This window comes from Bombyx mandarina, chromosome 13, assembly GCF_030267445.1.
Source record: "Bombyx mandarina strain Sakado chromosome 13, ASM3026744v2".
In the NCBI taxonomy this organism is placed as follows: domain Eukaryota; kingdom Metazoa; phylum Arthropoda; class Insecta; order Lepidoptera; family Bombycidae; genus Bombyx; species Bombyx mandarina.
In genome coordinates this window covers 15,142,077-15,286,255 of record NC_143220.1, presented here as the reverse complement: position 1 = coordinate 15,286,255, position 144,179 = coordinate 15,142,077, and the positions used below count along the sequence as shown (strand labels likewise).

The 144,179-nt window shown below is 36.5% G+C and overlaps 2 protein-coding genes and 1 long non-coding RNA gene across 3 annotated transcripts; 2 read left to right on the top strand and 1 right to left on the bottom strand.

The window, feature by feature from the left end:
* Positions 1-63,984: 63,984 nt before the first annotated feature.
* LOC114248557 (cilia- and flagella-associated protein 99) lies at positions 63,985-65,766 on the top strand. The gene has a single exon (XM_028181830.2). The coding sequence runs from the start codon at positions 63,985-63,987 to the stop codon at positions 65,764-65,766; it is 1,782 nt and encodes a 593-aa protein (XP_028037631.2).
* Positions 65,767-79,439: 13,673 nt separating this feature from the next.
* LOC114248513 (paired box protein 6 homolog) lies at positions 79,440-124,980 on the bottom strand. The gene is made up of 6 exons (XM_089732363.1): positions 124,363-124,980; positions 112,050-112,247; positions 101,339-101,479; positions 81,093-81,371; positions 80,821-81,005; positions 79,440-80,672 (listed from the first exon to the last, which is right to left on the bottom strand). Exons 1-6 carry the CDS (start codon positions 124,490-124,492, stop codon positions 80,115-80,117), a joined length of 1,491 nt encoding a protein of 496 aa, XP_089588489.1. The 5' UTR covers positions 124,493-124,980; the 3' UTR covers positions 79,440-80,114.
* Positions 124,981-125,298: 318 nt separating this feature from the next.
* Positions 125,299-129,299, top strand: LOC114248540 (uncharacterized). The gene is made up of 3 exons (XR_016324084.1): positions 125,299-125,374; positions 125,657-125,827; positions 129,249-129,299. It is a non-coding gene; the product is annotated as an uncharacterized LOC114248540 (long non-coding RNA).
* Positions 129,300-144,179: the final 14,880 nt, after the last annotated feature.

Sequence of the window (144,179 nt, the reverse complement as noted above, 5' to 3'; positions counted from 1 at the left end):
AATACGATATTGGAATTATATACAATTCCGAGGAAATTTATACATTTCCTAGAATATCTATGCATTAAATAGTTTTCCAAACAATATTTTATACATTTCCTAAATAGTATCGGAATTGTACACATTTCCTAGGATTTGTATACAATTCCTTGATTTCATACATTTCCGGTAACATATATATTAATATACAAGAATTGCTCGTTTAAAGGTATAAGATACTAAGTATATCAAATTATAATAACTATCAAATTTATTGGGTTCTTTTTTCAAAGAAAAATACTACATATGATTTATTCAGAGTTTTCATGTTAAGCTAAGATTGGGTTGTTACCAGGATCATGAAACATGGATAATTCGAGTTAAAAATACAAATAGTCTAGTCTTTGCATTTGTATTGAACCCTATTTATTACTTGTGTTTGATTTCAGTCAACAAAGTACGGAATTGTTTGTCAGATCACACATACAAACATACGAACATCCATCAATAAGTAAACGCTTTCAAACGAATGGAAATTAATTTGTCCATATTAACTCCGGTACAAGCCGGGTGGGTTTGCCAAAAGGCAACCAGTGTAAACAAGGCATAACCTAATGTTATAAATAATGTATGGAGGCCAAACATGGAAGTTATCCATTCCATACCGAGAGGGATCGGGGTAAATTTTCATGATCTTGCGGTTTGTGATGTGAACAAGCTTGTTAATATTAGTTTATCAACGCTCATGTCGAATTCCGTGCGCGATTACCGAATTCCTGTATAAACTCGTTATCGTCACTGCAACGTTAATACTTATATAATTAAGACTTGATGTTTAACCGTGGTGAACACCAGTTTAAATACTGAACGGAATTCATAGACAGAGATATGATAGCTATTGCTTTGTAAGCGAAATCTTTTTAGATCATTTAAAACGGCTAAATTTGGGATTAAATACTCGACAATTCTTTCTTTATTACTTAGATGGATGGACGAGCTCACAGCCTACCTGGTGTTAAGTGGTTACTGAAGCCCATAGACATCTACGACGTAAATGCGCCACCCATCTTGAGATATAAGTTCTAAGGTCTCAAGTATAGTTACAACGGCTGCCCCACTCTTCAAACCGAAACGCATTACTGCTTCACGGCAGAAATAGGCAGGGTGGTGGTACCTACCCGCACGGACTCACAAGTGATCCTACCATCAGTAAGAATCGACTAATAGGATACTTCAGTAAGTATATAGCGTCAGTTGCAAAATAAAAGCATATAGAAACAATGTTGCGACTTCGGTACCTTTTGAAAAAAATTGAAGTACCTAAATAGAAAATAAAAGTTGGAAGCGGCCACAATATGGTACACGTTTCTGTGGTAATAATCATTGAAGCGTGCACACGTGTTCCTTAGCAAACGCTCTGAATAGAGCACCGAGTGGAAGCGGAGAAGTGCGCTCCCGAGATGATTGTGTACGCTCCCCGCAACACAATATCGAAAGGAATATGAATATATTCAAAAAACAGCACAAAATGGAGATTCGTGATTAAAATACGCGATCTGAAATATCGGACTTAGCGATTCGCTTATAGTTATCTTCTGACGATCTGACGACGTAGTTATCTTCTATGATGACGTCTTTGTTTGATGAATTTACATAATTATCTTTAAATCAGTTTTGTTTTTAAAACTTCAATCGTATAGGCAAAACACGCAATTTAAGGTTAGCTATCATACCGCTTAGCTAATGATGGTTACTATGACAAACGTTATTTAAAGTATGGAGTGAAAATTTATTTTTCAAAGCTAAATTTTGAAAGGTGAATTTATTGGTAAAAAATGCGTTGCTCCCAGCTATGCGTGATTATACCCAGATAAATCTTCTAAAGTGACAATATGTAATTTTAAGTTAAACTTACACATCGCATGATGTTGTATCATATGAAACTCATTAAATTCATAAATATAAGAAATGACATAATTTGTGCCGCTACGAATGACATAGCGTTTTTTTTTATTGCTTAGATGAGTGGACGAGCTCACAGTCCACCTGGTTCTAAGTGGTTACTGGAGCCCATAGACATCTACAACGTAAATACGGCACCTACCTTGAGATATAAGGTCTAAGGTCTCAAGTATAGTTACAACGGCAACTTTTCAAACCGAAACGCATTACTGCTTCACGGCGGAAATATGCGGGGTGGTGGTACTTACCCGCGCGGACTCACAAGATGTCCTACCACCAGTACAAGAGGTCCTACCACCAATACAAGAGGTACTACCACCAACCAGTAACTAACTTATTTACATACCTACGTGTGATACGGAAAAAATTAATTGATAAATTAATTTTTTTCAATTTTTTTTACGCCTATTGGAGCTATGTTTTCTCGAATTAAATGTGAGTTGCTCCAAGTCGCGCAGGGCTGCGGTGACCTCTCATTAACTGTGACTGAACGGTCGTTGTCACGTCGCGGGGCGGGCCGCGCCAATTTGTACACCCCTAACAAATTCTCTAAAGTAATGTTTTTCATGAAATTAATTTTATCCCTCCATCATTCTCTTGTAATATTATTTCGTGTAAATGAGAAATGATGAAAGTTTAAATTGTCCAAATTATTATATATAAATTGCGACTTTTTCGTTTGATAATGAAAATTGGTAATTGCTTAGTCAAAATTAGATAAGCAAACAAACTTACTGATTGGGTCATAGACGCCTATAAACTCTCTGTGGTTTCGTAATTAATACCACCACTCACTTTCAGGCAAGATATTGAAGTACCGTTTCGACTAATTTAAAAGCTTTTTTACCTTCCAAACTGCTGTACTGCACAGAATCACCACCAAATTAGACAGCATTGGTTTTTAACATTAGTATTGGGTCGCAAACGAGTTTATAGGCCTACCGGCATTAAGTAGCATGGACATCATATATTAAATGCGGATCGATGGATTCTGCTCTCCAATTAATTAGATAAAGATAAGAATTTTATACTAATTCAAATTGAATACTTGCTGGAAAGCCGTTTATTGTGGTGTTTAAATCTAGCGAAACGATGTAGTTTTCTTGAATCTTGTTTAAAAAAATCCAAAAATGCGGAATTGGATTGAACTAAACGAAAGAAAAAAACCATAATTAAGTTAAATTTAACTTGATTGCAAGTCCTTTCCAGCGCGTATTCAATTTAAATTAGTATAAATTTCTTATCTTTATCTAATTAATTGCAGAGCAGAATCCATCGATCCGCATTTAATATATGATGTCCATGCTACTTAATGCCGGTAGGCCTATAAAAAAGTACTAACTAACATTCAATAATGTTAGTACTTTTTTAATAGAATTCAGTACCATTGCTCACGATATCTGTTTTTTTGGATGTTGTGTGTACCTACTTATTTACATCTCGTAAGTTTTGTTTAACACATAACGCAGGTGAATATAGCTATATTAAAGTTGAATCTGGAACCGTTAGATTTAGCGCACAATATTCGACAATCATAGGATGAGCCGTAAGCACGGCGCGGCGCGTGAGTCAATTTTACTCTGACAATGTTGACAGATATTTCCGCTTGATGCATTTTTGATGTTTTTCTGATGTGGGTCTATCGGCCTCTACTATCTAAATGTGATGAATATTCAACGTTGGTTCAATATAGATGTTCCCAAAGTACACAAAACCCCGATTTTTTTTTCAACGACATCGAAAAAAATTCCAAATCTATTTCAATTTCAAGTTAGACAGCAATTTGGGCAGTGTTTTTATTAACCTAGAAATAAAGGGATTGTAGCTTGTGTCAGTATTTATGAGTATTGATGAGCACTTAAAGATGTTTAATGATATGAATAAGTTTCTGAAAACAGCCACACTGACGGAAGGTTCATTGACAAAATTTATCTTTTGTCATTTGTTGCCCGGAAGTTTGAATGAGAATTATTAGTTAAGAATTATTATTAATTATTATTTCATGAATTGTGTTTTGGTGTATAATTAATATGAATATTTGACAGACAATTATCTCTTGAAAGAGAAATAATTAATATAATATTTACTTATTTGTCTCCTTTAAATCACTTTGTAGTATAATTATTTAAGAAACCGGCTGCCGTATTTATTGAGAAAGCACTCAATCTTACGGCGAGAAACTTTTAAAAATAAACAATTAGTGACCATTTGAAGCGTTTTACATTAAATTTCGACTATCAATTGCTACGCAACGACATCGCATCGGCATAATTAAAAAAAAACCACAAAAATTCTTAAGATTATTTTAATCGTATCCATACTATTCCAATATTTTGCCTTATTTCACAATGACAAGAGTGTCCCAAAGAGGCTATCAAATAAAAAGACCTTCTGTGCATAGATAAAGAGCGTTCGATTCTCGCTTACTAAATTGAATTTCCTAACGATAACTTCGGCACCAAATAAATATTAATGTGTCATAAAAAGATGGAGATATCCTTCGTAAACCAAATTCAACTTGTTTATTATTCTGATTCGATGAGAGGATTTTTATTTGATTTCCTTCAGCGTTTTCCTTTTAAGCTTCACTAAGCTCTACATACATTGATGACGCAGTCTATATTGAAACATAATCGCATGAACTGAACGAGTGGGCCCGCGCGGTTTTGTATAACGACCTGTTTATTTTAACTGCCAAGCAATCGTATGTGTGATGGTAGGATATTTGTTATTATGATGAAATTCCAACTTGGCTTTGTGATATGAACACATCGTGTTGTCTATGGGCCCCCGTAAAAGTAAAGCACCAGGTATTTGAAATTAAGTTGTATTCATTTTTGTGTTGCACGTGATGTAAAAAAAACAATGTCACGCGATGATCGATGATCTCGATAGAAAGGATCATTTTTCAGAAAATATTTTTATTCAAAAATGTTTTTTTTTATTGCTAGATGGGAGGATGAACTCACAGCTCACCTGGTGTTAAGTGGTTACTGGAGCCCATAGACATCTACGACGTAAATGCGCCACCCAGCTTGAGATATAAGTTCTAAGGTCTCAAGTATAGTTAAAACGGCTGCCCCACCCTTCAAACCGAAACGCATTACTGCTTCACGGCAGAAATAGGCAGGGCGGTGGTACCTACCCGCGCGGACTCACAAGAGGTCCTACCACCAGTAAATCTCGCCTTGTATTTGTACAAGGCGAAAAAAAAAGGAAGTCAGTCACCTTGAGTTTATAAATATTCTCAACTACATAAATAAAAATGTCATCGTATTTTCGAAAATTACAAGTATACCCGCAAATTATTTTCTCACTGTAAACTTCATGTTCGGTATAAAAGTTTTTTTTATTTAAATAAATTATTAAAAGAAAATTATAAGACATTTCTAACTATAATAAACGGCGCTGTAACAATTTTCCGTCGGGGTTTGAAAACGAACGGCGCGTTCGAGAGTGGCTCCGCATTCACGACATGCGGAATCGAGAGCTGAGTCAACCGCCGGCCGGGACCTATTTGCACTGCGTAGGTACTATGTACAAAAGGTCAACTTGCATTAAGTAAAACAATAATATTATTGAGCCTTTCAAATTCTACTACCTATATACAGTAAAAGCAAGTAAGCATTGTATTATTAGAACAAGAGTAAACTCTTGAGTTTTTCTTTTTTTTTTTCTTTATTGCTTAGATGGGTGGACGAGCTCTCAGCCCACCTGGTGTTAAGTGGTTACTGGAGCCCATAGACATCTGCAACGTAAATGCCGCCACCCACCTTGAGTAAAGTTTCTTGCCGTTTCAGCTTCATGAAACTTCATTCTGAATTAATGCTAAAATAAGAAATACTTAAAATTGTCTCTTAAGACATTTGTTTAAATTTAATTTAGTTTGATTTAATAAACGCTCAACTTTTATATTGTAACAGAACTTTTTGCTTTCAATTATCATATATTAAAGAAGAAAAAAAGTAAATAGTTAAAATTTTAGATTATAACGTTAATTTTTTTTTTTTAAGTTCACTTCTATCTAGCTTATTTCTTTAATTTATACTGTTCCTATTTATTCTAGTGTTTATACTGTTCCGCGTGTTTCAATGTTGTTGCAATGAGAAATGCAGAAAACAAATGGAGGTAGTTAAACCGAGGACCGCAGGGGGCAGTATCTACGATTTATGTATAAAGCTCGCTCCGTTGGGAAACCGGTAAGGTGTTGGGTCGCCAGTCGCTTCTCCGGGTTGTGCAGGGATTACTGATTTACCCATCTATTTTATTACAAACCAAACATATTTATATTCATGACATTCAATAAACAGAAACATTTTTGATATTTGATTGATACTGATACAATAAACTGCGATTATTTATGTTATTATTTTATTTATGAATATTAATAAAACTTATGGGCAGGCACTGACATGGCCGGTCTGATCTTAAGCAGCTGGTGGAACTCCCGGAACCCAGGCACACTTTGTAAAAAAATGTCGAAGTATTCACGGCATTTAAATTAACTCCCATCAGTCACATCGCTAGTAGAGGCTTCGATAACTTAGAGAAGGTGATTGTGGTTCGTCAGGTTGACGGGAGAAGATCACGCGAATGCTCATATACCCCGCTGGTCTGATCTAGTAAAGACGCTCACCGGCCTGCCAATAACCGAGGCTATAAAGACCCTCGCGGACAGGAAGACGTGGGGAAGGATCGTGCATCGAGTGGTCAACATTTCAAATCAGACACGACCTTCAGCAATGAAGAGACCGACTCAGAAGAAGAACTTAAGTCTATCTTACAGTACGATAGAAATAGTAGGCCTATGCAGGCCTAAAACATACATTGGTATGTTATAGGCCTACATATTTTGTATAATCTTAGTTACTGTTGTGAATTCAACAGTAACTAAGATTATACAAAATATGTAATTTTTAAGCACACATTTAATAAAAGACTTAAACTTCTTAAATACTCATAGCACTTTTTTACTGGTGGTAGGACCTCTTGTGAGTCCGCGCGGGTAGGTACCACCGCCCTGCCTATTTTTGCCGTGAAGCAGTAATGCGTTTCAGTTTGAAGGGTGGGGCAGCCGTTGTAACTATACTGAGATCTTAGAACTTATATCTCAAGGTGGGTGGCGAATTTACGTCGTAGATGTCCATGGGCTCCAGTAACCACTTAACATTAGGTGGGCTGTGAGCTCGTCCACCCATCTAAGCAATAAAATAAAAAAAAAACACAACATCAAATCTTTGAAATATGAAATGCTAAATTCAAGTTGGCCCTCAAAACGGGCCACCGCGGGACGATGCGAATAATTTAGTTATTCGCATCCAAACACAAGCATACGGGTTCGGTGGTATCGATTCAATACTGTATTCGATTACATGTGGCATTCGCGGTGTGTCCGTACGATGACCCAATACGCGAACCATTTCGGTTTCACGTTTGCAACTGAAACTAAATGAAAAACGTTGTATATTCGAACCTTGTCCACATTTGAGTGCACATCCGCCGCCGACTACATTATAAAGATTAAAACTTCCAAGTTTCCAACCACCTAATTAATCTAGGGTTGATATCCAGCTACGCAATGTATAATGAAGCAATTACTTCATGTTGTGGCAACTCTCATGGGATGTCGGTACATATTTTTTATTACATTAAAAGCAGTGCATATTCGCATTATATTTATTAAAAGTTGGAACGAGTTATGCTTTTACAGACCCCTGTCAGCGAAGCATGATTAGCACATAATCAACCGCGGGCTCTCATTACCGGCAAACGGTTTACGATCGCTCGCATTCTGTCTATACGGAATCAACATGAACAGTAAAGCCTTCAGCAAATACAATATCCATTGCAATGGGTCTTCGACGATCATATCGTACAGCGAACGGGAAGATGAGAAACAGGTAAATACCATATCTTTTATTTTGTATTTGTTTGCTGTCGAAATAGCAATATTTATGATTGCTTTTCAAAAATTCCAGTAAATCGATCCTATTTTATTGAAGACTCATTATAAAATACTAAAGTAACTTAACGACGCGTGCGGACTCACAAAATGCCATATGCAGCTCATCTGTCTTCCAAGATAGTAAAAAAGACAAAAACTATGTTGGAAATTGCGAAACCAGAGTTTCAATTCATTCTTTACGAACCATATTTAAAGGCGAATATAAATCTAACGTGGGGTTATTCGTGCGATAAACCTATCTTTTCACACGAAAATGATATATATTTCCTCTTAAAATCACCTGGAGGAATTCCCACATATCCTTAATACAGCTTTACCCATGCGTTTGGGGTTTTATAATATATGAGTATTTAAAATCCTTTAGGCTATAAATTATTTAGAAAATAATTTTTTGTGGAACTTATGTAAATTATTTGAAAAATGAATTCAAGGTAGACAGAGTCCTGTTATTTATATAAAAAAAACAAATAAATTACCGAAAGATAATGCAAGAATCGACTGATGACATTATCATTAAAACAAAAATAGACTTAGTGAAATATTGGTACTATTCAATGTGCTCGACGAAATAATTGAAATCCATTTAGTAAAGCTCAAAGATATGAGCCGCGTTTTCATGGTAAAGTTTTACTATATTACTGCATTGTTGAAGTCGTTTGTAACCTTTTAAAACAGTATTAGGTACGTTTTTATTATATATTTTTTATTCAGAAAAAGTGGTTAACATAAATATTATAAGCGCATATGAAATAGGTTTAATCACTTCAATCAGACTATAATGTGACATGTACCCGACACGTAAATACCTTAAGATGCTAATATTTTTCAATATATCTGTATAATCAAGGTGGGTGGTGCATTTACGTTGTAGATGTCTATGGGTTCCAGTAACCACTTAACACCAGGTGGACTGTGAGCTCATCTACCCATCTAAGCAATAAAAAAATAAAAATAAAATTTGAAGTTGTTTTACAATTTCATAGTTGTATTATATAATACTATGGCAAACACACAGGAATCGAGAGCTGGGAACCTGCCAGTTTTGCCATTTACAGCTTGTCAAATATTCATTGTCAAATGTTCCATAACAAAACCTATTATACATACTTTCTTACTTAAATATACAACTTAATAGTTTTTCCTATATGGAGAATGTAACTAACTATTATAAGAACTACGAGTATACAGCTAAAATAAGGATCAGTTATAGGAAATTATAAAGAAATGATCGTGGCCTAAAGCATAAGACAGCGATTCAGAGCTATGCTATGATAACGTATAAGCGCAGACATGTACTCCCGATTAGGATTCCGAGGAACCATATAACCGGGATTGAAACCGTAAAAGGAAAGGTAGGTACATGATTTGTATGTATTTTTGACAAAATGGCTGAACTGTGACGGTGCAATTTAAAAATCTGTGCTCTTGTGCGTACACAGCTAATGGTGGCCCTTAACTTGAGAGAAAGTGAAGCTGTGGGCGGGAATACTAGTTAGCTAAACTGAATAAGAATAAATTTTTAGATTTGACTCACGATTTTCGTGTTATATAGTTTAGTTCGCGCACTTACAGTAATATTGGATAGAACAAGCAGCCCCTCCTGTATTATCTCAATGATAAAGTGTACAGCGACGCCACTTCATCTCTGTATCACCCGCTCTTTGTAAAAGATCGTCTTCATTTCCGCACATCCATCATACAGTGACAGGAAAAGGGTCTGTTAATTCTGATAGATCGCAAACATATTCATTACACATATCGAATTGCACACTGCGTAATTTGTTTAGAATTACTTTGACTTAATCGAAGAAATACTTACTTTACTTATAATATTTACTGTTACTTATAATATTTGCTATGTGTATGTGCTATAATTCTCATGTTGTATTTGTTATTTTAGTTATGTGTTATTTGTTATACACACACTTATCACTTTTTATTATTATTCTCATTATCCTCTCGCAGGTCTGCTGGAAGAGATTTCTCAAAGAAATAAGCAGTGCCTTTGTACATAATTTTCCTATTACTCTGTACTGTGTCTTGTTTTCTGTGTGTACATAAATAAATAAATAAATAAATAAATAAAAATACGATTTTCCGATTACATTTTTTATTATAAAAAGCAAATAGACCAGAGATTGAAACTGGAATCAGTGTTTAGACAAAGTGTGTTAACATTTTTTTCTTTTTTTTTTCGGGGCGGGTGCCGAACCTCCTACGAGGTTCCCGCGCCTAGAGGGCGCGCGGAGTATGTGGAACTGGTTCGCGACTGCGAGACCGCGGGTCCAAGGATGGTTTTCAGGGCCCTACCCACTCCCCTGCACTCTTCGCCCAAGCGCCCGATCCCCTCCAAGGTCAGAACCCTGATGAGGTAAGAGGGGGTTACTGCGGTCAACACTACAACCAGACAGTGCAGCTCACCCCAAGAATGCCCGGCTGACGGAGCCTTCAAGGCGAATCGAAGGCCCTGAAATGACGGCCGTCTCGGTACGGCAGCCCGTCAGACCGCCCAGACGGTGCCGCTGGTATCCCAGAATACCCCGCTGGACCAGAACTAACCTGCCAGGTCGGGACGCGATACTCCACCAACCGGTTGCTCTTTTCAATATCGAGGATTTTTCTCCTTGGTGGCGTGCTAAAGTGGTGGTAGCGCGCCACCAAGGCCAACATACGGCCCATCTGATGGTGAGTGGTTACCGTCGCTCATGGACGTCAGCAATGCCAGGGACAGAACCAAGCCACTGCCGAATGTGTTCTATTTCGCTCTTTCCCGTGACTCAACAATACAATGAGATCTTTTATTATTATCAGCCAAAAGACCTCTACTGCTGCTACACTGTCACAGCAAAAAGAGCTTTACGTAGGAAAATTTTGTTAGTTAATATTTGGTTATTTTAGACACGTAATAATTACTAAAATTTTATTGTGGCACATTTCAAAATAATTTCAAATGATCTTTAAGATCTAATAAAATGTACTTCATCATTAACTTACATTACTAAAATCAACATTATCATTTTATGGACATCAATCAATCATGCAAACTAAAATGTACTGAGATTAGATTTGATGTTTAATATATTATGTAATCGTAGTTTTGTTACTGAGTTAAAAATAACAATCCTTCTCCGGATTAAAAGAATGTAAATGGGAGAATTTGCCGCTCTGAATTTTCTGGGATATGGTCCGGTCTGTTTCAATTTCACGGGGCGTTTGTTGGGCGACAAAGATGCCCAAAGGTGTCATTTTCTTCGAGAGCCGTTTTGAGCAAGGAAATATGCGATCTACATTTTATATCCACTGTTCTTAATAATAAAGCTAACAGTTATTTCTATGGTGCTCATCACCTAATTCTCATTGTTAATTATTTTAATGTTTAAAAAAATTACGAGCTAGACATTTAGAAATTTATTTTACATCTCTTGTTTACTGGTGATAGGACCTCTTGTGATTCCGCACGGGTAGGTACCAACACCCCGCCTATTTCTGCCGTGAAGCAGTAATGCGTTTCGGTTTGAAAGCTCGGGCAGCCGTTGTAACTATGCTGAGACCTTAGAACTTATATCTCAAGGTAGGTGGCGCATTTATGTTGTAGATGTCTATGGGATCCAGTAACCACTTAACACCAGGTGGGCTATGAGCTCGTCCACCCATCTAAGCAATAAAAAATAAAAAAGTCAAGCACTATTGCAGTTTACTTTTAGAATGCGCATTGATAGATATTATTTGATAAAAACAGAAGATTCTCATAAAGCGATTAGAATTTTCTATAGTTTCAAAATTAAAGTCCATTGACATTGCAGAGTGGATGTTACCACTCATCTTGAGATTCTGAGATTGATATCTTAATTGTAGTTGTAGAATTTTAGAATACATGACTGCCACTCGAGAGAAATAGGCTGGGCCTAATATCTAATCATTCCAACTCACTCCACCAGTAATAAAAATTGACTTTTGACAGTACAGTACTTGAAATTACTAAATCCATTTCTTTTTATGAAAACCTTCCTATAGATTCCTACTACCGCCTTGCAATGGTAAGATACAAATCACAATCATTAGACGTGACTGGTCATTCTTGCACGTCTTGTATCGAAGCGTAGTGTGTGAAAATATTGGCGAGATGAGGCAATACGGTACCCAATTCCGTTCTATCTATCCGCCAGTGTCTGAGTGCAAAGGCGTGTCGAGTTGCCGTCCGGCTCCGGCCTCCGTGAAAATTCAGCGCTCGCCGGAAAATATGGCCGCTGATGGAACCTTAATGTTTCCGACTTGGCTCGCCCCTTGCGGTCAGCCGACACTCTTAGCCTATAAACTTCGACGCTAATAAAGAAATAGTAAAAGGCTTCGACACTTTTCGCGAAACATAAAGGAGAAATTGTTGCGGGCCTTTTTCAACCCAAATCGTGGAGTCGAAAATCTTTGTTTTAATGTACAATGGTGTATTAAAAATATGACGATACAACGAAAAACGAATGCCACTTTGATAACCCTCATTTCATGTTTCTGACCGTCTTAATTATTATTTTTAGCTTTTTGAGAAATATAAAAGCTTAAATGAGCGTAGTCTGCCAATTCATTATTAAAAATAGAATTTATATAACGTACATTTATTTGAACAAATCTTAAATAATGTTACACACTTAGTGTCGAATCTACGGGATCTGCATTGGAAGCACGCCACTGCAAGAGCACAGGTACCTTAGCTCAATAACTTAAAAAGGGAGAACGTTTATGTTCGGGCTTTATTTCTCTAAATTTAGTACAAATCATAAATTACTACATATTTTTAATTGTAATGAATCTAGTGCAGTATCGTCAAATATAATAACGTTACATAGTATACTAACTTACAATGCCAATAGTACGGTTGTAATATGCAATACTTAGTTTTTAGATTTCACATTTGGTGCTTAAAACACGATTTTAGGATTTTTATTAGATTCAGCGAAGTAATTTTGCTAATTTCGACCAAATTTATTAGAAGGTGACCGGACCGACTTGAAAATAAACAAAAAACATTTTGTTTTGGAAATGAATTCCTGATGATCGATGATTTTCATGTAGACAATTTTAAAAACCATATTTTTTAAGTTTCCTCCTGATGAACATATCAATTTTAAATATAGAATGGCACGTTCCTATTATTTTAAATCTAAACACGATATAGCTTTCATAGACAATTTGCAAATTGAATAAATAAACTAAAAATAAACGCTACACGAAACCAAACCTAAATGATTATTGTTCCCACAATATCCAACTTTGAGGCCTTTAGTTTTTTTTGCGAAATATTACAAACACATTTTTATTTTCACAATTATTTTGTATTTTAATATGTAATGTACATGTATGTAATGTCAATTCCTCTTATTTTGTGTTTTATTTCAAAGCTTAGAAATAACGACGTTTTAAGGAGTTTTAATCGTTATATTAATAATAATAAAGCTTTCTTTATTCCACACAAAAATACTTAATTACAAACAATTTGAAGATACATTAATGGTTTTTTATTTTATTTTATTAAACAGTAAAAAGTAAATATTAAAGTTTAAAAAGTTAATTAAGAAGTTAGTTTAGGATTAAAAAGTTAGTTTTTTCTTATATTAATTTTAATATTATTTACATTATTTCTGTATGGACCCGCTTCGGGTAAAAGCCTCCTCTAAGGTATTCCACTTCTTCTTATCCTTGGCGATTTTCAGACAAACTTTACCAGCCACTGTTATAATTTCGTCTACATACCTAGCGTTTTAATCGTTACTACATATTTAAGAGCTATGGATTGCATTTCTATAAGCTAGATGTACCCCACAATTTAACTGATATTTAAATTTCGGTCATAAATTTTATTTGAATCTGTAAACAAGTACTTTGGTAAAATCATTTCACAAAAATACGAATTTTGTTATATTTTTAGTTATGAAATTTACAACGTGTCTCCTTAGTCCTACGGCACAAGAACTTACTACATATTATAACATTCACAAGTTTTATTTTCTATTTTAACATATTGTATTAATGAGATGAGTTTAATTCCTTTATTTATTATACAGCGTCTCAGAATAAAGTCGATTTGTCGTTGAAACTTGTGTGAAAAAAAAAACACGCCTTCCTCATATGCTACCAATCTAGATGGAATAGGGTTCGCGAACTCATTAGTGGACGTGTGTAGAAATGGACAGACAGAACGGGACGTTTGATTGACGCAGCGGAAATTATTCAGGCCGAGCGCGCCGGCGCCGGTCTTATCTCCATCATTTGTTCACCTTATTTGATACTGTGCGCGATAATGTGAAAAACGTGATGGAAGACATTAACAGTAAGATAAAACACGTGGATATTTAGAGTACTTAATTGATGTTTTTAATTATCGTAATCATTCCTGTGAGTAAATCGATGGCTTAATCGTAAAACGCTATGAGATAATTCAATTCAGATATATTTTTCTAAAAGGAATTTTTATAATTCATATAATTTTCAAGCGTAAATCCCACTTGTTTTTTTAATATTAATTGAAGTACTGAGATAACTCTTACATTACTTTTTTCCACCTATATCTACTGTAAATTTCAGAGCCATAGTCAAGTTACTCATGTTTACATTATACATGCAACATATTGGGATCTTCAACTTGAAGGTTACTTCAGAGATTTTTGAGGGTGTTTTTCCTCAAATTCTACGAGATCCCGGAAAACAATCTCGAGATATGACACCGTGGGGTCATGTAAAATGTAACAGTAAGAGCGAAAATAGCAACGTAAACCGATTTCGTGAAAATTAACCTATTACTTTATACGAATATCTTGAAATACAGGAACTGGAGGAATTTTTTTTTGCCCGAGGATCTTGACGAAATAATATATCAAGCAAAAACCGATGCATTCCATATCTTGCATTTAAATGCTAAATCGCTACACCCCAACTCCACCTACCTCTTCTCTTCCTCAGATGGATTAGAGATATGGATGGATGTCAATGGAGAGAGAACTATAATGCAAGTCTCTATTGCTTTGGAATAACAACTATTAACTATCAAACGCGTGCAAAAACTTCAAGGCTGCGCTAGACGGAGGTTACTAATTCATGGATGCTAACAGCACATCCTGCCATGAGTGTCGAAGATGCAGAAAAAGTTAGGTAAAAAAATAAGCTGAAAATATTACCACTGCAGACGCACAATGAAAGTGGTTTTTATAAAATACATGAAGAAGATCATGGTAACATACTCCGCTAAGAATGCTCTGATTAATAACCGAACATACTACTATCATGTCATCCTTTGATTGAATACTCGGCTTAGTTTTGAAAACATTATTTCCAACTGTAGCATTTCTTGTGATAGCTAAAAATATTCTTAAAACCTCTCCCATTGCGTCTGGACAACTACATTAATACATAATAAATGTATGCAGCTATGCATACGTATATCTACGAAAAAATAATTACTTATCTGTTTCATTAAATGGGTTTAATGTTATGTCGCTAAATGTAAACAAAGAATTTTCAAGCAAATAGACAAACTTGCGGAACTCCAATAATTTTCCTAGTTAGTACAGCGAAATGAGATTTTCAGTGGCCGCAGTGAGCATCAACATTTAATAAAACGGGATTAACTCGTTTAAAGTACGATTGAAGTTCCCTCAACTTCGCGACCGAGTGCTAACCCTATGAAAACTTTTCGACTCCCCTCCAAGATTATGTTTTGATTGCTGTTTATTCATTATCTGTGTTGCGGGCGTTCTTTAATTACAGCCACTGACTTTTGTTAGACAAATCTGGAAGGATCAATCAAAATGTGAATTCGAATGAAACGATTGTCAGTAATAATAATACTAGTGGATGCTGTGAGGGGAGAGTTTTATGTTCGGTGTTCAGGACCAAATAATAGAGGCTCGTAAATTTGAAAAACACTCTATCGGCATTTTTGATCTAATTACTGGTTTACTTGGATGCTACAGTAGATGATCTCACGGGCTCAACTTAAGAGAACTAAAAGCACCCAGAGGGGATCCAGGGAATTCGACAAGACATGCTTTGGGTGATGACGGCTTTACGGCGTTATAGTGCCGCACCGCTTTATTACAGTAGCGTTCTGACGCTTCCTTAAGATGCTTCCGTATCGGTACTCAATTTAAGTCGTCTTGAAGATCGACATTCCTCTAGTACTACGGTGCTTCGACGGCCATACTGCAGAAACGAGACTGGATGACCTGGGAATTAAATGTATGCGGGCCATGTGAGCAAACACCACACTCGCATAGGTCATGATGAAACGTATACAAATCTTGTAAAGTGTTACCTTGTTACGAAGGGACAATTTACTTCGTTTGTAACTTATTGGGTAGAGCCGACCGAGTAGGAACGCCGACTGTTTTTATATGAAGATGGAATTTCATCCCTCTATCCAGGGTGACGCCTAGGTACTTGGCTTCCGAGGCCCACGGTATGGGCTGGCCAAATATTTTGATTGCGGAAATGGAGTTACTGCGCCTAATTCGGACCAAGATACTAGCCACTAGTGGTATTGGAAGGGCGACCCCTTTTAAAGAACACGGCTGGGCTTTTCGTGGGTTGATTTCGATGCACTACTTACGAAGCCATTGTCTTAAATTGTTAGACGCGATCTGAAGCTTGCTGTGGATGAGCAGCACTTTCCTACTCGACTAGTAAATACCCGTGTCATCGGCGAAAAGAGCTAACTGGGTTGACGGTGGCCGGGGCATGTCGTTAATTTATAAGATAAAAAGCAGCGGGAAGAGAGTGGAGGTTTGCAGGACTCCGGTCGAGATTCGACACGGGAGTAAGCGAGTTCCTTCAACTCGATAACGAAACGAACGGTTCGATGAGAAGTCTCGTATGATGACCACAAGACTGGCACGGATAATAAGCAAATACATGACCAAGTTGCAGCAATAGCCTATTAAAACCCAGCCCATGGATATTCAATTGTGCTCATAACTGTAGCGTGCAATAATGGCACATTTTAGATGTGCACTCGGGCGTCATCGGGCGCGATCGGAAATCCTGGATACTCAGGTGTTACGAGAAGGCAGTCAAAATCACTCACGCACCGATATATCGTTTAGTTTTTAGCGCTTTAACTCCTATTTCTTCGTTCTATTATTGAGATAAACTACAGACTATGTACTTTTGGAATATTATGAGTGTTTGTAAAATAGCGTGTTTGACTTATTTCTCAGTGTAACTTGCTCACTAATGTGGTAGCAAATACCGAACCACAACCCCATTACAAATTATCCTTTTCAAAATCGCAACACCCTATAATAATAGATACCAAAATAATAATAGAGTAATTTGAGTCTTGAAAAATGACTTTACTGACTTCAATAATACACTGGGACTAAAAAAATATATACACAATAAAGTAATCATGTCACTTATACATATATATGTTCTAAGGGTGAAATAGTCATTATACAATACAAAAGATCATTGGACTTCATGTCTCAAGGTCGATGATGGTACACACGTCGTGATATCTATGGGCTCCTGTAACATTTTCTCCAATAGCAACCCATCTAAGCAATAAAAATAAAATAAAAAAACAAATTCCTAATGTTAATCGTGGTTAGATAGTTCTACGTGCGAACACAGTGAACATATCTCATGTTCAAACAAATTGCGGTCGGGCGTTAGTTTGATTGTGTGTTGTTTGTTACCTTTACAATGTACATTAGTTGGGTAACGTTTTCTCTGAATATACGAAGACGCGTAACAAGATAATTTATTTGTTGTAATATTCTATGAGTTCTTTTAGCTTAGAATTAAATGGTAAGATATATGAAGGAACGTGTGTACATATTGATTTTATTTCAATTCCTGTAGATTTGGTATTTTCGGAGTCGTTATTGTTAGAATCGATTTATTATTGAAACTCTGCTATGATATTAAGTGGCTACTTAATTATTATTATTTATTTATTTTTGGAGTTTACTCCTTTAGAATCGATTTACATATATAGGCCCGGGGTATGAAAATTATGGGGACCAAAATCGTACTAGCATGTCACACGAAATGCGTTATGCGCCTGATTGGCTCCTGATTGCGTGATGCGTGCGCGCGCCAATCAAAATCGTACTAGCATGTCACACGAAATGCGTTATGCGCCTGATTGGCTCCTGATTGCGTGATGCGTGCGCGCGCCAATCAAAATCGTACTAGCATGTCACACGAAATGCGTTATGCGCCTGATTGGCTCCTGATTGCGTGATGCGTGCGCGCGCCAATCAGGAGCCAACGCGCGGCCGCGTTATCGCAGGTGACGCCGGGCTGCTGCGCCGGCAGTCCGCCACAAAGCCTCGTACTGATCGCGCGTTTCTCTCATTATTGTATTTTCATATATTTGTTAGTCGTTTGTTTTGTGTCTCGTTAATTTGTTAATAATCTGTAGTGTATCGTGTTGTCGTAATATAGAACTATTTCTCGTATTGTTTCGTTTAATTTTTTATATCCAGTAAACTCCAGTCGTGCGTCGGAGCGGACACACACACTTTTTTTTATTGCCCTTGTAGGCAGACGAGCATACGGCCCACCTGATGGTGAGTGGTTACCGTCGCCCATGGACTTCAGCAATGCCAAGGGCAGAGCCAAGCCGCTGCCTACCGCTTAACACTCTCCACAAGCCTCGTTTGAAGAAGGACATGTCATAGCGCTCGGGAAGCACCGTGGAGGGGAGCTCACTCCATAGCCTTAATTGCATAATCAATGATTTGTTTTAAAGTATTAATCAAAAGCTCCGTCCTTTTTTCGAGGTTTGAAAAGTGTTCTAAGTGCCCAGCAGTGACTTCGCTTTACCTTTGCTGGAGATGAAGAATCAACCACAAATTATTCCAAAGCAAAGACCTTTTCATTAGTAGTGTCAATTTTGGTTTTTGATTCTTGTCATTGTGACGGCTGTGTGGAAGAGATCGTATTTACCAATATAACCGAATATTCTATTTTTATTTAATATACGGTAAGGATTGGTAAGAACGGAACGTATGAAAAGAGTATGGAACGGAGCGTTAAAATGTGAGTGAGAGGAAACGGAAAGAAAGGGAGAAGAGAATGATAGAGTAAAGGAAGATGGCAAGGACGGTTAAAAAATGAGCGAGGCGTAGGTACATAATAAAATAAAAATGTTCATTAATTTTAAATTATTATTCTATCTAGATTTTGGAACAGTGAAAGTTATATTTTATGCGCTGCGATCCCTATTCTACATTTCTTTCTTTGTTATGCTTTATTTTTATGTAGTTGCTATAAAACAGGTCTACACTGAAAAATTAGAAGTATTTTTAATTCGTGCAAACCTCGAAGAATACTGAATACCGTTACAATGTTTGGCAATATTACGACTTATCCTAAAAATACGAACTCTAAAGTATTCGTGAAATTTGGTTTTAGCTTCGAAACATGTTAATGTGTTTACAGTTTTGTAACTGTTAGGGTATTATTTGATAAGGGTGAGGACCGGCATTAAGCTAACGTCTAAACGTTACTGAAATAATAGAATCATTTCGAAACAGGAATGTGAACAATAGTGAGCTATGTTTCCTAAAAAGGCTTTACTTACGATACATATCACTTATAGATTTGTTTTCGGTGTGTTTATCACTAAACTACTTTTAAAAAACAAAACAGATTTGGATGGTGCATTCAGCCGGAAGGTATGGTTTACAGCTTTTTTTTTTTGCTTAAATGGGTGGACGATCTCTCAGCTCACCTGATCTTAAGTGGTTACTGGAGCCTATAGACATCTACAATGTAAACGTGTAAATGTATAATTACAACGGCTACCCCACCCTTCAAACCGAAACGCATTACTGCTTTACGGCAGAAATAGGCCGGGTGGTGGTACCTACTCGTGCGGACTCACAAGAGGTCCTACCAGCAGTAAAAAAACCAGCACCAGCTCAAGGACATCTGGTTCGGAAATGCGTATATCACGGAAATCATGTTCGGCTGTCAAAATCAAGGACTTCGCAGATATTCTATTACGACTTTTTTTTGAGCGCTTGTTTTAAAAGGAATCTGTAGATATCGGAAATAAATTAAACTAACCGCAATAACTTCTACTAATAATACATCTATAATAAAGGTAACGAAGTCGCACGATAGATCAATTTTTTATTAATTACCCATCATTTCAATAATACACATAAAAGTGTTATTATCTTAATAATATACATATATTATATTCATAATGTAAGTATATTAACTAATTTGTAGTCTTAATATAATAAAATATTATGAAGGCCAACAAAAAGAAATCGCATTTTTTATAAAATATTGGTTACGTTGTTTTCGTTATTCAGGACAGGCGGAATCGATAGAGGAGCAACAGTTGATGTCACTGTCTGATCCCATTGAGACATAACATGGCAATTTCCTTTTGCCCGGGAACCGATACGCAGCGATCGAACCGTTATGCATTTGAGGAAAATTACGGTGCGTGTTTGATATTTCTTTTTTATCGTTTTACTACGATAAATTTACTTACCGATATTCGTGACTTCAGTGGTTTTTGTTTTTTCTTTTTAAGCTCCTGTTTTCTATTAGAGGTTCTATTGTCTACTTAATAAAATCCCTAACACAAATACTCATGTTTCGTTAGTTGTACAATCACTACATAGTATAAAACAAAGTCCCTTTCTCTGACCCTATATCTGTCTGTCCCTATGTACACTTAAATCTTTAAAACTACGCAACGGATTTTGATGCGTTTTTTTTTAATAGATAGAGTGATTTAAGAGGATGGTTTATATGTATAATAACATCCATGAAATAGTTGAGAAATCAATAATAAATTACAGTTTCCGAAGCGAAGCGAGGGCGGGTCGCTAGTGAAGTTATAATTATTTCACAGGGACACAGAGAATTTGAGAAGTCTCTTAACCCTTATTATTTGGTTAATAGTCGAACAGAGAAACAAGCATTGAAACATTGTTTCTCTCTCTTTCTATCTCTGTCACAAATTTCCTGAGAGGTATTAAACATTCAAGATACAGACTAGAGTTTTAAAAAAGCCTTCATAGATAAACTCGCTACGAATGAGATGGGCACGCCTCCGTTATCCGTGTGATTATACTGAGGCACGTAGTTGGGATTTGTTAACGATAATATAAAACTAAGTATTGTATCACGGTTTTAAAAGGCGTAAATTATAAACGAAACCATTGTTTTATTCTTTTTATGATCACAGCATCTTCAGATGAATTTTTTTAGCTGTTCAGACCTTGTTACGTTTCGCTCTGACTAGGTTGAAGAGTTAATTTTGCAATTGTTGAAATGAGAATTGTGGGCGATCGATTATTGGTTCTATCGACGCGTAATGTTATTTTGCTCTCGAGATTTTATTACGAAGATAAAATCTATCGGGCTCAGTGGTGTGGATTGGGAAAGGCCTATGTCTAGCAGTGGACTAGCCCCAAAAAGAATTTGTTTAGTGAAATGTAATTCATACGACGCGATTAATACTTTTAGTTCATATAAAAAGTAATTCTGTAATTTAATTTCATAAGCATTAATATTATACAATTTTTATCACAATGAACGAGCAAGAATGGTAATATTATTTAGACTCTAGTAGGGATTATGTCAAAAACAGGCCGAGATTCAGAAGCATGAAATCTTCGTGGTCAAGCAGGTTGTGGCACTAGGATCAGCTTATTTACATGGAAAAATTTAAGCTTAGAACTGTTTTTATTGAAGTTATGTACGTAGATAAATAGACTATAAGCTTATAGCAGTTGAGCAGATATAAAGTCGAAACAAAAATGGAAGAAGAGCTGTAAAAAAAATTTATGATATTTATAAAGTTCCAATTTTTTTTTTATTGTCCTTGTAGGCAGATGAGCATATGGCCCACCTGATGGTGAGTAGTTACCGTCGCCCATGGACTTCAGCAATACCAGGGGCAGAGCCAAGCCGCTGCCTACCGCTTGAATGTAACCTTAAATCCTATAATGTAACCTTAAAAAAGGACATTCATGAATAATCCGAAACGTGTATGCAACGAGTTTTTAAAGTGTGCTCTTGAAGACGTATTTAATGAGGTTAGTTTTTTTGTCGACGAGCTCATGACCCACCTGGTGTTAAGTGGTTACCGGAGCCCATAGACATCTATGACGTAAATGCGCCACCCACCTTGAGATATAAGTTTTAAGGTCTCAAGTATAGTTACAACGGCTGCCCCAGCCTTCAAATCGAAACGCATTACTTTCTTATTTCGTAATCTGTGGCATTACTGCTTCATGGCAGAAATAGGCAGGGTGATGGTACCTACCCGCGCGGACTCACAAGAGGTCCAACCACCAGTATAAATAGTATAAAAGTTAGCAAGGAAAAAAATAAAAATGTCAAGAAGTTAAAAGAATTAGTCTCTCATTCGTGTCTCTTATTCAAATGGTGACAGTTCGATACGAGTAGCGTGTTTCATTTTATAGACACTGACAATGTAATTGCACGATCGCATTGTCTGTCACTCTACGCCCATGCAAATAATGCATAAGCAGCCTGCGATTTTGTAAAATTAAAATTCATACCGATCGGATAGGCATATAAGTACAACTAGAAATAAGCGTCGTCCCGGATGTGTGCAATATAAAATGTCGACGGAAAAAGCTTTTACGACCGGTTATTTCTGCTGGCATCTGTAAGCTCGTTGTGTAATCTGTAGTTACGTGCTCGATATGTACAATATAGATATATCTGTGCGGGAACAATGCTGGTAACAACACCTCCTAGTACTTTTTTTTTATTGCCTAGATATCTAGACCAGCTCACAGCCCACCTGGTGTTAAATGGTTACTGGAGCCCATAGACATCTACAACGTAAATGCGCCACACACCTTGAGATATAAGTTCTAAGGTCTCAGTATAGTTACAACGGCTGCCCCACCCTTCAAACCGAAACGCATTACTTCTTCATGGCAGAAATAGGCGGGGCGATGGTACCTACCCGTGCGGACTCACAAGAGGTCCTACCACCAGTAATTACGCAAATTATAATTTTGCGAGTTTGATTTTTATTACACGATGTTATTCCTTCACCGTGGAAGTCAATCGTGAACAATTGTTAAGTACGTATTTCAATAGAAAAATTTGTACCTGCCTGCGGGATTCGAACACCGTTGCCTCGCTATATACGAATGTACCGGACGTCTTATCCTTCAGGCCACGACGACTCACACACGAAAAACATTGCTATTTGCTGTGATCAAAATAGTTTGCTCGTTCTATAGACAATGCATTTAATGTATGTAAGTAATATCTTGCCATAGTGGCTTAGCTTTTGTTTTTAACTAATAATGTTGTTATATTTTCTGAGATGACGTATTCAAAAAATTTAGACCACTTTTAGTTGGTACGGTCAGTCGTCAATGACCACGAAAACAAGGAAATAATATGATGTCAGTAATAAACAAGAATCGCGAAAGCCGATGAAATTAATGTAAATAAGAACACGATTATAAGAGATAAGGCTATAAGAAAAGATTACCGCCTGCGTTTTTATTAATAACTAGCTTTTGCCCACGACTTCGTCCGCGTGGAATAGTTCACAAATAAATATGCAAAATTAAATGTATATTTTTCAATATTTCTGAGAGATTTTCTTAATATTTGTTTCCGTTAGAACCTTGTACAGAGTATTAGAAAACTACAAAAAAAAAATAAGCCAAATCGGTCAAGCCGTTTTCATGTTATGTCGTGACAACGGAAAACGGGTTTCATTTTTATATATATAGACGAGGTAAAAAGACTTACTTTATTTCAATTTAAAAGAAAAACTCAATCATTACTCAACTCAACTTATCATCTGCAGCTCATAATTGTTTACTGCTAGGCTCTCCTAATTTATGCCACCAAGCCCATTTTTCAACTCTCCTCGTACATTTTCTACCGGCATCCTTCGCAAATCATCGCTCCAACAAACATACAAGACCTTTTGTAGACGTTACAGAACGAGTAACGTTGAGTCGTATTTTGAAGTGATCTGGTAACAAGTATGCTAATTTATTAATATTCGGATTTATGATTGTTTTGAAATAATCTACATATATATAAAAATGAATTGCTGTTCGTTAGTCTCGCTAAAACTCGAGAGCGGCTGGTCTGATTTAGCTAATTTTGGTCTTGATCTATTTGTGGAAGTCCAGAGAAGGTTTAAAATGTAGATAAATATGAAAATGCTCGGAATTAAATAAAAATAACAATTTTGTTTTTCCTTTCATGTGCCCCCGTCGGACGGATTCCTTTTGTTTGTTTTAAGTTTATTTTATACAAAATTTCAGGTCTTTTATTTATCGATTGAGACACTACGAAGTCTGCCGGATCAGTTAGTAAAATCATAAAAATATTGACTGGAAAATAAATTGTTTTCATTTACTTTTCGCGCGTCAATTTACATTTTTACTTTTTACTTTTAATTCCAACATTTGTCCTCCACACACAACATTGTAGTTAAACTGGGATAAGCCCTACTTCCCTTAAAAAATTTCGTACTATCGTTTTTTTCTGTTTTTACATACTATTTATTCTATTTAAAAAATTCTACGTAAGATCGTTTAAAAGACCAAAAACGACCTTGTACTTTATTTAATACTATTCGTACTCAGCAACTTCAAAGCAACAATTTAAAATCTTTAGGAACAATTTAGTTTTCATTACAAGGATAATAACACACATTTATTTGTTTCAAACAGTCCGCTATAGGGACAATATATCGCCCGGGATTCTCTATGTCAGACAACTTTTATGTAATTGGCGGGACGTCGCGTCTGCACTGGGCAGTAATCCCGCTCGCATTCATTAACTCCGATGTAACTGCAACTTATAATCTGCCCGTCTGGGCCCAGGAGCTGGGCCGGCCGCGGACTGAAATGGAATAGGACTTTGGACTTTGATTAAAAGTGCTGGAACGAAGCTTGCTTTAAAATATTAAAGTTCATTAAAATACAGACTATGAAAATAGTGAGATATTTTTTTAATTAATTCAAGGCGGACCTATGGGCTTACCGCCCATTTAGTTTACTTTAAGACAAATATTTTTTCTGTATGGAAACTAACGACATTTTGTAGCGGGTGCCCCTAAACTTATTTGTTGTTAAAGTAAAGGCATGTAATTATTGTATAACTAAACACAGAAAATAAAAAATTGATAAAATTTAATCTATTTGTCTATACAAATAGATTAAATTTTATCAATTTGTTTCTGTAAATTTACAAAATCCTTCTGTGATGACTGTAGGCTGATGATGATGATGATGATGATGATGATGTAAAATCTTATCAATAATAAATTCAATAAATCATAGCACTATTCATAATTTTTATTTACGAAAGTCGTTTACCGTCAAAATGACTTAGCACATTCAACTTTTTAATATTGTGTTTTTAATTTCAACGTACCTCAAGCTATTACGGGACGTCTTGTTTTCTATAACGAAGCACTTCACCGCGTTGCTTTATAATATGCACTTATGATTTATAACGTCAGAGCCTCACAGCTTAATCTTAGAGACAATGTTTGCGTAAGATACGAAGACAACACCGCCTCACAAAGACGTGAGTTATGGGTTTTATGTAATATCTTACCAAATTAAAATAAAAGTTATTTTCAGTTATTTTCTGATAACAATAAGTACTAATAGGAATATTTTCACGGGTGATAATGATTAGCACTGGAACCGTCAATTGATTTATTTTGTAAGTAAAACAATCGATGTTTTCGTTTAGATCGCTTGCTCGTTTACGTGTAAGTGCATCAGCATAGTAAAGAGTAATGATTCCGTAATGATAATCGCCTTATTATTGCCGATGCTGACTACTCCCCGAATCCTGATCACGCAAGACCCAGTCACCGTCGACGCCCTAGACACGTCCTTACAGATCCATCAGATCCAATAACCTTTGCATTAGACGCCTTCAGCTCTAACATTACGAACAGGCTTAGGGACTCCGGTAACCGTACACAAAGAGGTCGACATGCGACCTAACCCATGCATCAGCCCGCTGAGTTTCTCGCCGGATCTTCTCAGCGGGTCGCGATTCCGATCCGGTAGTAGATTCATTCGCGAAGCAGTTGCTCTTGAGTTGTTAGGTCTCCTTCGGAGGCGCTCGGGCAGCTGTTAGCAAATCCCACCCCTTCTGGCTGAGCCTTTGCTCGCCCACCTGTCCTGGTGAAACTGGAAAGTCCTCCGGGCCACCAGTAATCCTTCAATGATAAAAAAGTAATGATTAAAATATTCCTGTAATATTCCGGTTTTTAAAAGTTTACCAAAACTGCAACTTTGTTGAACATGACAACAGAGAAATAGCTAAAGTGACTCAAGTGACTACTGTTAAGATATTTGACGGGCAAAATTCTCAGATTAAATTCATGCCCCGAGGTAAAATACGTTCAGAATGGCGTCGCATCGTCCACACTTCCTTCTCGGATGAAAAATGGAAGTATTACTGTCCCGATTTTTCTTCACCGGTTGAATGAGCATAGTGTTTTTTTTTACAGCTGACAGATGGGTAAGAATTGGTATTCGTTCTTGGGACAGATTTTAATTCTGAAATATATTATGCTAAGTATTATATACAGTACGGGTTAAATTAGAAAAAAATATTTACATTGCAATTGCAAACTTGACGTCATATTTCAATGTATGTAACGAAATTCATATTGAGATGTACACAGATAAGAAGATCCGTGATCCTATTTAAATACAGCATTAACTTTTTTGTTTCCTTTTTCTTAGATGTGTGAATAACTGGCCCACTTGGTGTAAAGTAACCACTAAATATCCATAAACATCTTCAATCGGTGAATGTCGCCACCCACCTTGTGATATAAATTGTAAGTTGAGACTTACAACTGAGAATTCAGAACTGACTTACTACAGAAATTGAGATTTTTACTGTATGTACAACGGTCGGCTCTCCTTCCTAACCTGAACGCCTTGTTGCGTCACGGCATTATTAGGCAGGGTAGTGGTACCTATCCACGTAGACTCACAAGACGGCCTACCACCAGTAATTACGCTAATTAACATTTTTGCGGGCTTATTTTCGTTATAAAATGTTATTAGTAGAAGTCATTCGGGAAGGTGTGTTAATTACATGTTATTACATTGACAATATTAGTACCCGCCTACGGGATTTGAACACCGACACAATCTCATCGCTTGATGGCGTCAGAGCGTCTTATCCTTAACTTCAAAAGTTAAACTGCTTAAGAACAACCGCATCGGTTGTTCTTAAGCAACTGTCTCGGGGTGCGTGGCGCATTTACATTGTGGATGTCTATGGGCTTTAGTAACCACTTAACACCAGGTGGGCCGTGAGCTAGTCCACGCACCTAAACAACAAAAAAAAACCATAGAAATTTCTACAATTTTACGAATGACCTCCCTGTACATATCTAAGTGAATCTCACATGAGACTCGGCCGTGACGGGCGTTTGATTAAAATTTTCTAATACGACCACAAACTTAGATAATGAATTCATAAAATAGTTAAATACATTCGACGTAAAAATGAAAGAACGAAAATGTTAGAAAGGAAACGCAATTTTTACGAGTTGTAAACAATTCACTGGGTAGCCAAACGTTGAAAGTATAAACCTTCCCCGGTGAGACCATTACCAAATGAAATTAACAATAAGCTGCAAAACAAAACAAAAAAGGAAATAAGTTGTTGAATTTTTATGACCGTACATGAGCAAGACTTATATTTAGGAGAACGAACTTTTTGTTGTTGTTCTGCAGACTAGTTCGTGCCTCAAGTGGCAGTAACCGCTACTTATCTTAACACTCTTTTTTTATGATTGAAGATTTACTGGTGGCCCGGAGTCCTTTCCAGTTTCACCAGGACAGGTGGGCGACCAAAGGCTCAGCCAGAAGGGGTGGGATTTGCTCACAGCTGCCCGAGCGCCTCCGAAGGAGACCTAACAACTCAAGAGCAACTGCTTCGCGAATGAATCTACTACCGGATCGGAATCGCGACCCGCTGAGAAGATCCGGCGAGAAGCTCAGCGAGCTGATGCATGGGTTAGGTTGCACATCGACCTCTTTGTCGAGTTCGACGAGTACGGTTACCGGGTTTCCTCAGCCTGCTCCTAGTTATCTTGCCACTTCGAAGCGTCACTGGTTTTGTATCACAAAGGGTTGGATTCTTTAAATCGGAACGCTTCACCATAAATATAGACAGAGTAACGGTAGTATTCAATTGTTTTGATCATCTACTTACTATTTACTTTTAATTCTTTATTGAATAAAAAATCTTGTTTATATTTATGAAATTTATTTCATTGGATCGAAACCGCGTAACAACTTATTCCGTAATAACCGCGTAAAATTCGTCTTATTGACAGGTGACGTCAATCCACCTCGGAAATCGGCCTGAGAATGGCAAAGGATAGAATTGAATGGCAAGATTAGGTCTGAAGTTAACATAACGTTACGTTACGATGAGAGATGGAGAAGTTGGTCAAAATGTTATACCCTTCGTATTAATAACCAGAGATACCAATATAAAAATTTTATGACGTCACAATAACAATAGTAACCAGTACCGATCTTATTCTAAAATACTCGAAACATTGGATATTGTAAAAAAATTAACGGTAGATATGATGCAGATGATTTTCTATTTAATAAATGAAAGTCAAGAAGATAACTCTATAAATTGATAATCAACGAATTCTCTTAAATATTTCAACACAATAATGACAATGATCGTTCGAAAACACCCTCCGATTAAATAAAACGTTAATCTTAAACATTTACAAGTATAATATTTTGATACCCTCAGCAATTACGTGGCAATATTAAAACTTAATTAAAATTTGTTTATCACGGCTTGAAAGCGATTAAAACTTTAAACGAAGCTGCGCCGATGTAGACCGCCTTAACGAAACGAGTTTATTTACGTAAATAGTGTTCCAGTTCAACACTTGTGCACTGACTTCACATTATTCATTAAACTTTTTTTTTTAATCTTTATTTAAGGAGATTATTCACTTAGTGAATATGTCACTCCATTGTGCAACAAAAGATAGTAACAAAAAATTCTATAAAAAAATAAAGAAAACTGCTATCGTCTCTGAAGGCCCACCAACACTATTTTATAAAGTGACTTAGCCATTTCGGATTCCGGAAAGGCTAATATGCAATTTACACCTCCAACTTGTCGAAAATCTGTATGTTTTGCAAAGAATTGTTGTCTCAAATCATCATTCCGCGCACACTCCATCATAATGTGAAAAGCATCTTCCACTACATCACAAACTGAACATTTGGGATCAGGAGCCTTCCCCATTAAATGAGCAAATTTATTGAGTAGGATGTGCCCGGAACGAAGTCTGAAAACAGTCACTAGGGTGGTTCTATTAAGGTTACAAGAATCAAACTGTGGCGGGTAGCCATCATACAACGCAAGATAATTGACAGATGCTTGAATCTCGCTTAGGACATTTATTAAGATAAAGCGCATATATACAAGTTCCGAATAACAACATTCGGACCGTCGGTCTACCGAGCAAATATCACCCGCTCGGTGGAAGATCTTCCCTTTGTCGTTAATCCTCCTTACAAACTGGTGCCTGCGACGAGATGTGAACACGTAACCTTCTGATTCATCATCAGCGCATCAAGAACTTCGGCTACCACAATCCCCGCATTCTCGCAGATAAAAGCAAGTCATCGACAGTCGTCCCACAGCAAGCCAGCATCGCAGCCTCAACAGGACCATCGCAGTCGACTCACCGCGCTTCCTGGCCCTACGGCACGCACCTACACTGCCTCATCATGCAGCATTCAAGCTCAGTCTCGACTCACCGCAGACTTCGAGCAGCACTGGCGACAATCACGCAGCATTTCAAGCTCAACTTCGACTCACCGCAGGTTTCGAGTAGCACTGGCACTTGCAAGCTAATCTCAGCACGGACAACGCTAACTAAATGACACGACCTCCGGTCTCGGAGGGGAGTGATGTGGCGGGTAGCCATCATACAACGCAAGATAATTGACAGATGCTTGAATCTCGCTTAGGACATTTCCAAGATAAAGCGCATATATACAAGTTCCGAATAACAACATTCGGACCATCGGTCTACCGAGCAAATATCACCCGCTCGGTGGAAGATCTTCCCTTCGTTGTATATCTCCCCAAAAAACCATGGTGTTTTCCATGGTAGACTTTGAATTATTTTGTACCACAAGCCTTTTTCCAATTCATTAAACTTTATAACGTTTGTTGTTTCAGGTAATATTATTGTACTTGAGGTCACATTTTGAGCCTCCACGTCTTGATACCGCCTGCCAATTCCTGTAGCACGCGGTCGGCGAACCGGGGTAAATTACCCCAAATGGGGTAAAATGAAATTTTGGGGGGTAAAAATGAAACTTTTGTGATATAAAATGTCATATGAATTATAAAATAACAAGAAATTATCATTTACTTATATTTTCTGTGGGGGCGTTTTTTTTTTCCTCAACTGTATATTACATATATTATTATTATTACCGTTATGTATTACTAGGTATTATATTAATAAATTGAATAAATTATGTTTATATTAAATTTTTAGTTATTGTTTTCTTTTTAAAATTATCATGGGGGCCATAATATGAAAGATGCTAAAAAGAAGCGATTTCGTTTTTTTTTTGTTCCTCGCCATGGTGTAATATCAACTTACACAAAAATATTTTGGGGTAATAAGTAAAAGAGTTCCCCGACCGCTGCTGTAGCGAAATAGTTGTGCGCTCCAGTTGGTCTGGTGGTCAACACTAGCATTGCTCACGGCCTTCTGTAGCTGTTCTAGACCAAGCGAGCCGTGGAGTGGGTTCTTATGTGAAAGATCTATTGACTGGTCTTGGCAGTAAAATTGAGCCTTATGCCGTGAAAGCAAGCAGCATGACACTCTCTCATGCCATTATGTTTCTTCTATGCAGCCTCTTTCAACTCCATTGTGTGTGTGCGTGCGCATATGAGACAATTCGTTGCTTCGCTGTATGAATTGTAATATTCTATAAGTGTGTATTGTGTATTCATTTTATTAGTATACTTGTGAGGCAGGTAGCCATAATCTCGCTTACGTCATTTTCAAGATAAGCTTGCATATATACAAGTTCCAAACAACAACATTTGGAACGTCGGTCTACCGAGCAACATCATCCGCTCCGTGAAAGATCTTCCCTTTGTCGTATATGTCTACACTTGACGAGCTTGTATAAACATTTTGAATTACTCTCTAATCTTATTTCTAATTTGTGTCCTCCACATTTCTATGGCTTTTACATTCTGCCAACAAGTTTAATGCGTCATATCTGTTGGGCGTCCTTTGATAACTATATTATTTTTCAAATTACAATATAACTATATATCAACGACAGGCGAGCACTTGATCGTTAATAGGCAATGCAAAAGCTTGTCTGTATAGCTGCTAGAATAATTTAAAAAAGTACTATTATTACATTACATTACAAATTGAATTCGTGTATTAGTTTCCACTTATCTTTAGCAGACTACCGAAGGTGGTTATAAGTTTTCCCATCGTATCTATGTACATATAAATGATTATTTGGCACGTTGTACATCGAAAACCTCGAGAGATTTCAACATTTAAAACAATACCTACATTAGCTAAGTAATTTAGAAATATTTTCCTATTTCTTTTCGTATTACTTCAATTAATAGTCACTCTTAAGACGTAGTGGCTCTTTGGTCACTGTCATCAACAATCATGAATCATAGAGGTCGTTACCAAACTATACAATGAACAGTCACATGTAGAAAAACAAAAATGTGTGGTGTCGTGGGGCACCGGATAGGAACGAAGTTCCTTATTATAAAAATATTAATTTTAAATTATTTTCGAGGTATAAAGAAAATAATTATTCGGGTACCTATACATTTTTTATTGTGATTTTTTTATTGATAAAAAAAAACTACTTTACAAAGTTATTAACTTTATTTTAATCACAATGATTTTTAAAAAATATATCATAAAAATATGTTATTTTTTGTACGTTATTACAAAATTAAGTCGTACACTGTGTGCGTTACTAATAAAAATCTTACGTTACGGACGTTTTTTCCCGATTAGGGTTCCCCTCCGCATCGTCCAAAACTAAAAAGGCAACTGTTTACTACAAGTAAACAAGTAATGCATATTTTTGTGTAATTTTAGCGTCGGTGTTTACTAGCATTCAAGTCATATTTATGTTTCTTACTATTTACTATTTCTTACTATTTTTCGTCATTTAGTTACTATTTTTAATAGAGCTGTAATTAGTGTGCGACTATTTTTAATAGAATAGTGATTTTCACTTGGATCGGCACAAAAATACGTGTAAAACGTAAATTGAATAGGTTACTTTGTTTTGAATGTGTTATACCCGTAAATACGTTTCCAGAAAGCCAACGCTGACTCGAACTAAAACACTAAAGTGAAACTGTTCAAACGTTGTGTGTTCCAAAGCGAAGTTGTAATTTATTTATTTCAGTTTACAAACGCGTGTGTCACAAGGGGCGCATTGCAAAGGGCCTGTACGTATTTGGTAGTTTCACATGTTTGTTCAAGTTATCTCGGAATTTATGTAAGGGCCGCACGAAGGCCGCGTCGCGGGACGTACTAGTGGAAATTAATGAGCACTCTAACGAAAGATCGATACCGGAGTCACGGTATGATCATACAATTAAAAAGAATATAATATCAATTAAATCTAAACATGCAACACATACATAACATAATATCGCGCAACAGACCGCCAAATTATTCGACTATGCTATATAGGTACATTCCCTCGACTTTTCGTGTCCAGAGATTTTTTTAAAATAATTACACCACAGATATGTATGTTGTGTCCCTACTTACACAGCCACAAATTGTTTTTCTATGCTTTGTTATATTTTCTTAAATTATATAATACTAGCGACCCGCCCTCGCTTCGCTTCGTAAAATGTAATTTATTATTGATTTCTCCACTATTTAATGGATGTTATTATACATATAAACTATGCTCTTCAATCGCTCTATCTACTAAAAAAACCGCATCAAAATCCATTGCGTAGTTTTAAAGATTTAGGCATACATAGGGATATAGGGACAGAGAAAGCGACTTTGTCATATACTATGTAGTGATGATAATTGTCTTTAAAGCGGTAAGCTTGTAAGCGCTAAGAAATGGGTGTTCAAACTGTTAAATGCAAAAAGTTTGATACTTTATTTATTTCACCTTTAAACACTATTTTTCGGTGCGCCATTACCGGTTAAATGTCAACCAAAAGTCAACTAGTATAAGTTTCACATTGCTTTGTCCTAAAACTCTGCGTTAAACATCAAATTTGAAGTTATTATAATATAGCCGGAGGACAAGGTCTCCTTGTTGTTTGTTAACTTCGCTGTTTAGCTTTAATAAACACGACGTAGGCTCACTTATTTGTTAGTTTTGCTTGTCGATCTAATATACTAGCTAAATCTATATAATTAGGTCGTTACGTAACTTGAATTAAATTTGCTATGTGCATTAGATTGTTGTTTGTCTATTAAGTAATTTCAATTGACATCTATGTATATAAAAATAAATTGCTGTTCGTTAGTCTCGCTAAAACTCGAGAACGGCTGGATCGATTTGGCTAATTTTGGTCTTGAATTATTTGTGAACGTCCAGAAAAGGTTTAAAAGGTAAATAAATTTGAAAATGCTCGGAATTAAATAAAAATAACAATTTTGTTTTTCCTTTGATGTGTCCCCCGTCGGACGGATTCCTTTTGTTTGTTTCAAGTTTATTTTATGCAAAAGCTTAGGTGTTTTATTTATCGATTGAGGTATAACGAAGTCTGCCAGGTCAGCTATTTTGTAATAAAAATGTTTTCAGCAGGTCTTTATTTGTTGCTTAAAATGACAGAATAACTTGAAAAACTAGTTTTATCTTCAGATTTGAAACGCAGATACTTCATACAGATACAAGTAACACTTGAAAGTGCAACAAAAGTAACTTACTACTGTGTGAATGAAATACGGCTTTTGTATAGGTAGGTCAAATATTTATCGAAGACGTTTTAGTCCTCCATGCTTATACTACGTCGTAAAATTTTTGGAGCATTAAAAAGAATATCCGTGCGTAGTTTAATTTAAATTTGTTGGACATGTAATGTGACTAGCGACCGACTGTCGTAAAAACACTATGAAATGTTTACGATGGCTGTGGACGCTGTCACCCACTATTACTGGTACATTTTTAATACTAAACAATGCAAGTATAACGAACGTCTGTCTATATTTATTGTTTCTAAAAATAATTAATTAGAAATATTTTGAATAGACTTGCACCTCTTTGCGTATGCATTTATGCAATGTTAATCCACACAACGGCTGAAACAATTTGAGCACTGTGCTTTGTGATGTATTAGGATTATTAAGATAAATTTCGACTGGAATTTAGTTGTTTTTATTGTTAGAAATAAAATCTTCTTTCCTGCTGCGGGCCTACTGGAAGAGAATTTCAACATGAAATAAGTAATTCCCTTGTACTCTGTATCCTTATTGTCGTGTTTCTTCTAACAGCGGTGTGTACAAAATATATTGAATAAATAAATTAAATAAATAAATCAAAATATGAAACAAACAGCTGCTTAGGTCTAAAAAGATAAACCAGTCTACAGTTAAGGGAGAGGTACTTGAGGTGGTAGGTAATAATGAAAGATATTATGCCCACAATCTAAATCATATCATAAAAATATATATAGTATATGATTTTTTTCATTTTTAATCAAAATTATATTTAATTCACTAAACGACACTCAATGTGGTGAAGGGTGATGCAATTAAGTAAGTTGGTAAAAGGTAATTTTTACAAATTTTTACTTGAACATACTGAATTTTCATTGTTAATTTTTTGGTTGTTAATTTTATTTTTCGAAGGATATTCATTGAATTCGAATGCTTAACTATGCTATATTCACACCAAGTGCTCTCGACGTGTATTATAGGCACCTCATACAAGATGAGCGATGATGTCGTGACTCATCTGCTCGCAAATTAACTGCTCTGATGAATGCTCCGCTAAAACCAAACCAGATGAAATTGACCTCGCACTCCAGCACATCTTCCCCCGATGCTAGAGGTCTTTACACAGGTCCCGAGAAGCGGGGAAGGCCTTCGAGTGTGGTCAGTGATCAGTAGGCGCGGTGAGGCAACAGAGTTGATGTATCGCTTTCATAACGTCCAGGATTAATTAGTGTCAAATTACAACGTTAATGTTTTTTCCTAGTCGTATTCACCCACGTTTAGGTGGATATGCTTAGAATATGAGCTTCTTCTTCATAACTTGAACCTCAATAACTACGTGAGAATTCATCAAAAATCATGTTACGAATGAATTACACGTGTAGTTGTGACGTCCTTACGGATCCATCAGATTCAATAACCCTTGCATTGGACGCTTTTAGCTCTAACACTAGGAGTAGGGACCCCGGTAACCGTACTTGTCGAACTCGGCAAAGATTCCGATGTGCAACCTAACCTAAACATTAGCCTGCTGAATTTCTCGCCGGATCTTCTCAGCGGGTCGCGGTTCCGATCCGGTAGTAGATCCATTCGCGAAACAGCTACTCTTAAGTCGTTGGGTCTTCTTTGGAGGCGCTCGGGTGGCTGTTAGCAAATCCCACCCCTCCTGGCTGAGCCATTGCTCGCCTACCTGCCCTGGTAAAAGGCCTCCGGGCCACCAGTAACTTCACAAACATAAAAAAAAACATGTAGTTGTAGTAAAATTCGAATTCTAACACAATGCTTTATGATTATTGCTATCGAGATAAAATGAAATATATTTGGAATAGATATTAGGATTGAATTTTACGTATTATTTAACTACTTCGTCTTTCGAAATTCGTATACATAATTACCTAAAACTTATTTTACATTTTAAACTCCTTTTAACTTCAGTCGACTGGCCCACGAAAATTGTTAATTCGAAATATCGGATACAATAATAATAACAATATAAAACGCAATATTAAACTGTAAGCGGTTTTAATTATAATGTTTTGTTTGTTACAATTTAATTCAAAATAAATGATAATACGTATTTTAAAACAGTATTTTTATAGAACACTCAATCGCTATAAACTTTTCCGATTCGACTAATGGCGCTAACGCATTTCTACTGAAGAGTTCATTTAAAAAAAAACGACAACCCCCGTAATTCAAGTCGGGAGTTAAACCTTAGAAGAAAGTAAGTTTCGGGACAACAAAGAGGTCCGTTCCCCTCCGAGTAATTTATACGTGACCGCGGTGTGCGCGCCGCAGCTCCTTCGGGACCTTCTTGCGTGTGAGACCCGCAGATACTACGTGGAATTGACTCGGACGATTTTTAACATTCTTTTTAGTCTGCTTTATCTTTTTTTATCTTTTATTCGAGCACGAACGTTCGTTTTGCGTTGCGCAATACAGAACATTAGTATCCGGAAAATTATCTATGTAACTATAATGTTTTCCGCATTAGAATAAATGAAAATTCAGTTATATTTATTTATGAAATTGAAAATCGATAAATTAAAAATAATTACACGTTTCGGTAACCACTTAACACCAGGTTGGCGTTGAACTGGTATGCCCATTAAAGCAGTAAAAATTACATAATAAAGTTGTCATTTATTAAATCAATCCAATGCCAATCCAAGGTCTTATAAACTTTATATTAACTGTATTGTGTATGTAGGGTGGTTTATCGTAAATAGGATGACGTACATAATTTCATACTATTAAGAAAAAACATTACACAAATAAACAGAGTAACCACACGCGATCCTAGTTGTGATGATTGTGGTACTATCATTTATGCTACATGGATCCTCGATGCATTAGATAAGCGGTATAAATCACCGCGCACACCACCGATCACTGAACAGTTCGTAAGTAACTCTTCTGTGATCCCAGGGTTCCACCACCACCACCACCACTTACTATAAAATATTACCTTACTCCAATAAAGAACAATATGAAACTTGAATAGTTGTTTTATTCTAGAAGAATAATCGATACGCAAATTTTAGATGCTATGTTAGTTTACAACTTATTAATCATTGGCGTTTAGTGAACTTGCAAGTAATAAATTTTAAGGAACTTATAAATCAAAATGATGAATATAATTACAAATAATAGGGGGTTACTGGAGCCAATAGACAACAACAATGCAAATGCCGCTATCCACCTTGTTACAAGTCTATATCCTAATTCTATAGTACATAGATAAAGACTTAATATATATGCCACTAAAGACAATTTGCAATCATATCTAAAATCCGACACGGTTCAGTGCGCTTACAATAGTAATCTTACTCGATTGAATCGATGCGCTGATTAGAAGCTAATTGGCTTTATATCTCGCATTAAACCGATATCTTACGGCGTCGATAGAAACAAACCAACTGGGAAATAAGCGGATAACCAATATTTACAAACACTGAAAAATATACTTAAGTGTGTGCGCAAATGAAACTATATTACACGGTGAAGGTACTTGTTCTGAAAAAAAAAACAATTGAGTTGTGACGAACAAAAAAAAACTAATGGCACTCGGGGACTGCCGCGGTAAAGTTATTGCATTGCATTTTTTATCAACTTATGCAATTATAATTAGACAATAATAATATAGTATTAAAACAATAATGAAATAAGAACAACCACGCTATATTTATAAACATTAATAAAAGCAAAACATTAACTGTCCCCTTCACACGCATAAGCTAGACCGCGCAAGAGAGAGATAGGCAGATTTTTCATGATACGCATGCAGTGCGACGTCACGCCGCGCGCCTATTCACAAACACTACACAAGCCCAACGTATGAATGTGTTGAGCGCGAGCTACATAGTGGACGAAGTGGGGGTGTTAGGTTTTATTTTCGTTACGGAATTTCTTGATTCAGTCGCCGCGCTCAAAGCCCTCGATAAAAGCTATGCAATAGCTTAAAAAGTAGTGAAATAATAAAAATTATAAATAAATAAAATAATTGGCAGTTTACTAATAAATGTTTAATCATGAACTATCGCTCGAAAGCCTCTTGTCTTTGGTTTAAATTTTATTTGTAAGAGTATCAGTGCAACAGATTAGTATTGCATACCATTATATATCATTTAAAACTTAGATTCGGATAAATAATGGTTGACGTCGTGCCTTATTTTTCTTTCTTCCCTCTTTTCCAAAAGAAAAAAGAAAAAGAAGAAGAAAATACTCTTGTTTTGTAACTTTTAACGTAATTGTAATTTGTTGGACTATTTGTTATACAATATTCGTGTCTACTGTTCTTTCCTTTCTTCTACCTATATTGTACAAAGTAGCAGTAAGTACTAGAGCTTAGTTCAAGTATTATTTAACCGCAACAAATGGTTAGTCCGAGCTTCGCTCCGTGACCTCCGTAAGGTTCTCAGATACGGCACTTCAAGAAGAATTCACTATTATCATAATGGTGGATGAGCGGATTATGGGTATCGCCACGGATACCAACATTCTGCCCATTACTACCTTGAAGCAGCCATTTCCTGCTAATGGATAACCATTACAGACAATTGAGATTCAATATAATTAATAAATTCAATGGTGCAAACGAAGTTAAGCATTTACACATAAATTAAAAAAGGAATGTGCGTAATTTAAAAAAAGTTGAAGTTAAGTAAAATCGAGCATCTGACGACCACAGCAAAAATAACAATGACATGTCATGCATCAAAGCTATGAAATCATAGACCTATGAAATGCGCTATGAAAGTTTCGTTTCCAGGGTTATCAAAATATAACCAGATGAAACATATGATATAAAATGTCTTTGCCTAATCGAGAATAGATACATTTTCAATTTAAACCGATACCGAAAGCAATATAGTGCCAATCCTACATTGAGTGCTCCCGGAGGCTTTTGGTTGTATACCGCGTGTATCGCACCGACCGAGACTGGCTTGTTTAATATCCCCTGATCCCCGCAAATCCGAATGTTAACGCTGACAGTCCGCTGATGCGCAATGAACGTAAAACCAGTGGAAATTTCAGTATGAATCATTAATCCGAAGTTCCGTTGCCGCGTTTGTAAATGCATTCGATATGCAAACCTTTTGTATGATTTATTGTTTGGCTTTGAACGCGCATACGGCCCACCTGATGGTGAGTAGTTACCGTCGCCCATGAACTTCAGCAATACCAGGGGCAGAGCCAAGCCGCTGCCTACCGCTAAACACAATATTCTTTAATGTCTTTAAGCACATACTTAATTTGTCAATGATATTGAAATGTAGCTGTGATATTTAATTTTGTGTGTTACCTTCATAATTGTTTCATCGCTTGTGAAATCAGTAACATGAGTACCTTTTTATTGTACATTGGTGTTGAGTTATTTCAGTTCAATAACGTCAAGTTAACACAATGATTCTCAACCATATTTTGTTGCGGCATACTTTTGACCTATTCGAAATTTAGTAGCTCACAAAGAAAAGCATAAGTTCAAAAGCTATTATAATAATTTACCTATTACTCCTATCACCTATATCTCCTATTACTCCTATTTACCTATAATGCTATGATAATAATTTTGAATGTATTTATATAGCGGCAAACTAAGAATTTGGCGGAACATTAAAGTCTTAGATTCTCTATCTCTGTGCCAGTTTTTGAAAATCATTGCGATGACCATTTATACTTAAAACAGAAAAAATATACATATTTATCCAGGAACAGCAATTACAAGCGTGAAGGAAAACTATCTTGATTTACATAATTGGACATAATATATATGTCATCATCATCATTATTTCCTATTACCCGCTGCTGGGGTGTAGGGCTTGAATTAAATCCTTCCATTTACATCCGTCTTGGGTAGTCTGTTTTAGCTCCTCCTACGTCATGCCCAAGACATCTAGCTCCTGCTCCACCGAGCGATGCCAAGTTGTTCTGGGGCGGTCTCTCTTTCTTTTGTCAGACACTTTCCAGGTCAATACTCTCTTTGATAGGTGGGTATCAGGCTTTCTCAATATGTGACCAATCCAATGCCACTTCCGCGTAAGGATATCCTTCTCCATTAGTGTCTGCTTGGTGATCCTCCACGGCTCTTTGTTAGTGATCGTTTCAGGCCAAAAGATTTTCAAAATCTGACGCAGCCACCTATTCACAAACACTTGAAGTTTTTTTATCAAGTCCTTGTAGTAACATAAAAAAAGTAACAAAAAAAATCGAATTCGATGCCTAAGCCTATATTTTACCGAGAAATAAGTTGAACATAAGCAATAAGTATCAACGCCGGCTAGTCTATAGCTTAACCAAGCCAATAGCTTGTAAGGAGATTATTCGTGATTGCGTTACGAACACAGAGAAACATTCCATTTTCTCGTTTTCGATTTGGGCACGCATCAACTTGATTTTACCTCGTTCATTCGCCGGATCCACGGATAACTTCTCCCCAAAGCGTCATATAAATAAATTGTTGCCTGTCTTTATTGCTCTTGGTGTGCTGTAGCATTTTTCCCGCCATGTTATCGTCTTTGGGAATTCCAGTTTTCTTATATCCTATTGTGATTTCGTTCGTACCTGCGATTATCATAATGTCTGATTCGAGAACGGTTCGATCGTACATGAACGTAATCTTTGGCGTCTATTGAATATTTCCACTTACAACGGTCGTTCGAGTTTCTTGGCCTCACAATCATAGCTTTTCGTTAATACTGTTCTCATTTTAAATCTTGTTATGGAAATATGAAATTCAAGTTCTTTTGTAAATTTACATATTCACTTTGGACACAAGAGATCATATTTTCGGAGTGTACATGTATGTATGCAAAAAAAAAAAAAAATTGCTTCGTTAATGTGCAAATTTGCTAAGAGCGTTTCACACAGAGGAGAGTGCAAATTAATACTGTTAAGATGAGAGCGATGCATGCACTCGTGCAAATGTAATCCAGGCCTTACATAGATTATCTTCTGAGCATATTCAAAGTTAGAGGGTGCCAGAAAGAGCATATCGTAAATCTGAAAAAACGAGGCATTCCCATTAATTCTCACTGTACCTTGACGAGGGTCGAAAGTTTAACGGATTATAACAAGCGGAGGCACTAACTGTCAGGAGCAGACCTGGCCGTGCCACGCCTCACGGCTTAATCACCAAACTTTCCCCTACAATTGGAGTTTTTGCGGAATTGCGGTGGTAGTGTGCTCACACCGCTAATTTATGCGCCGGAGAGTGAATCGGAGAGAGCACTCGAGATCTCTCCTATTAGGTATTCAAGACATCGTTTAATCGACCAGCACCAAGCGGAACTCTCGGGATCAATGTTTTAAAGAGAATTTAAAGGCAACGCAAATCGCTCCACAGATATTGGAACCGATCCCTCGGGACTTTATTGCAGATCAAAAGTCTTTATGAAAACCATTTGCATATGTATCATTTCTCTTTGGGAATTTAAGGGATTTCTCAAGTTATCAACATTTATTAAATTAACGGTGCCTAATATAAGGATAATTATATTTTAAAAAAGACATCATGGGATAAATAGAAATTTTCAACAAAAACATCAAAATGAATGGCCTTATCACGTAGGTAGTGGTCCATAGTTGTATACCGCACTTTGAGGCCACACGGCTGGTTACCACCATACAGTTGATTTCTGCTGCGAAGTAGTCATGCGTTATGGTTTATGGATGGGATCAACCGTTAAGTATACAATAAAATTGAGACTTCGACCTCATGTCTCACTGGTGGTAGGACCTCTTGTGAGTCCGCACGGGTAGGTACCACCGCCCCGCCTATTTCTGCCGTGAAGCAGTAATGCGTTTCGGTTTGAAGGGTGGGGCAGCCGTTGTAACTATACTGAGACCTTAGAACTATATCTCAAGGTGTGTGGCGCATTTACGTTGTAGATGTCTATGGGCTCCAGTAACCACTTAACACCAGGTGGGCTGTGAGCTCGTCCACACATCTAAGCAATAAAAATAAATAAAAAAAAAGGCTGAAAAGAGATGAAAGGTAAAGGCTTAATTCACCTAGTATGTATCTGTATTTCTGTACCTATAGTAGCTAAATAGTTGTATAAATGTGATAATTTATTGTAATTTATAATATTATCAAATAATTTCGAAAGATGGCATTTTATTTTAATGCATACGACACACGGATCTAATGGACCGTCGACCTGCTGAAGGTCACGGAAATCCGCCGGATGCGGGTAACATCGTACGGGTCGTTATGGCGAATGGCCTATGATCATCGGAATATGTCCCTGGACTGATGATGATACGACACGCATAATAGGTAACTATACTGAGATCTTAGAACTTATATCTCAAGGTGGGTGGCGCATTTACGTTGTAGATGTCCATGGGCTCCAGTAACCACTTTACACCAGGTGGGCTGTGAGCTCGTCCACACATCCAAGCAACAAAAAAAAAAAAAGGTATATTGAAAATGTTTCTAAAAATTGTACGATGAACAATATGCTACTTATCTTCTTGTGCTACTTATCGTAGTAGCACATGAAGATAATCATTATTAATTTTGTTCTACTAAGTACACATTGTCATGTTTAGGGCAATTAAAAATTCACTTTAGTTGTAAGATTTAAAAGAAATGGCAAGTAATTATTATTAAAACGAAATAGAAAGTTGCCAATAATTACGCGTAACAATTCAGTATAAACTCTTATCTATATATATAAAAATGAAACCCGTTTTCCGTTGTCACGACATAACATGAAAACGGCTTGACCGATTTGGCTTATTTTTTTTTTGTAGTTTTCTAATACTCTGTACAAGGTTCTTACGGAAACAAATATTAAGAAAATCTCTCAGAAATATTGAAAAATATACATTTAATTTTGCATATTTATTTGTGAACTATTACACGCGGACGAAGTCGTGGGCAAAAGCTAGTAAACTATAATTTTAAAAAATCTTAAATTTTAATGAAATATCAAAAATGTACATTTAAAATTGGATGTTCACCAGAAAAAAAACAATTGGTAAATAGTTGATTTAATTTTAACAAGCTATTAATTTACCCGTTAGGAATTATGAAAAAAAAAGTTTAATTATACCAACCACAAATAATGCATGAAAAAATGAATGGTCTGCCCATTCGCACATACTTTTTGGATTTAAAATTAGCGTTGCGGTACTGACAGCCGATATTAGCATTAAAAAATATTTTCATCCTTATAGCGACTATAAAGATAATGTAAAAGTATTTTCTTGTAAGGAAACCCATAATCGCTAATAAGCGCGGTCATAGAATTAGATATATTACAAACCTACAATAAGTCACACCCTGAAATCTTTATGATGCCTGATTTGGAAGAACGAATTACAAATTTTATTATTTCTTATTAACCTGCCATCTCTTACTATTGTCAAGAACTTGGTTGATACATAGTTGCAAAGAACGTTGTATACAACCTACATAAAGCACGCCCTCTTTTATAGATGGCGCTGAAATAAAAGAAGTATAGTGACATCTATTGGATAGGTATTAAATCATTTCGAAGAATGGTATGCGTTGAATAATATTAAGGTTTTTTAAGCATTGTATATTTACACAGATGTCAGTAGTGAACCTAAGAATATTTTATTTTAAGAAACTTCTGTGAATTTTAAGAAAAGCTTAAAGTAAATAATAATCTGCATGAACTTTTTTGAATAATCTCCATATCTTCTAATTTGTTTAACTAAATTGGATTTTGCGCCTAGTTCGTAGCTTTAAATCTATTTTTAACTAATTGTAAATTTATGTTATGTATATGGAAGAAGTACATTTAGCCGTAAATCGGTGTCAAATTTCATCTAATTTATCTTTACTATCAAGCTTATTCTTCCTTCTTCCATTTTAGGCGGGGTCGTCTGACCTAATTCGTCCGCGCCAACAATTTCTACCCTGAGTCGTCATACTGTCAAGTTGGGCCTCTTGGAGTGTTGTCCAGCATGTGCTCGGCAGGCGTCTTCTTCCACGACTTTTTTCAGGCAGGTCCATTGACCAGTGAACGACGTACTCATTGTCCCTCCGCATTACGTGTCCGTATCATCTAAGAGGACTCACTGTAAGTTTTTCAACAATTTTCTTTACTAAAAATGTATTAATTAAAATAGGAGGTGTCCTAATAGATCAAGGTGGCTGTAACACTCATGTCCATAAGTGAGTGCCGTGGTATCTCTACAAAACTTGCATACGCCCCCGTCATGACGAATGCAAGCGTAGTGTTCGCTCACGCGGCCCGCACCAACTTGAAACCCCTTCAGGTTATTCAATCCCGATTCTGCAGGATAGCCGTCGGAGCACCATAGTTCCTGAGGAACGTGGATCTCCACGATGACCTGGAGCTCGACTCCGTCAGTAAGTATCTACAGTCGGCATCGCTGCGCCACTTTGAGAAGGCTGGAAACTACATACCCGACCCTGTAGACCGAATCTTAAACCGTCGACGTCGCCCAAAGCACGTCATTACGGATCCTCCTGATCCATTAGCGGTGCTTTTAGTCACCACAAGCACTGGTCACCGTCCTCGTCGAACCCGATCGAACTAACCCATAGACACAGCCCACTGAGTTTCTCGCCGGATCTTCTCAGTTGGTCGCGTTTCCGATTCGGTGGTAGATTCTGCGAAGCACTGCTCTTGCTAGGGTCAGTGTTAGTAACTCTCCGGTTTGAGCCCTATGAGCTCACCTACAAACGTTAGGGTGAAGCTGAAATAGCCTCTCAAGGCTATCAGCATAGGTAGGAAAAAAAAAGCCGTGGTTTGATAGGCATAAGATTTTAGGCACATGCTAATTTTAATTGGTAAAAAAATCGATTAAACCTAAAACGCATTCACCAACGACTTCCACGACGGAGGTATAAGTTATTAACAACATATTTACGATGAACTAGCACAGGTCGCTTCGACCACCCTGCCGTAAAACAGTCAACATGAGTTTGATAGGTAGAACAGCTTTTATTGCAATGCCATTAAGAGTGAGTTTATATGCTCTGAGGAATTATTTGAGCTGATCCCATCATCTTGTCCGTCCTATCACACAACCCGCAACTGGAGCAGACGTTATCCATATTACATAGAAACACATTTTCTTCATCCACATGCGTAACAGAGATCTTTTCTGCCATGTACCATCTGGCTTTAGAATTAACTTCTCTTCTTAGTGTTTCCTGGGCGGTATGACATATCTTTATTCTATCGAGATTTGCAGCGGTAAGCAGCTTAATCTCAACTTAGCCGTGGGCATTGCTATCCATGAGCAACGGTGACTACTCATATAAACTGAGCCGTATGCTCGTTTGCCTAAAAAACTGTCTCATGGTCAATAGCGGTAGTCATGTTTTATTAGCAACGTAGCCCACTGAGTTTCTCGCCGGATCTTCTCAGTGAGTCGCGTTTCCGATCTGATGGTAGATTCTGTGAAGCACGGCTCTTGCTAGGGTTCTTGTTAGCAATATCGTCACGTTTGAGCCTCGCGAGCTCACTTACTAGTTCGATGTATCTAGAATAGGCAGCGGCTTGGCTCTGCCCCTGGCATTGCTGAAGTCCATGGGCGACGGTAACCACTCAGCATCAGGTGGGCCGTATGCTCGTCTGCCTACAAAGGCAATAAAAAATAAAAAAAATAATAATTCCTTGAGGTTACTAGTATAGGAAGGAAAAAAAAATATCAACACGAACGAACCTATGTAAAATGAGGTCGAAAAATTTGAGATGTAATAAATATCTTGAATATAAAGTTATATCACAGAATCGCGATTTGTAATACAAACGATCAGAAAAGCTAAAAGGTGAAAAATTGACATGGGTGATATAATAAGCTCTCGTGTGAATACCAGTGATCGGGCGCCCTCGTATAGATGAGCGGTTTCATATGCAAAATGCTTTGCTCTGATAAATTACCCCATTATTTAAGATTCGACGCGAACGATAGGGATTTCTTCGAGTACGATTTAATGATGCGACAGTTAAAAGGAAACGTTATTCCTCTGTGAATTATTAGTTTTGATTATGTAAATAAAAAATGCTCTACAGATTTTAACGTTTTTTTTTAATGAAGATAACTTTCGATCTGATTGATATAAAGTACTTAATATTACTTAATTCACCTTTTTGACAGTAATACAAACTCATATGGCTGACAACACTAGTACTACTTAAGATTAAAAGCTATCTTATCTTATTTCATATAATTCCATCCCAGTTGATCTCAAATTAATCATCTTCATTATATTTCATTTAACTTCATATTATCATTTTTCATAACAATGAGAATATAAATTAAAATAAGATATGACTTAAAGGTCTTAGTTACCAGGTCATAAAATCCCTTAAAAAATAGATTGAAAGCTACTGAAGAACTTATGAAAGAATAGGAAGATGATCTCACTAAACAATATATCTCAGCGTCACGAATGACTTATAGAAATCTAACGTGCTTTTTGTTAGTACTATTGTTATTCCGCAGAGATAGGTTATCCAGCCTACTTCTGTCCAGAGGCACGCATACGGTCCGATTCGAAAATCATCGTTATGTAAGATTGTGACGACTTAACACAGGAGAAAATCCCGAGCTTTCAGTATTTATTTATCATATAATATCATATAATTGTCTACGTAGAAAATTTATACTGTTGATTATGACTAATGGAGTACCTAAATATCATTCCTTGAAACTATTGGCCACCTATCGTCTATTGATGGTTCCTACGGTAGGCAGCGGCTTGGCTCTGCCCCTGGAATTGCTGTAGTCCATGGGCGACGGTAACCACTCACCATCAGGTGGGCCGTATGCTCGTCTGCCTACAAGGGCAATAAAAAAAAAACGATAACCAAGTTTCACCAAAATCGGATAAATGGTTTAAATTAAATTATATATCAATTAAAACCTATTATTAATTTAACCAACCAACTAATATTATTATTATACGATTCACTGTGTGACATTAATGTTTCATTCGTTTGCAATTAAGTATCATTTGACTTACAAAAAAAAGCGTACCAAAACAGTATACAATGTGATGTTGCTGTCTATATGAGGGTTACTAGATATACTGTGATGTTTTAGTATTTTAAATAAAACCCTGAAACGTCGTTTGAAAGAAATTAAGAGAAATGTACATACAGCAAATGCAACAAACACAGACCACTTGGAACTCCCACTACCATTAAATTGAAGTTAATAGTAGAACCGAATGTGGTAATCATTGTGTCGGCTAATGTTTTGATACGGTCCAATTATGAGTTTATGCATCTGCCGGGGAAGGCTTAACGTTATCTTATATCAAGCCTTAGCATCGGAGTAGAGCGTGACGCGCCACCCTCTTCTGGGTGCCCGCGAACCGTTAAAATGAGTAATGACGTAGCCGGATCAGGGGTTGCAAGCCTTTTTACTCATTAAATAGCATCTTTTATTGGCGAAGATAAGCTGATGAGACAGGATATCTAGTTTTGACTGGCTTAAGAACCTACAGAGTAACAAGTAAGCGACCGACGCCAACTTTAAGACGTGGGGTCACAGTCTTAAAATATGTAGCTTTGCAATAACGGCAGTTTCATCCTTCGAACCGGCACGCAGGGTTGACATTTTTTTTATTTCGAAATGTCAATCACGTAACTAAAGAAAAAATACTGCATATATAATGAATATAAATCTAAAAGGTATCAGTGTTTCTAGTTCTGTTTCGATCATTGAACGAACGCTAGTTCTAATTATTGAGTGACAATCTACATTAAATTAAAATCTGCGAGAAACAGAAAAAATAAGACAACCCTAAAATTTTGCAGTATTTCTACTTATTATTTTTGCGTTTCTTGAGCGATATAATATACTTCTATAAACGAAGTTTGCATGGTAAACATCAGATAAATCATCATATTCTTTCAAACGAAATATAAAGGTAATCGTTTTGCAAAACTAAGAGACAAATTTCAGAAATGCTCGTTTTGTTCCATGAGAAAAATAATTAAATTTATTTTAAAATGTTCACTATACCTGTCCACAAAACCAGAATGTACTTTTTGAACTCCTTGTATAAACACAAAAAAGTCGTGATTATCATTTAATTTCATAGTTAGGATACGAAACGCTTATTGATTGTGAGTGGAAGGCGCGTGCGGCTGGCACCTGCTTCCCGTTGATAGGGTTAAATCAATATTTGGACTAATTTATTCAATTCTATTGTCTTTTTGTTTTATATTAAATTAATATCACGGTACATCGAACACAGCCTGCGTCGACCCAATCAATTACCAAGCGTTTTTGAAGGCGCCAACCATTTGTTTTATTATAAATCAAACTTTTCGTCACAAATTAGTTTGAAATTAGAATTTCGACTGTAAGTTAGTCTAGTAGTGTTAGTTTATTAATTTATATATTTCGTAAATCGAACTTTTTGTCTCAAATAAGAGAAAATTGATCCAGGCCATTCACATAATGTAAATTAAATCTTATTAGTCGTGTATTTCGTACTTATTCACCACTTAAAGCCGTAGTCTAGGCTCCTAAATAAGTTAAATGACATGTATCCTCGACAGGGAACATTTGTATTCGATCGTAGCTCCCACGGATAACAATCAAAGTTCAAACTTACAAAGACATAAACGGGCTGCGCCAAAAAAAATCAATAAAAGAAATTTTTATCTCAGATTGATTGGCCCCGCCTGACCCTTTACCGACTGGATGTTTTTGTGAACTTTCACAAAAAACGAAATGCATCAGTGTTTATTTGTGACAATTTGCTTTGTCGGTTCGTTCTTATTTACATTTGAAAAGACCTGTATTTTTTTTGTTAACCTCCTCCGTGAATAGGACAGGTAGACGTATGTGTGATTTCGATGACTCATTTTTTCATCAGATGAGCCATACGAGCGCTTCGCCCGACAGGTCGTAAGTGGTCGTAAGGTAAGTAAGGTAAGTGGTCGTAAGGTAACTAAGGTAAGTGGTCGTAAGGTCGTAAGCGGTCGTAAGGTTACTAGAGCCTATGTATTCACAAACAGACAAAATAAACGCCACCGCTCACCGCGAAAGATGAGCTTAAACTCGCAATGACATTGTAATACTGGTACTTGACCGTTCAGATCTGGATGCTCGCACAGAAATTGTACTTTCGAGTATCCTGTTAACTTCCGTAAATAATTTTGTTTGATAGATCATTATACTATATTACCTAGTATTTTTAAAAAGTTCATTTAAAAAAAAACAATCTATTCTATAGGTACTAATGTCAAACGTCCTGTTTACTAATGAAACAGATCTTTATTTTTAAATTACAATTCAATTTCATGTTTACGTTTTCTAAGTTTTATTACGAATAAAACTATGGTTTCCTGTAGTTATGAACATTCGATGCCAGTTAGCGTCCTTCAAAACTCAGAACAAAGACACGACCATCGATCAATCACTCGTCACGGTAAGGAGACCGCACACTGTAGCCAGTGGTATTCTTCTAAGATCACAAACATACTGTTTCTTTTATTCTAAATCTCCATAATGCGTATGTTAGTATCGGTTTTGACATTTTAATCGATTGATTGCGCAGCTTAAGATTTTAGGGCGGAGTACAATTTATTGCACAACAAAGGGTATACTTTCTAGGTGACTCGATAGATATGTTTCAATTATGCCTTCAAAGATTTCTGATGTCTGTTTTTCTGGTTAATCCGGTGGCTTGTTAGTCGATTGTCAAAGCTGCATGGAGAGCGGACTGCCCATTCGTAGCATAAAGAAGCGTTCATGTTTCTCTCATGACCTTTGTAGACAGACGAACAAACGGCCCACCTGATGATGATGATGATGATGATGATGATAAGTGATCTCTGTAAGCCACGTTTGAAGAAGGACATGTCATAGCGCTCGCGGGAACTCCTGTAGACGGGAGTTCATTCCAAAGCCGGATGATACGTGGCAGAAAATATCTCCGGAAACCCCCTGTTGATAAACGCAGCGACTCCAAATATTATGGACGAACTCTGCTCCGGTGACGGAAGATACGACGGTAAAATTATGAATCTAGTCTACTCTTGAGTTTAGATTTACCACTAAAAATGATCACTTCTAACTAATAGATGAGAAAATACAGTAGTACAGTCTTTACTTAACTATACTGTACTGTAATAAACAAAATAATCCAATTTACGTACAAAATCACCTTATTCATAACCATACTTCGTTTTCAGCTTACAACGGTAGCTGCTATTGTATAATATATTGCTTAGATCGATGATCGAGATCCATACCCACATAATGTTAAGTAGGTACTGAACTCATAGAGATCATGACTTGGACGACGCTTGAAATGAGATGTCAAAGTCTCAATTGTATTTTAAGCCGACTGTCTATCTATCTATCTATCTATCTCTTAGGTTTATGGCGTTTCCTTTTAGATTTCGCCAATTTCACCGACTGTCCCATCCCTCAAATAGATACATGACTTCGCGGCAGATTTTTTTTTAATCTACCCGCGCGGATTAACAATACGCCCTACCGTCATTATATTTCGAAACTAAGTATTTGGATATAATTAAAGCAATTTTTGGGGTTTTTATACGTTACACCTGGACAAATAAAATGTTAAAAACAATGACAACTTCCCGCACTTAAATTGCAAATAATGTATATGTCAGTTAGTATAATAATATGTTTATTTAAACATTTGAAAAGCTATACAGCGTCTAAAAGATAATTAGATTCCGTAAATTCAGTCACCCATGATTGAATTTAAGGAAAATTGTAATGTATACGAAACGTTGAAAATAATAATTATAATGACAATAAAAAATGCGAGTATACACAAACCAGTAAGAATGATTACTATTAAGTGACGTCGAATACTTCAAATAAACAAGCAGTCTAATTACCAGGAAGCTTATAAATCAACACTATCAATAGTGCAAATACAGGAACATTTTACAATGACAATGTGCTAAACCGGCTTTCGACAAGTACTCAACCGTAAGCCTATCGAATAGTATCGACTTAGCTACTACTCTACGCGATCACAATGCTTGGTAATCAACTGCATTTGATCTACATGAATTATTGAGTTATTCTCTCTATTCTGTGAAACAATCGATTTGTTACATATTTGATTTGTTGAATGAATAGGGTTGTCAGATAGTCCAAAATCTTCATAGAAGATCAGTTGTAGTTTTTTTAAAGCACTTCGTTTTCGGAAATTTATAACTATCAAAGCTATTTACACAGTAAACAGTTTTAATTTTAGGGTTTATTTTACTTTTTCCTGGTACCATGTTGCTATAAAAACATAAATTTTTTTTGTTTTACGAAGACACAAGCACATATCCGTAATTACTAACAATCCCAGTAATATTATTTTTAATAATCAGTTATATTTATGTACGACTGTTCCTCAAATAATCATCAGATCTGGCCATGATTCCCGCTCAGAATAAGCTCTTTTATGAAATATTACACAATATTGTCTCGGTGTATTTCGTTTGAAATTAGTAGTTTGTATAAGATTTATTTGTTCTTGTATTGTAGGTACGTATATCTGACACTCTAACATATGACAAAATGTTAGTTTTTTTTTTTTTTTTTTTTTTCTACCTAAGCTGAGAGCCTTGAGAGGCTATATCAGCGTAACCCTAACTTTTGTAGGTGAGCTCACGGGGCTCAAACCTGATGACGTTGCTAACACGAACCCTAGCAAGAGTCGTACTTCGCAGAATCTACCACCGGATCGGAAACGCGACCCACTGAGAAGATCCGGCGAGAAACTCAGTGGGCTGCGTCTGAGAGTTAATTTACTCGTCGAGCCCTTCGTCGCAAGCGACGGGTTCGACGAGAACGGTGACCGGTGCTTGAAGTACCTAAAAGCACCGTTAGTGGATCGGGAGGATCCGAGATGACGTGTTTTGGGCGACGTCGACTGCTTTCCATTCTGTCCGCAGGATCGGGAATGTAGTTACCGGCGGCCACGATGAGAGGGTTCTCGTGTCGTGCCGCTTTATCGAAGTGGCGCATGGACGCCGACTGCAGATACTTACTGATGGACTCTAAGTCCAGGTCGTCATGGAGGTCGACATTCCTGACGAACCACGGGGCTCCGACGGCTATCCTGCAAAAACGGGATTGAATGACTTGGAATGATTTCAAGTGTATGCGGGCCGCGTGAGCGAACACTACACTTGCATAGGTCATGACGGGGCGTATGCAAGTTTTGTAGAGTGTCACCTTCTTTCTAAGGGACATTTTACTTCGCCTACATATCATCGGGTAGAGACGTCCTAGAATGAAGGCGGCACGATCGCGTACCGTCTTGATGTGGGGGCGGAATGTCATCCTACTGTCGAGGGTGACGCCTAAATATTTGACCTTCGGGGCCCACGGTATGAGTTGGTCGAACATCGTGATTGGGCGAACGGCGGGGGCGGAGGTGTTGACGCGCCTAGTCGGGAGGGGGATGCTCAGCGTGGTGTTCGGAGGGCGACCCCTTTTGAAGAGCACCGCTGTGCTTTTCGTGGGGTTGATGTCGATGCGCCACTTCCGGAACCACTGTCCCATGGTGGTGGCTGCGGTCTGAAGTCGTCGATGAAGTAACGCCTTCTTCCTACACGAGTAGTAGATGGCGGTGTCATCGTCGAAGAGCGCCAGATGGGTCTCCGGAGACCGGGGTATATCATTGATATACAAACTAAATAGTAACGGGGAGAGGGCGGAGCCTTGCGGGACTCCGGCTGTGACGTGACGGGGCCGGGAACGCGTTCCCTCGACTCGATATCGGAACGAACGGTTCGACAAGTAGTCTCGTATGATGAGCACGAGTCTGTCTGGCACTCCCATTTTATACAGTTTGTATATCAAACCGTTGTGCCAGACTTTGTCGAACGCCTTCGCTATATCGAAGAAGAGGGCTCCTGTCGGAATGGGTAAATGTTAGTATCGAACTGGAGAATGTATAAAGTTTGAGCCATGCCTGGCCCCTTTCTGTAACCTCTTTTTTTATTATTTTGCAATATCAGTTTTGCATTCATTTGCATTTTTACCCATAGACACAGCCCGCTGAGTTCCTCGGCGGATCTTCTCAGTGGGTCGCGTTTCCGATCCGGTGGTAGATTCGGCGAAGCACGACACTTGCTAGGGTTTGTGTTAGCAACAACATCAGGTTTGAGCCCCGTGACGCTGATATGGTCTCTCAAGACCATCAGTTTAGCTAGGGAAGAAAAATGCATTTTTTTTACATCACTTCACTTTAGAAGTTTGTATCCTAGCGCTTCAGCTTAGAAGCTTGTATCCTACATACTATTGCGACTCTAACCTCATATCCCAACTTGGTTAGCTTCGCACATTCTGGCCTCTACTAGGGTCGTTCACCCATCTAGCGCAATATTTAATAAATAAAATGCACATTCTTCTGGTACTTCTAATTATTTAAGCGCATTTGGCATTGCTGACGTCCACGAGCGACGGTAACCACTCACCATCAGGTGGGCCATGCTCGTCTGCCTATACGGCAAGAAAAATAAAAATAAATTATTAAATTAAATTAAAAAACATTGTTTATAAACAAACGAATAATCTTAGACGCAGTATGAAGAACATTAGTTACTTTTTGTATTAAGTAAGATTATCGGAACTGCCGCTGTAATAGAGGTGTGAAAGATAAAATCTCTATAACGCATAACTCTTGCAGGAAGAACGTTGCGAACGCGAACTGGGAACGAACTACTATAAATTCTGAGTATGCCTTTGATAGCGCCCACACTTGACTCTCGCAGGCTACTGTGAAACCCTAGATATAATATTGCATTATTATAATTTACATACAAAATACTTTTTAACTTAAGATAATTTCAAAACAGTCCTATTATGTTTCTGATCTATTCCAAGCCGTCAATGTCGTCTCTAATAAGATTTGAAAAAAAAAATTAGTAGCCGCATCACTAAAATTGTATCAACTAAATAAAAAATCATGGTTTTTTTTTGGTAAGGACAGCGATAAAAACATAAATATCGTGTAATTTTCGGTCCCTTTCATAATAAAAATCGAAAGTTTGCGGTCATTGGACGGTAAAAGTAAGACTTTTTGTGTATTCATCGTACAATCCAACTTAATAATTACGATGCATAAGCCACTATTAGAAATCAGGTGCACACCTGTTGCACGGCGGAGGCTGGATTTTTTGCTGTGGATCCTTTCACGAATTTACATATCTCCCAACTCTTCGTTGAAGCTAACGAGGGCTATTATTTCAACCACAAATTGAAGACTTAACCGCCCTTGATTGACAATGGCAATATAAGACCAAAAAAACATTACGTAAAACGGCTTCCGAAAGAATCATGTCAGCGATACTTTCAGTTTGTTCATTTTGCTTTTGAATCCGATAGAGAATTAACGAATATAATTTCTATAGACGCAGCGGTACGTAATGGCATTTCGTGTATCCCTTAAACGAGCCGTAAGGATTCTGTATTCAAAATAGATTAGTTTATCAAAGCTTTCTTTTTGTATCTTTATTTTATGTCGACCCACCTATAATGTTCATTTTGAAGTACAGCCGGAGATGTGCCTAATTAACGACTATGACCTATGAAAGATGGCCGATGAAAATGATGGCTCGCCTATTGGATTCTCGAGGCATCCTTTATTAAGGCAATGAAACGGATTTATAGCGTCCAAAGCGATTTTATGTCAAAGTGCAGTTCATTGCCACCCGACAATGTCTCGGGCACAATGTAATTTTATGGTTAAATGAATCTCACCTGAAGTGGAACTCGCTCGGAAAATTTTGAATGGCAATTTTGGTGAGGCTCTGTGTCGCGAGCCTTTGTTTTTAGTCCGAGTTGCAGTTATGCTTTATATAACAACAGAAGCGTAACAACTTTCTACATTCGTATCTTCATTTGAATAAGAATGATGCTGCGAAACCGCTCATATTGGCTATTTCTTTGTATTCAATACTTTAAGAAGGAAAACTAAATCATAACGCACATTAAATAGTTCATATGCAAACAATTTATGAGACGAACGAACAAAAAATAATAAAGTGTTTATGTTCTCTATAAAACCCTGGCTTGGCAAAGAACCCATATTTTATGTGAAGCTGCTGAACCCAATTACAAATGAACGGTTCGTCGTCATGATCAAAAATGTTTTCGGGATTCATTAAAAAAAAAAACTTATTAGGAGATTTATGTCCGTGCTAGGTAGCGATCACCTCCTAATTCAATTTAATTGGTTACGCGACTCGTTTGTATTAATTACTAAACAGAGAATTCGTAATGTATATTCAAAATAAAATTATAGTAATTTTAATTCTATAGTTCAGAATAAAGAATCTCGTGTCAATAAAAATCGTTTCTTTAATTGACCTTTCCGATGCGATTTATTTCCCCGCATTAACGCAACTTTATGAGGGATCGATATGGCGTGCAATTTTATTGAAACTGTATTGGACAGGTCATGTACTAATTAATTACTTGATTGAGAATATCATCGAAGTCTGCGCTTGTTTCAATAAATACGAATGAATCGAATCACTTTACTGTTTGTGTTAGAAAGAAAACCTATGGATGTGTTCATTGTTTCTTAATTTTTAGAAGTATTTTTTTGATTTAGTTGTAAATATTGCGACATGACCACAACCTGATCGCAACTTGAAAACAAGCTTTAAACAATGACTGATTTGATTTTCATATTACATATACATATATAAATTCATTGATCGTATAGATTCCAGGATTCTATCACCCTGCTTCAAAAGTAACAAGAAGACCCGTGATAAAAATGACCAAGTTAATAATTTATTGGCCCTACGGGTAGAAACTCAGTAAAAATCAACATGAATGGCTGCCTTATTGGGCCTTGATTTAATGCCGTCAATAAAACAGTAACTAACCGTATATATTATAAATTACTAAACAAATAAATAACATAGACGGTCATCAAACTTTATCTGTTGTGCATTGCATCAAAAGTATACAATGTAGCATGAGTTGATAATGCAATATATTTCGTAGATACGATAATATATCTGATTTGTATGTAAAGATTTAAATAAGAGTTATCTTAAGAAATGTTTTTATCATTTAGCTGTACATGGGAATTTTTAAAATCCTTCGTTTTATCTTACCACAGCATTATTTTAATCTAGCCATTATCTAAAAAAAAGTTGTGTTCGCCGAATCATCAAAGTTGGACTATAACTTAATACCACAAGGTCCAGATTTGTTTGTTGTTTTACATTTTCATTGTTCGTTTGTTATTGACTTATAGAAAATAATTACTGAATACCTATATAAAATTTCAAATCACTAAAATTAAGGTCTGACGTTATAATAAAAGGTAATTCACTTAACAAACAGAGGAAAAAATTTTACTTAACCGTTTTATCCTCTCCTATTTCTGTATAAAAGAAACTAAAATGATGTCCATCTTTTATGACATTTAATAACGCTTCGGCTAGTTTTTCGTACCCGGTATATCTATAGCGAGTATAACAGAAAAATCAGAAAACTTAACGGGAAAAATAAAAAAAATCTAGGTGACCATAAACGAATTTATTAGAATTTGAATAGGACATTATCTGATAGATCAGGTTGTTATGGTTCTTTTCAAAAATCATAATATTATAGAAAAATTTGATCACAACTTATATTCAAATATTTTATTTTCTTTATGTACTCGTAGACATACTGTAGTGTGTAAAAAAATTAAAAGTTAACAACGGAATTCATAAAAGTAACAATAGGTCATGAAGAAATTTATCATGGAATTTCGATTAATTTTGTACTTTTTCGTCATTTTCAAATAAACTTATGATAGAAAATTAATTTAACTAGTTATTATTTCCACGAGAACATATACGTACAAACTAGAAAGAAAGGTCAAATGAATCCACATTTCCATAAAAACTTAATAAATTAATTAGAAAAATTCAACAGCTGTGTTCCCTGTTTTCATTGATTTATTCATTCGCCTGTCTTCTATAAATAGGATAAAATATATGTATATTATTTTCTATAAATTATTTATTTTTTAGTCAATACGTGATACAAAATAAAACTAAATTAATTGTAATTTGAAGCATTGACCTGCAAAATACCTATATACACTTAATATTTTAATGTCAGTAAACAAAGAAACGAAAAGTGTAAACATAGCCATGTAATCACAAAAAAAAAACGGTGTTATGTTGAAACTGATACTTTAATGATCACTAAGGATCACTCGCAACATTAGCGCATAAAACGACCCCTTTATGCCTCGGTATATTCTTTAAGATTTATGTAATAAAGCCATAGAGGCACGTAGAGGTAATGTCTAATCACGTCGTCGTCATTAAACTGAAGTAATAACTCTTCTACATAGTAGCGGAGGATGTATAAAAACCTATAATTCTTTGTTGGGATCCTTTGTAACCGGCTAAAGAGATTAATGATTCTTCTCCTTAGGTGGCCCTCGTTAATATGCTCCTAATTATAACGCGACCGCTTATAATTATCAATTACATCTGTATGAGTCGTTTGTACGGAGCTGCGTTTATTATAAAACGGGTTAGACTCGATTAGGGTTTTTGTTTATTCATCTAGATGGACTGATGCGTTAAAGACTCTTAGTACGTAGGCACAGAAACTTCCATTCACCTTAAGCTATTGGTTCAGTATCTTAATTAGATTACGTAACAGCTGGCAGAAAATTCAAACCGAAAAACATTTTTTTTTATTGCTTGCATGGGTGGACGAGCTCACAGCCCACCTGGTGCTAAGTGGTTACTGGAGCCCATAGACATCTACAACGCAAATGCGCCACCCACCTTGAGACATAAGTTATAAGGTCTCAGTATAGTTACAACGGCTGCCCCACCCTTCAAACCGAAACGCATCACTGCTTCACGGCAGAAATAGGCAGGGCGGTGGTCCCTACCCTTGCGGACTCACAAGAGGTCCTACCACCAGTAAAAGCGGTTGAAAGTAAAACATGATTACTTGGCTGTATGAACTCACAAGAAAACATATTGTTACATCTGTATGTACACTGTAAATAATATTAATTGATATTAAGTAAAAATAAAAGAACGTTTGAAACAGTGATCGTTCAAAGTTTATTTTTATGTGATCAAATTTGGACTGTGGGGTTTAGGTGTTGTTGTCGACCTTCGGCTTCGATTACCATCTATCATCAGATGGTGCGTTGGTCAATCGGCTGTAGTTGATAAAGAAGAGTAGTTATTCCTAATAACAAAATTTTATAAATAACTACATTTCCGTAAGCATTTCTAAAGAATAATGCATATCTTCAAAAACCAGCATAGATATGGAATTTAAAAAAAAAAACTAACCAAACGTATCAATTGAATAAAAGCTTTATCTATTTTAATGTCAATCGACATCATCTGGCATCATCAATCGATAGATCGTCAATATCAAACGGCGATTCAATAACCGGCAATAAAGATCCATCCAGCAATCATCAAAGTACGTATTAGTATAAGCTCCGTAGCTGCAATCCGAATAAATGGAACTAATAAGGATAATACACAGGCAGGTAACAAATTCGTTTGTTTCTGTTTCGTGATACGGGGACCCATAAATTACAAGTGTTAACCTTTCGTGACGAGCGTTCGGTCTCGCCACTTAGCGTTTATCTCGATGATGGTTTAAAAACGCTATTTTCGCCTACTATGTACGTTATTGGGATGAGTCGTTTTGAAATCTCTTGTAACTGACCGAGACGTTGGACAGCCAAAGAGAATTTAATCAGAATCTTCTAGTTATTAATCCGGTTGTGAAATAAACTATCAGCTGTGAAATAATTAAATGATTTAGATTATTGTTTCTAAATGCTCAGTCAGATCTACGAAATGTTTTCATATTATTTTTAAAAGACATTCTTTTTTATATTGTTATTTTTTCATTGCCCGCGAATCACCTGGTACACCAGGGGAGTCTCGAGCCCATAGACATCCACAACGTAAATGCCGCCACCCACCTTGAAACATGAGTTCTAAGGTCCCACATTTAACAGTATTTTTTTTTATTGCCCTTATAGGCAGACGAGCATACGGCCCACCTGATAGTGAGTGGTTACCGTTGCCCATGGACTTCAGCAATGCCAGAGGCAGAGCCAAGCCGCTGCCTACCGCTTAATACTCTCCACAAGCCTCGTTTGAAGAAGGACATGTCATAGCACTCGGGAAACACCGTGGAGGGGAGCTCATTCCATAACCGGATGGTACGTGGCAAAAAAGATCTCTGGAAACGCACTGTCGAAGACCGCAGAGGCTCCAGGTAGTATGGATGAACTCTACTCCGGTGGCGGGTGGTGCGATGGTAAAAACGAGATGCCGGTATCATCTCGAACAATTCCTCAAAGCACTCCCCATGGAACATACGGTACAAAATACAGAGGGAACCGAAGTCCCTCCGCAGACCCAGAGGTTCCAAACGATCCGTGAGAATGGGATTATCGACAATCCGAACGGCCCTCTTTTGTATGGAGTCAAATGGAAGAAGCTGGTATTTGGGAGTCCCGGCCCAGAGATGGGAGCAGTACTCCACGCGAGGCCGGACTTGTGTTTTATAAAGCAAAAGCCTTTCGGCCCTTTAAGCTGAATCTCATTACTGCTTCAAGGCAGAAATACGCCAAGGTGGTGGTACCTACCCGTGCGGACACTCCCAAGACGTCCATCACCAGTAATTACGTAAATTATAATATAATTTTGTGGGTTTGATTTTTATTACAGGATGCTATTCCTTCATTGTGGAAGTTAATGGTGAACATTTGTCGAGTACGTATTTTATTTGAAAAATTGGTACCTGCCGGCAAGATTCGAACAGGACCGGACGTCTTATCCTTTAGGCCACAACGACTTCTAATAATTAAATATTCCTCTGAATTCTTAATACCTAACAGTTTTTTTATTAAGATCATAAAAATAAAATTTTACCTAATAGATGTTTGAGTCTATTTATTTTTATGATTAAAATCCCATACAATATTAGCGCAATGAGTTTCACTGAATTATAACATCAAAGCAATACCAGAAACTTTTTGGTTAAATACGTTATGACTTTTCAATTGGACGTTGACGCTTAAATATTTTGAAGCCGGTATTGTTTCAAAACACCTGCGAAAACAAGTTATGGCAGTGAAACGCGAGGAAAAATCGCCGCCATTATGTACATCTCACCATGCTGATTATTTCCTTAATACATTACTTTTATTTATTTATGGCCTTTATAGAGAGGAGAGCATACAGTCCATCTGATGATTGGAGGCCAACGTCGATCATGGTCGTCAGCAATGAGGCCAAGCCACTGCCTACCGTTGAAGCCCGCTTACATGGGGAGACAAGAAAATAAGCTTGGCGATTACAGTTAATTTCAGATTCAACTCCTCCTCACCCTTTTTCGGTCGATCACTCATTGCTGAGTATCGTGATGCGCCGGCCTGTGACCTTTTTTTGTGATATGTAGCCACTTATGTCGGTTAGTGGCACAGTGAAGTGCTTGGCTCAGTCTCGTGTCCAAATGCTCGGACACTTGGTCATAACATCTTTCTTGGCTTCGACCTCTGGATCGTCTTCCACCCCTTTTATCCATCACTATGAGTCGCTCCAAGTTATCAATTTTATCTATTACTATGAGTTTCTCCAGGTTGTCAGAGGGTTTTCTTGCTATATGACCAAAATACTGGAGCACTGTATTTTGGTGGATAGCCACCATAAGCATATGGTGAGTAGCCTCTGGTCAACTTTTAGCTCGTTGAGGATGGAAGCGTTCGTCCGGAAAATCGTCCAAGGGATGCGCAAAATGCGCCGTTAGCACCACATCACACCACACAAATTTCAACTAATCTACTAAAATTTGTACTAAATGAAAAATTCCACCAAAAAGGCCACCAGTGATCCTTCAAACATAAAAAAGACAATATATTTGATAGAACATTACGAAAATGTCTTCATATCCTTCTTCAAACGAGGCTTGTGGAGAGTACTTAATGGTAGGTAGCTTCTCGGCTCTGCCCTTGGCATTGATCAAGTCCATGGGCGACGGTAACCACTCACCATTAGGTGCGCCGTACGCTCGTCTGACTACAAGGGCAATAAAAAAAATGGACAAAATAAAACACAAGAGTTGTACTGGCGATCTTACCGTTTCCAGATTGTTCTCCAGACAAAAGTTGAGCGAAAATAAACTCGAAGTAAAGAAGACTGCTGTGCATGTGAAATCAGACTAATTTATTCCTAACACATTTTATTTAAAATTCCTTTTGATGCTGAATTAAACAAGAATAACAATTTCTTGAAAAATTTTCATACATATTAAAATTAATTTATGTAAATAAACTATGACAGATTTCTCAATATATATAATCTTCAGCAAATCGTTAATACACACAAGAGTATCAGGATTTACTAGCATTACAAAATACATTCACGATGATATCGCGTCTAATCATTCGTGAGAAAAATGTGAGAGTACCTTAGTTTAATTAGGAACGATAATTTGACATGCCCTGACAGCTAATATTGTGTTGAAATTGATTTGTGTTCAAAGTAGAATTAATTTTGACAGAGTCAATAAGCCACCGCTCTTCAGCTAGTAAGTGTGAAGTTGAAAGCTTTATATTATATTAGGAATAGATAATGACAGACCAGTAATCAAAGAAAGTACCTTCGATGATTTTGTGAGAATTCGATAATCATTCTTTTGGCAGCCGTTGATTACTGGTGGTATTGAAGAAAGGTTTATGTGTATTTAGACGACCGTCTCGTTTTCTTTAACGTGATTAGACTAAAGCTTGTAAGCTCGTGACGTTGGTTGCTGATTTTTGGACTTCAGAGAATCGTCATCAGCGAATTAAAAATTACGAATAGGTACCTACCTACCTACAAAAATTAAAATGAATATTTTTTAATATAGAACCGATACAAAAATATTATATACTCTGTCCTACTAACGCAAAGAGCCACCTGAAATAATAGAAATCATAATTCGTGTTTTATCACAAATTCACTAAATTGGGCTGATAATATGATATTGTGCCTCGCATTAAACCATCCATGGACATACAAGTCATATCCATTTATGGTGTAGATAGACGAGTTAACAACCCATTCAGTCCTAAACAGTTACTAGTGCCCGCAGATATCACACAGTAAATGCCGCCAACACATAGATCGAAGCCATCTCAGATTGAAATTTATAATTTAGAATCATGCCTATCCTACCATTCGAACTGAATAGTTCTTATATTTCACAGCCGAAACAAGAAGGTTGCCAACCGAATAATATTAATTAAGGCGGTAACTAAGAAAATTATGGAATTGCATACTTTATGCATTTTAGAATTCACCACAAGATCAATAACACATACCGTACCTTCATATTGTTTTCCAACTAAATTATAACTAGCTAACTAACTAACTTACTGCTGTTTATAAACCAACTATTTAAACTACTAGCTGTAATCGTCCGCTTCGCTGGGCATTTAAATTAACATTATTATTTCTCACCCCCACAAAGATTCTCATCATTAACGCCCCCGCAACTAGTGTAGGGAGTCCAACGCTCATATAAATATTAGGCTATCCATTAAGTACATGTATTTTTTTGGATACCAAGTTTCGAGTATGGTTCAGTAACGGAACATCCGTAAAAACCACTGTAGATTTATGTATTAGTATAGATGTAGCGTGTTGTTGACATGACTGCTCCATCGCTTAGAATGCAACAGCTGTACGACACTTCAACGCCTAACTAACCCTATCCTACATATCACTATTCACTGAAGGGGAGAGTGTTTGCCGCTCCTCTGCGCTGGGGTTCACTCCCCGTCTCTCCAATTATTTACAAGAAGTGATACAATAATAGTGTTAAGGAGAGTACTTCAGCTGGTGTGAGGCCCATTCCTGAAGGTAGTGGCGGAGGGATTATAGCCCCTCTTCGAAATGTGCTGCATCCAGGTGCAGCTATGATGACCAGGGTGGAGCATCGCTATAAAAAGGGGGATGACTTGGATGGGGCTGGTTAAAATTCAGTCCCGTGGGGAGTAGTCATATCTTCTCTCAGGCCCTACAGCCGTCAAGGATCATTTAACTCAGTACGAGAATCGTAGAGTTCAGGACCTCCCGTGGCAACGCCTTATCAGCTGGTCTGGCGTGCAGCGGGACAATATACAGTGCTGGGTACTTGACAAAGAGTCTGAATTAAGTTTCAATGTCAGAAATCATAGTACAACGCCTGCTTAAACTACTTATTATCCAATTGAAGTCTACTAGCATAATCCAACACAACATTATTATATTATTATAAATATGTACAATTTACAACACAACGAAAATACATTTTCTTCAAAAGAATTTAGGAAATGCATTCGAGATTCAAAAATATATGTACATATAAAAAAATTTAAATAAAAAATCTGAATCGTTAATTATGAAGCGAGAGAACAAAAACCGTGTTCGTCTTGATACGTTGTTACCGATGCACAATGGCCTAAAGATAACGAGACAGGAACCTATTTAAAATTCCTTCAAATCGTATAAGGCTTTTATGGTTGTGTTTAACACGATTATTATATTTTAAGAGGCTCGTTGTGACTTGCACTTTGTGCGTATCGGAGCGGCCCCGCCTGAGGTGTCGAAATGTCGAATAATAGCTGCGCGTCTGACTTGATTGATTAATGACAGAGCCGGCGAAAACAGAGCGGCTACCTAATTAAATACTCCCGAAGGCTTCAGCTTAAATGACTTGAAGATCACACAGAACGAACGATTGTTGACGCCTTGGTGGATTGGTCAAAAACTGTTCAAACTGATCATGTTTCAGTTTTCTAACATCCGACACACCTTAACCTCAAGATATTAATAGTTTTTATTAATTTTTTTATTCAGGAAAAGCAACCTTTTTTTAGTGGTTTAATTTACTTTTAATTAATTACTTTAAAACGCATCGAAATTGTCAAAATATTTCGAGTTAGTTATTTGAGTGACTGCGTCATTATCATAACGCGTCAAACGTAGTGGCCATATTAAATACAAGAAATAAGCACTAGATAGTGACTGAACATTTCGTTTAAAACTGTTTGGCCACTTCAAAACATAAAAAAATGGTTTATTATTATACCGTGAATAATATAAAGTTAGTGAAGAATTTAATTGATGATTTTGGTTCCATAAATGAAATGACTCCTCATGAATTTATGGAAGCCTACATAGAAAGTTTTCCAGAAAGTGGTGACGATGAGAAATTGAAATGGATTACGGAAACATTCTTGGGTGTACAAAGACATAATAAGTTTTTACAAGCGATTTCGAACAATTTTTTTAGTCAATTATGCGAGGAAGACCAATTATATTTCATGATTTTATTTTATGCAATCACTTTTGAAATGGAGCCGTCTAATACAAACTCGTTTTACAAATGCCTTTTCAATTTAAGCAAGCCTGTACTACATATTTTTACTAAGTTTCTGCACGGCGACGAGGGATTGAATGAGGTTTCAAAAATAGCTCATCAATATTACGATACGAAATTCGTTACAAAAAATATAATAAAACCACTATTTGATTGGCAACCATACATAAAGGAAATGGGATGCAATTATGCTGAACATATGTATAAAATAGAAAACAAAAAGCACAAACCACCAACGGTACCTCTAAATCTCAACGTATTGAATCGAAAGGCAAAATCTACCGTTGCATCGGACCTCAATGATAACGTTTTACCTCCCCTAACTCCTCCTAATTCTGTACAGAATAAAATCCGAAAAATGGTAACTAAATCCGCTATTGATAAAAAATTGAAATTAATTCATATTAGAAATCAAGAAAAGGCGACACTGTTGCTTAACGAGGTAAAGAAAAAAAAATATAATTATTTAAAAACAAAGTCGAAGCAACCTAAGTCGACCATTAATGAAGAATTGCCCAAAAATATTTTATCACCCATTCCCCAACACAAGCATCCAGTACAACAAAGTCATCCCGTACCTATTGTTCGAGAGAATGCTATTACCATAAAGCGACTTCATAAGAGAGTTAATGATATTGAACAAAAAGAAGTGCAGTGGCTAGAAAATATTCTTCAGTCTTGTGGAAATGCTGCAAAAATAGCAGAGCTGGAAGAGTTTGACAAAAGAGAACGAGAACGAGAAAGGCTTTTAGAAATTGAAAAAAGGCATTTACAAGGACAAATTTCCCACGAAGATGCTGCTATAGCAAAAACCATACTGAAGCAAGAAAACAGAAACAAGTATGAACAATTTAAGAAAGAAAAAGAAATATGGACTAAAGAACTAGAAAAATGGAAAACAAATCAAATAGAGAACAATCGCAAACTTATTGAAAAACTTTCTCTAATCGAACTAAGACTTCTCGAAGCGAGAAATAATCTAACGGCAAAAAAGAAGGAAGCAGCTGAGAACATTAAAAAAGAGACTGAAATTATGGTAGCCAATGCAATGAAATTGAAAACTGAAGAACTAGAAAGGAAAACAACTATGATAAAAGAAATAAAATTACTGTCAGAAATAGCAAAAAAGGCAAGATCTCCCAAAATTATAGATCTGACAGAGACATCAGGTATCGGTTTACTGTGTGAAATGTCAATGGCAGAGTTGCAGGAACGATTAAATGTTATGAAAATTGGACTAAAGGATGAACTTGAACAGAAGAAAAAACACATCAGCGAAGAAAACATAGCCGTAAAAAAGGATTTAGAGGACAGTAAAATAAAAATCAAAGATTTTATGAACGACCAAGCCCACATGAGAAAACAAAATAAAAAAACTATTTCTAATACGGATAAAATTCCCACAAAAGAAATAAACGATTTAAAGACTATTTTAGAAGAAAAAAGAAAATTACGATTAAAATTAACAAGTTAACTATTGAGAGTGAATATTTTGAGTTCTCTAAATATATTTATTGTGAAGTTTCTATACGAGATTTTGTATTGACTATTTATCATTGGAAATTTATTGAATTCTATAACTTTAACATCAATTAAAATGAATCCAATATATCCTTAAAGCTATATGAATGAAGATGTACAACAATAAAATATTCTGTAGGCCATAGAGTATACAAGCTGGTAGAAAGGAAACAAAAGCACAAACATAAAATAAGTGAACCGAAAATAAATTTTTTCGATATTAGATGATCATAAAACACGAATGCTAGAAACTTAACCCGAATTCATGGACGACTTCCACGATGAACAAATAACATAATTTATAAATTTATATCATTTACAAAATAGTACCACTTATATTATTGATAAATTTGAGTAATTACTAATGCTAGTTAAGTTGTAAGCCGGCACAGGTAGGTACCACTATCTTGTTTGTTTTTGCCGCGAAACAGTTTGAAGGGTGGGACAGCCGTTAGCAATACAATTACGGCGTCTGGTGATATACGTGGTGTCTATAGGCCTATTAACTATTTAACCGTAGTCAGGCCGAGAGCTCGTTCACCAATCTACGCCATGGAAAAAGAAAGATTTCAAACCGATAATATTATGGGACTATTTTAATACCTATTAAGACTCCGTATATAATATATAAAATAAATGTAAAATGCTAGTTTCGAACGTGAGAATCGAAAAAGTGGGATTGTTGTAAAAGCGATTTTTACAAAAAATAAATGATTTATGAGTTTAGTTGTCAATTTATCCTTGATAATTATGGAATCCAAAGTACATCATATTAACTGCCATCAGCATTTGACAAGTTGGTAGTACAGAACTAAGTCACACAAAGCAATATACACTGTGGCAATGTCCAGACTAATGGTGACTTGAGGCAAGCTTTTAACATCGCGTATTCGCACATTGGATACAGAATTTAATTATGCTACGACAAAGAGAAATACACCTTTGAGTTATGCTACATGATTGACCTTTCAATCGAACTTTACGTTAAATTAATTTGTGACTAGTTTTAAGTAAAAATAAATAAATGTTATTATTTTAAAAAAATTAATTATGAGCGGAGAATGCAACTTATTATAACATTTTATTTTTAAAATCTATAATAATTATTCAAATTAGATGAGTAAATTAGTAGTAAATCCACGCCTACGCACACACACACACAATCTTAACTATTGACTTAAAGCTCGTCTTCCTGTAGACACGTGTAAACGTCGGCATCAACAGATCTTATAGAACGTAACCAAAGTCCAAGAAACCTAGCCATAATTCGGATTAAGGTAATAAATAAAGCGGGTTTGCCTGTTCATTTGTATCGGCGTATAATTTAAATTCTTTAACGCCAATGTTCAAGATTACGCGGCGAGATAGAGGCGCGGGCGCCCGTGTCGACGCGACAACCACCAAATAAATTTATATTTCCGACCGGCACCGGACCGACTTCTCTCTTTGTAGATAATTCGGCCGGTAACGTTGAATGACTCTATTAACAGCTTCCCTTTTTAGGATAAATGTCGTCTTCGGATTTAGTTCTGTTGTACCTGAATGTGTAGTCGTGATTAACAGGTCATTAAATGCTCATTGTGTTTCGATGAACCTCATTCTGATGCTATTTTATCTTTATTAATTTATTATAAAAATAAAAATATTAATTTTTTTTTGCTCGGTCATAATTGGATGAGCTCACAGCTCTAACTGAATCTGATGAGCTGGAGATGCGCTTAGGACATAGTATCTCCCTTCCTCAGCCATGAGGTGGAAGTCTCAATTGAATGATTGCTTCTTCGCAAAAATAATTTAGACTATGGTATCGATCACTGCGAGATTTAAACAGAAAATAAACATTGTGTTTATTTCAGTAATCTTTATTATTACTATATTTATTATGTGTTTTTTGGTAAGCTTGTGCATCTTACCTTCATATAGACCTTTATATAGATAAAAAAATGCTAATTTACTAATTAATTGTTGTCTATTTGTATTTTTGTTTGAGCAAAACTACAGGAACGATTTTGAAACAACGTGTTTTCATTATAAAATCCTTGTGAATAATACTCATTTTTTTACTCCAAATTTACAGACAGAGGCGAAGCACGCTCTATGTCAGAATAATGTACAAAATATTTATTGAATAAGAAAACTTTCAAAATAATTAATTTGTTAAAATACCCGTTATCATTCAGGTATTTAAACACTCGTACACCTAATGAAGGCTTAACAAAAGTTTTAGTAACCGTTTGTACGGACTATGGATATGGTTCTCGTTTCGAGATTCACCCGATAACATTAAAACGTCAATAACCACCTAATTGGAAGAGAACACTCTGCCCACAAACACAAAATCCCGTCGTGAGTGAGAAATAAATAAATATTGTAACACATGACGAGATAATTTGGCCGATAACTTAATGTGCTTACATTTGGGATCTGCTCATGATTTTATGGGAAACTATGACACCGTATCAGTAGATCTTTTACGCTTTTTATGCTTTAAATGGGTGCCGGTTTTTTAATTCTTTCATTATGTTTTAATGATTTATAAATTCATATTGGATAATTGGAAATTTCCGGCGCATGCGTACCGTGATGTTTTTATAGACGTCATAAGATATTTAAATGTAGTTGTATCAACAATTTAATCAGGGATACATTTTTCGTTTCACAATATTTTGGTATGCAATAATAAAAATATCGTTTGAAATATTCGATTGCAGTGTCATAGTATCCGTTTGTTATAAATCATGATTGTTGAATGTTAAATTATTTTCTCTGAACAAATAGATGCTTTGAAAGAAATTTCGCTTCAGCACGGCATTAGATGACGATTCTAAAGTTTATTTAATAAAATTACGCAGCGCAATTTGCTCGTCTGCATTCGTTAAAAACAAAAACGAAATTACTTTCTCGGTTTAAAATCACAAGCCAGTTTGTGTAGCATTTTATGGCTTTATCACTTTGGAGAATCTGAATAAAATGTACTCATTCACGTCCCCACTAAAGTTGGGAAGGCTAATTTCGAATCTCGGCCCGAAAATCTCATCCTCTTATTACGACCAGCGACATTATTTTATTAGCCTCCGTATCGTGCCGTTCAAAAGTGGGTATATTAAAGAATTTATGTTATGATTGCTCAGCCAATTTGCATATGAATAATAACTGAATTTTATTTGCGAATGATGTCATATTTTCTGGTGTTTTGTAAGGTAATGTGCGAAGGAAATTAACAAGGGTAAAGTCGTATCGTGTTAATGTGATCACAAAGTAAACGAGGCTTTCTGAATATGTTGCGATAAAAATATGTAATGAAACCACAGATTGCGTTTATTACTGGTGCCTTAAATTTAATTGAAATTCGATCGAATTTCTTATTTGTGAAAAAATACAAAATTTATTATTGACATATAAAGTTCACATATTATTTACAAACATATAGAGAAGAGAGAGAGAATAAACTTTATTGCACACCAAAACACAAATTATATTAAAACAAAACAGTCAACAAGCTAATATAGGTATTTATATATACATATATTACGACTAAAACAAAATAGAAGGTATAGTAGAGTATACTTCACCATACCTCGCTTGCATGTTGACTGTTTTATTTTACGCTAAATAAAATGCGCTTTACAAAGAAAAACCTATAAAAAAATTAAATGGGCGGTATTCTTGCGCTAACAGTAATAATATTTTCCATATAATCATCTGACGGAAAAAAGGAAGACTGTAACTGTGTTGGCTTAGATTTTAAATAGAGCATTAAATTATTATAACGAATTATTAGTAAAGAAGAACGGTTTATATGCTGTAACCAAAAAGTTCACTACAATGAAATCAAAATCGATAACTGACATAGTATGTAATAAAATTATGAAACGCAATAAAGAAACCACTAACTTTATTGTCGACTAATCTAACTCATACGTTGTATATTAACGCTTTTACGACTTTAAGTATTGAGAAGACAGCGCATTGTAGACTCATCGTTTCACACTGTGCTCCCTTAATCTTTATCATTGGTCCCCGTGACAGGAGCACGGCGTGTGAAACGCGTAAATACAAAACACAGTACGAGTTCCGCTTTATTTTGCAGTGAATTTCAGTAACATTTCGCTAAATCTATATATACGTGATAATACGTGAAGGAAAAACTTTGTATCCCTTTTTACGAAAATTGTGCGGACGGAAGAGTATGAAATTTCTCACACTTATAGAGAATATAGAGAAGGAGTGCAGAATGATAATATTTTTTTTAATTATGCCTACAAAATACATCAAATTAATAAAAAAAAACATTACACACACTACCATGTATTTGACGCACACACACATGTATACTATTTATTATTGTCAAACTTTTGTTCTTGACGTCTGTGGTCAAATTGAGAATAGATTAAATATTGTTTGTCTTTATTATAATTTGTCTAAAGTGTAGTCTTGGCGTTTGTGATTATATAGAAATATAGCCTTTGAAAATAGAACTATAATAGTGTACAAACTTACAATTTCAGTTAATTATAGTCGAATTTCGACAACTGCGAGACCACTAGTACATATAAATAGAGTGTGAAGGAATCATTCTTAAAGCCCGATCAGTAATAATATAATATCATATAAAAACACAATTATATCAAGCAAACGTTTTGTTTTTACCTATTATAGTGTAGTAGTAATAATCTAATCTAAATCGAATAATAATAAAGAATCCCCAACTGTTATATTATAAATATGAAAGCAGATATGTCTGCTTTTTTTTCTTCTACCTAAGCTTGAGCCTTGAGAGGCTATTTCAGCGTAACCTTAGCTAGTGGGTGAGCTCACGGAGCTCAAACCGGAGTGATGCTAACACTGACCCTAGCAAGAGCAGTGCTTCGCAGAATCTACCAGTGGATCGGAAACGCGACCCACTGAGAAGATCCGACGAGAAACTCAGTGGGCAAATCTGCTAAGAATTCACGTTTTAATTTAATTAAAACTACTGATTTTCTTCTTGAAATTCCAAGAAGAAACTGAAATTGATTGATCTCTGAGAAATAATTTAGACTTGCTTACATCGCACTGCCGAACACCGGTTTTAGCCTACGCTCTATATTGTGTAGTCTAAAAAAGGTAGTAATTAAATAATCTAATATAAACCAAATTCAGTCGTTATACGTGAAATTTCTGCGTCTCCCAATGTTAACCTTCCTCATCGCGCTATTTTAGTTGCATTGTCTTGCTAAAAGCAGTAGCGAAATATTTTTTAAACTGACTTTGTTTCCATTATTTTTCAGAATTCGACAGGACTGGTCTCTGTTACGATTTTAGAGATCAATTCGCTACTTCAATGACTTTTAAAATTTTCAATTAAGGGCGTCAAGTAAACATCGCTAAAAGTATGTACTATGGCTATTTTAAGCAACACAATAGGCCAAATGTATGCTGTTTTTTATAAACGACTACCTGACCCGGCAGACTTCGTAGTGCCTCAATCGATAAATAAAAGACCAACGGGGGACACATCAAAGGTAAAAGAAAATTGTTATTTTTATATAATTCTGAGCATTTTCATATTTATCTACCATTTAAACCTTCTCTGGACTTCCACAAATAATTCAAGACCAAAATTAGCCAAATCGGTTCAGCCGTTCTCGAATTTTAGCGAGACTAAAGAACAGCAATTCATTTTTATATATATATGTATAGATAATGAATATAATACACGTTTTCTGAAAATCGCATCTAAGTGCAGTGAATCGTATTAACCATTGCAGACAAAAAGAAAATGGTAACCATTTTTTCTAACTACTTTTTTAACCAAGCACACCACAATCTATTAGAATCCTATGTATTTTGTTAATACTCTCATGTATTAACTCGGCTCTTCAAACGACGCACAAAATTTATTGTTATTGGACGGACGCGCGTACATGCATCCACACTCCGCGGCTATCACGACCCTACAACTTTATCGGAGCGCCTCACTATTCTATATAAACAAAATTACTTCACTCCACATCTTATGATTTTAACGACATCACCAAAAAGTTAATGATCTTTTGATTTATTTGACAATTTGTCGATACAAATACAAATGATACGATGTAATCTTATACCTTTAAACGAGCAATTCTTGTATATATATATAATCTGAAACTCTGAGACGGCTCCAACGATTTTCATAAAATTTAGTATACAGGAGATTTCGGGGACGATAAATGGATCTAGCTACGATTTATTTTCAGAAAATGTTGTTTTATTCATGTTTTCAATAATCAACTCTTCCCGACATCTATTGGCGAATAATAATACTATTTTTCTTAATTGGGGCAACTAACCGCTTTAAAGACACAACAAGATGGCGTTATAAAAAAAAAACCGAGTAAAACTCGGTCATCATCTAGTAGGATATAAAACAGAATGGCATTCTGTTGTTTCGTTTGCGTTGAACTCTTTTTGATGAGGTGTTGTTCATGACATTATTAAAATTTCAAGAAAATACGAAACACTATTACCTTTTAGTTTCAAATCAAAACATTTTCTTATTATATTATTGTTCTTGTAAAATACTTCTTGGCTTCCTTCCTTGTGTAGATTCTAGTATACCAAGTTCAGAATAAGGCTGTATTCATTCTCGGTACAAACTCAACACATCGTAAGCACTCTGCATTGCCGTCAATTTGTTAATGGTCACCTCATCTCCATAGCGTGAGCGTTCTTTAATAAGCTACATACTTTCTCAATATTCAATATCAATTACTTTGCATTTATTTTGTTTATGATTATTGCCAGCTGAAGATTTTACTTCGAACCAATTTTATGGAATTTCCAGCAACGTGGATTTTTAATCTTGAAGTGTATTTATTGACAAACATTTTGTAATTTATTATAAAAATAGAAAAAGGAGTTTATACTGGACTTTACTGTTAGTAGGACCTCTTGTGAGTCCGCACGGGTAGGTACCACCACCCTGCCTATTTCTGCCGTGTTAAGTGGTTACTGGAGCCCATAGACATCTACGACGTAAATGCGCCACCCACCTTGAGATATAAGTTCTAAGGTCTCAGTATAGTTACAACGGCTGCCCCACCCTTCAAACCTAAACGCATTACTGCTTCACGGCAGAAATACTCAGGGTTGTGGTACAAGTGTAAAATTCCAACGACTTTCGCTTTGTATTGTCTGGGGCTTGGCGCAGGGTGTGTCGTAAGCTGGTCCACGAGTCTATATCAATAAAACCGGTGACGTGACAGTGATCGGGCTTAGCAGGGTAAGATCAGCATGAGCGGCATCTCTTAACTAATCTTTGAATCCTTTTGAACAACTATCAAGATGCCGTGAAAAACATAAATATAATTAATAAATTATTACTATTATTTTTTATTTAGGTCTCAGTAATATTTTGAAATGCAATGATTGAGACAATTTCATTTTATTAGAATTTTATAGTTTTGTTATTTTAAATCTATTCAAAAGTTACGACTTTAAACATAAGACATTCAACATTTCATAATTAAATACTGACTGCAAGTTTAACTGCACATTTTAATTCACCTCGGCCACTGTCAACGTTTTCGGTACTCGTTACAGATCTCGTATAGTGAGCTCCGGAAGGACTAGTCACCTTCTGAAGTATGTGGGGGGGTGAGATAGGGCAGGGCGCGATTGACAAGACGCACACGATATATTTAAGTGCAGATAAATCTCAGAATAACATTTTAGAATTAATGTAATAGGTACCTAATTGTAATATTGTATTTTTCTATTGCCTGGTTAAATAAAAAAAAGCACATTCAAAAGTGTTTATTATATTTTATAATTCACGATACAAAACAATTTTATAGGCAAATTAACATTTCTCAATAAGTAAATAAAAAAACACTATCACCGTTATAGTACTTTATAAAAAAAAACATCAAACCAACTTAAAAAATAATAATTCAACGAACACTTTATTTTACGCTTTTAGTGGTTCTATGCAGGGAGTTGTCGTTGCATGATTTTTTGAAGTCGGTTAAAAATCTTCTTCATTACTAGACATGTCTTCAATTTCCATACCCTATTATAGAATGTGCCTTTCAAACAATGACATTACAAAGATCCGTCCCTTGATTTGTTTGCAAACAAATTAGCTAGTACCAAGATTCCGTTAGTTCAATATTAAACTGTCTCTTAACATTATAAGAGAACACCATGGGCAAATCTCAATTAAAAAAAAATTCTCTTAAGCCATTTACTAAGTAACGAAGCCCATAATGATTCTTTGTTACCCAATCGCGTTTTTGTTCGGAACTCGATCGACTTTCGTCGGTATGATTGTTGATATCCGGGAAGATTTCATTCGAGCCCCGCGTTATATGACAATAGGAAAAAAGGGATAATTATCACTCCTGATACGGATGTATCTTAAAAAGAATGACTTTACTTAAGGAAAACGTAATTACCGGATACAGTGACTTACTTTTTACGTTATTATGTCGTAAATTTTTCATAAATGATCAATTGTCCACTTTGAAGTCGTCGTGGCCTAAAGGATAAGACGTCCGGTGCATTCGTATCGAGCGATGCACTGGTGTTCGAATCCCGCTGGCGGGTACTAATTTTTCTAATGAAATACGTACTCAACAAATGTTCACGATTGACTTCCACGGTAAAGGAATAACACCGTGAAATAAAAATCAAACCCGCAAAATTATAATTTGCGTAATTACTGGTGGTAGGACCTCTTGTGAGTCCGCACGGGTAGGTACCACCGCCCCGCCTATTTCTGCCGTGAAGCAGTAATGCGTTTCGGTTTGAAGGGTGGGGCAGCCGTTGTGACTATACTGAGACCTTAGAACTATATCTCAAGGTGTGTGGCGCATTTACGTTGTAGATGTCTATGGGCTCCAGTAACCACTTAACACCAGGTGGGCTGTGAGCTCGTCCACACATCTAAGCAATAAAAAAAACGTATAAAAGAAAAGAAAAACAACAGTCGCGATTAATTTCTTCACTACAAATGCCATTTGAGTCTTTGTAAGTCAATTATTTATCAATAGTTTTTAACATTAAAAATTTACGGGTAGACTTCATGCCGTGGGTGTTCTCTTCCAATCGGCCATATGGTGATGCAAATATGGAATATTCAATGAATATAAAATAAATCCTTTCTGAGATACGAAATTTAATGTTAAACGTTCGTATGTGAGTTATGTCAATTATATTTATGCTTACAGAAATATATGCATGCCCTAAAATAAGTTATAGACAACAGAAACGAAGTAAAAAAAACCTATTTATTACTGAATTAAATTATTAAATTAAAATAACAGTATTGAAATTTATTAAATATGTGTTATAAAAATACATAATACTCAGAAATTAGATAATGCGAAAGTTTTAATTTTTTTAAATAACGAACCGTTTGGCATATTAAACTTCCCAAAATATAAGCTGTATCTCGAAATAATAATATATTTGCATTTTCCTGTTAAGATTAAAGAATATATCAAACAAAAGTATTGATTCAACAAAGTGATTTAAAAAAAAGGATAATGATTTAAATGACAACGCATGTGCTGAATTTGATGAACTGCTTGCAGAAGCCAACTATGTACTTACAGCAACAAAACTATCAACTATGTACTTCCAACGAATTATTCTATTAATTTTTCAGACACGTGTTTCGTAGAGCTCCCGGTAAACTAGACAAGTTTGTCGATCTCATATTAGTGGGTTAATAAGTTTATTAACCCACTAATATGAGATCGAAGCATAGACCTTTGACTTCAGTGGATCGAAGAGAAAAGTTTATTTTTTGCCTAACCATGCCGGTAGCCTTGAGGGGCTATGCCAGCTTCACCTAGCAAGAAACTCAGTGGGCTGTATCTGAGAGCTAATTTGCTCGTCGAACCCTTCATCGCATTCAGAGAAAAAATCATGCCGACGATTGCTAATATGTCACGGACAATAAAGGTAAACCCTCTTTGGTCTGCGTGAGCATAAAATCAGGCTGAGAAAAAGCTTCATAAAAACGTTTACAAGAATTGATCTAAGAAAATTTAGAATAGACAATTATTCCGAAATTTATAAAAAAAAAACGTTGTTCTTAGAAGTCAATTTGTATGTAACTACATATGTAGGTAAATTCAGTGTCTTGGAAGTCGGCTTAAACTTAATTTTAATTACGGTATCGATTTTAATTTTACAAGGATAAAAATCCGTTTTTGTTTCGTAATTTACATTGAAATTGCAAAATTACTATTTGTAAGGCGTAGTCTGAACCCGCACAACCAATGTTCGATTATAATTAATTTACTGCCACAAAGTGGTCATGCGTTTCGGGTTGTTACGTAGAAACCCGTTGTACACTGCAATTGTGACTTTAAGCTCATGTGCTAAGGTGGATTAAGGCATTCACGCTGTGATATCTCTGGTCTCAGTATAACCACTTAGCACCAGCTAAATACCATATCTAATACAATAAAAGCAAATTCGGATGGCAAATAACAACACAATATATTAGCGTTGACCTTTTTTTTTGTTCAAGAAGAAATCGCCGCGCTTCTGCCCTCCACTGGGGACGGCGGACGGGGTATGTCAGAGTCGAACTGACTAAAACCTTCTGTCGCTCAACAACCAACGTCCAAACCTCGCATGAGACAGAACTCACGAAAAGGCAAAGAGGAGAAAGCGAAGCGCTTAGTGCGGAGCACATCTCTCCCATCACCCTTCCCCTCGGGACGCCGGACCGGCGGTCGTCGGCGCCACAACCACCAGACCTCTCGGTCGGCAGGCTGTCCGAAGCCCGCCTAGATGGCGCTGGTTAGAGTGGGTTACCCTACGGAATACCCCACTGGGGCAGAACCAGCGTCGGTCGAGGATAGCCGGCCTTCCATCACCCGGATGCTCATGCGTAAAACGCGTGCAGAGCAGCTTGTACGTCGTCTTCTAAGGCCCCCCTCGCTGGTCCCCAAACCGACGTGTGAGGGGGACCCGAAACTCTTAGAGGGCCAGGGCTTGTGCGAGTTCCACCTCCCTGGCCCCCGCTCGACGGCGGCGGGATTGTGCGTCTCTCACGCGCCCCACCGCCTCCTTCTGCGAGATGGTGCACTCGCAGAAGTCGAGCATCGCCTTCTACGACTCGTCGTCGCCACAACACTCGGCAACGACAAGTCGGTTCCTATTTTTGCGACGAGGACACGGCACCACCCCTTCCATGCGGAGTAGGCGACGAGCGTATGCGTTGCCGTATCCTAGTCGCAACCACAATGGTGGCACTCTGCTATCGGCTCGGCTGTGATCCGGTGCAGGAACTCACCGAAACAACCATGCCCAGTGAGCACCTGCGTGAGCCGGAAAGTGAGGCGTCCTCTGTCACGATTCACCCAATCCACAAGGACCGGGCGAATCGCCTCGACGGTCCTACGATCAGCCGAAGGATTAGCCAGCCGTCTAGACCATGACTCCAGGACGGACCGCCGAGATTGGGCCCTCCGCGCTCTGACCACACTAGGGCTGGGACGCGCCCCGGGCACGAAGGTCAGCCCGCCACTGATAGTCAGCGGCGAGCGCCTCCGCTTCCAGAACCCAAGGCAGCGTCCCAGCCAGTACACACGCCGCCTCAAAGGAGATGGTGCGATAACCACGGATGACCCTGACCGCAATGGTGTGTTGCGATCGTTGCAGCAGCTTCGCCACCCTCACGGCCAGGGACTGGCCCCACACGGGCGCCCCGTATAGGGCCATTGATCGCACCACCCCTATAGAGACGGCGCGTCAGCTGGTCAGGCCCCTCGACGGGCAGAAGCCGGCTTAACGCGCCGGCTATCCCCAACAAACGAGGTACCAGGTTCTGAAAGTGAGCACGAAAGGTCCAATGACTGTCCAGAATGAGGCCGAGGTACTTCAACTGCACCCCGACCCCGATACGGACGCCTCCAACTACTATATGAGCATCGACAAATGGCACTCTCCGGGGCCTGTGGAACCACATGGCCTCGGATTTACTGAGCGCCACGTCGAGGCCTAATCTCCTGATTTTGCCGACGACAACGGCCACCCCAGCGGTAGCAAGACGGGCAGACTCAGCAAAACTCTCCCCCGGGCCACGACCAACGTGTCCTCTGCGTAACAGAATACGCTCAGGCCCGGGAGGAGGGCACCTCTCAGAGCGTTGAGCTGGCATTGTTGCGAATCTAATAGACCGTTAGGCAAACCCTTAAATAGGTACTATGACGACCAAATATCAATGAGAATTTTTCATCAACTATATAATATATTTCATATCGCATGTATGTAACTTTTATAATTTTTATTATAAATGTTTAATATTAACCATTGCGGTTAGAGTTCTAGCATTTGGTTTCTTATAGTTGTCTTCACAAGTACCTACATACTTTTCAGAATTTCCGATTTATAATTTTAAACTAAAATTGTTTACAATTAAAGCTGTCTGTGGACTATTATCGGGTAAGTTAGCAGATTGTAATAATGATATCTCCGATTTTGATCTGCAGTTACGGTTATGGGATCTTAAAGACTGAGAGCGTATATTACTGAAGTATTAAATATTCGTGGCCTAAAGGATAAGACGTCCGGTGTATTCGTGTTGAGCGATGCACCGATGTTCGAATCCCGCAGGCGGGTACCAATTTTTCTAATGAAATACGTACTTAACAAATGTTCACGATTGACTTCCACGGTGAAGGAATAACATCGTGTAATAAAAATCAAACCCGCAAAATTATAATTTGCGTAATTACTGGTGGTAGGACCTCTTGTGAGTCGGCACGAGTAGGTACCACGACCCTGCTTATTTCTGCCGTGAAGCAGTAATGCGTTTCTGTTTGAAGGGTGAGACAGCCATTGTAACTATACTGAGACCTTAGAACTCATGTCTCAAGGTGGGTGTCGCATTTACGTTGTAGATGTCTATATGTCTATGGGCTCCGGTAACCACCTAACACCAGGTGGGCTGTGAGCTTTTCCACCAACTACGCAATAAAAAAATAAAAAAACTTCCGTGCCTTTTATTCGATAGCAATATAAATAGCAGTATGAATGGCGATTTTTTGTGAAGCGCACCACCTCCCGAACTGATGACCACGACCACTCCGCCAAGAACGCAAAAGACTAAGAAAAAAACCCAGTGGCTGATATTAACTGGTGGGTTCGACGAGTGGTTGAAGTCGGTAAATACCTAAGTTTTGGCATATATGAGATCAAAGGCTTGTGGAGAGTATTAAGGCAGCGGCTTGGCTCTACCCCTGGCATTGCTGAAAGTACATGGGCGACGGTAGCCACTCACCATCAGGTGGGCCCTCTGCCTACAAGGGCAGGGCAATATAAAAAAAAAGGGAAACAAGCCTTTCTTTTGCTGTTAGTATAACGTATTGTGTATAAATACGACTAACTGACCAATTTCTGTGGTAAAGCAGTTATCTATATTAGTTAGAAGGAACAATCGTTCTACAACTCAATTGACACTTTGACAACAAATCTCGAATCGGTTCAAGGCATTCATGTTGTGATGTTTATTGTCTCCGATAACCACTAAAGACCAGGTGGGCCGTAAGCTATTACGGACTAACCCAGTCAACAGATTAAAATAATTACGAACTAATGATTAAAGTGCTTTTGTGGAACAGATTTTATTAAAACAATTCATCAAACATAAAATTTACTGCTTTATTTTTATAATACTTAGACATCCAGTTAAAAATTCCAAACGTCTACTATATAATACAGTAATAATTAATTAATAATAAATAGTGCTATTACAGTAATTAAAAAAAAAACATTCAACAATATTTACACTCTTAAAATTATGTAACGCACAGGAATTCCGCAAATGATTAGAACTAAAACGATATAATATAATAATTCTAAAAATAATTGAATACCCAAAAATTCTTTGAAAATTTACAAAAAAAGGAATGATTAGAAAATATTTTTTAATGGAATGTGTGATATGTTGAACAATAAATATCAAGTTACAAAACAATAATTATCTAAATGTATTACAATACAAATTACCGATGGAACTGACATGAAATTCACCAGTTTAGGAACTCTTCATAACAAATATTCATTGTATGTAACTTAAATACTTTGGTATACTATATCCAAACTATACTGTTGATGAAATAATAACAATCAACAATTAATAATAAAAGCCTTGAATCACAGTGAGCAGTGTGCACATTTTAAGTAATTAATTTCATCAACAAACGATTTTTACAATGTTTGCAAAACTATTTTGCCTAGCAGCATTATAAGTTTGACGTGTTGAGAATGTGGTCTTACAAATTTATTAATTTCCTTTTAAAATCGAGTAAAGTTTTAGCGATCATGCTTAGTGAGCTGTAGAGGTATATCGTTAGAGACTGGCGGTCGATGTCGATTCGGACTCGGAGATCTAGTTAAACTCTTATTCTTGCCACCTTCGTCATCGCTTTCATCGTGTACATTTATCTCTTCATCTGAGTCGGAATGAGATTCGTATCCCCGAGCTAATTGTATGGATTGTGCCGCCAAGAGTGCGGCGGCTGCCGAGTGCGGTACGAGCGCTTTGAACGCGCTGCTTTCCAACGCGGGATGAGGCTTGAACGTGCCGTCGAAGGCGGACTGTTGCGACAATGCTTTCAGCGCGTTACTATCGAATTGCGTTTGATGTGACAGTGCCTTGAGAGCGTTTGTATCTTGATGCGAGAGCGCTTTGAATGCGCTGTTCTCGCCGCCCATCTGCGGGGGGAAGGGTCCGCGCGGAGGGGACAGAGAACGAGAAGGGGAGCGCGAAGGAGAGCGGGCGGGGTGGCGGGGGGAGGAGCCGCCACCGCGCTTCAGGAGGTTCATGCGCTGGTGGCGCCTCCACTTTGCTCGTCTGTTGGAAAACCAAACCTGTCAGTAACGGTAAATAAACCAGATTAGTTACATGTTTTCAATTAATCCAAAGTATCAATATAAGAATTTTTAAAAAGCATTACTAGGATTAAGCACAAGTGCACATAATCTCCTAAAGATTAATATCACAAACATTGATGTTTACCTGAACCCGTGCTTCCGATAGCGACGTTTTCGAAGCGAGTCGTTCTCGCGTTGAAACGCAAGGATAATGTGACTTTTCGAACTCTTTTTCTAACTCTTCTAATTGGTCTTGACTGAAAGTCGTACGATTTCTCCTAAACTTTGGCTGTTCACCATCAAGAGACCCTGAATCGTCTCCGTCCACATCTGTAAAACACCAAAGGCGTATTTAGACATTAAAACAAGCTGTTTAATGTGATATTTTGTCATATTTAAAGATTATATTTCAATTACCTATAAGCCCTCGTCCTGAGGACAAATATCCTTGTTGTACAACGTCAGGGTGCGGTACTCCGGTTGGTGGCCCTGGAACTCCGGGTGGAAGTGACAGAGTCCCAGGAGGCCACACACCTCCCCCACCAGCCCACGGAAATGCTCCATACGGAGGTGGGGCAGCGTAAAGCCCATAGCCCGCTGCCCTGGCGAATTCAGCGGCAGCTCGTTCGGCCGCCCGGTTCCTTAGTATTCTGTTAATTGACGAGACGCTCGGCGCTGTTGCGTTTGTGCAAACACCTACGGCAATAATAATGGAATTTTAACTATCGGAGGGGATATAACTATGATCTCTTCAATTTTGAAGTCGTCGTGGCCTAAATGATAAGCCGTCCGATGCATTTGTGTTGAGCGATGCACCGGTGTTCGAAACCCAAGCGGGTACCAATTTTTCTAATGAAAATATGTACTCAACAAATGTTGACGATCGACTTCCACGGTGAAGGAATAACATCGTGTAATAAAAATCAAACCCGCAAAATTATAATGTGCGTAATTACTGGTGGTAGGACCTCTTGTGAGTCCGCGCGGGTAGGTACTTAATGCCCTGCCTATTTCTGCCGTGAAGCAGTAATGCGTTTCGGTTTGAAGGGTGGAGCAGCCGTTGTAACTATACAGAGATCTTAGAACTTACATCTCAAGGTGGGTGACGCATTTACGTTGTAGATGTCTATGGGCTCCAGTAACCACTTAACTCCAGGTGGGTTGTGAGCTCGTCCACCGCTGCCATTAATCAGCAACTCCCATTTGACATTATTATAGCACAGAGCCGTTCCGTTCGTATGATCAATGGTCTATACCAGGACTATCCAGAAAACGGCCCGCGGGCCGCATGTGGCCTACGGCTTGTTTTCATGCAGTCCGCGACGCATGCTTTAATCAGAAAATAGTTTTGGATATAAATAGTTTTGGATATAAATAGTTTAGATAATAGAATTCTTTGTCAAAACTTTTAATCAATATTTGGTATAATTTATCTTTATTCTTGTAACATTCCATTCCCATGACATAATTTAAAAGTGAAGCTATCTTTTACTATTATTGAGGAAATTCCCGGGAAGTATTTTGTGTTTGAAAATATATTTTTCAGCGGCCCTCCAGCTTTTGGAAGTTAATTTAGTAATAAAATAATAAGCTCAAAGGTATATAGTTTCGACAGCCCTGGTTCCAATCGCTTGAAACTCATTTAACCAAGAAATCTTAATTATGAATACTAGTATATGAGGGGTAAGCCCCACTCCGTTTTTGTACTACCCCGCCGGAGCCGAGTTAGCACCTACTACCTAGATCAGCTGAACTCATCCAATATCTATCTATACACAATTTTATTGCATTCAATTAATCTCTGAAATATAATAAATAAACCTAAGGCTTGGAGAGAGTCCCATCAGCTTTAGATTTTAGCAGAGGGGATAGAAAACTTTCAAAAAATTTACTACTAAACATTACTTTAATTGAAAATTTCCTAAATATATTTTTTTACCTAATAGTGACCGAGAATGTGCACAAAATATATAGAAGTGCGCGTTAAAACCAATGCGTCATTTTAAATCGGTGGTCATTATAATACATTTAATGCGTGCAGTCGGATCGCGTGCCAGCGCAGCCTTGAAGAACCATCCCATGCAATTTTCAGGAAATACTACAAATAAGTACCATAATTTAATCATAGTCTGCCCGAGAATAATTGTCGTTGAATTCGTCGAGCTACTGAGCAACTAAACTCGACGATCTTGCTAGACAGACTTTCAATGATATATAATTATTATAAAATTATTCCGCAATTTATTGGCCTCATTAAAATATTATTTTACTACTGATTTTGGTCAATAACGACAGACTGTAGCTATAAAGAAATATAATAGATTATTTAGTGAAAAAATATTTGCTGAGATACATTGCAATACTTTTTTTTTTGGAAAGCGCAATTTAATTAATGGTGACAAAAGAGCCACCATCAATTGCCTTAGTAATACTTTAGTGGAATCAATAGTCCCATTAGCGACACTACATTCATCGTCTTGAATGTTCAAAAGCAAATTGCTTGTATTTACCCCGACAAGATCCATTCCGTTTCAAAGCATGTCATTTGTTTTATGCTGGCTTCGGACAATTATTGTCAGAACAATAATTCAATATAATTGCTTAATAGAAGCTCTTTACACGTAGCACGCATAAATATTTCCGTGTATCGTTCTAGTTAAGAAAATTGCGCTTTAATTCGAAAATAAGGTCAAGTATTGTTTATCATAAGACCCCCATAATAAATAAAACTGAAAGGCTCTAAATATATTTTTGACTAACGGCCCGCACCGGCTCCGCTCAGGTCTTTAACAAAAACTTCAATGATATTTGACGTTGTTTTATTTTTTTTAAATAAAAGAACACTTATTGCGGCATAATTATAATAGTTAGACTTTTCGTAAAAACTTTTTGTTCTAAGTCGTAGTCCATTTTCTATCATCAATAGTTTTCGCAGGGCACGCGATGTAAAGAATATTTTAGGTAATTTTTTTACACCTTGGGTGGGTATATTGGAGTTTTAGTAAGGATCCCTGTTTTATTTCAAAAAAGATTATAGCCTATGTCACTCGGGAATAGTGTAGCTTCCAAACAGTGCAAGAATTTTTCTAATCGGTTCAGAGTAATTTCGGAGCCTATTCAATACAAACAAACACACAAATCTTTCCTTTTTATAATATTAGTATTAGTATAGATAATACAAAATACAAATAATACATTATACACAGTAATACAAACAAAAATTGTTGAGACCATCGCGATTTTGAGGCTCAATTTAATGCGGTCACCGTTGGTAATGGAGTCGTCGTGGCCTAAAGGATAAGACGTCCGGTGCATTCGTGTTGAAGCGATGCACCGGTGTTCGAATCCCGCAGGCGGGTACCAATTTTTCTAATGAAATATGTACTCAACAAATGTTCACGATTGACTTCCACGGTGAAGGAATAACATCGTGTAATAAAAATCAAACCCGCAAAATTATAATTTGCGTAATTACTGGTGGTAGGACCTCTTGTGAGTCCGCGCGGATAGGTACCACCGCCCTGCTTATTTCTGCCGTGAAGCAGTAATGCGTTTCGGTTTGAAAGGTGGGGTAGCCGTTGTAACTATACTGAGATTTTAGAACTTGTATCTCAAGGTGGGTGGCGCGTCTACGTTGTAGATGTCTATGGGCTCCAGTAACCACTTAAAATCAGGTGGGCTGTGAGCTCGTCCAACCATCTACGCAATAAAAAAAAAAAAAAAAAAAAAGTCCCATTGAGAGAAGTCGGAACGCGCGTCGACGCGAGCAATGTCTGACGTGTCGAATAAAACACAAAACGGTGCTGTTATAATTTACTCAAAACACAAAGCCTTATACAGCATAATGGTAATGATCAGTTTCGAAGCACCACTCATTGTTAACTTGTCTAAAATTACAAAACGTTACCCTCCATACAATTTGTTTGCCTTATAATCAGTGCGTTAAGATGATGCCTCGATAGAATCGCCTTCTACGCCAGAATTGACGTCAAAAGCTTGATATGCCTGAGAATAGAATAATGGTGACTAGTCATCATTTACCGGCCAAAATCTCTAATTATAATGGCAACTACTTTATTATTATTATTTTTTAAATAAAACAAACCGTTAAAAATCTGTTAACGTTTTGTGGGAGCTCACCGACGCGTCTCCGCTAGTTAATGTACCACGTCTTCTGTTCTCATAGACCACAAAAACTTTCAATGATCTTAAACAGAACGGTTAAATTGGTTTTTGTCTCTTAACAAGCATACCGGGAGGTATCGAGAACGCCGATCTACATAAATACGCGATGTTTTTCCATTTTTAGATACCTACTAGAGGTCCCGCAGTAGTCGAAATTCGACTATAACTAATTGGAATTATAAGTTTGTACACTATTATCATTGTATTTTATACTTCTATAATCACAAATTTCGCCAAGACTACACTATAAAAAATATTAACAAAGACAAACAATATTTAATCTATTCTCAATTTGACAACAGACATCAAGAACAAAAGTTTGACAATAAATAGTATGCATGCGTGTGTGCGTCAAATACATGGTATGTAGTGTGTGTAATGTTTTCTTTATTGATTTCATGTATCTTTTATGCATTATTTAAAAAAAATATTAGCATTGTGCACTTCTTCTCTATATTCTTTGTAAGTGTGGAAAATTTCATACTCCTCTGTCCGCGCAATTTTTGTAAAAAGGGATTCAAAGTTTTTGCTTCATGTATTAATATATAGATAATAGGCTCAGTTTTAATATTTTCGTAGTTCAAAAAAACAAATCTGATGTTCAAATTATATTTTACCTGATGTATGGATCTCCTGAGTTTCAATTGAGAACAGTTTGCAATATTTGAAGACTTAATGAAACCATTTCAATACGTCTGCCTTACAGAACAATGAAGGTAGTCAACACACAACATCGCCATTGATTGCTTCATGTTTTTTTTTTATTATTCTATATGCTGCGTACGTACGTCACTTTAACATTAATTGAGGTGCGATCAATGGGTATAGTTTTACTATTTGTTTAGAGAGAGATCATTATCCACCAACAGGTTGCAGGTGGGAATGCGATATCTATAATTGTTCTTTTAATGATTTGGGATCGAGCTCGGCTGCTTACATGCCTAGTCATGGTCATGCAATTTGTCTAAAGCCGTTTAATCATGATTAGTCACAATGGAGTCCGCTTCTATTAAACGGGTAGAAGCATTTAAGAGCTGTTTCGTTTTGTTCATGTTTTTAGTTTTTTTTCTTCTTCCAAATATGCCATTTCATATGTCATTGGTTATGCCATAGTTTGAAGTGGGCGATAGACGTATTAGAGATTGATAGAAAAAAAAAGCTAGTGATTGAGCGGCTGATTTGACGATCGCACCCTTAAAGAGAAACTAAAGAGGGCACCCCGACTTTAAATTTTATCAAACAACACCTCAGTTAATACGATCCACAAGCTATAGTCTTACAATTGGTAAAACACTGCCTAAACCTTTGTCGTAACAAGTTAACGCTTTACAATACTTGCATACGTTCCGTCATGACCTATGCAAGTGTGGTAATCCTACGTTTGTTGTTGTCATTATATGTATTACCTAATTATTTCCGAAGTTTCGCTCAAATTCCTTCGTGGCACGAAAAATATAAAATATTTGTAAAAATTAACAATAAAAGTGGTTTTATTTATTTCTACGACTCACGAAAACCGAAATAGTCTTTATTTTGCTGGATGTATTTTTGCTGCAGAGGTGGATTACTGATTTACTGCAGAAATAGGCAAGGTACTAATACCTACCTACCTCTGCCGGCCCATGAGTCAACGTAACAGTGAATTAATACCTTTAATATTTAAATCATCTCTATTGCTCTTCTACATATATTCTTACTACACCGATACTTTTATCGCGGATCTGCTAGAAGTTAATTCTTATAGAAATAAGATATTAATAAATATTTCTTATAGAAATAAAGAATAAAATTTTAATTTAGTGGATTGTATTACAGTTCATTGTTATATTGTATGTTTAATATTTTATGTACAAAAAAAATGAGCTCAGGAAGCGTATCATTCTGATGTCAGGGTAGCCCGGTATGCTTTGGAAGATATCGTCTCGGAGAATTCCTCAGAACTCTTCATATTTCCTATAAGCTTTCGAAGCCTAATTAGTAAGACATTCACTGCAGTCACATAAGGTGATGAGAATTAGCTGAGATCCATATAATTGGGACAGGTATCATTTTTTCTTCTAAATCTTATCAGGAACGGCTTCCACAATTTAGTAATAATGTCATCACTAAAGGACGTGGGAACCCACCACAATTACATCCCAAGAGAGTCATGGACAGAGAAACATTTAAACTGTTTTAAGGCCATGACCACGACCCTCAGTAATGAGGAAACCGACGCAAGGAGGAGTCATCACTAAAACCGTGCCCCACAGATTCTATAGCTCAGTACTGGTATAAGTTACTGGTATTACGTATTATGATCACATATGAGTAAGATTGGTTTCTAGTTTCTAGGATAGGAGTTATAGTAATACAACTAGACGTATCCGGCTGTTGCACGCACCTTAACTTTATAATTAAAAAAAAAACAAAATGTGTGCAATTCACACGTGGTAGAAGTGAAACCTTCCAAAATTAAAATACAATTATCCTAAACGTCTTAAGTATATGTAAAATTTTGTCATTAGTAAATAATTGTAAGGTAGCGCCCTCTGTGAATTGATATTTTAATTTCACGTATAATCCTAAATTAAAATTCACTACAAGAGCTTTCATACACACGTTAGTATTAAAAAATCTCACAGATGACGCTGTATTATGTAGTATGTATGTAGTATGTATATTTCTGTCTCATTCTTTGCTGGCTTCATCCTACACATTTTTGTATTTGTGTCTCTTACCTGTCGTTTTTTCCGTTGCATCCGGTTTGAAATCACAACGATTCTAAAGAAGTTTTCACTTCAAAAACAATGAAACATTTAGCATTTTGCTGAATTAAAAAGTTGCTTGTCTCACTCTCTTGTAAATAAACTAGAAGCTGCATATCTGTTGGTACGTAAATGACACGTTCTCAGTGGGTCGCGTTTCCGATTCGGTGGTAGATTCTGCGAAGCAAGGCTCTTGCTAGGGTTCGTGTAAGCAACAACGTCAGGTTTGAGCCCCATGAGCTCAAATACTCGCCCGGTTACACTGACATAGCCTCTCAAGGCTATCGGCTAAGGTAGGAGAAAAAAAAAACAAAATGAATACACTATGATAGTTATCATAGCAAATTTACGCGGCTTCCTGGGCATTTCACTACGATAGAAGCTATCTTATGCGTTAATCCAAGATATAAACTATATTTGCGCGATTTTCGTTCGGTCCAGATCCGTTCGGCCATTGTTCCGTAATTAAGTTACAAGCATCCAAATATGGAAATTTTCATGTTTACAATATAAGTTAAATTACAATTTATGAAGGGAATGACAAAAAGAAAGCATTCCACTATGCGAATGATATTACTCGGTATACCGACAGACTTTTTTTTTCCACAGGAGAAAATCGCCGGATCCCCACCCGCGCGGCAGATGGGGTATGTGGGAGTTGAACCTCACTAAAAACTCCTGCCGCTCACAACCAACGCCCCACCCCGGACCGGGCCGGAACCCAGTCGGAGCTATTGAGACGGCGGGATAAGTTTGACGCAGAGCACATTACATCCATCCCGCCGTCCCACAGACGCCGGACCGGCGGCCGCCAGCGTCACGACCACCGGTTCCCTCGGTCAGCGGGCCGAGAGCCCGCCTTGATGGCGCCGCGTTACACCTTCCCCGCCAACACACACGCCGCCTCGAAGGACACGGTGCGATATCCGCGGATGACCCTGATGGTAACGGTGCGCTGCGGCCGGCGCAGAAACCGAGCCATAGCGGCCCGGTTACGTGGCTCAGCCCATACAGGCGCACCATACAGGGCCATCGATCGCACCATCCCCGCGTAGAGGCGGCGCACAACCTGATCCGGTCCCCCAATATTCGAGAGCAGCCGGCTCAAAGAACCGGCCGTCCTCATCAATCGAGGGACCAGCTCCACAAAGTGTGCACGAAAAGCCAGCCGGCTGTCCAACACGAGGCCGAGGTACCTCAACTGCACCCCGGCCCCTATCCGGACGCCTCCAACAACGATGTGGGCATCGACAGGTGGCGCTCTCCGCGGCCCGTGAAACCACAGAGCCTCGAATTTACTGAGCAATACTGACAGACTAGGATGTTATTGTTCGTAATTTATATTATATTTAACTCTAGTTTCTGTGTCGATAGCTCAGAACATAGATAGCACAGACGGGCATTCATGTTGTGATGGCATTCAGCCCCAGCTTAATGTGAGCTCCAATCTAACATGGTGACTGATGAACTCAAATCAGATCATACACAAAAAATGACTTGACATTGTATTATAATATAATACAATACATCGAATGTGCAATAGAATCGCGCATTTTAATACACCTAAAATCCCTTATTCTATTTATAACAATAGATCGTTTCTTATCACTGGCGTCTTATGCATCTTATGATTGGTAATGTAGAATAGGGATCGCAGCGCATAAAATAAAACTTCCACTGTTCCAAAATCTTCTGTTATAATAATAATTTAAAAATTAATTAACACTTTTACTATTACTGGTGGTAGGACCGCTTGTGAGTCCGCGTGGGTAGGTACCACCGCCCTGCCTATTTCTGCCGTGAAGCAGTGATGCGTTTCGGTTTGAAGGGCCCCACCCTTGTAACGTTGTAAAGCCGTTGTAACTATATTGAGATCTTAGAACTTATATCTCAAGGTGGGTGGCGCATTTACATTGTAGATGTCCATGGGCTACAGTAAACACTTAACATCAGGTGGGCTGTGAGCTCGTCCACCCACCTAAGCTATAAAAAAAAAAAACTTTTATTACGCCTTGCTCATTTTTTAATCGTCTTCGCCATCTTCCTTTTCTCTGTCATTCTGTCTGTGATTCTCTATCCCTTTTCTTTCCGCTGTCTGTCACTCATATCTTAAAGCTCCGTTCCAAACTCTTTTCATACGTTTCGTTCTTACCAATCCTACAGTAATTACTGAAAACATAAACAACCCGAAAAATACTTTATAGTAAATAATAGGATGAAGCCTCATCGAACAGAATCCTAATAAAAAGCATATCGTTTTCAAAACTAAACGAGGTGTTTTGCGTTTTAGTTGTTAAGAGGGTACCTGCCTAAAAGCGTGGCATGTCCAAAGATAAAGCTCCACGGCGCCGTCTGGCTATAGACTGTTTAATCGGGTTAATTTATCGATAATTGACGGAAAACCTTTTTGTTTGTACTGCCGGGAAGTAACAGTAATTGTCACGCCTTTGAAGATTTACGCTCGTTTCTAAATTGAGACATTAACAGTCGGATCTCGTGCCTAATGGTTCGGAATGAATTTGTTTGTTTTACTCGTACCGGTTCTTCGATAGACCCGTGATCCCTTAATTCGACGGATATGGCTTTCCAAAATTAACATCAATTAGTTACTGACGAATCGTATTGGCAGTTGCGGCTATTTAATTTTTTTTCGTTAAAGTTTGTTTGACATTATTTTTATTCGCTTCTGATTAACGATATTAGTATTGAAATATTCAATGTACATAATTATGTTAAGTTAAGCATTTCCCGTAAAACAGCCTCAAGGCAGATAATTATTTTACGTTAATTGTGTCGGAAATTACGTAAGTATACCTAGATCTTAATACCTTAATAGTTTCAACATAAACAGTAACTTCAACTAGAAAAATAGCCACTATCACTGGCGTCTTCGCTAATAAAGAAGTTTAAAAAAAAGCAAAAACAATTTTAAAAAAAGCCGTATTTCATTCTGGTTTAATGGGTTGGGGAAAAGTCTTTTCGCATTATAGTATTTATGAACTTGTAATAAAATCTCTTCGGCTATACTATTAGTTTCTGGCTGGTTTTGGTATCATTAAAAGTTTAAAAGAAGATACATAATTCGTAATTCCAAAGTCAAATTAGGAAAATGTGTGACTTTTATTTATTTTTCCTACTGTCAAGATGAGTGAATCTAATGAAGAAATTCGATACATTTGAAAATTTTACAACAAAAAAGTAAAGATGCAACGCAAGCCGCAAAAAAAGTGCAGTGTCTGTGAGAGTAGCACAAATTTGGTTTAAGCGTTTTCAATCCGGAAATTTTGATGTCAAAGATGCACGTCGCTCTGGTCGCCCTATTACGGATAAAATGGACGCCATTTTTGAAAAAGTGGAGCAAGATCGGCATATCAGTAGTTACGACGTAGCTCAAGAACTGGGAATTGACCACAAAACAGTTTTGGCGCATTTGAAAAAAACTGGGTACACAAAAAAGCTCGATATTTGGGTACCTCACGAGCTCACTGAAAGAAACCTAATGAACCGTGTACTCGTTTGTGATTCTTTATTACGACGTAATGAAACCGAACCATTTTTGAAGAAGCTGGTCCTTCTGCGACCTTTTTCGCACGTTCTAATCGTACGTGATCCGATTGTCGACGAAAAAGGTCGTGATCAAAAACCGGCCAGGCTTTACAGACTGTGGCGAAACCTGGATTAACTCGCAACAAGGTGATGCTGTGTGTGGTGTGGGATTGGAAGGGAATTATTCATTATGAGCTGTTACCACCAGGCAGGACCATCGATTCTGAACTCTACTGCGAACAACTTATGAGATAAAAGCAAGAAGTTGAGAAAAAGCGGCCGAATTAATCAAAAGAAGGAGTGTGGTTTTTCATCATGATAACGCTAGACCTCACACATTTTTGGCCACTCAGCAAAAATTAAGAGAGCTTGGCTGGGAGGTGTTAATGCATCTGCCGTATAGTCTTGCCCTTGCACCTTCAGATTTCCACCTGTTTCGGTCTCTTCAGAATTCTTTAAGCAGTGTCAGGTTAACATCACGAGAGGACTGCCAAAACCAATTGTCGCGCTATTTTGATCAGAATCCCCAAATTTTCTATAGCAATGGGATCATGTCCTTACCTACAAGATGGCAAAAGTTATCGAACAAAATGGTACCTACATACTTTAGTTAAATGTAAATAAACTATATTAAAAAATATTGTGAATTTTCTTAAAAAATGCGAAGAAACTTTTTCCCCAACCTATTATTTGCAAAATAGCTCACGCTCCACCTTTCTTTAGGTGTGATTAAGCTTATGTTTAATCATAACGGTCATTTCCAACTTTATCAGAAAGGGGATTTAGTAGATCCCTCATGATGTTACAATGCTGTAGTCATATATCGTCGGATTCAAGACCTAGATCTACTTGAAGATCTACATTCCTCACGTACTATGGACTCCGACGGCTAACTTAAGGAAGCAAAATTCTCAAATTTGGAGGGAATCTATGTGAGTATGGGCCCAACAAACGAACACCGCGCTCGCACAAGTAATTATGAGGCGAATGCGAATTTTGCAAAATGTTACTTTATTTTGTAGGAGATGTGGAAACTTATGCGAAAAATACGTATTTAGAATTAAAATACCTTCTTCTAGAGTCAAAGTACTTAAGTGAGATTTATTACTACGCTCGAGACGAAAGCACTGATAGTCTTTATCCATTAGGCCACGAAGCTTCAGTTAGTATTTGTAGCACAGAAAAATAGAACGACGAAGTGAATTCTATTAAGTAAAAAACAACTATTCTCAAACATACAGCAACAAATTAACTTTAAAATGAGTACCTACGAAAATAAATTACACAAAAGTAGTACCACTGAAAATAAATCGATAATTTTGTGATACGTTCATATGGTTAGTTACGAACCGGAACTTTGATTCGAACGTCTCAAAATATCACGTCCTGAACGATTGGAATTAGTTAACGAGTGAGTGGCGTCACGTCGTCTAAATGAATTATTGTTGGCTTTATGGGGAACATAAAACGATGAGATCGGATGCAATCAGGCGGCACCCGCGGCGTAGACGGAGTAAAAAGGTGTCCGAACCGGCAGGGGGCCACTCGCAACCGTCGCGCTAAACGCTTACTCCCCGCAACCTTTCCTACCTATTTCAATTAGCAGTCATTGCTCACCTTACAATGAGCGCTTTGCAAATGTAATGAACTTGAAATTCAACTTAAAGGCACACACGTAATTAAAAAAAAGATGAAACACATTTCTCTTGGCCAAAAAAATGTAATTTTTTTAATGGCTGCGTTGAAATTTTTGAAGTCTTCTTATATCTGAAGTTTAGTTCATTCTCCTTAATAAGATATCGTGTCTTAAGCGGCAATACTAGATAATACTATGTAGATAGACAATATAGATAAATTAACTGATAATTTTCATTTTGATATGACGCCTTTTTTTTAACTCAAAGGAGCCTTAATTAAGGGCCTAAACAGTATTTCTCGAGCGCTATAACCTCTATTACTAGTAAGATTTAAGTATGAACTATACCGCTACCCTGGTAAATTTGACATCTAAGAATCGCTCTTTTAAAATTATGTTCAGTATTTATTAAACCATCATCACTACCATCGAATTCAAAACTTCAAAATTTAAGACTTAAAACAACCAGATAACACTCAATCAAGTACGAATAATACTTACTATCTACTTATCACAAAGGGGAACAGAAACGGTTTATCATCTTATAGTATAAATGAGTTAAGTACATGCATCGATTAGGAGATTGTAGTCAATAAATGAGTTCAAAAATCATGAGCGTGACGCCCGAAATGACCGGCTACAATGTTAAGGCGATGCACTGCTGGGAACCAATTTAATACTGTAACAAATCAATAAATGTATCGGTTTATTGGAAGCTGTGTAGAGATCGATTTGATTTATTTCGACCGTACAATGTTGGATGAGATGGGACCTTGTTAGTAAATGTCAAAAAAATTTACAAGAATTGTCCGGCGCGACCATCCGAACAGCCTCAAAATTGAGTTAAATAGATTGATTTATAGAACGTTTACGAATTAAGAAATAAGCTACGTAGAATGAACTGAACCAATAAAGCAATGGCTTGGTGCTCGCCATAAAAACTACATTAACGGATAAATAATAAATTACAAAAGCATTTTTACAACCTACTCAAAACATTTTAACACCCCCTCGTAAAACCACGCGTCATCGGTTTCGCTAATTAATCGGCGCCAGTCAATAATTTCAGCTCCAGCACAACCCATTTATTTTTGACCTAAGAATGTAATTAATCAAACCTGGTCAGTAGCGACAGCGGCCCGTAACGCCTCGTAAACCGATATCGATTTAGTAGATAAGTTGCGCAAGCTATTGTGTAAAATTGCTATGTCATCACTAACAAAGGCGGTAGTGGGCACCTTATTAAAATTTAGCCGGATCCGATGAGCCGCTCTGTTTTGATAACCGCTTCTCGGAGAGCAACAACGCTCGCCGTTCAAGAGGTTGCAACGTTTTCAAAACTAACTCATTATATTCCACGATTATACAAATATTAGTATTTTTTTTATCGCTTAGATGGGTGGACGAACTCACAGCCCACCTGGTGTTAAGTGGTTACTGGAGCCCATAGACATCCACAACGTAAATGCGCCACCCACCTTGAGATATAAGTTCTAAGGTCTCAAGTATAGTTACAACGACTGCCCCACCCTTCAAACCGAAACGCATGACTGCTTCACGGCAGAAATAGGCAGGGTGGTGCTACCCACCCGCGTGAACTCACAAGAGGTCCTACCACCATCCGTAAAGTCAAAAAGATACTAAATTTCTTTTCGATTCGCGCGTATAGTTTTTTTTTTTAACAGAAACTGAAACGGCTTTACGCTTCAACGGCTGTTGCGTCTGCCGGCGACATCCATCACACAAAGGAATCAATTTTATGTTCGCTTCGATGTTAGCTGCACAAAAATTAAATTCATCAGAAACCATTATAAGAAATATTTAATCAATTTGGCCAGTTTCAATAGGCAAGCACGTCGTAAGCTAGCACGCGCTGACCACAATACCAAGAAATCGTCAGTGATCATTTTGTTATGAATTTGATTAAAATTCTATCACTTGAGGTACTTAAATGGACCATAGAGTAACATAAAAACAGAATAGTGACAAACTTAATTTATATTAATGTAAATATTCTGTTAAAAGTTCAATTATTTTTAAAAGATTAAATAACAGATAAAATTAAATTTACTCTCTCTCTCTCTCTCTCTCTAGAAACAAAGACTAAGCCGTCCTGCCTATTTCTCTAACAAAGCAATTGTGGATAACTTTTTGATCAGTTGAATCGCTGTTATTTAAAATACTTCAACCTCATGTCTCATACATATCTACAGGTTCTGGTTACCATTTAGTAACAACTACCAGTGCAAAGAGAAGTTATATATAAAATTCTCGATCAGTTTTCTATTAAATATCAACGCTATAGACTCTAATAGTTTGTAGCACATCGTCGAAGGCTCCTTCATCAGCAGGTGGTCCGGACCGGTCAATACACTTTGATACAGCGAGACCATCGTCAAATCTAATTGAATCAATCATAACTACAACCCCGCTCAGGAATTCCAATGTCGAAATCAGATGAAGCTTTCCCAATCTCGGTGAACATAAATAATACAAATAGAAACCGCAAGACCTAACTGTAAAATTTTAACGTCTGACAGAAAATAAGGGAGAATTATTTAAATATTCCACCACTTACGACAAATATGTGAGCATTTACGCAAAACAACCGACCAGAGATCGCGTGCAATTTTCGCATACAACGGAGGCATGGGCGCTCACTGCGCTCGAGCAATTATTTTAAACACATTTCAACAAATGACGATAATGTCAGCCGACGAAGGAGATAAGAACAAAAAAACATGAAAAAATAAAAGAGCTCACTGAGCAATTGTTCGGGCCTTGTTCCCGAAGACATGTTCAGAATTTCAACAAAACAATCAACATTTATAAATTTTCCATTAAATATACTAAAGTCTTAATTAATAATAAAAGCATTACAACCTGATTAATACTTGGTACTATTATTTAAAATGAATAAACACAAAACTTGCCGTCAAGTAGAGTAGACAATTTAATTCCACAATCAATAATTGTAGCCAATGCGAAAGGCAAATTATTCAAATGAGATTCGTAAAAAACTTGAATTCAGTAACTTTTCAACTACCTATTTTATAATCTTCTTATACTTCTAATGAACCCTTATTTACTTCCATAAATAACTGATAAATAAACTCAATAATGTAATCCACTGCAAATAAAACTTGTTTTGTATGGATATTCCCGAATCGTGTGCTGCGATGTTACGACGCCCCCTGCGGATTTAATGATTGTGGACCAATTTAACAACTCAGTTTAGCACACGGCGTATCCCATCAAGTATGTTATCGTCGCTTAATCCGGTCCCAGCGATATCGTAAGAAGAAGTAGTCTTGTAAGCGAAACCAGTTCCACATGCGATCTCACGCACCCTGCACTTCTAGCTAGAGAAAACATGTAATGTTCTGAATCCATTGAAAAAACGTACAGCGGATTTTTGTACAAATTCAGACCTTGTGAGATCGAGACGAAGGTTGATATTGATGATTGATACGGTAAGCGTTTAAGTCTTTTACATGTGCGCTGTCAATGTTTAAAGTCACGCATAGCCACGAGAGGTGTCGTAGAGGCAATTATCGCAATTGGCTCGTCGGCCTTACAGCCAAAGACGCCCATCGAGATCTGAATTTCTTAGTGTATAGCGTGGGGACATTGTAATTTGATATGCCAGGAATGACCAGCATAGCTCATGCAAGGAAAAGTTGAATTTAGTTATATACATAGTTTAATGTTCAGAGTTCATCGGTAGTACCAATTTAATAAATATTATTAGATTTTACGCATTAAATGATTTTGTATATTACCTAGATTTTGATTAAAATCTTTTTGGAACGAAGTTCCTTACGGCAGGCTTGGAGGGGATAGGGATTTTGCTGCGCGACCGAACTGAAAAAAATGTGATAGTAAAACCGTAAGAAAAAATCTGTGGAAAAAAGTGCGTGGAATAAAACTGTTAAATGAGCCGTGCGCAGGCGCGACAGTCGCATACACAAGCGAGTAGTGTATAATACCTTTCTCTTTCTCCTTCTTTCTTTTCGTTCTCTAATCCCTTCTCTCTTTATTTAGTAATTATTTCTATTTCTATGTAATTTTATGTTGTCAACCAAAAATAAAGAGATATATTTTGCTATTTTAATTGATAATTTGAATTAAAAAAAAATTTATTTTACGTAATTTATTATTTCCTAAAATACTGAATTTCCTAAATACTTTCCCGTACTTAAATAAAAACTAATCAGCAAAATTTAAGAGAAAAACCAAGAAAACCTACATAAAATTGAGCACCATTTCTTTTTTTGGAAATTGTGTCGATTCTACATTAGCCGAAGGAACTTCGTTCCTACCTGGTGTCCCACGACACCACATTTTAGTTTTTTTTTATAAAATTGCTCTGGTCTACTCAAGCACTTATTCCGAACGATAACAATATACCTTTTAGTGCTGACCATCAATGTTATTAAAACATAGCAATTTAAATAGTTAAAAAATTTAAACAAAGTTAAAAGGTACGCAAAGGCTTAAAGAGTTCCAGAAATGATATTCATTGTAGTGATCTTGAATTAAGTTTAATTATAGTTATGTTGGTAGGTAAACAAATCTTATTAAGTCCCTTTGAGGAGCAGTATGCTGAAAACTATCCGTTAGCCTAACCACATTTCACATTACATTAATATAGCGCCTAGCAAGTCACTTACAAATGCTTGTAAATTACAGTCAAAATACACTATGTCTCACTAAAACAAATAGCTTTTGCTGAAAATTAATAGGGATAAAAGTCGTTTAAATCTTAAGACTAAAGAGAGAATATTTAGACAGCAACCTGAAATAATGTACTCTTTAGTTGACCGCACATAGATACTTTTAAATCTAATACATATTCTCGAATTACAATATCCGCTGCCATAATCCGGCGGCCATTTACGAAACTATTAGACCGAATTCGGGGTTGCACTTTCATGGCTTTAACTATTGACCTCCCAAATAGTGTTTGACACTGAATACCTAAAGTTCATTACTCAAATACCCAGATCCTTTAATTGGATGAGTATACAGTTACGAATAAACAAAGCGCTCACATTTTCTTACGCAACCGTATTTCGGTAATTGGGTTGAAAAATAATCTTTTAAAAGTAGTAAAACTAAAGTAATAAATCTATAGATGATTAAAAAATGATGACCTATTTTGATATCAAATTTAAAATTTAAATATACAATCATGACTCTTAGCATCATCTCAGCTATTTGCACGTATGCCTTTTTCACCTCACATTCTTAGCTACTTCTAAATTTTATGACAATGTCCTCTACATTAAACACATATTCATTTATATGCTGTAGAATCTTCTTTTTGGAAATGTTCGCGTAATTACGAAAACGAGGGTATTCCTGAAGATGAGACAGTTTTCTTTGCAAAATTGTAATTTAATTGCTTACGAAATAGAGTATAAATTGTATAGTTATTTTTACGCTTTAGAATTTCTGATATAGTAGCACTACAAAATTCAAATAAAACAATTTCATTTCCCTTTTTAGAATAAATAGATTTATGATTTGTCAAACTATTTAAATAAACACCGTATTAGAATTAGCCATTGTTGAGATTAGCATGCACAAATATTCAGATAAACAAAAGCGTGGCCTAATGTCTTACAAAACATAGATTACGTTAGCAACTAGAAGTTTGTTTATTTCAATTATCAGTCAAGCTACGAATATTACAGACTTTGAGACACAAACCTATTTGTGTCAATATTTGTTGGCTGCTCTTAGGAATCGAATTAAATCGAATAGTTGATTGTTTGACCTATCCAACCGTGAATCGATATAATCTAACGCCTTAAATACCATAATCGAATAATGCAATACTGATCTAGGGCAGTGCTTTCGAAACTATTATAATGCTTTTAATTACTGGTGGTAGGACCTCTTGTGATTCCGCGCGGGAAGATACCACCACCCTGCCTATTTCTGCCGTGAAGCAGTAATGCGTTTCGGTTTGAAGGGTGGGGCAGCTGTTGTAACTATACTGAGACCTTAGAACTTATATCTCAAGGTGGGGTGGGTTTACGTTGTAGATGTCTATGGGTTCCAGTAACCACTTAATACCAGGTGGGCTGTGAGCTCGTCCACGCATCTAAGCAATAAAAAAAAATGTTCGAAAACATTCTGGAATTGAAATATTATATAGTGTTAAGTAAATTTAGTGACCTTAACGAATGATAGTTTAAGGTATCGAGTGATATTGAATAGGCTCGTCACATCGTGTCGTCCAAGCGAGGTCTGCGTGCACCGCCCGGTAACGTGAGTCGGTCACCGGTATTACGCGCGGCGCTCACCGTTTTATAATAACACACCGGCCAACTATTATTATTATTATTTGACAACCATTACTGGTATCTAGCTCTGCCCGCGTAATGCTCTTGTTGTATAATTTAAACCAAACACGCTAGAGTTAATGACGGACTGCGCGCTTTCGGGTTTTTTATTGGCACATTTATGGCAACAGCGAAACTAGTTAAGAACTAAAATTGTTATATATAAAAAACCAAATTTAATGTGAAATTAAAACATCATAAATTGATCTATGATCTAGTTAACTTGAGTTAGCTTTAATTTTGAAAGAAACGTTTGAAGTACCTTTAACACAGATGCGCGCAATAGATTAAGCAATTGATAAAATATTTTTCATAACTGGTATGTATTCCCCTTCAGTTTATTTTACACAAAAATAAAATTAATTTAGGGAGTATAATATGATAATATTTTCTTTGCTTTTCCTGAGTCGTAGACATAATTAAAGACTACTCTAACGGTTTAATTTAGTGTTTTTTACTGTTATTATATCATTTCTGGTGTTAGGAAAACTTTACAGTGTTCGTGGTCACGGATGACATAATTTAAGGAATCTAATGATTATCTGGTACATAAATAAATGTTCAAAGAATTAAGTAAATATTTTCTGACAATTTTGTACATTATTTGATATTTAAGTGCGTGAAATTATCAGTGTCTATAACATGTCTTTATGTGTCCAACTGTTTGGCTCGGCACACGGTCGTGAATGCCTTAGGCATTAATAGCAGCATTAGATATAACACAACAGTATCCCCTGCTTTCATATCACATATTAAAATAAACGTAACTGAAGCGAGAAGTTGCTCAATAAATTTAACCGTTACTCGTAAACGCTTATTGCTGGCGGTTCATATGTTAAGTGTTTTGAATCTTTTAGATGAAGAACAACTAGCTTGATCGTCCGATGTAAACGTTTAAATAAACAATTTGATATTTATTGATAACTAGCTGACCCGGCAGACTTCGTAGTGCCTCAATCGATAGATAAAAGACAAAAGGAATCCGTCCGATGGAGGACACATCAAAGGACAAACAAAATTGTTATCTTTATTTAATTTAGAGCATTTTCGTATATATAAATACCTTTGAAACCTTCTCTGGACTTTCACAAATAATTTAAGACCAAAATTAACCAAATCGGTCCAGCCGTTCTGGAGTTTTAGCGAGACTAACGAAAAGCAATTCATTTTTATATGTATAGATAATAAAAATTGCCACTCACTTATTAAATGATAATTTTTAATTAAAATAAAGCTTGAAAAAATGTTGTAACATATAGAAATGAAAAATTCCGAATCATAACTATGCAACTGTATAAAATGGCCGCTACGAAAAATGTACGTAGCTTATTATCCAGAGAAAAAGGTGATTTAGTGGCGTAGCTTTTTCATTTAACAGAATAAAAGAACAAAACCTTTTCAATTCAATATAAAGCACTTAATTATATTATATTTGCATAAAGCATTACAACAGCTTATGCTAAATACATCCACATACTCGTCATCATTCTGTTACAAATAAAAATAAATACAATGAGATTACAGTTGAATTTGGAACCTGTCATTGTGCTTACTAATTTTTGCGACAATCTTTGTGGTAGCATTACAAAAGGTACCCACGGTGTTAAATGCAATACTTGAAATTTTCTACCCACTTGGTATTAATCGAAAATTAGCAATACGTGCTATTGATAGATAAACTGAAACAAGCAAGCAAGTCCGAAAGAAAAAGGTTTTATCTAGGGAAATTAATAAAATTACGACTCGCAACCTGTAAGCGACGCCTATCATTACTTTTCCGAATATTTATAAATCAGTCAAGTGATAAAATCAATACAGACTAACTGCCTAAAGGCGATACGCAAAGAGAAGTAACAGAAAAAGTAATTTGTTTTTTAATATTGCAAAATGGACGAATCACCCCCTATCGTTGTGTTACCTACGAAATTATATTACATATTTTGATAGTACATAAATCGGTGTTTAGACTTCTTACTTTAAACACTACACAAGCGCAACGTGTGAATGTGTTGAACGCGAGCTACATAGTAGGCATAGTGAGGGGTGGAAGGTTTTTTTCGTTATGGAATTTCATGATTCCGCTCTCAAGCCGCGCTCAACGCCCGCGATAAAATCTATGCAATAGCTTAAAAAATCTTTGTAACAACATTTATGGCGAGACTTAGATAGTAGTATTAGTATAGTATTTCAAATTACCTTCAGATATAAGCCGTTCACGTATTTCCCATGCGAATATTGTTGGGTTTTCTCGTTTGTACTGCTCAATCTTGGATACTACAGCGGGTGTAGCAACTTTCGGCTTGCTACCTCCTATAAGACCCGGCGGCCGTAATGTACCTGAAAAGATACTTAAAATATTATTTACCGTACATTACTCGCTTGTATAAGAGTTTTTTTTGTAGTGGCTGTGAATATTGGCATTAACGTTCAATGGAGGCGGTTCCCTGTTTAGTTTGAAATTAAAAAGCTTCAATCTTCTTCTAGATTAACATATTAATCGTTGCAAAGCGTAGCAATTTTAAGAGACGAAGCTTTAGACGAAACTGTACCAGCTCACTAAGATTGTTCCGATGTCTCTCCGAAGATCGATCAGTTAAGTTACGACCACCACTGCCACCTCACCATTCCCCCAACAAGAAATAACTAAGGAAGAATTCCTCTAAACCCAAAAATATCACAACTGCCATAATTATCAACTAGCAAAATAAAAGATCTCTAAATAATATATGAAATTGAATGATCGAAGGCATTACGAGCATAATAACAATACAGAAAACAACAACAAAAAGACTTGGAATGAAATCAACCGAAAAAAATAATAATTTAGCATTTTGTTGCAGAATAATAACATAATACAATTATAAATAATAATAGCTCAATGTATGTAACACTTCATTAAGTTTACTGAAAATGATTACAGTGGATAAAATATAAGACGAACTACAGTTCACTCTAAAAAAATATTGAAATCCGAAATAATTGTTTTAGTTTTTCTATGAAATGTGTGTCGATGTTCGTGATTCATGAAAGCGGTAAAATTAATCAAGTGCAATGGCACCTGTTTTCGACGCAAAGAAATAAATAAAAGATTTTAAATCAAATTAGAGTCACAAATAAAAATGCCAGTAATAGCAACACGCTACCGATTGATGCAATTTCATTGAGCGCTAAACGTGAGTAAACGCAATTTACTTGTCGCGAATCGATTCTCTGTATCACAACCTTAACAGATTTTCCTTCTCAGCTCTTATATTAATGTTCTGAAGGCTGAATTTATGTTTCGAGTGGACATTAAATGACTTGTGTTTTCTTACTTTAAAGGAAGGTGGACGTTCGGTCCTGTAAAAAATCGATAATCGAGCACGGCGGTCAGAATAACAATGAGTCTCAAATTAGTATTTATAATTTCAGGATCATTGACGTCGGGCTAAATGAAACCCGACCGTGCGAGGTCTGAATTTTTAATTCATTTCGCGTTACGTTTCGTGTTTTTGTTTTCAAACATAACGATCGATTAAAATGATGACGAGGAAGTTACGCGTCGATATTACAAAGATTACAAATAATCGCGCACCAATTAGATTCCGAGCTGGTTCGTTTTGTACGAACGCTGCGTATACGCTACTCCATGGCCGGAGTTAATGGCTTAAATTCTCGATAAATAAAAAATACATCGCACAATGGAGTTAGTCATACTTAAGTTAGATAATGGATGAGTGCGTGCTTCAGGACAATTACGTAAAAACTTAACAGCAGCATTCCTGCCGGCGGCGGGCGACCACGGAACGTTTTTGCCGCACACCATTCCCGTCCATACCGATAACACGCTGAATTATTCAACGTATAATTTATATTCACATTTTTGTCAACGCTATTCAAGATGAATTCATAAGGGCCTTTATGTCTTGATAAAACTAAAGCTCACCGCCGAAAACGAGGGCTGAGCGGCAAAAACGGTAAAATAGCAGCACTGCAGGACGACTGCGACTCCATGCCCTAATAGGTGACGAAGTTTCTTTTTAAATTTTACAAAAAGATTTCCAAATGTATGTATTCTTATACAATCTTTAAATTTGATATTTTGAATTTTAATAATTTACGTAATAGGCAAAAGTGTATCAACTTTTTTCTACCAAGTCATGTCTATAAATACAACAGTGGCGCTATCTGATTTTGTCGAGTATACTGTGATTGTATTTACATATTATTCATATGCAAATTGATTATCTTTCAGAACTAGAGTACATGAATCGCGTAATAATAAAACCCTTCTCTTACATAGTTTCTAATTTAGATCTGGGTAGCTTTTTTGCTATGTTGACGATTACTATGATGTAGGTAACTAATATTAAGTGGCCATCGGAGTCCATAGACACAATCATTGTGAATGCTGTCGCCCACTTGTGATGTGGAACCATTAGTAGAAATGCAGAACTGTAGTATCAAACCATGGTGACTTTAAAAAAAAGCATTTAAATAATTTGAATACTTTTGTAATACCATCAGTTCTACGGGCAGTGCACCTTGCCCACTACCATTTCAATCTTGCAATCCTTCGGGCTGTGTCAGTTACCTCGGTTCTTCTGCGAATCTCCTCGTTCCTAATTCAATTTCGCAGGGAAAATCCGAGCATAGCCGTCTCCATTGCTCTTTAAGTGACCCTACTGATAAGGCCCATTGTCAGCGACCACGTCTCACTGCCGTATGTCATCACTGGCAACACACACCGGTCATAGACTTTCGTAACTATTCTCAAGAATGTCCACTATTGACTGATAAATTGAGCATTTTTAGTGTGTTTTATTAATATATAACTATGTTGACGAGTGTACCCTTTTTTTTCTTCCTTTTTTGAACACATATTATGTTTAGAGTCTGTACGTTTGTGAATTCATAAGATATATTAAAACCTCCACGAAGGCTTAAATTGCTGTCAATTAACTTATTTTAACAAAAAATCTATGAATCTTCTTTTTGATTGATCTAAATAACGCCGCTGAAACCGTTACGAAAACAAAATATAATTGTGAAGTTCCCGCATCACTGATACTTTCGAAACGTTTTCCTTAAGCCTCAGTCACAGTTTAACACCTCAACTGTGAGAGAGAGATAGAGAGAGAGAGAATTCTTTATTGTACACCAAAAAATAAATAAACATTACTGTATCGCACATACATTAAACCCAAAAAAGTACAATAGGCGGTCTTATCGCTAAGAGCGATCTCTTCCAGACAACCATCAGGTGGACAAGAATCATTTGGAAACGAACTACGCACGGTGTTCCAATCCAGTGAAATACATATACATATATGTACACATTCATATACACATACAACTGTGTTTCCGTATTTATCGTGCCACCAAAATTTTTATTATATTTCTTATGGCTTGCGTTCTGTATCATTTTTTAATTATTTACACATAACTACGACTCTAGGATTGGGCTATTTTTTAATTGCTGTTACAAGCGGACGAGCACACGGCCCGCCTCATTGTAAGTAGTCACCGTTAGTTACGGACATCAGCAATGCTAGGGGCACAGCGAAGACCACTGCTGATGCAACCAAGCCGCTAGTTACTCATTTTCGCCACTACTATCTTTGCACTCACCATCTATGTTTATGAACCAACTAATTACGCCACTTAGTAATCAATAAATGTATCTTTCTCAAGAATGCTACATATAATTGAAGATAAAAACTTTTTATTATGTAAAATGATTTTTAATTCAACAGCTGAGAACATTACAAATCGAATTGTTTCTCTTTAATCTGACATCGCCTTTCACCTGTTCCGCTGTAACTATTGAAAATCCATATCGCCATTACCAGTAGAGTGCCGATACTCGAGCCGTTCTCTATTGATTGATAGCTAAATTGCGGCAGGCCGGCACACCGATCATTTTACGATAATTAAATCGGCTAGAAACGTAATCGCATGACCGGGGCCAATTATTGGCATTGCCTAGACAGAGGCGGATCGTGTGAGGCACTGAAAATGCTGCAAAATATGTATTATTTGCGTGAAAACCGCGCGTGTGCTCCCGGCGCGATCTTACCTCTTGAACACGACCACTTTAAGGAATTTAAAAAAATACAACTACTTATAAAGTATGTGTATGTGTGTTTGGTACATGATGAAAAATTAAAATTCTTGTAATTATTTAAGCTGTTCAATATTTGGAGTCAAAGGCTTTAAGTTATTAGCTTACGTACATTCCTATTTCATTTAAAACTTTATTGCAAGATTGAATAAAACTCAGACTACTATTTTTAAAATTGCAGTACAGGTCCTAACGGATCTAGATCAGATCCAATGTCTCTTGCATTAGACGCCTTCAGCTCTAACACTAGGAGTAGGCTAAGCACCTACTTATTAAAGACCAATGACAATTCAATATTTTAAACAGTTTCATCCGTTATCCTTACTAGGATAATCAGAATTCGGCAAATGAAATTTACAAAGAAAAATTTAAAAAATCTTCACGGTTTCATTAAATTGAACATCACCGACACTTAGTGTTCCGGTGACAGATAGTGTAACGCCATCTTTACTATTTCATTTCATTCAACAAGCGTATTTTATGGCCGTATTAGCCAAAGACTGTTTATTGTAGCTATATCATTGCAAATTACAATAAAATCGGAGGACATCAGTATTACTACACAATAGCTACATATATCACGTGGCCGTCCATCTTAAAATATATGTATGACAATATAAAAGTCATTTATTGGACTATTTATTTAATTAACTGTGTATCGAAAAATGAACTAAAATAACAGCGAACAATTCTAAGCAAACATTGAAAGTATGAACTAAAATTGTTTTCAACAATATAACGTATTACAGGGTTAAAACTAAAAAAAAACGGTAATGCTTAATTTTTTATTTCCGTCCCGAACATTTTCGTTTCAACTACGGAACCCTTTATTGATTGTTCCCCAACACGCACAAATCTATTCCTTCATTCTACTTATTTGTGTAAATTCACTATCAAAAGTTGTAAACGATCATTCATCATCGATCCAGTTAAGTGTAAATCGAAGACACAATACTTAACCAAAACGAAGCCTAGTAATTTTCTACACAACCCACAATAATGGTTTAAACTCATTAAACGACTCCTCTATAAAGAACCTTTTAAGCGACGCAGAAAAGGCCAGAATCGAGTTAATTAAATTTGTATTAGGGGTATTTCACATTACCCTATGACTGGCGCTAGTGTACCTCCGCCAGTAATGCACTGTCATCCGACTAATAGATCAAAATCTTAAGCGGCAAAGTGGGTCTGGATAGCCCGGTTTATTGAACATAATGCGATACGTGTTAACGATGCCATGATTCGGTGATTAATCGATTTTTCATTTGGAAACAGCCCAAGCCTGCATTCAAAGGAGCAGTCTACAAAAATCACTCTAAACAATGATGATATAAAATTATGCACCAAAATTTGTTAATACACTTCTTTTATTGAAAAAACGGATCTACATAGATATTTTGAAACCTTCTAAACGTTACTCAATGAAATCGATTTTACAGTGATGTGCTAAAGATCAAACATTAATAAACAAAATAATTTGAGGGCAATCACACCTAAACAGCGTTTGATGTTTATTTTAAATGTAAATACACACTTCTATTCTTTTTTTTTTATTGCTTAGATGGGTGGACGAGTTCACAGCCCACCTAGTGTTAAATGGTTACTGGAGCTCATAGACATCTAAAACGTGAATGCGACACCCACCTTGAGATATAAGTTCTAAAGTCTCAAGTATAGTTACAACAGCTGCCCACCCTTCAAACCGAAACGCATTACTGCTTCACGGCCGAAATAGGCAGGGTGGTGGTACCTGCCCGCGTGGACTCGCAAGAGGTTCTACCATCAGAAAAATTTCATTCATTCATTCATTCATTATTCACAAAATAACCCGCAAACTACTCTTCAACATTGCCAGTAGTGTGTCGAGACAATCAGAAAACTCACAAACAAAACAAGAATAAGTTTTACTAAAACTAATTTGACTTAAAGAAAAGTCGCTATAAAATCATCCCCGTTCATTACTTAAAACCACCACGTCCATAATATATTCAATAAAGCGATCGTCATGTCACATTCACGCGAACGTTTAAAGGCTTAATAGCATTACTATATCATATAATTACTGCTACCTGTAATTGAACTAGCCAAGTCGATTTCTAAAAACATCATGTCTTCGAAATGGAACATTAAAAAATCAAATTAACCGCAGGAACTGGAGCATAAAAAGAAAAAGCATCGTTTTTGTCGAAAAAATGTCAACCCCGATAATTCAGTTTTGATTATAGGATGAATGCTTAAATATGGATTCATTATACGCTGCGGTGATCCGCAGGCAATCATCTTGAGTAGGTATCATTAGTGGACAATCAAATTTGACTATAAAGAAACAAAATAAGAGGTTAAATATGAAATTATTCGCTTTGTGATTTCATTGCTTCTATACATAAAATATAATAACAGTCTATGCGTAATTGATTTAGAAAAGTTAAATAGATTTTATTCTTGCAATAAATTCATCAAAAAATAAACAAATTGTTTAATTTTCACAAGATCACAGAGAAAAAAACCCTACGGACGAATCCCGGTTCAAATTATGGATTTGAAAGGATTTATGTTTACAAAACTGAACCTTCGGAACTTTGTCCAAAAGACTAAATAAATCTTGGACCTTTGAACAAAATTCACTTAATAGTTCATTCATATATACAAACATAAATGATTTTCATAAAATTACTCGCACAATGTAAGAAACTTCAAATCGATAATATTCCAGTATTTGACAGCTTTGATAATCAAATATAAAATCTGTTAAAGTGCTCATATTGCATTCATAAGCCGTTTTAAAACTAAAGCCAACCAAGCAACGTTATCTATACGTACTCATTTCCATGCCGTCAGCTTGAAAATTGTTTGGGCTAGATAATGACTCGCGAGCTAAGGCTATGTACTTGTACGTGTATTAAATACGTAAGTGGTTGTACATGACAGCCCTGGGCGGTTCCTAGCCAGGCTTCCGTGGGAACCTGCCACGTGACGTTACAAAATCACCACCAGCGGAAATTGATTGACACTCAAACTACGGCCCTAAGTTAAGGAACTTACGACCGATATAACCTAGATTCAATTAAATTACTTCTGTCGTAGAAATTCATACCGAACTATTCCAATATAAAAAAAAATAACTTTAAAATGAATACGCTTTGAGGTTTCGAACTTTTTTTGTAAGGAAACGCAGGGAAGATAATGATAGAGCGTGCAGTTCGAAATAATCGCATGGGTGCCTTCAATATCTTTCGTTCACGACTCTTAAACAAATACAAAGTGCTCCACGTGTTTTAATAATACCCCTCCAGAGATGTAATTCAAAAAATTAATCGCATTCGACCAAGTGTTTGCGATGTCATGCCAAACGTACGCTTCAGTTAAACTAACTATGATATTACACAGCAATAATTACCGCCCCATACATTGTTTACCTTAATCAAGGAACGCTTTAATTACAGAGGCCCTTCAAAACTTCTGGAGACTAATTTCAGGTTAAAGGCCGAGAAAAAAAATCGAAAATAATTCATAATTACAAAACATTTTCGGACACACAATAATGGTGCAGGTGCAACGAGGTTTTATCGTCCTAAAAAAAATATCGGAGTGTCTCAAAATACAAAAGTAATAATTACAAAGGCGAGAACCCCAATAATTTAAGGTTGCGACTGTGAAAAATCACCGCGGATAAAATAGTTCTCACATCAGCGATCGAAGCAGCATTGGGAGCCAATGCTCGCGGCGAATCAGTCTCAGCAGCGCAGGCTCATACGTCCGCGCTCCGGTGGCTTATAATTAACACGCTGCAAGGTTTATGAATCGATTACAATCTAAGTTTTCGTCAATAGGCGCTTTCGTCAGTATACTGCCGATGCCTTATCGTTGATTAATTACGATTGAGATTTTTTTGCCTTAGCCTACTATTAATTGGAGTTAAATACAGTTTGTTGCCAAATAACGGATTGGCTGGAACATTGTTTATTAATTTATTCCTGGATCTATAGTGGCGTGGTTTATGTGCCAAATGGAATCATAATACAATAAATAATGACTTTTTTTTCTTAGCTTTAAACCTAAGCTTGGGTACTATATTTGTATATATAAGGTATTTTTTTAATACGCTTTTATTAGCTTCAGACGTATGTGGGTTTGTAACGGAATCTTGGAACATGATTTTGACCCCCTTCAAAACGTCGGATTAACTCAAAATTTGGTATACTTGTTAAGGACCGATGACAATTAAATATAAAAAAAAATGAAAAAAATTAAACAAATTGAAATTCAACTAAAAAATGAGAAATAAATAATAGTTTAAAAAAACAAACAAAATACGCTTTTTATGGAAAATCTAACTAAAAAATAGAAAATAAATTTTAATAAATTTGAATTGAAAAGTGTAAGAAAAAAATATTTTATTGTAAAAAAAGCGTGCGGTGCGCGGTATCAGTAGTTATAAACATTTTATGAACAGATATGAGTAGAAGGGTTATTTTGATAATATCCTGAAAAGCATCCCACGCTTTTTTACAATAAAATATTTTTTGCTTACACTATTTTTAATTCATATTTATTAAACTTTATTTTCTATTTTTTAGTTGGATTTTCTATAAACGCGTATTTTGTTGGTTTTTTTACACTATTATTTATTTTAAGCGCATATTAGCACAAATTAAAAGGATCAATAACTTCAAATCACACACATCTGATGTTAAAAGTCTTTAGATGTGTCAAAGTGAATGCCACCTTAACACATGAAATCAAAGTCTCGATTGCATTGCAGGTGATTCAATTGCAGTCTACTAAGCTCCCGATATATGTAGGCAGGATGGTGGTACCCGTACGGCTTAACAATATATTACAGGTATTTACGCAAAGTTATAAATTTTTCAGTTTTCAATTTACTTGACAGTGTTATTTCTTCATCGTAGTAGAGTTTTTTAGTACAGAAAAAAATTACCCGCTACATAATTAAACTGTATTTTGTGATGCTCGATGCCACGGATTTTATACGCGAATACGATCTATATAATTTAACGGCGAATAGATTTACTATATGAAAAAAATCGGTTGTAGCGCGCCGTAAACATTATTAAAACTACTGCTAAAATTTAATCATCTTACGATTTAAACTCTTTAATTAATATTTTTTAATATAATAGGTTGGGGAATAAGTCTTTTAGTGTTATAGTATGTATTAACTTGTAATAATATCTCTTTTGCTATACTGTTTGTATCTGGCTGGTTTTGGTATCATTAAAAGTTTAAATTTGAAAGAAGATAATTCCAAATTCAAATTAGGAAAATGTGTGACTTTTATTTATTTTTCCTACTGTCAAGATGAGTGAATCTAATGAAGAAAATCGATACATTTTAAAATTTTACTACAAAAAGGTAAAAATGCAACGCAAGCCGCGAAAAAAGTGCAGTGTCTGTGAGAGTAGCACAAATTTGGTTTAAGCGTTTTCAATCCGGAAATTTTGATGTCAAAGATGCACGTCTCTCTGGTCGCCCTATTACGGATAAAATGGATGCAATTTTTGAAAAAGTGGAGCAAGATCGGCATATTAGTAGTTACGACGTAGCTGAAAAACTGGGAATTGACCACAAAACAATTTTGGCGCATTTGAAAATAACTGGGTACACAAAAAAAATCGATATTTGGGTACCTCACCAGCTCACTGAAAGAAACCTAATGAACTGTGTACTCATTTGTCATTCTTTACTATGACGTAATGAAACCGAACCATTTTTGAAGAAGCTGATAACTGGTGATGAAAAGTGGATTACGTACGGCAAGAACATGCGAAAAAGGTCGTTGTCAAAGGCCGGTCAGGCTTCACAGACTGTAGTGAAACCTGGGTTAACTCGCAACAAGGTGATACTGTGTGTGTTGGGGTTGGAAGGGCATTATTCATTATGAGCTGTTACCACCAGGCAGGACCATCGATTCTGAACTCTACTACGAACAACTGATGAGATTAAAGCAAGAAGTTTAAAGAAAGCGGTCAGAATTAATCAAAAGAAGGGGTGTGGTTTTTCATCATGATTACGCTAGACCTTACACATCTTTAGCCACTCAGCAAACATTAAGAGAGTTACTGATGAACAAAACTAATATAGATAAGCCTTTTACAATGGTTAATCCTACAGTGTGATAGGAAAATGAACTTTAACCTACAACTAACTAAAGTACCTATTAGAAGACTATTGAAGGAAGGTAAATTGTTAATTAATAGTAGAAGTATTGCTTCTAGCTATCGATTTTCCTACATAATTAAATTTAAATGTGTATATTGATTAGTAATCGAGAATTATAGCAAAGTACAAACATACTTTATTTATATGTGAACATCAAAATGACTATTCAATTTTAATACTTCTATCTAAAAAAAAATGTATTCTTCTGTCTATCTAAAAAACTGTCTTTAAATGTAAGATACAGACGTTATAATCCCAAAACCTAAGCTTTCATCTTATGTCATTTTTGGTCACATTGAAATCGTTGGCTCACACAATCAAAAAATTTCAAAATACTGCTTTAAGATATTATAATTTGCTATTACAGGTGATTTATATTATTTGTGTTAAGGCCAAATTGAGAAAAATATCAGACGTTACAAATATTATGTATAATATGAAAAAAACTGTGTCTTAATTAATAAAATAATAAACTATATAAAAAATAAATTTAAACTCTTAATAAGACTACAGGCTGGAAACTTCAACATTGTTCTATGATTTTAAACATAAAACATTTATATTCAAACCATAATTTTAATCTGACAGCTCTATATCTCCGAACAATCTACAAAGAAAACTCACCAAGCAACTTCGTGACAGCACCTTGTTGAGACAAAACATGGTGGGCGATATCATAATGCCTTAAGCCGAATCTGGACAGCTCCAGAAGCCGTTGCTGCGACAGTAATGAAGACAGGGGATGAGACGCTGCACCAGGGTACAAAGGGGTCCCGGATCCGCCGCCGGCACCTCCCGTTGAAGATGACGGAGATACTGGTACTGTTAAAAAAACGACTAATTAATCTTAATAATATTCTTAACATGCATTGGATACCAAAAAACTTTATGAAACATTTTAACGCAGATTTTTAATAGATTTTGTTTTATATTTTTATTCATTTGCTAAAAATGTAATAACCATTATTGAATTCCTTACAATAAAATATGTTTATTTCATGATAAAATGGACGTAAGATGAAACAGTTTTATGTCATAAAATGATAACTTTAAAAATGTATGAAATAAAAATCGGTAGCGGATTTTACGAGTTCTACAAAGTAAACAGAGAGACAAATATAATGGAATTATAACTGTGATTTGGCACGATTATGAGTGTATATCGTCGAAACAACTTTTTACCGTGTTTCTATAATGAGAGAGCCTCGGGCGTTACTTTCTGTGAATCCACATTACCGAGGCCGGTAAATCCGTGCGCATTCATTATGTGCCTCGCATGATTGCAACGTGTCAAAGGCTTAGAAGTCAAGTTTATTACAAACTCCGAAGACAAACTACAAAGCCGCACACTCGTTGTTTACCGCATGCTATCATTTCCCACGATGACAGACCTGGCGTTATAAATCCATTCAAAATAACCGTGTACGTATTAGACGAATTAAAGAGCATAAGTTCTACTGCAAAACATAAGTAAATTATTCTCATCCAAAACAACACCCTTAATGCCACCAATCTGATAATTTAATTGTGAAATAAAATTTTACGAGCTGAACTCGATCCGTTGATGGCTAAAATAAAAATTAAAATGTTTCTCAGCATAAAGGATTCAGTGGATATATAAATTTAATATATAAAATTGAGTGAGCGAGTACATTTATTATATTCACGCAATTTGTCGTTAACATCGAACAGATACGCTACACCGATCGTAACAATGCTTTCTTATGAACACATCGTAACAAATTCAATTATAAATTAAGCTATTAACATAATATACCTTAATTTGTTTATCAGGTTAAGCATCAAAATTAATGCAACTGGCATAACTTGGCCATAACTTAACACTTTTTATTAGCGAGTCAATAAGGCGATTTCGTCAACGAAAGTATTATTGGACTTGAGTTTTTGTTCGATCGAAACACACTCTTAAAAATATGCCGTTAAGAATTACATTGATATACTGGATCATCGCGCCAAGGGCTCACTAGTGGTTTTAACGTATAATTTCTCGTGTAATCGCTTTAATAATGAGGAAAAAAAGGTGATATTATCTGCCCACGGTCAATAAATTAACACCGTTTAGAGCAAAAATGTACATTCTTAGTGTCGCTACTATTATAAATAAATTGGATTCGAACGGATAGAGTTTTAAGGAGTTCGTGTCGTTGAGTGCGTGTGTGTTTTTATTAGGGTGCGTGAGCAGTGAGGCCTTATTAAAATATTTCGAGTGGAAACTGGAAGGACCACTTAGTGATGCGCGGGAGTTTCACGCCTGAGCTGATACAACATTAAGTCGACAAGATAGCTTATTTGTGCTGAGCCCAGGATTAGTGGCAATAAATCACTGATTAGAATGTATTGACTGGCGTTGACTCTGACCCGTTGTCGCCCCATTTATTTATTGTCCGTCGGTTTTTAAGCATTTACAACCTAATTTCATCTATTTGTGTACTGTTTAACGAACGATAGTTTATTTGCTTAATTAGCTTCGTAACCGTAATACTTTGGTTTCAATATGTAGCGTGTTTCTTTAGCACATTTTTGTTGGTTTCTTGTTGAACTTTAAGACTTTTAGTGATGAAAAACTACTCGACTATTACTAAACAAGGAAAACTATTTTGTTGTTTGAAATGTACTTGCGCTTATGATGTGTATCAGGATTATAATAATGACATAACCTACAACTGAATTCATTGTTGAATTCGGTATTTTAATTCCAATTTACATTGGTATTAATTATAATTAAAACTATTTCATAATAATCATTTTCACTGTAATTAATGACCAAATCGTTTCTGTACATTTGAGATAAATTCAAATATTTATTTAAACTGACAATGACAATTTAATACAAGTCACAAGGACTCGTTCATTGCAAGTTGTGTTTGTTATAAATACACCTGCACCGTACGCAAATAAAAATGTAAAGAAACATGCATGAGAGAGTACTTTTACGCGTTCATCCGAATATAAAACAGTTTAATGCAAAAAAAATGCTTTTACCGAGTCTTCCAGCCATTAATGTCATCACGCACCGTAAAATTGCCACCTTCTGAGCAAATTTCAATACAAGATCAAAAATTCACTTGACTATAAGCAGCGAAGCAGGTACTGCGTCCGCCACTATTGTTTTAAAAATTCAAATGAATTATGGATATATTGCTAAAAACGCTCTCCTGTATTATCATCGAAGTATCAGCCATTGAAATTAAATTGTGCGCGAAATTATCACTTACCTTAATAAAGCTTTGAGGTTTCTTTTTATTCGCACAAAATGTGTATGACGATTAAAACGTAGGTATTTTAAATTTAACGATATGTAAACTTGAGGCGGACAAACTTCGATTTGATAGTACAACTGGTAATTTCGATAAGTAATTAGTCTATTGTTGGATTTATTTTTCAAGATATTGTCATTTCCGTATTTTTCAATTCAAAAATACATTTTATTCTTTAATATTTATATGTATATTCTTTGGTGTAAATGTTAAATCATTTCTAAGATATTGTTAAGATTTAAGGTTTCCAGTCTATTTTCCTTTTTCAATTTCCATATTTACTGCAAGATCAATGTTGTGTTTTATTTCAAGAATTCGATAATAATGTTCAACATTGCATCCAAAGGCTATTGACCATTTTATATACCTACTGACTTTGTTGGAAAATCGATTATCGAGGAATAGGTTAGCTCATTACAGAAATTTTTAGTGGAAAATAATCTTTAATCAAATATGTTTGACCTTTTTTCATCCTCAAATTATGTCGAACCGCCACTTTTTTTTTAATCACTGACCATTACATATCCACTATTTCCCACTGTTGCTCATGTAATTTTTAACTTCTTGTATAACTAACTTTCAATCCTGGATAGAGCATGTGGAGGCTTAATTTATTTTGTATGTATGTTAATTATATTTACTGTTCTACTTGAGTAAGCGGGCGCATGGTCCTACTAGTGCTAAATAGACGCAGAGGTTAATCTATAGGTAAAGATATACTAACGTGATTTCACACGAGATCAATGTTTCATCAGTACTTTGAAGATACCAATTAAAATCACCCTTCGAGTTACACAAGACTGCCAAAATTCGATGGATGAAACAGATATCAACTCATGCGTACACCAGTCATTACGCAAAATTATAAACTTTGTAATTTTCTTTTTTGTACCATGACGTCATTCCTTCATATATGGAATTAGTTACACATTCACTAAGAACCAAATGGGAGCTGCTCTGTTTTAATATGATTGATAATTCGATGAAAAAGCAGCATGATAGTAACCAGCATCTACTAGATCGAAGGTACTTCAAAACTTCCGTGAATTTCAACTAAATAATGTAAAGAACCAATTAATTTTTGAGAACTTCGTTCGTTTTTAAGCACCGTTGTGATAAAAAAAATCCAATAGATGATAACGCGACGATAGCTTATTGTCGAGCAGTAAGCTATGGAGAGGGCTATGATTGGTATTTCTCTACGAGACCGAATCAGGAATGAGGAAATCCGTAGAAGAACCAAAGTTGCTGACATAGCTCGTAGGATTAGTAAGCTGAAGTGACACTGGGCAGGTCACACAGCGCGAAGGTCGGGCGGCTGATGAGGCAGAAAGATTCTCGAGTGGAGACTACGGACTGGCAAGCGCAGTGCAGGACAGCCACCTACCAGATGGACCGATGACCCAGTGAGAATCATTGGGTCACGTTGAATGCAGGTGGCAACGAAGCGGTCGCACTGGACATCAATTGGAGAGGTCTACGTTCAACAGTGGACAGTGGACAGGCTGAGATGATGATATTTTTTTTATTGCTTAGATGGATGGACGAGCTCACAGCCTTCCTGGTGTTAGGTGGTTACTGGAGCCATAGCCATAGACATCTACAAAGTAAATGCGCCACCCACCTTGAGATATAAGTTCTAAGTTCTGAAGTCGTCGTGGCCTAAAGGATAAGACGTCCGGTGCATTCGTGTTGAAGCGATGCAACGGTGTTCGAATCCCGCAGGCGGGTACCAATTTTTCTAATGAAATATGTACTCAACAAATGTTCACGATTGACTTCCACGGTGAAGGAATAACATCGTGTAATAAAAATCAAACCCGCAAAATTATAATTTGCGTAATTACTGGTGGTAGGACCTCTTGTGAGTCCGCGCGGATAGGTACCACCGCCCTGCTTATTTCTGCCGTGAAGCAGTAATGCGTTTCGGTTTGAAGGGTGGGGTAGCCGTTGTAACTATACTGAGACTTTAGAACTTGTATCTCAAGGTGGGTGGCGCGTCTACGTTGTAGATGTCTATGGGCTCCAGTAACCACTTAACATCAGGTGGGCTGTGAGCTCGTCCACACATCTAAGCAATAAAAAAAAAAAAAAAAAAAAAAGTTCACAGTATAGTTACAACGGCTGCCCCACTCTTCAAACCGAAACGCATTACTGCTTCACGGCAGAAATAGGCAGGGCGGTGGTACCTACCCGCGCGGACTCACAAGAGGTCGTCCTACTATCATTAAAAAAAGATGATGATGATTTTGGAATAGACTGCGATTAGACTTAAAAAAATTATAAATAACAAACTTACGTCTGCCCGTTAAGTACCATTACGTAGAAAAGTACGAAAGCAAAAATATGTCGACCGCAAAGCTAAGTTGGTCTTTTAATGTGCAAAATGAGAATGTTCAAATCACATATGATCGCAGATAAGTTAAGTTTCTAAGAAAAATAGTTTAAAGAAGATGTAATAATATTTTTTTTATTGCTTAGATGGGTGGACGAGCTCACAGTCCACCTGGTATTTAGTGGTTATTGAAGCCCATAGACATCCACAACGTAAATGCCCCAGCCATCTTGAGATATAAGTTCTAAGGTCTCGAGTATAGTTACAATTCTTCGGTGTTAAGAATTGTGGATGTTAGGTACAAAAAAAATGTTTTATTACTATAGGTATTTCAATTGTGTTTGTTTGATGTAGTTTGATGTGTGAAACATTGAGCTGAGTGTTTTAGGGACGGGTATACCTCAGCTCTAAATCATGTCTTCGATGTTATGAATATCTTCGATGGAATGACTCTGTTTTGTTTCATATTTTTATATTCATAGAGTTCAAAATTAATATAAAAACACAAAAAATTTCATTACTCATCAGTGTCTTACAGAAAACCTACCTATTGACATTTATTCGAACAGTTGCGACTACATCAGGATTGACTTACACTTGCGTCACATGACACCCTCTCATGTGAACAAGTGTTCCACAGTTTATTCATGAACACTGTGTGTCAATGTTTTAGCCGACTCAACGGCTCATTAATACATTGTCCCCATTGTCTACTAATTAAGGAGCATCGTCGCAGTTTACAAAGCCAGCTGATTATTATGCGTGATCACCATTTAAATGTTAATTAGATTTATTAGCGCACTTGATCAAACACGCTCCGATAGAAACGTTAACATGAAAAAAACATTCCCCGCGGCAACGTGCTCAATAAAAATATTCAAACTCGTGAGTTAGATAATTGACGTGAAAATATTTTATACGAACACCAATGAAATTATAATATCTTACAATAAATTAATAGATTAATGTCTCATTTACACGATTAATAGTTTTATAGTGCTTATACATACGTAAATTGTACACAATAGCCGATTGATGATTACACAAATTAACTCCACACGGGGCTATTATAACATTTATATTTTACATATTTTTTATTGCATCGAATTATATTCAATTTATATTATGCAGAATTCATTTATCGGTGACTTCGTGTCTCATATTTGATATAAAAAAAGACGAAACACGTAGTCAATTCCGATTAGAAATTCCTTCTTGAAAGTTTAGCTCATTTATGATTTTAATTTTAGCCACTCTCAGCAACTTTTCACATTAACTCAACGGTTTTTGAGCTAAATTCATTCAAAGTGTAACGATACTGTAACAGAGAGAGCTTGCATTTAAGAAAAATTAGATTTTATAGCCGAATATACATAAAACTTTATCTCCTCTACTTTTGAACTTATATTCGTAAAAATTACAATTTTAAAATTCGATTATATGAAAAGGTTATTCATAAATTAAATACGATTAAATGAAAAAATAAATCCATAAAACTGAATGAAATGTTTTAATCATTCCACTTTTATGTTCACTCGGGTTATATTTAGTCGAAGGACGACTTTTAATGTGTGAATATTGAAAAACGAGTTCTTAGTGCTGGTTGACGGATATGCGCTTCGGAGTGCATTTATTGTTAGTCGGAATCTATGGACTCTGAAACATACTTGAAAACAAACCTGATAGTAAGTGTGCAAGCATATTGAAATTCAATTTAATTATTTCAAAAACAAGTTTTGCAAGACATAGACATGTATTTTCATTGGTTGCAGGTGGCAACGGACCGGCCGCACTGGAGATCACTTGGAGAGGCCTATGTTCAGGGTGGACAATGGACAGGCTGAGATGATGATGATGATGATAGACATGTATGTGTTCAAGAAAGATTAAACTTATCTATCAAAGTCATCAGTTTTGTATTGTAATTGTCACTTAAAGTAGTTCTTTAACTTACCCAAAAATACCGTTTTATCTTGTATATTATTTTAAATCGTCAGGTAAAAGCTATCATGTACCTTAAACATATTATTATATATAATCCAACTGAAGAAAAACATTTTTTTTTTAATTTATCTACTAATAGAATAAATAAAGTAATGAAATAGTAAAATTATAATCACTATAATAGTTTTTTAACGTTTGAAGTGTACAATAAAATAATGTGGTTCAAACATCTGTTACTGCAGCATTAATTTGTTTTTGTTACATATATCTATCAGGCATACTCATACATATAGATATAATCTTTATTGGATTAAATTCAGATACCCGCTTTTTAATAATAACTCAATTCGTACTTCGGTTTATTATTAAAAAAACATAGATTCATACTTTTTTCAAAGTTTAAAATACCACTCATCAAAATTATAAAAAATTTCAGATCACATCATAGAGAATTTCATAAATATTTTAAAAATAGTACACAAATATTAATTTTGAAACGGCTACACTAAAACATTTTTATATATCTCAACCATATGTACTGATTTTTGCATTTGTTTTATTCTATTTTTGTTTTAGTGGAAAAATGTTTTTAATACATTTATTTGTTTGGTATATATGAAAAAAACCTAATTGCATTAATTTTAATAGCAAATTTGATTTAATAGGCTTGTCTTAATAATAAAGTGATCCTGTTTTTTCTACTACCTATTCGCTCGTAGCTACCTGAAAGGGCTAGTTCGGAATAATAGGTGAGCTCGCGGGCTCAACCTAAGAGAATTTGCTAACTCTAGCCCTAGCAAGAGCAATGCTTCGCAAGATCTACCACCGAATCGGAATCGCGACCCACTGAGAACGCCCGGCGAGAAACACTGTGGGCTGTGTCTATTGGAACAATTGAGTAAACTACGATCCATCGATATTCGAAATCGAAACGGCCGTCTGGTGTAGTGGTAAGTGACATGGTCACTACACAAGGGGGTCGCGGGTTCGAATCCCGCCAAGGGAAGGTATTTATATGATAAATATAAATGTCTTTTCCAGGGTTATGGACGTATCTTAAATATATGTATGTGTATAATAAAAATCTTACATTTATTTCCGTTATCTGGTACCTGTAACACAAGTTCTTTACGAACTTATCACGGGACCAGTTAACGTGGTGTGATTGTTAGTAAATATTTATTATTATTATTTATTATTTATTTGGAGCGATAGAAGATTTTAAAGGCAATTTTAAGAAGGACGCTATTTCTGCCGTGAAGCAGTAATGCGTTTCGGTTTGAAGGGTGGGGCAGCCGTTGTAACTATATTGAGACCTTACAACTTATATCTCAAGGTGTGTGGCGCATTTAAGCTGTAGATGTCTATGGGTTCCAGTAACCACTTAACACCAGGTGGGCTGTGAGCTCGTCCACACATCTAGGCAATACAAAAAAAAACGCTAAGCATTATTCTCTGTATATTTTTATACTGATAATTTAATACATTAACAAAATCAGTTCATTAAACTCTACAGGTACGGAAATTGTAGTGGCCTAAAGGGATAATTCGTCTAGTGTATTCGTATCAGGCATTGTGACAGTGCCCGTGTTTGGATGCCGCTGGTCCTAACACATTTCCACATATAACGTCCGCGATGAAGGCATAGCACCGTGCAGTTAAGGTCATTCAGCAATTACACCGTTCGGTATATTTTAGCCGCGAAACAATCCCGTTGTCAGTATCAATGTCTTTGTTCTGGTTAGAAGGGTGAGGTAGCCGTTGTACAACACAACTTCCACTAGGATGAATAATAATGATACGTATACAGATTGGAATTGATTTATATAGGTCTTCGATATTATCAAGTGAGCCGTGGGCTCATCTACCGATGGAATGCAATAATAAGACACAATGCATCTATAATCAGATCAAAATCATTTAAAAAAAAATATTTGTAATATTTTCATTTTAATTAAATTAATTTTTCTTCTACTTTTAATATCTCTACTCTAAGCATACCGAGAAATACGTATACAAACCAGACGGATATTTTTTGTTAAATTTTATTAACTACTTCATCAGTCATGCTATAGTTTCATACATAAATTCGGTTTTAACAATACAGCTCAATATTTTCAAAGTAAAAGGTATTCATTGTAATTTGCCACTATGCTTACCTAGTAATAAAAAAATGAAAGTGTCGTAATCTGAATGAATTGTGTTTGTAATCTTTAATGTCAGTTTGCAACGAACAAGTTGAATCTAAAGCAAAACCTGCTATTTATCTAAGAAAATGCTCGTAGTCAACGAATTGCTTTAATACAATACAAAACTTCAATATGCAAGCACTTACATTAATCGGTCCGATTTTAGATTTTACTTTATTTCGTGATATATTTAAATTAATTATATTTACAAAACAGTTATAACACTGTTCATAATACCGCCATCTCGGATTTTAAGCTTTATTTAGTAATGTAAAAATTAAAGTAATAAAAAACTTTACAGCATCACAATTTTGCTAAACTTTTTTTATATTGTTTAGATGGTTAGACGAGCTCACGGCCTACCTGGTTTAAGTGGTTATCGGAGCTCATGGAAAACTACAACGTAAATGCCGCCACTCACCTTGAAACCTGAGTTCTAAGGTCTCAGTCTTTACATTACAACGGGTGCCCCAGCCTTCAAACCGAAACGCATTACTGTTTCACGGTAGAAATAAGCAACCTACCCGTGCGGACTCACAACACGTCCTACCACCAGTAAAAATATAATAAAGCACCGCTCTAATACCGGTTCTCGGTAAGTACCGCAATCACACATCAAATCGTTCACATTATCGAAACCAATTCCGTTTGTCCAATTATTTGATATCGTTAATCAAAACGTTACGATGGTATATTACGATATACATCGTCTCGTGAATATTGAGCAACCTTCACCGGAAACGCTACCGGACAATCTTTCTACGATCTACCGATTAATTAGTTTGATTTGCAATACAATGCGGACTATGTTTCAAATGCTGACTGACGGTATGCGCTCAGTCATCGCACCATCGTCGGAGTTTCAACCCGTTGACAAATTACGTGACTTTACGATGAGCTTTTATGGTGATTTTTTTGGAACGAAGCTCCTTATGGTACGATGTGGAGGGGTACCCTAACCGAGAAAAAACGTCCGTAACGTAAGATGTTTATTAGTAATGCACACAGTGTACGACTTAAGTTTGTAATAACATATTTTTTTATTATATATTTTTTATAAATCATTGTGAATAAAATAAAGCTGATGACTTTGTAAAGTAGTTTTTTTTTATCATAAAAAAAATCATAATAGAAATGTATACCCGAATAATTAGTTTCTTTATTCCTCGAATAGAACTTAAAATTAATATTTTTATAATAAGAAACTTCGTTCCTATCCGGTGTCCCACGACACCACACATCTTATTTTAACTATTTAATGAATTGAAATTCAAAATACGTACCCAACAAATGTTCACGATTGACTTCCATCGTGTAATAAAAATCAAACCAGCAAAATTATAATTTGCGTAATTAATGGTGGTAGGACCTCTTGTGAGTCCACACGTAGTACCACCACCCTGCCTATTTTCTGCCGTGAAGCAGTAATGCGTTTCGGCTTTAAGGGTGGGGCAGCCGCTGTACTATACTGAGACATTAGAACCTATATCTCAATGTGTCTATGGGCCCCAGTAACTACTTAACACTAGGTGGGCTGTGAGCTCGTCTACCCATCTAAACAATAAAAAAAAAAAAATTTATTACCATTTCATTTTATTCATAGCTTTCACTGTAATTAATGTATTGAAAAAATGGTGAACCTAAAGAAATAATTCACCCAAGTTGGCATTTAATTTTAGGTCTTAGAATATTATATGTATTTATATTCCATTGTATTTGGAAAGTTTGAAATTCTAACATCCTACACAAACTATAGAAACAAATACCCTTTATGTATCGTGAATAATTTTATTTTGTATCATTGATTTGTAATTAACATAAAACACAAATAAGCAAATCGTTGATAAATTTTCACCAATTTGTATTCTTATGCTTGAATGAACTCTACATCTCGCATTCACAATAAATTAAATATGCAAAGATGCGTAATGCATGTATTTCGGTCGGTGACCTCTTTGCGACATATTACAGTTGTGCATATAATCGTTTCCGTATCTCAAAATTAATACCAGGCCTTGGCATAGCGATTGTCGTAGTTTTCCCTTTTCATAAGTCGAGTTAGTACCTTCGCCTTAACGTGTGTCTAGAAAAATGGCTTCTGTTTTTCAAACAATAAAATGCAATACGCCCTGTTAACTTTGTTGAGTCTTTGAGAACTTAGTTAACTATCGTAATTTTAATACTGTGGTTGTTAGTTAGTAAGCTTTTAAGTAATCAAAGGTTTGTTTAAATGTAGCTTGTTCTTAGTAGTAATATATTAGGACACATTGTTTAGATAACCTCATAAAATTACTATTGTATGCCGGAAATGAAGTAAAAGAAAAGACTACGGGAAACTATTGGCTTTTTCAAGTTAAAGGTATGAAAACTAAAATCCGAGATTTTCTCTCACTTTATAGATGCCGGAAACATGCACATGATAAATAAAATCATTGATACATAAAAAATATTTTCAATGTTTTGACTCCAATTGGGGAACCAACCCGAAACTGCGGAACAAACAGTCCTCGAAGGATAAGTCTGGTTGATTTGGGGCTTTTAAATAATAATTAAGTCAGAATGTAAATTAAAATCATTTTAAATTGTCATTAAATTATTAATTTTGTTAATTCATTATTCTATGAAATAACTATTATATATGCATAATATAAAACACAAAGAATGTTTTTTTTTACAAAAAAAAAACCTTGTCTTTACCGAATTAAAGTAAACAAAAGCGAAATAATGCAAACATTATTGATCTTAAATTTTGTTCCTCGTGTCTCTTTCTGTAGCATTTAATTTATGTAGACACGCTTAAAAAGACATTGTTCATTTTGTTCTTTATATTATAAAACATAACAGATGAAAGAAAAACAACAACAAACAAACTTTTTATTTTTTTATTGCTTAGATGGGTGGACGAGCTCACAGCCCACCTGATGTTAAGTGGTTACTGGAGCCCATAGACATCTACAACGTAAATGCGCCTCCCATCTTGAGATATAAGTTCTAAGGTCTCAATTATTACAACGGCTGCCCCACCCTTCAAACCGAAACGCATTACTGCTTCACGGCAGAAATAGGCAGGGTGGTGGTACCTACCCTTGTGGACTCACAAGAGGTCCTACCACCAATAAAGAAAATAATGAATGAATATTTATGAATATGAATAAATATTTATTCATATAGTAATAGTATGTCTAACGTACCATTAGTGGATATGTTCAAAGGTTGTGTGATTGCCGCGGGTGCAGGAGGCGCTGATTCCATTTTCCAGGACGCGCAGCACGAGACGGGGGAAAACTCGGGCGTGGGGCCACTGCCCGCCGATATCAACATGGTCGGGCCACCTTCCTATTGCGATCTCCCTGGAAGCTCAACATACGGCACCGACAAAGTCCACTCAAAGCAATACACTGTTGCAGTTCTAAATTCGAACGAATAACTTCATTCGTATGATAAGATAGTTACGATGCGACAATTTATCGGATAGCACTCGGTTCGCACGCGCTCGCTTGAAGCTCAGCCAGAACACTGAAGAGCGCGCTTGTTGTACCGGCGCGCCCACTCGCGCGCCTACTCCCATTTACACGCCTTGGAAAAAATCTCTGCCACCAACAACAATAAAATTGCCACCGCTCTATAGAACCTCCGTGCACCTCTCACTCTAACGTTCTTAATTCGATTTCCGAACGCGTCGAAATTATACCGACTTTCGATTCAGTTGAACCTTCCGTCCTGTTCTAAAATTTAAAAACTCCGGTTATCATCAAATTTAAATATTAAAAACCTTATGCCGATAACTTAAGTGATACTTTTCAATGACAGCGGCTATCCGCTTGTAACCTATTGAATCTGTAGCTCATATTAACTACTCCTACTCGCACTCGTTCGGTTCGGGTTAAGCTTGAACCGTATGAAAGGGACAGGTGCTCTACCGACCGGTAGAATTACAGTAGTGAGCACAGGTGATCTTTTACTGTATCCTCATATAGGAGGTGTTAATGTATGCCTTTCTCTTTCTCTCCAATGAGAAATGGCCAAACGAATTCGAGACGACAGTAAGATATGATTGACTTCTTAATTAAATTCAACGCTAGTTAACCATGCTTAGCATCCGCTTTAATGGTCGGAATATCGAATACGTTCCATTCTGAATAAGTTTGAGTGCAGGTTCAATATTCTACACTTTATTGCTTACTCTTATACTTTTATATTCAGGTAAACTGTCATTATTTATTAAGTTTACGGGAGTATATCGGCATTCTAGAACGAGGGATAAAATGTTTGTATGTCAATGTAATCATTATTATCCCACAAAGCTAACAGCTCGTGAACTATACAGATTAGTCTGAGAATATAAATGAAAATGAAACGGAGTTGCTAATATGAGAGTAATTATTGACATAGGAGCTATGTACTAGTGTCCGTCAATTAACGAATTGCTGCAAAATACACTCATTAAGTTCTTTTGATCGATGTATTTTTATTTTATAATTACAGGGGAAAGTGAATTGCCGGAAGGTCTCGACCGGAGTGCAACTGTCGTTCGCATACAAGTAGGCACCTTTGAAATTGTTCTTTTGAATTCAAATAATCATATCTCTTTGTACCGTCATTTATATCAATCTGGCGCTGCTCTGTGGTTTTGCTTAAAAGAAAACTAGCAATCAGGTAAACCGTGATATTTTTTTAAAGAATATTACTTAAAATAAATGTTTACATGTATATATATACCTATGTAATGAAGTACGGACGGGGAGGTTTTCGGGGTTCAGTCTGATAGGACTAGCCCTAGTAAGAGCAGTGCTTCGCTGAATGTATCGCTGGATTGGAAACGCGACCAACTTTTTCCTCTTTTGCTACCAAAATGGTAGCCTTGAGAGGCTATACCAGCGTAATCGAGCGAGTAAGTGAGCTCAAAGGGCTCAAACCTAACGACGTTGCTAACTCTAATCCTAGCAAGAGCAGTGCTTCGCTGAGTATACGACCGGATCGAAAACGCGAGCCACTGAGAAGATCCGGTCAGAAACTCAGTGAGCTGCGTCTGTGGGTTAATGAGCCCTTCGTTGCAATTATTCTTTATTTAATTTTTATTGCTTAGATGAGTGGACGAGCTCACAGCCCACCTAGTGTTAAGTGGTTACCGGAGCCCATAGACATCTACAACGCAAATTCGCCACCCACTTTGAGATATAAGTTCTCAAGATATAAGGTCTCAGTATAGTTACAACGGCTGCCTCACCCTTCAAACCGAAACGCATTACTGCTTAACGGCAGAAATAGGCGGGGTGGTGGTACCCACCCGCGCGAACTCACAAGAGGTCCTAGCACCAGTGTAAGTGACGAATTCAACGAGAACGATGACCCGACCAACTAAAATGGCCACGTGGCCTCAGTTTTGTTAATGCATAGAAGCTAGTTGCTGCGGTGTTATGTCAGTCCTCTGTATAATCTCTTTGTGGAATTTAATTTCTATAATCTGACATACCTCTCTTTCTCTTTTATTATCGATATAGAAAATGACTTTTTTTCTTTTATTTCTTTCTCTTTCTTTTGTAATCATCAACTCTATCCGTTTCACGACACTTCGGACTCTATTTCTCTGAAATTTTAATCGCATTAGCATGATTTTGCAAGCTTCTTCATTTTCTTCTCACCCTAATATCGCCCTTGGTGTAGTCGGATCAGCACAGAATATTCTCTTATCATAGTTACAATTTAATTAGCGATATAAATTATTTCAATGATGCTAAATTGAATTAAGTTAAAAATAATCAACAAAATAAATTGTTCTTTTCGCTAATTATGCACTTAGCCAGCATATTGGAACAAACACTGATACTGATAGTATTTAATAACGCTTCGGTATATCTTCTCAATAATGAATTAAGCTTAAGTAATAATTAACTACAACGTAAATGTAATTATGGGAATAATAATAGAAGCGATTACATTTTTTATTGCTTACATGGGACGAGCTCATAGCCTACCTGGTGTTAAGTGGTTACCGGAGCCCATAGACATCTAGAACGTAAATACCGCCACACACGGCTAAACGGCTGCCTCACCCTTCGAACCGAAACGCATTACTGCTTCTCGGCAGAAACAGGCAGGGCGGTGGTACCTACCCGTGCGGACTCACAAGACGTCCTACCACCAGTAATTACGCAAATTGTAATTATGCGGGTTTGATTTTTATTACACAATGTTATTCCTTCCCCGTGGAAGTCAATCGTGAACAATCGTTAAGTACGTATTTCATGAGAAAAATTGGTACCTGCCTGCGAGATTCGAACAACGTTACATCGTTACATACGAATGCGCCGGACGTCTTATCCTTTAGGCCACGACGACTCAACCACAGGCACGACATTAACCCTAGTTCCTATTATTCTATTTATTTGTTTATTTATCTATATATTAATACGTGAAGCAAAAACTTTGTATCCCTTTTTACTAGAATTGCGCGGACGGAGGAGTATGAAAGTTTGCACACTTATAGAGAAGATAGAGAAGAAGTGCACAATGCTAAAATTTTTTCAAAATAATGCATTAAAGATACAGTAAATGAATAAAGAGAACATTACACACACTACATACCATGTATTTGACGCACACACGCATGCATACTATTTATTGTCAAACTTTTGTTTTTGGCGTCTGTTGTCAAATTGAGAATAGATTAAATATTGTTGTTAATATTTTTTACAGTGTGAAATAAAATATTTTATAATTGGCGAAATTTGTGATTATACCTATAGAAGTATAAAATACAATCATATTAGTGTACAAACTTACAATTCCAATTAATTATAGTCGAATTTCGACTAATGCGGGATCTCTAGTATTTATTAATTTACTTACAAATGTCTATGAGCTCCTGTGACCAATTAACACAAGATGCGCTCCAGCTAGATTACCGGTCCGAAAAAAACAAAAAATAGTTTTGGAACTCTATAATAATAAGTTTTGGATGTTTCGTGCAAAAAAACTAACTGGTGACATGAAGTAATTTCTTAATATATATTTACTAAGTGTTACTCGTGGTTTCGCCTGCATGATCAAGGAATAGTGTCAATTAGTTTTTCTAAATATTATAAACTAATTTCCGCGCGAATGAGTTTTTTTTTTCGAGATGAAAAGTGCTAGACGTGTCAATCCGTTGCTACATTTCGATATAAAAAAGGACAAACAAACACAAATAAACAAACAAACACACTTGCACATTTATAATATTAGTATGAATATGTACCATCGTAATTATATATATTATTATGTACTTGGACACAAATACTGGAATTATTTTTTAAATCGAAACTAAAACTCAAATTGTAAGGTTTTTTTTTCCGATACAAATTATCATATTTAGAAAAATTTTAGGAGCTAATTTTGGAGTTAATTAGCTAATTTTATTAATTCCACTTTATGATATATCTACCATACGTGAAGCGATCGCCACAGCCCACAACTACAAAAGAACTTTGAGGCTTTTGATGTACCTAAGTCTTAGGTGAAATAATACTTCGGTTGTCTTATCCTTAATACAATAATATTTAGACAACACATATGCAGAATAGCTGTTTTCCATACGTGCGTAACACAAGCGACGTTGACCTAGCATTAAGCTGCCACCCAGCGGGGTATCCCGGAACACCAGCGGCATCGCCCGGGCCGCTTGGTAGGGTGCCGTACCGCGCAGACCGGCGTCGTTGGTCATCGACTATCGCCTCGACGACCCGTCGGTCGGGCATCCTCGGGATGGCACCGCGAGTCTGGTGTGTTGAAGTAGTGTTGACCGCGAGAACTCCCGTACTCTGACCGGGTTCTGACCCCGGACGGAGATCGGACGTCGGGTGTAAGAGTTCAGGGGAGTCGCTTAGTGCAGTAGGGCCGTAAAACTCCTTGGGCCCGCGGTCTGCTCCAAACATCAGCAAATCGTCAAGTCCCACATACCTCGCGCGCCCCCTTAGGCGCGGGAACCTCGTCGGAGGTTCGGCCCCCGACCCTGAGAAAAAAACAAGCGTTAAGCTGCTACCAAAGATCGGAACGTGTTAATTGCCGTGAAATAAGCCTACAATTTACTTCCTTCTAGGAAGAACTGGTATGTTAACCGATTGCAGAGCATATTTCTGGCACACGCTACGAAAGTTCTAACTACTTTAAGGTAGATGACCTACCTAGTTTCAAGGTAGATTATGGCATTCACGTTGTTGTGTACGAGTCTTATTAATTACTTATCATCAAGAGGGTCGCTTGCTAGCCTCCCAAAATCAGAAAATAGCTTAACGTTTATTTGATTATCAGGTGATAACTATGTATATACTTTTTCAGTCACTCATTATTATTATTATTATTATTATGGCTATAACGGCTGTCTGGTGTAGTGGTAAGTGACATGGTCACTACACAAGGGGGTCGCAGGTTCGAATCCCGCCAAGGGAAGATATTTGTATGATAAATATAAATGTCTTTTCCAGGGCTATGGATGTATATTAAATATATGTATGTGTATAATAAAAATCTTACATATATTTCCGTTATCTGGTACCTGTAACACAAGTTCTTTACGAACTTATCACGAGACAAGTTAACGTGGCGTGATTGTAAATATTTATTTATTGATTTACTAGCTTTTGCCCACGACTTCGTCCGCGTGGAATAGTTCACAAATAAATATGCAAAATTAAATGTATATTTTTCAATATTTCTGAGAGATTTTCTTAATATTTGTTTCCGTAAGAACCTTGTACAGAGTATTAGAAAACTACAAAAAAAAAATAAGCCAAATCGGTCAAGCCGTTTTCATGTTATGTCGTGACAACGGAAAACGGGTTTCATTGTTATATATATAGATTATTATTATTATGGTTAGATTTAAGCTTTCATAAATGTAAAAACAATTTCAAAGAACCAGTGTTAGGACGCGTTCCGTACGCGTCTGTAACACCATGTCTTAGAGCCTATACCTATGCAAGCTGTTCTTGCTTAGCTAAGCTTGCTTATGTATACTCTAAGCGCCATGTAGCTCAGTGTTATAATGTCACAAAGCGATTCAGACGTTTCATATTCCACGGGAGGCAAAATGACTGTTTTTGATGCCACGCTTTGTATTGGCCTAAGCGATGTACATATGTGATGTGGTACTTCATAAGCCCACCACAAACAAAGCACACATAAAATTGAAAAATTTATCTCACTACAAAGAATTGTTTTCATTCTTTACTTATGAGGAAACTTAATCAACGACTAGGCTAAATAATTATAGCATCCAAAACCAAATAAGACGTACAAAAAGTAATAGGAACCGTCTTTAAATTATTGAAGTATTTGAATAAACGCAGGCTAGATCAAGATCAAGCTTATCGCAAACGTTTTAAGTAATAATTAACTAATCTCATTAGAGAAACCTTGGGGAGGTTTTAGAGAAAACAAATCGTAATTTTTCTTTAAAGTATTTTTGGTGAAATATTTTATTACACATCTTGGTAATTCGACAAGAAATTGATATAGTACTGCCTGTTCTTAAAGTTCATATGAGATAGTAGGAATTAAAGAGAAGGTAAATTAAGGATCGGTTTCATTTAATGATATGTAAACTATTTTTTTGATTATACTTGTGTACAAACAAAGAAAAAATTCATTATTAAAAACGTATTCCTATTTTTATCGATAACACGCTTAAGAATTTATTGATTATTAAATAAAAAGAAAATCGGTTGACAAATAGAGGAGAAAATTGCACTTAACTGTTTTGTCTTTACCTGTTAAGGATATACTTAGTCTGGCCATAAATACTGTTACAAAGGAAAACAAAAAAAAATTCTATGGCAATTAACATTTATTACTTTTACAGTGTGTTACTTTAATACATAATTAAAAAAGAATTTAAAGTATAAAAGCTTATTCGAAGTGGTCTCCATTGGCTGCAATACAGTCCTTTAAACGTTGAGGCCAGTTATCAATAGAAGCACGCACTCTTTCCATGGGAAAATTTTTCACTGTCAATCGTACGGATTGTTTTAGGGACTCCAAATTATCATGGCGTTTAGAGCAAGCCGTACTCTTTCAAACTGACCATAAATAATAATCCAGCGGATTAAGATCGGGACTAGACGACGGCCAGTCTTCAGCACTGATGAAGTCCGAAACGTTCGTTTCCGACCAAGACTGCGTAGACCGAGCTTTATGACCTGGCGCCGAGTCTTTCTGGAAGGATCATTCTTGATTATTGAACATGGTGTTGTTAAGGGGCTTCACTACCTTTTCAAGAATCGTATCTTGATACACTTGTGCCGATGTTTTGATACCTTTTTCACAAAAGTATGGCTCAGTCACTCCTTCATAGCTAATACCCCACCAAACCATCACTGAAGTCGGATAGTGCCCACGTTGCACTCTGTCGACTAATTGGGAAGTTTACTTAGAGCTTTGAGCATAAATACGGTCAATTTGTTTGTTAAAATGTTGCTCAATTGTAAAAAATTTCTCATCCGTAAACAAAAAATTTCTATGACCCTTTGCGTACCGCTTCAGTAGTTGTTTCGATTTTACCACCCTATTCTCTTTTAAATTATCAGTTAAAAAATGACCAGTACGTCTCTTATAGCCTGAAAGTCCTAAGTCATCTTATAAAATATGCGACATGGTTCTAGGTGCTATCTTCATCTCCCGATATAAAATCTTTTGCTTTCGGACAGGATTTCTTCGAATTATTTCCCTTATTGCTTTGACCACCTTTTTCGTAGAAACACTACGTGTACGGCCAGATCTTTTTCTGTCACAAACAGAAGAGGTCTCATTGCACCTATTAATAGCCCGGTACACAAACATTTTACTAATGCCAAGCTTATGGAGAGTTTTAAAAATTGCATTTGCCTCCATACCTACTTTGTGTAATGCAATCACAGCGATTCGGTTCTCTTTATCACCCCACTCCATTTTAATATCGCAATATATTGTACAATGTATTGGCGCCAAAATGAGAAAACTCAATGAGCAATCATATAAAAATGACAGATTCCAAATTCAAATGTAATATTTTGTTTATTTTTAATTGTAACAGTATTTATGGCTAGACTAAGTATATAGATTATCTAACAGCATTTAAATGTATTCCATTCGTTAAAAATTATATGCATTTAATTAGTAAATAGATAAATAAAATATATCGTTCTATAATATTTAATATGTTGAAGATAATAAATTTAATTTTCAGCGTTTTTTGTTTTTATTTTAAAATTTCGTGTTACCCATCTAACAAGTTCTCTTAAATAATGTGATAGTACACACTTAATTAGTTAAGAAAATATCATAATACCAAATTAATAATTGCTGAAATTATTTCACCTATTAGCACTATACTCTACTTATATTTCTTACATAATATCTAGTATAATTCCTTCCCATTTATTTTTTCGTCTTAAAACACAAAGCTCCAAAATAAAATAAAAATCGCCATTCAATACAATTTTTTTATTACACGATGATTTTGCGCTATCGTGGGAATTGTTCGTGTAGGTACACGTCATAACTGTGTATTTTCACAGAATATTTGGCACATGTAGGTATTAGTGGACCAACATGGTAGCATCGCTCGATACGAGCACCCCAAGCGTCTTATCCTTTGGTCCACGACTACTGCATACTGTGTTATACTACTTATGAATATGAGGGACCCAATAATTATTTTTCCAGTTTGAATACTTTTACTAGCTGTATGGCATATTATGAGCCCATAAGTTACATCAGAAAAAATGGTATATGATAGAGGAGTATGGACGGAGAAGATATGTTTCGCCCTAGGTGACTGAGAGAAAAGGAGTAGAATGATGATGATGAAGTAGTTACATCACATTTTCATTAAACCACTGAATGTTTTTACAAATGCAGCGGAGTGTAGCCGGGTTTAACTTGTGTAAGAAATAAATTAAAATAAAATTAAGTGGTTTTGATCCTGGCAGGTATTTATTAATGCCGATTAAAATGTTAGCTTTGAAATTTATTAATTAATATTTAATAGCTTTTTTTTGTATTTTTAATAACTATCACGTCCAATAAATTAAACATAATAAAATTAACCATATAAGTACATACATGTTGATGGTGACTTTTTATTACCAAAGAACTTTGTATAGGTACAACCAGTGCAAAATTTTCATAACATATCAATTGCTTTATATTATGATACCACTAAATTATGACAAAAAAAAATTACATCTAAATTTTCGGTACGTACACAAATTCATTTAAGAATTGATTAGTAAAAATTATATTTTTGTACATATTTCTACACTCAGCTCATTTTTATCCTTTCAATTTCTAAAGAAAAAAAATCTCGATATACATGATGTTATAGGACGAACATTACATAATTATGTGATCAGTGTTCTCTTTTTTTCTATTTAAAGTCATCCTATATTGAAAACAAACATCGATACAAGTAGGTACCTAATTGTTTTCGTTCGATAAATAAAAAGGTTCAATCCATTTCCCGAGCGTATGGTTTTTATTTTAAGAACGTTGCCTCGTACAGCCTCCCGAGACAGAGGCCGACACCGAGGATTTAGTGCCGAGATAGGGCGTGGGTGTCACCTAATGAATATATTTATTTATGTGCCGACGCATAGCGCCGACTTTTATCTCGCACCGACAGAGACAAGTCCGTATCGCCAACTCCGTACAGCAAACACGGCCGTAACGACCGGGTACTCACCGGAGCGGTTATCCGTTTACAAATGTGGATAATTTCATGTTTATGTCGGCAATAAACAGGCATTTGTTAAATATACGATTGAAGAATCTAATAAGAAAGCTGGAAGAAGTCGATGTAAATTTGAAAATTTTTCAAATCATTAAGAAGGTACGTATCTCACTATATATTCCATATAGATATATGATATACCAGTATTATTACCCATTTACATATATTTCTTTGACACAATTTATTTATAATGAGTAACAAAAAAACATCACCCCAGTTCTGGGACAGGGTTTTAAAAATACGCATGCTCTAGAGCTCAAAATATTTATCATGATAATCAAACTAATATTTCAAATTATCAGCTCTCTCATTGTATATAAGTCTTAACTCGTGATTTAGTTACTATATTTAACGCTATCATCAAGAAGAGGAATTGCGAGGAAATTATTTTTTTGTACAAATTTATACAAAAATAGGCATAGGTGATGTACATATGTATAAATTCTATGTGTCAATTTTATGTGTCTTTTATTTAGTATATATTAAGGAGATTGTCGGTGTTATAAAAAAAAACTATTTTTTAAATAAAATATCCCACCTTCGCAAAGAAAATGTTATAACAGACCAAAAAATAAAATTTAATACAGAAATAAATTTTCTTTTTGAAATGTCAGTAATTGTGGTAGAGTTTTGACCAATCGATACAGACTGTAGGCATATGAATCGTCATGATATTCTTTAAAATTTTCACTTAGTACCGCTTCCTGTATTATTTCGGTACTGTGCGTTTTATCCTAGGCATTAAGCACCCAGTTCACGCACAATAGCATAGACCACAAAGGGCCTGACGACTCATCACCCAGGGCACATACGAATCGAGATGCTTCCTACAAATGGTCTGTGCAACATTTTCAGGTCCACTGTACTTTGACACCTACATCTCCTCACAAACTTGGTATCTAAATAACAGCTGAAGCTCACGTTAAGCTGGTGATTTATACCTTGACACGCGACATTCGTCGTGGTCGAGAGCGACAATAGCTCGTCGGTCGCAGAGAGACCGTGAATTTCCATCATAATATGTTCAAAATGTTTATGCTATCTATTTTAGACCACCCAGGCGGTGACAAAGGCAAAGGACACACGATATCTTCTAGTACCTGCTAGAACAAAGCTCGCAACCTATTCACATTCTGATCATCCCTTTTCATACTCAATTGACTTTAGAAAAGAAATGTTCCCTTGATGAAGGTCATTTGGAATTTAAAAAATAAAAACTTATTATATTTCAGTAGCGACACAAAATAGTAGTTATATTTTTTTTCGTGAAGGGAAAACGATCTAAACACATAAAATTAAAAAAACGAATTCATTTCAAAATGGATTCCTAGAATCTCTTTCCAATTCCAAGATTCAAAGAATTCTCAATTTTTTTTTCTTTCTTAGGTGGGTGGACGAGCTCACAGCCCACCTGGTGTTAAGTGGTTACTGGAGCCCATAGACATCTACAACGTAAATGCGCCTTAAGATATAAGTTCTAAGGTCTCAACTATAGTTACAATGGCAGCCCCACCCTTCAAACCGAAACGCATTACTGTTTCACGGCAGAAATAGGCAGGGTGGTAGTACCCATTCGCGCGGACTCACAAGAGGTCCTACCACCAGTAAATTAATTAAAACTAAATGAAGAAAAATTCTATATACAAGCAAAGATTTTCTCATATCATTAGATTAGGATAATTAGAAAGGATACAGGATATACGACATTAAACAATGTGTACCCAAACCTCGAATACTAAATATATTTGACAAAAGCGACGAGGCAATCAAAACTGGTTTTATAAAAAAATTTACATTTTTTCATTGCTTAGTAGGGTGAGCGAGCTCACTGCCCACCTCATGTTAAGTCGTTACCGGAGCTCATAGAAATATCAACATAAATGCTATTATCGACCGAGAGGAGATCTCAAATTTGTGTATAACCGTCGTCCCAAACTACAAGCTGAAACGCATGGCTGCTTCACGGCAGAAGCAGACCGGATCGTGGTACCCTACCCTTGCAGTCTTGGAATACGCAACACTCTTTTAATACTACCATACCATTAATTACGCAAATATACAAATGTTGCGGGTTTGATTTTTATTATTCATTCATCATAGAAGTCGGTCGTGAGCACGTGTTAAGGAAAATTTGGTACCTGCGAGATTGGAATATCGGCATATTCGTATCGTTTAGGACGGTCCATAAGCCATAAAGATTTCAAACTAGATATGCCCCACGGTTTTATTTACTTATAATGTGTAATAAAAAAAATGAAAATTACCCGGGATACAGAGTTGCTTCTGTCACTCTCGGGTCAAATAACTACCAGCCTAATTAGAGAAGTCGTCGTGGCCTAGAGGATAAGACGTCCGGTGCATTCGTGTTGAGCGATGCAACGGTGTTCGAATCTCAGGCGGGTACCAATTTTTCTAATGAAATACGTACTCAACAAATGTTCACGATTGACTTCCACAGTGAAGGAATAATATCGTGTAATAAAAATAAAACCCGCAAAATTATAATTTGCGTAATTACTGGTGGTAAGACCTCTTGTGAGTCCGCGCGGGTGTACCACCACCCTGCCCATTTCTGTCGTGAAGCAGTAATTCGTTTCGGTTTGAAGGGTGGGGCAGGCGTTGTAACTATACTTGAGACCTTAGAACTTATATCTCAAGGTGGATGGCGCATTTACGTTCCGGATGTCTATGGGCTCCAATAACCACTTAACACCAGGTGGGCTGTGAGCTCGTCCACCCATCTAAGCAATAAAAAAAATCTTTTGGTACGTAAAATTACGCACTAGATACAAGTACCAGAAAAAAATATGCTAGGTATCTTTAATCCAGGTATAATAACTTAACTTTGCGCAAAAGTTCATCTAAATCCGATGATACCAAATGGTATCATCATGGATGGTACAAAACGTCCAAACATACAGACTTTCACATTTATTATATTAGTAAGCACTCACAAGTTAGTCTATTAGATATTTATATTCAGTTCATTATCTTTATCAAATTTAGTAGCCATTTGATTTTTTTTTTACTTTTAGTTTTATTCCGATAGTACAGCTATTTACTCAGCTAATAAGCATTCAGTTTCAACGGTGGAGATCTGTGGTAAGTGCTTACATCTAACGTGTCAATAAAGATATGGAATGCATTGGATAAATTTGTAATAATTTAAAAACTAATTTATTTTTAACATTCCGTTATGGTGAAAATCAACATCAACATGGCATTAAAATGATTTCGTTGTGATAGCGAAAAACGAATTAAGTGATAAAAATAAAACGGTAATAAAAGGCAATCTATAAACGTCGAATCTAGCACGCAGTAGTTAAATATCTTCAATGAATCGTCTCTATGAAATGTTCATAAGTAAGCGAGCATTGTCGTCACTGAGCTACGACACTGTATCAACAATCAATCGACCCGCCCAGTAGGCGCGCTTAGACGGGGCGGTGCTACCAAGACTCCTCCCAGTAAAACTCGCGAACAACTAGCAAATATTTTTTTATTCTTTAACATCATTTTAATTGCTTTAAAACAAAGACAAGCAAATAGTGTCAATGCACAAAATGAAGGAAGATTTGATTGGACAATTCTATGAAGTGCTTTTTTCTCGTCAGTACCACTGGAATATGTTTATCAAACGCATACATTTTACGAGGCAATTAACATGCAACTTTGTTTTTCTTTTATTTGCAATGAAAATTAACACCGGGCCAACGTTGTAATTGTTAGTGATGCAAAATAACAAATTTGCCAAATAAAAGAGCGCCGCCATTTTGTAAATAATCGTTGTCATTATTTTATACTACATTGTGCTTCGTTAGCTTCAAACCGAAATATAATTTTTACGATCGATAAATTTATTTACTGTTATCTGAACATTTATTAAGCATGTCAAACTGGTTTTTACGAAAATCGTTCCCCGATTGACGTTCTCGTGTTTTGAAAACAGAAACTTCTGAGATCATCTGTGAAATTGAGTAAAACCTGTTCTTCGAGTCAAAATTTTGAGTTCCAATGGCCAAATATATATTTTCATCCATTTCACATAAAATATTTAAGGAAAGAAACAACTTTGATTGTAACCTGTTTTTAATAAAAATTTGCTTACGCGCTGGTTCTGGCGCCATCTAGGCGGGTTTTGGATAGCCTGCCGACCGAGGGGACTGGTGGTCGTGGCGCCAACAACCACCGCTACGGCGTCCCGAGGTAGAGGGTGATGGGATAGATGTGCTGCGCACTAAGCACTTTGCTTTCTCCCCTTTGCCTTTTCATGAGTTCTGTCTCATGCGAGGTTCGGACGTGGGTTGTTCAGCGACAGGAGGTTTTAGTCAGTTCGACTCTGACATGCCCCGTCCTCCATCCCCAGTGGGAGACGGAAGTCCGCCGATTTCCTCCTGACCAAAAAAAAAAGTGATATATATGCCGGATTCTTGGTTGTTTGTATTAATAATTTTATTGTTTCTTTTAGGTGTCATTTTGATATTTCGAAAATAATGTACCTACTTATAATTAATATAAAAAAATCGTATTTTTAAATTACAAATATATTAAAATAAAAGATCGCCTAGCGTACTTCGATCACCAAAGATATCATAATAAAGCACAAACTCTCAAATTTATTTTATTTAATCAACTTCAGAACAGCTTTGTCACTTTAAAGGGTTATGAGAGAACCAAATCTATTACTCTTTTCTTTTCTTAATTAATCTATAAAGCATTGACATTTGACCTTACTTGGCGAACAACTACGAATTAAAATGTATTCTTTACTTTCATACGACTTAAAGTAGTTGAAGCACGCTATAGCATGCTACACCCGCCCGCCCTCTAACATATGGCTTTCGGACGGAAGGGGCGCGAGGCGCTCTTGCCTAGACTGCCTACCCCGTGTTTTAACTCGCCTAATTGTTTCCCATTTACATAAATTAACAGAAAAAACCCGCACAACTGACGCTCACGACTTCATATGTAAATACGAGCGTATACAAGTAACCCCCTATTGTTCGTAGCGGCGACGCACACAGCAACGCATCGGAATTACTAACTTTACAAACGGAAATCAATTGTCATGTATAATTACAGTAATAATTCCATGGGAATTTTATTAATAAATCGATCGCGTCGTTTTACGCTGTCGAAATTTCTAAAATAAATACTTGATGTGATACTTTGATGTCATTTATTATTGAAAAGAAACGATGGACGCTCTCTCATTATCCTTTCAATTCAATTATGTACCGCTAATTACGAAACGGTTAGGTAATTAAATGATGGTGAGAACTAAAATGGACAATAGACATATAACAAGTCAAATTAAGTTCCAAAAATTTTCTCGTACAGTACGTGGGTCTAAGAAACATGCCGATGTCAATTATTATACATACGGTTGTAGGCAGATTTAATTAATGATTTACTAATAAGGACCCATACATAGAATACAATTTTAATGGAATAATTATTATTTTATTTATATTATCTTTCATTCATTCGAAGTTAATGATTTAAATTTGTAGATAGAAGGAAACATGTTCGGTGCTTTTGAAAAATTCAATTAAAACCTGCGACATAATGAGAGCGATTTTGATCTTTCACTGTTGCATTAATTTTCTCATTCAAACTTCTGATTTTAACAGTCTTTCATGACCTATGCAAGCGTAGTGTTCGCTCATGCGGCTCGCACCAACTTGAATGCCCTTCAAGTCATTCAATCCCGTATTTGCAGGATAGCTGTCGGAGCACCATGGTTCCTAAGGAATGTAGATCTCCATGATGACCTGAAGCTTGGATCAGTCAGTATGTATTTACAGTCGGCATCATTGCGCCACTTTGTGAAGGCGGCACGACACGAAGACCCTCTTGTCGTGGCCGCCGGAAATGACATACCCGCTCCTGTGGACCGAATGGTAAACAATCGACGTTGCCCTAAGCACGTAATTACGGATCTTCCCGATCCATTAACGGTACTTTTAGGTACCTCATGCAACGGTCACCGAACCCATCGCTTGCGACGAAGGGCTGCGCGATCAAATTAACCCATAGACACAGCCCACTGAGTTTCTTGCCGGATCTTGTCAGTGGGTCGCGTTTCCGATCCGGTGGTAGATTCTGCGAAGCACGGCTTTTGCTAGGGCCAGTGTTAGCAACACTCCCGGTTTGAGCCCCGTGAGAACTTTATGTGAGTTCTATAATGAGAATTTAGAACTTATATAACTCAAGGTGGGTGGCGCATTTACGTTTTAGATGTCTATGGGCTCCAGTAACCACTTAACAACCAGGTAGGCTTCGTTCACCCATCTAGGCAAAAAAAAGAAACAACGAGTATTTTAAATAATCAGCTTAGACTAATAAAATTCAACATACCTAACCATTCGTGATTTTGCGTTGCGTTGCCAAATTTAGAGCAACGTGGAGTAATGTGGCTAAATCTAACGTTACTGTCCTGAGCGCTAAGAATATGCGAAACAAGAGTGTCTGTATGAGTTATTGCTATTAGACTGCAGATTGTTTGAAATGATGACGTCGTCTCCTATTTCCTATCACACACCACCCGCCATTAGAACAGAGCTCGTGCCTAGAACAACAAATAGCCGTCGCTGGAAATTATATCTCTGTCGTCTTGCACGAATTCTTCTTAGACACACTAGCATGTCTTTCGTCAAAAGAGACTTTCAGAGAGTCCTCCGTGATAGACTTGGATGAGGCTCTGGCATTGGTCGGTATTTATGTACAGCTAGCTGTACCCGTCCGCTTCGCTGGGCATTTAAAATTAACATTATTATTTATTATGTCATTATCATTAGGGAGTTCAACACTCATATAAATATTAGCCTATTCTTTAAGTACATGTATTTTCTAAATGGATACCAAGTTTCAAGTCAATCGGATGCACGGTTCAGTAGTCATAACGGAACATCCGTAAAAACCACTGTAGATTTATATATTAGTATAGATGACGACCATTGACATTCAGGTGGGCCGTATGCTGACCGCATCAGCCATGAAAACCTGTCTTTATTATACCTAAATGCAGAACTTTTCTCGCTTTTCCACATAGTAAATAATGTGGCAGCATTTGAATAGCTTCGTCGTGCGTTCAGTACAATGGCTCTTGTAATCTCAGTTAGAAATCAAACAAAAGCTACTTGCAACTGTTCTTAATTGTCATTCACGTGAGATTCCTTATGACGCAAAACATCAATCTCGTTTGAAAGCATGTACATGTGTAGCTGCAAGCTATGGTTTGCAAAACAATTTGAAAATTAATCACCTATTTAGCTCACGAACGATGCGATGTTTGGCTCATATATGATTCCTATGAGACAACGATAGTATGTATGCAGCTATCCACTAGGCTAAGCAGATCGAAATAGATTTTGGAGCTAGCCCGTGCGATTTCATAACATCTTACTGTACTCAAGGTTACAAGTCGGGGAAGATCCTATGATCTTGTTGTATCTTATTGTAGTAGTAGTAAGAATTACTACTAGAAATGATGATGCAATAGTAGCTTTGATTGCCTCGTTGGTCTTGTGCTTAATGACCATGATGACTATATTACGGTGTCCAAATTCAATTCCTGGTCAGTATTTACTGTAGTAAAGTTGAGAATTTATAGAGTTGATATCCTAATACATTTACAGGTTCGCGGCACAATTCTGTTTAAGAAGTTTTTAAAATGGACGTCTATTTTTAAATGTAGTGTTTTTCATACAAAATTCCTGAAAGAGATGGTTCATTGTAATTTGCATCGGCGAAGGGTTGCTTAAATACAGTATTAGTTTAATGAGAAATATTGAACAAAAAAATATCGAGTTTAGCTAATTAATTTCACCCAATCACCTACGTGTACAGTTGATGGACTCGCAACAATAACATTACAACCAAGTCCATTGTAATACCTTTCGGTATGTGTCGATTTTCTTTGTCTGGAGTCGGTTTTGTTTCTGTCGCTACACTGTTTCGCAAATAAAGGGGGCGATTTTGCTCGCTTCGCGGTCTGCACTGAGCACAATGGGTTTCGGAATGGTGATATGCAAAGATATGTGTTAAACGGTGCAGGTCATGCAAATACGAGAACAGGCTTCTCACACACAAGCACACACACACACACACGGCTCACAGCGCTTTCCAATTGCACCCTATTGTTTAGAGCTCCGGAAAATGTAATCTAGTTCTTAGGATCACTCTAATGGATATTAATACGGATATAGGTACATTCGTTGTTAGCTATAACTGAATATGCAATTTCGAAAAGGGCACATGTCGCATATTTTGTCAAAGACGTTTTTTCATATACATTTAGTTTTGTGCTGGCTTACCTACACCCGTTTTATAATAATTCCAGTAATTTTCAATTGCTAATTAACACTAAAATATATCTCAAAAGTTAATTATTTAAATTTTACACTGCTTTAGAAAATAATCCGTTCTTTTCATTTCCTGAACATTTTAAATTTTTAGAGATGTCTCCTTTTCGAAATTGCATATTCAATTAAATCTCGATTTATGATGAATTTTATAACTAAACATCGAACGTTTAATTACTTAACACTATAGTAACGTGGTTTTAGGTAGTGCAGATTTAGGCGAAAAAAAAAAAAAAAAAATTAGACTCCGTTATTTTGGGATCAAGGTAAACTGGCAGCTCGTAACTATTGAACGCTTAGTTGAAGTCAAATCTTTTCCGGCCGGTTTCGTGTACATTTACGGACCGTCTTAGGTACAATTAATTTTTAATTAGTTGCCGCATTTTCATAGGCCCGCTCCGATCAAGATAGGCAGTCGTGTTCGTGTGAATGGCCTACGTTCGCTGGCTGTTGCCTCACGCATCAGGGACTGCCTCAACGATTATATGCAAATGAGATGTCATAACACGTGAATAATTACAGCCAACCACGAGTCGCCCTTTCCGACGAACCACACAAATTGGATTTACGTGAACAGCAAGTTTTACCGCCGAGACATGAAGTTGATGAATTTATTCTTGGGGCTTACTTCGAACGAGGAATGTAAAAACGATTACTATCGTATCTAGTAGAACGGAATGTGAATAATTTAATTTTAGATGAAATTCTATAGGTACTGCAAACAATTTATATTTATAAAGACAAAAAAAATTGTAAAACAAAACGCAATTATGAAACATATAAAACAAATCACTGATTAATTCAATTAATTAAAATATTAAGTATACTTAAAATGTAATCATTTTATGAACGTATGAACGTATGAGTAGTACCAAGTTATATACAATTTATAGCAGCAATTTGTATGTAATTATAAAAATCCATTAAAATAATGTCGTGCCCGTTTTCAAGAAAAGCCTGGCGGTGGAAATTGCGACCAACGTCGGAGGGCAGCGTGACCAAGCATGCTGCGTTAAGGGGCGCCCGAGTCGTTATGCTAATAAACCTTTACCGTCTTAAAACTACGAAATCGAAGTAAACTCACATTCGAAATTGTACTTTAAACTAATGTTTTAGAGACGGTTGTTCTGTGATAAAATTTCCCTATTACGTTGTTTTTCTTAAAGTAAGCCCATAGGCCTGCGTGTCCACTGCCTCGCGCTGCGATAGCGGCAAAATGGACGGTTGACTACGTTTATGGCTCGACCGCTGCTGGGATTTAAGGCACATACATTCACTCGTAAATACAATGCACGTACATCGGGCGCGATAAGGCTCCTTAATAAGGTTTATTGTCTAAACAGCCGCACTCCCATGTTACTGCAAACCAATTTTATGACCTCGCATTTTTTTAAACACATTCAACAATAGTGTGTCGAACGTCAATTAAAAATTGTAAGTATTTAGTCGTGGGAAGTAAGTTAAAGTATTGAACTGCTCCGAGACAGACATCGCCAGTTGTATTTTCGTGAGAAACTCTATAAGAATAATGAAATCCATTTAATGTAAAAGGATAAATTTAAGACAAAATAATGCTATACATGAAGTCACGGAATATATGTATTTCAATTCATAAGTACTAGACATTCAAAAGGATTCGATTTGAACAATGAAACAATCACAACAAAAATACGGAAATATCTGCGGTTTTGCGGCTTTTTTTCAATAATTGGAACGAAGGAAACGAATTAATTATGTGTAATTGTGAAAACATTATAACAGGTAATTCACAAGCAAGGTCAGTTTTTGTCGGCGAATGAAGGACTATTCTTAACACGCTGTGAAATAGGTTTCGACAATGGAGTATTGATTTACAAAAATACACATCTTTTGATCATCATTGAAGTTTGGTGTACTT

Coding starts and splice junctions, on each gene's coding strand:
- LOC114248557 (XM_028181830.2), top strand. CDS start 63,985: ATGGTTTATTATTATACCGTGAATAATATAAAGTTAGTGAAGAATTTA.
- LOC114248513 (XM_089732363.1), bottom strand. CDS start 124,492: ATGTTGATATCGGCGGGCAGTGGCCCCACGCCCGAGTTTTCCCCCGTC. Junction 101,480..112,049: donor TGCTGTCACGAAGTTGCTTG/GTGAGTTTTCTT, acceptor GTATCTTTTCAG/GTACATTACGGCCGCCGGGT. Junction 80,673..80,820: donor TATCGGAAGCACGGGTTCAG/GTAAACATCAAT, acceptor CGTTACTGACAG/GTTTGGTTTTCCAACAGACG.